The following is a 117192-nucleotide window of genomic DNA, read 5'->3' on the forward strand; positions in this document are numbered from 1 at the left end:
AACTGCAATGACTTGGCGTTCATGACCAGTCCAACTACAATGGTATGGCATGGGTAAACAGTCTAACTAAAATGAATCGGCGTGAATAATCAGCCTAAATAAAATTAACTGGCTTGGGTGATAGGTGGCCCGGTCCAACAGAGTGATGTGGGGTGGGTAGCCGGTCGAACAATAAGGAACTAGCGTAGGTGTCCAACTGAACTGGCATGGACACTGGACAACTGCGACGGCTCGGAGGCTATATGGACTGGCGTGAACTGTGGAGTGTAGACAGCAGCGGACCGGGTGCTAGCCAGCGACAGTGAGCGGGTGTCTGGAACCCCGAGCAAACCACAAGACACCTGTGGCGGTTCCCAGGAGCCGGTGAAATATATGACCAGCCAGAGAAGGTGAGGGACGGCACGCAATTCGTGACCCCAGCTCACACCACGGAAAGAACAATCCGAAACGGACAGTATCACTGGGTTCAGTGGAGACCCTGACATGGTGGTGACTGGTGAGCCTTCTGAGGGATTATCGGGACCGGACCGAGGACGTGGGTTGAACTGCAAAGTCCACAAGAAACAAACAATATGCAAGTTAACTTCCTCACTCACTTACAAAACTTACCTCTCATCGGAGTGAGACTTCGTTGTGTCTTCCATCCAGAACGAGGCGCCCTCAGCTTGGCACATGGACCATGGTTGGAATCCCTTCCCTCAGCGCGGTCCTCTCCACCGTGTCTGTCCTTTCCCGACGACCAGAGAGCTGCACCGAGTCTGTTCCACCAGCCAACCGCATGGACCGTCCGATCAGTCTGTCTACAAGTTCACAATAAGCCTCCACTTTCAGCACCATTTGGGACATCATACCCTCTGAGCACACCTTACGAGAGGCGCCAACCAAACGTGCCCGCTTGAGCCCGGTTGTCTCTCAGCTGACCCTGTGTCCGGACTGGGGTGATCTGACAGAGGTCATCGGCCGTGACCTGATCGAGGTCACCGGGCGTGACCTGACCGAGGTCACCGGCCGTGACCTGGCCGGGTCAGCGGCGGCCAGGTCAGCTCGCCGTCTACTTCGGGATGATGTAGGGAGCCGGCCTCAGGCGGCGTCGCTCCATCGGACCTCGGAGGCCCAGCCACTGCAGGGGGCTCCGACCTGGAACACAGTTAGGACGCGCGCGTCAGTGTTCCAACCTGGAACACAGTGAGGACAGGCATCATTGCTCCGAGCTGAAACACAGTGGAAAGCGAGCGTTAGGCACCATGGCAATGCTGGGTTGGTGTCCCATCTTATGGTGATTCAAATTAATATTCTAATGCTTTTATAGATTTTCATCCTGTCTGAGCTTGAACGGTAAAGCACAGCAATTCTCTAATACAGTCGGTCGTCCTTCGTCCAACCAAAAGGTGTTTTCTGATAGGCATTATTGAGGTCTGTCAATACATCTTAGATCGGGATTCGAAATTGATTATGATATGGAATGAAGCCACATGTGGAAGGCTCCTATGAATAGGTCGTGCAGCTGATGTAAAACGACGGGTAGTCACGCGCGGAAACCGTAAAAGAACGACAGAAATTTGAAATGAAATACAAATTGCAAATTGGTTTAAGTTAACCTATTACGTATATGCCCATTACGTTTTTCCTTCCTGCCTAAATGCGTGCAACGCATCATGCACTTCCGCATTAAATTTCCCAAATTGATTTCATTTATACTAGCCGCACTGTTCAGTTGGACTGGCATCTGACCACCACCATGTGTGCGGCGCGGTGCTGCAGGCCAGCACTGTCGTGATCCCCGCCGCCCGGCACCAGCCAATATCGCGGCACAAGAACGACAACCGGACGTCGCTCGAGCCGCCGATGCACTCGCCGCTCCATGAAAGCCGGCCAGTCGGCGGTGCGTGGTGCAATCATTGGACGGAGGCGGTCGCTCGGCCGCCGCGCCAGACACCCTCGAAATGTCCCGAGAGCAGGGGCGGTGGGATGGGTGGGGCGAGTGGGAGGGAGGTGGAGACTGGAGGGTAATACGCCAGTGAGTGGGATGGGTAAAGGGTGGGACACAGGCCGGTGGGACGGATGGGAGAGAGGATGCCGTTCGCAGGGACGGGTGGGGTGGTATAGGATGCCTGTCTTTTGGGCCGGATTGCTCCATACGCACCGCTCTTTCAGCCTCAGTCCGGTGCTATTTTCGGCCGGGTCAGACCAGTTGCTGCCAAAGGGCAGTTCATATACACATTGCACCGAATAACACGTCACGAGGGCTGTTCCCACCAAGTGTGACGTCGTCCAGCCGGTAAAAAGGCCGAGCAGGTGTCTGGCCGGCGCGGCGAGAATGGATCGGCGACTAGGCCGTCTGTCACCGTCAAGGGCCAAACAAAACCGCGGCGGTCAGGGCGGCCGTGAGCAGGCCCAGCCGCCCTATTGAGGCCGGCCGCCGATGCCAGCGCGCCGTCAGCCGCGCACCTAAATTTTGGCCGCGCTGCGAGAATAGAGTGCCGTGGCTGGGCCGGCGGGTGGTTGGATCGCTAGGCGGACGGTTATTGTCGGGGCGGGGAAGGCAGGCCGGTGCATTGGACCTTCAATGAGACGAGGAGGTGCGACTCTGTCCTCTCAGTCATCATCCGTCCTCCACAGCCAATACTGCCACAGCCATTGTCATGCTGTCCTCCGCCTGTCGGCCTCCTCGTCCTCTATTTAACACCTCCGTCCTCCCCATCCTCTCAGTCCCACCTCAGTCCTCCCAGTCCTCCATCCATCCTCCCAGTCCTCTCAGTATCAGCATCACCCTTGTCTTCCAGCTCCCAATTTTTCACTTGCCATCGCCATCGCCGATTTCCTCCTCTCTTGTCCTCCGCTCTCGCGCTAAGAAGTCCTAATCCTCCTCCTCGGCCGCCCGGCACACTCGCCAACGCCGGAGAGCGGGGCGAGCCCGGAGCCTTGGGCGAGCCCGTAAATACACCTCGGCTCTCCGTACATCGCGGCCGGGATCGAGTGTTACAAGTTACGACCGGGTCCGAGATGGAATGTGGCGGCGAGCCGACAGCTGTTCCGATGGGAGCCTGATCTGTTCGTTTCACTGATGGCACTGCGCAGCGGGTGTCGTCATTTTGCGGGAAGCTCGGCCTGTTTGTCTTGTAGGTTTCTGTTGGATTTCAATAAAAACAAGCTCGCAAACAACGAAGGAACTTTGCCAAGTTTGCGAGGAAAAATAAACATACAAGCGTAGCTGACCGAAAACCTTTTATAGCAGGATCAAAGGCTTGCTTGCAGATCAGAAGCTATCGCACGCGCACAAAATTAAGATAAAAGAATTACCAGCCTGGTTGCACACGGGTCTCAGCATCCAATATTGCATCTGATCTGTGGCTACCCGAGCATTGAATACCTCACATCACCCCAACCACGCAGACGAGAAGTGCTCATACCGGCGCCAGACACAGTCCCTTTCCACTCGACTTCTCGGATCAGCATGCCTCGAAATTGGCCGCGCGGGACTGCTCAGCTATATGGCCCATCATCTAACAGATATGCTGCGGCGCGCTGTGCCCCAGCGCCAGCCATCATTCCTGCTCAATGAGATGGCACAAGAAGGAAAGGTGCCCCATTATTCGTGCAGTATTGAATCAAACCACTAAGCAGAAATCGACGCAAAAACGTTTAATACGCGCGGTCCAAGCCTCGTTATGTTATCGTCTTGATGAGTGCAGCATTCTGAAGCCATTTGCCATCGTAGAAGCAATCATAATACTGATAGGTAGCATCGTTCATAAGTCAATATACCACGTACCGGGACGGCTGGGACCACTTCTGCGCCTGCCATCTATCGGGCAGTGTTTGAAACTACAGCGGGCGCCGGCCGGCCGCGCCGCGCGGCGCCGTTACCGGGCTATGGAGGCGAATGAAGTGGTGTAAAACCAGACGAATTTTACGCTTGTAAAGCAAAAAAACGAAAAATGTACACTCACCACAGTGTTCAACAAAGTACTGGGAACACTATGGATATAGTTTAAAGCTAGTACGATGCGAACTGTTGGTTCCCTAGAGCAGTATTTACATACTTGTAGGAGATAGGACTTTAACATTACGGGAGCTTCTAAACTGCGCTCGCAAAGTACTTGACTGTAAATATTTTCATTTAGAGGCAAAAATCTAAAAATGTACAGTCAGAGCGTTGTTCCCAATGCTTCTAGGTACACAATGAGCATAAATTTAGCTCGAAATGTCATCACACATTGGTTCCCAGTCCAGTTTAAAACGACACTTTGTTCCGCAGAGTCTATCTCTTCCAATGGATGGCGGCTGGGTGGCGGTTGTAGTGGTGGACAAGACATTTCTTGAGTGAAATGAAATCATTTGCTTTCAAAGAAGAATTTTGAGGAACTTGTAATAATTGACAAATGATCGTTAATTACAGTGTATAATTTCAAGTTCATGGCAAATGAAAATATTTTAAACAATGCTAGTGAACCCCAGTACCGCCGCGCGAGAAAGCAAGTACTCGACGCACGGTCTGCCCGCCACTTCTGAAAATGGTCCGCGGCCGGCCGGCCGCGACCCGACACGAAAAATAAAAAAGTACGTACGGAAAGCTTTGTTCCCACTTCCCTTAAACATATTCAAGATTCTTCAAACGCTAATAAACTAAAATCGTGAAGACTCAATGAATAAAAAGTACACCAGGACGAGCACAGCACTTCACTTGAGTTGTTGCGTTAACTTTGGCGTAGATGCCTACCTTCTCGTAGATGGCTTTCAAAGCTGAACAAATGGGACACATTTTCTTTTCATTGGTGTAATTCATACGATGGGGAAAAGATTGCGCTTCATAAATCGAGATCCAGAACTAGCCTATTAAACACTCATGGGAACATCAGCCATGTGTGTTGAGACCACAAATACCACAGACAATTGCTCACTTACTGGCCAAAAAGCCAGACCGAACAGATAGACTGATCCACGGCTGGCTGGCAGGTCAGCTAGGTATATGTATGCGTAACGGATTATTGGATACATATTCCACTGCTAAGCCATTCCAGCACCATATAACAGCTTATCGACTTGAGTGACTTGAACGCAGGGATTTCTCGCAATAACCGAACTGTCACAAGACGGATCGATCGACATTTCACAATATCGGGCAGGCATGATGCTGATGGCCCAACTTCGTCATTGTTGATCAGTGAACTAATTGCCCGCTGCAACTCCTGCAACACTTTCCTTCCGATCGTGACTGTATGCTGTCCAGTCATCATGTGACGCACTAAGATGATCCCTGTCTCTGAGAACGTGCTCCTTGATCTGTACCCGGGCGAGCCAGCAAATACGCCTGTTTATGTAGTCAATATTCATGGTTTCCTGTCATAATATATGCAGGCCGTGTAGATGTGATGCTTTTGCCATCCGAGTGTGCACTGGCGCACAAATCTCCAGAGACACACAAGAAAGGCACCGGCAGAGCAGGGAACGTTAACTAGGTTTGTTTTGCGTGCGCGCCCTTAACGAGCTTAGAGAATATAGGTCTCGACGGTAATGGCTCACGACAAGAGAGGGTGGATGTGGTCTCCGGTCGGCGCAGAGTCCCAGAAAGCCGTAATGCTCGGACGGACAAACATGGAAAAACGGACCCAGATGACCAGAGGTGGTCACAGAGGCTCTCAGCGTCTCAGGTTTCAGATGGGCTGGTGACAGAGGAGACAGCGAGATGCATCTGCCAAACAACATTAGCCCATTTCAACTTCTATTTTTAACCCGCGCCCTGGTGTGGGTCTGAGCCACCTTCGCCCTGGTGGGGGGGGGCCAAAATGACCCCCCCCCGTCTAACTCGAAAACGAAGAGGGCTAGGAAGACGCGGAAAAAAGCAAACGAAAGCCCATAACAAGTACGTTCGAAAGTATTTCGGTCATTTTTTCGCTAAGGTCAATATTGAGGTCGCTAGAGGTCATCATAGGTCAAATTTCAGTGTTTTCGGTGTTGCCGGACATATTCCGCTGTAGCTCGGAAACTAGAAGAGCTAGAGAGCCGCGGAAAAAAGCAATCGATAGCTCTTTTCAAGCTCTTTCGCCAAGGTTCGTCAGATTTGACCTCAGCTCAACGGTTTGGCCTACAGAGGTCATGCAAGGTCAACTTGGCAAATTTCGTTGAAAATGTTTTTAACTATAGCATGCATTCACGAGAAAATAGAGAAACGATTCATGCACCATCGTGCTTGGCTCGTCGAGACGCGTCGAATGATATATAGTTTGACCTCGAAAGGTCATTTTGAAAATTTGACCTCAGGTCAAGGTCATGACCTTACCGAAATAGGTCATGCTGCATATCATTCGATCCGCATTGACGAGACAAACACGATAAACGTCGAACGGAGTCTCTATCTCTATTCAATAACAAGTAAGTGCAGAAAAACCGCTGGTGACCTCTGGTGACCAGGGAGATGACCTAGCGTGACCTCAGCGAGGTCACAAGCAAATGGTTTCACATGGGCTGTGATTTGCTGACCCAAGACACTTCAATAACGAAATATAGGAACAATCACGCCCGATTTAGCTGAAAAACAACTACTTTTCGATTCTCCCATTGACTTATAATGGGGAGCAGCGATGACCTGACCTGACCTTAGGTCACATTTATAAAAAATCCGAGATAGCCATTTTGTAGAGCTGGGTGACATCTTCAAGTACTGTAAATTTTACATCGATCGGATAAAAGCTGTGCCTTTGAGAGAGCTTTGAACTTTTTTAGAGGTGGTGTCAGTTTTGGTGACCTTGTGACCTGACCTGACCTGACCCGAACCCCCCAAAAAAGGACATGATGTAAAAATGTTGAATAAACAGCTATACAAAGTTTCAGGGCGCTAACTCAAGTGGTTTCTGAGTTATCGCTGAAAAACCACAGGGGGGGGGGGCCAAAATGGCCCCCCCCCACCAGGGCGAAGGTTAATGTATGTATGCTCTTTTCAAAGTTATCTGCAAAAACAAAAATTGCAACATCACCTTCGTCACGAATAAAACAGGTCACAAAACACCTGGTTGAAAACTATCATTTTGTCATGAACCTTTATTGCCTATTTAATGGTCTGCACACATTCTACTGCCAATAACGTCCTCTTATTCTCACCAGGTGGTCATCGATCTCACAGTCTACTCACCATCTGGAGCGAGGAAGGCCTCGGGAAGCTCGTAGCCCCCATCCAGGGTAAAACTGAAACAAACAATAACAAGTGTTAATATTTACATGGCAATCAGGTGAGCTTTAGTTCCGATAAAAGATAAGATAAGATGATCTTATCTGTGGTAACTGATCATTTATCCTTCCTACCTACCTGGCAGCAAACCCGTTCGCAACTGTCTAAATCAATACCTGCCAACCACGCTAAGTTGTTTACCCTCCTGTGTCGATTATCTCTCTCCCTGAGCTCGCGGTCCGCATTCCCAATGGTGTTCCAATTTGGTCCGGATTTCCCCGCACACCCTGCCCCGTCCGCGGTCCGACCGGGCTGTTCCACCTGAGCACCCATCACCGGCAGTCTGCTGATCTGCGGGCGCCGCGTCTGTAAACACCGCCTCCGAGCACGCCCGACGAGCACGCCCCCACCTGCGGCTGTCGACACTCTTGGTGAGCTTGGCCACCCGCGAACTCTCGGAGATAAGCCGCGCCCGGTCCAGGATGTTGAGCACGCGCTGCCGCTGTGGCGGAGCGGAGGGGAGCGGAGCAGGAGGTCTGGTCACGGGAACGGCCGGCTCCGGCTCCTCAGAACACTGGGGGAGGGGTAAAGCACAGTTAATCACACAAGCACACGTACTTACTACACACAAGTACACTAGCACACTACAGCGAATATAGGTGCATGAGGAGGCAGAGGGAGAGAGAAAGAGAGAGAGCGACCCAAAGAGAGTGAGAGAGAAAAAAAACAAAAGAAAGAGAAAAAGAGAATGGGAGAGGAGAGAGAGAGAGGGAGAGGGAGAGAGAAAGAAAGGGAGGGAGAAAATGTGATGAGCGAGGGCACAGAAAGAGCGAGAGAGTGAAAGAGAAGAGAGGAGACCGGAGAAAAGAGAGGAAAGAGAAAAGAAGATAGACGAGAGTGTTCGTTTGCACAAAATTGACACAGAAAGTGAGAATAGTATGAAGTTGACGCTGCGGTAAATGTCTATGCAGCCATGCAATAGGCCCTGATTTTCATTAATTAAAGGCGCCCCGATAGCTTGCTACACCAGTCATGCATTACATAACACAGTAAGCAAAAACTTCTTGCTGAAGTAAGCATTTATAGCTTGGGCCTTGGGGAAGGACGTTTCTTTTCAGAACAACTTGCTAACATACTTTGATCACTTCAATGCTATTTAGGAGATCAAACGATCGGTACGGATCAAACTTCGTTTGATCGCGTGGACTATGGATAGCAGGCAAACATTGGAACTTTGTAGAGCCGATAGATTTATGGTATTTTTTTTGCGCAAAGTTACGGCTGGTAAAGACACTCGACTAAAATGTAGTTACCAGACAAATACACCCACCCGCCTCCTCCGGGTGGACTCCTGACCTTGGGGTCGTCCTCGGGAGGTGGACTCCTGACCTTGGGGTCGTCCTCGGGTGAGTGCAGTCCGGCGTCCTGACCCGGTGATGACCCCGAGGCCGTCTCCTCAGCCTCAGTTCCGGTCGACTCGCGGTGTTCGGCCCCGGCCGGCTGACGGCCGTCCTCCTTCAGACCCAGGCGCTTCATCTCCCGCATCTGCTCCTGGCGAATCTGTCGGACCAACAGACAGTCAGACAAAGTTCCTGCGAATCTACCGGGCCGACAGACAGAGTCCCTGCGAATCTGCCGGACTGCAGACAGAGTCAGAGTCCTGGCGAAGCTGCTGGATAAACAGAGTAAGACAAGTCCTGGTGGCGAACATGCCGGGCCGACAAATGTAGAATCATCGAGGATGACGATCACCAGCGGACCAAAATTGGATTGTCACCGCGCCGAACACAACGCCGAGCCCGGGCCGACACACAGACGCACCACTGCACCGGACCGATACGCGGAGTGTCAGCACGAAGGACAAACAACAACGGACATGATTCTATGACAGCTGTGACACATGACATAATTATACGACCTGACCCAACTGGACCTGTCACATATCCGGACCTGACTCATACTCAGATAGATGCACTTACCACACCGTAACACTCTCCCAGAAGTTTCTGTTATCGATTTACGTGTCAGCCTCAGCGTGCTAAGGCTTTACGTTCCCGTGCCCATTTTCTGCGTCCGCTCCAATTGAGTTGCGAGACGACAAGCGTGAGTTCCGGCTGTCCAACGGAACAAAGCTGCGGCAAGACTTGACAAGAGAGAAATCGGTGGCTTCAGCAACTCCAGGCACGCAACAGAAGGGAACAAATACAACAAACTTTAACCGTTACACCCGACTGCTCAGCTAAAAAGCTCGGATTAGACGACATATTGTCGCAAAAGCGCTAGCTGAGCCATCAGTATGGACTCAGCATCTGCGAAATGAGGGGAGCCGGTACTGAAAACGGACATAACTATAGGTGGAGAGATAACCTCGACGAGCGGTTCCGTTTCACTAAGGCTTCGATATGATATTTATCTCCACGAAGCGGCAGCGCGTCTGGCTAGGCAGCCGAAATGTCTGAACTGATCAGCAGCCGGCTTAAAATGTCACTTGTAAATGACTTAGCTACGTTGAAATTTCAAAAGCGCTATCATTTTTATTTATCACAAGTGGAGGCATAAACACAAAAAGCAATGCATTTAAGATTCACGAGGGTTTCTACTTTCGTAGTTTGTGTTGTTACCTTGTTTTATAAGAATAAATTCGAATACCTAAATGTCTCGTTGATCTCGTAATTCAACGAGCTTGCCAAGTGCAGCGGGGACCTTTGTCGCAACGTTGCCTTTGTTGTTCAATCTGGGCGTGATGAAGGTCGCCTCACTGGTGCCAGACATGTCATGCCAGACCAGACGTTTCATGTCTGGCAGCAGTCAGGCGCCCTTCATCCAGCTGTCGCCCCCGACTGCAATGTAAGCATAACAATGCATGCACCGACGGAGAGTATCGCGTGTCGTCACCATTGATTTAAATGGGACGGGTTTGTGCTGTGAGCTTGTTGCTAGGGACTAGGGAAAACCTAAAACGTAGATAATGTTGAATTTAAATGTATTCAATGAAAAAAAAACTACGTGGCTGGCCCAGGGAAGTGTCAGCTCAAACCGCTAAATAAAGGTGGTCATAATGAACAGACGGGTCAATCACAGAGATCAGGCGTCCTACGCTCCTTCGTTGTCAGTCCCTGATCGCAGCGGGTCACTCCAAGCACCACAAAAGGTGACCCATTCGGTCAGTCTCAGCGCGTCAAAAGGAGCCCCTCCCACGCGGGCAGTCCCGTGGTCTTACAATTCAACTCAGTCCATTGCTGCAGAAGTTAACCCTCGCCGGACCTATTGGTTTTCTACATACGCGCCGGCCGAGGGGGGGGGGGGCGGGTACGACCCCCCCCCTCGCCGTTTCGCCCCTGGTGGAGCTAGCGCGTCGCGGAAAAAACGAGCGTGTGCGCCGTTACGAGACGCAGAGATTGGTACCCAATTTTAAGGTCCTAGGTCAACCGGTGACCTCTGAGGTCAGGTCAAGTGCCCCAAGGTACGGTTCAGTTTTTGGTGAATAACTTCGCAAAAAACGGTCGCAGCGCCGCGATTTTGGCAGCATCGTGTTCGCCTCGCTCAGGCGCGTCGAATGATATACTTTTTATTCGGGTCAGGTCAACTTGGGGTGTTGACCTCAGGTCAAGGTCAGGTCAGCACCCTAAGGTCACGAAGTTGGTCGAAAGGGGTCATGTCGCATATCATTCGATTCGGCAGGTCTTCCTGAGTCCATTGGTGGCTTCCCCGACTCGCTAGCTCAATTTGATCAAGAGTTATTGACGAAAAACTAATATGACCTTGATGACGTCATAAATGACGTCACGCAAGGTCAACATTGCAAAAGTGACGCATCTAACCTTGCAAGGAGTGCATCAAATCACGATTCTGTGTGCTTGAGATGGTGGGAGATCGTTCCCGGCGCCAGAATAGCAGTTTGAATTTGTCCCCATTGACTTATAATGGTGAGGTCACGAAAATGACCTGACCTCATATGACCTTTAGGAAAAATCCGAGATATACAAGTTGTGAGACTCATAATGGATACTAGATCCTGCAAGTTTCATTTCCCTGTGACATCTCCTCTGGCAGTGAGGGCGTTGCGAAGTTGCGACATCTGAAGACCGTGCAGAGGTTCACTTATGACGTCATAGGTCAGTGACCTGACCTGACCCAAAAATGCGGTTGGTGTCAAAAGATGCGGCTTGGATCAAAGGTCAGGTATGCCAAGTTTCAGCTCTCTATCGCCAGCGTGTTCGGAGCTATCGCGAAAAAACCCTATGGGGGGGGGCGGCACCCGCCCCCCCCCCCCTCGGCCGGCGAGGGTTAATTATCATATTTCGAAGTGGAAGTAACCACCACTACATTGTTCTAACTGGGCGCACATCCAACTCGCTCTCGCTCTACCGAACGCACCTGCCCACCCGCTGGAACTTGGGCGGACGCAAACAAACAGTTCAAACAATCCCGACTGACAGCGCATAACTCGGCGGCCCAAGTTACGCGCACTATCACGGGGCTCCGCGCCCTGGGTATGGCGGAGAGCCTCTGATTGCGAGCTGGGCCACTTGGCGCTTTATTTGCGCGGGGCGCACCGGCGGCCGTTTGCCGTACCGCGGGCCGCCGTTTGTCGTACCGCGGGCCGCCGTTTGTCGTACCGCGGGCCGGCGTTTATCGTACCGCGGGCCGCTGTTTATCGTACCGCAGGTCGCCGTTTGCCGTACCGCGTGCCCGCCGTTTGTCGTACCGCGGGCCGCCGTTTGTCGTACCGCGGGCCGCCGTTTGTCGTATACCGCGGGCCGCCGTTTGTCGTACCGCGGGCCGCCGTTCGCCGTACCGCGGGCGGCGTCCCCAGTCGTCAGTCGCCCCCGGAGATCAGCGGCTCTCCGCTGACTGCGCCGCTGACCCGGCGGGCTCGTTTCATGCATTGGAATGGCGCAGCTGGGGACAGCGGCCGGTCCAAATCACCGCCGGCGGAGACTGACTGGTGATGGCACCGGCGCGGCGGCAGCACTGCAGTGACCAGCGGCACCACCCAGAAGCACCACTCAAAGGCAGGCGCGGATACAAGGGGGGGCATGGGGGCCATGCCCCCCCTTGGCCGATTTTTTTTCAAAAATAAAATAAAAAGTTAAAAAGCTGAAAAGGGGGCCTCCTGAAAATAAAGTGGCTATTCATGTTGAGATGCTGCCTGAACAGCTAGATAAGCTCAATAGACGCAGTTTTTTTTTTGGGGGGGGGGGGGGCAACAAGTGGGAAGATGGGGCCTCCAACAGGTGGGATTATGGGGGCCTCCTGGTTTCTAATGGCCCCTCCCTTGGAGATTTTCTGGATCCGCCCCTGCTCAAAGGCACCACCGAGTGACACCGGCAGCCAAAACTGAGGACGCTCGTTTCAATAGAAATACATTACAAATTATACCCGCTTGTGCAAGCTTTCAATCGATTAATTGAAATGGCCCAAAAATGAAGTCAAAGCTTTTACGTTCTCCAGAACCCAAAGTAATGATCCCGTAAGGCATAAATATAACTAAACAAATAACTTTAAACTTGAAAGCATATCGTTAAAAACCGTTGCCAAAGCACACACTCGAGCGTACTTCAGCTTGTCAAAACAGTGGGGTAATCTGGGCCCACAAGTACACCCCCTGGAGACTTCACCACCATCAACCAACCAGACTATTCATTTTGACGCAAATCGGTGGCCATTTTTCTGCCTCAGCCTCGCTGTTTTTTGTTTTCAATCGGCACCTGTCTTTCCGCAGCAGAGACCAAATGGGCATCGAGCTGAGTGCGTTCGGCTGGGGAGAGCCGCCCCGCGCCCGGACAACAGCTACTTATCGTAACACGGAATCTCAGCCACAGGCGCAACACAAAAACACGCCTGTTTCTGGACGCGTTGGCATATCAGAGAGAGGGGTTTCCCGATGCAACCAACGCCAACGGTTCCCCTTGGGTATATTGTCTGTGTGCTTGCTTTGTGGAGCGTGGTGAGGCGTCAGACTGTTAAGCATTGCGATCCGACGAACCCGAGTAAAGTCCGGCAGAGCCAGTAGCGGCGGAACACCTTCAATTAAGGGGACGGGGGCACTGTCGACTTTTGGTCCCATTCTTTCCCAACGCCCATAGGGCTAATGTTAAAATGCCGAAATCAAAGGGAGGCACGGTGCCCAGGTGCCCTTCCCGTTCCACCGCCTATGGGCAGACTGTAGCATGGATCGACAGACATAAGGCACGGGTCATCGTGACGCATCCTTGGTACTGGATGGCGGACCGGGTGATAAATTATCCCGCGCCCCGTTGGACTGTTCCCGGACCCTACCAGTCGTTGGAGGGGAGGTGGGTTCGGCCGCCCTTCCCCTAAGATCTCGGGAAGTTCCTAATCAATTTAAGCGCCACACATGCACTATCAGGGTGGGTTGAAAATCTTACTTCAAGGTCAGTGCTGATGTCACAGGTACGGAGACGCGGAGACAAAGACGATGCCACAGTTGTTACTATCATCCAACAGTTAACTAGATCTAAGACGATCTTTGATCAGACCGACCTGCTTGCTGAACCGCCGCGGGACGACGGCCCATAAGTGCTTCGAGGAGCGCGCAGGATCCCCGAGACCTGGGAAATGGTGCCACCACCGGCTGGCCGACGTCGAAGCCAGGCTAACATCCGGGAAGAGCCTGGAGTGCATGGCCAGCGAGCACGAGAGGCAAAGAAGGAAATGGCCGGGCGCATTCAGGCTCGTCATTGCCGGCGGAATGATGGTAGAGACGGTAAAATGGACCAACAAGACTTTGGCAGAGGAGCATAGGCGTGTGAAAACCACCTATGTACTTCGGTGACAGCAACACGAAGATGCAGCATAAGCTGCAAGACGTAACAGTCACAAAAATATGGGCGTTCCTGTGCTCTTGCCTCTTGCGTGGATTTTACAGCCGACTGATGGTTCGGGAACTGTTCTCGAAAGGAACTGAATCTGACATCTTCAGTGCAACTATGGTGGCAACGAGCTTCTGTACTATTCTGAGGTTCGTCACGGTCGATGATCGAACGACCCGGGATGACCGAAGAGCTGCAGACAAGTGCTGCCCGGTGCGGAACCAGCTGGACGAATTCAATTCAATCACGAGCTGCACTGCCACTTTCAACCGTCGGAATCCATGGCGCTCAACGAGCGCCTCGTCCGATTCAGGGGTCGATGTGGTTTCCGCATGTTCACGAAAAACAAGCCAGGTTAGCACGGCGTTCTCCGTACTTCGGCGGACTCGTCACTGCGCTACATGTTGAAGGTGTTCCCTACAATGGGCGGCCAGCAGCAGCTCTCGACTTAGCGCCGCCGAACGCCCACTTTGAGTCCGTGCCGAATGCCGATACTGGTGTTCTATGTGGTATAAGAGCTAAAAGGAAGCGAAAGGAACCTCACGATGGACCGCTTTTTCACGTCCATGTGAAGGCAAAACAGTCTCTACATGGATGCATGTAACGTCAACCTTTTTCTGAGGCATTCATGTGGCCGCTCCCGTACGGGATCAACATGCTCCGCGGAAGACCCAACCTCAAAAGGTCAGAACGTGCACAATCACATCATCGGCGACGTAATTCAGACCGGTCTTATCGTACTGAGAGCGTCGCCCAGGGGCGCCCAAGAGACTGCGTGGACTGAATGAGAGCAATGCTACGCTTGTCTTTCCAGCTGATGGAAGGGTATGTAGGGGAAGGTGGGGTAAGACGGCCCAGCGGGGCAAGACGGACCACCAGCCCTCCCGGCTGAACCGCTGCTGGTATCTACTGCTTTATGCACTCACTATGTTTGTTTTCCTTCGTAACAATGGCCACCTTGAGCTCATGCTGCTAGGACGCATAGCTTTTGAGTTATTGAGAAAAATGTTGTTTTTCGTCAAACCGATCTAATATAAGAGGTCTACGGGTGATTCAATTACGGCGCCTTTCTTGCATGATTAGTTTCTATTTTGCACTTTACTGTGAAGAACAAAGTTATAAACATAGTTATAATCACACTTTAGGAAAGGCAAGGTTTTGCAATGCTGGGCTATTTGACATATACGTTATGATAATGACAGAATTTAGATTTGGGGCAAGACGGACCACTGTGATCCATCTTACCCTGTGGTGGTCCATTGTACCCTGCATATGGAAAGTTTTTTTTCCAAAACATTGACACAAGTTTAAGTAAGCTAATTTTTCAGGAAGGAGTCTTTGTTGGATGTGAGCCATGCATGAAAGTGCTCAGTTAGCATGCATTCATGCCAAACGACAATCAACACACATGTTCCCAGCTTTTAGCTGCACTTCCATCACACATGAGTAAAGAATAAAGGCTCATTTTGTTATTTTACCAATCTGGTTACTTTTTCTTACAAGAGTACAGAGCAGAAGTGTAACACACATGAACGGATAGCAGGCACTGCTGGGTGGTCCGTCTTACCCCACGTTTTTTCTTGTCTGAGTTTTTGACATGTCCCTCTTTAAGAGCATCCACCACCTAGATGTCTTTAATTTGAAATTTAGTCTTTACACATATCAACAGAGGAAGGATTGAGCATTCCGAAGACTATAAATAATATGAATTACGAGAGCAGTGTAGCAAGATATGCGGCCTCAAACCTTAGCTGGTCCGTCTTACCCCACCTTCCCCTACGGTCTTGGATGGAAGAAGCCATCCTTGTATGGGAGAATGCTCCCTGTCGCGTTGGTCTGGAAGAAGTGCTGGACTCCGAAGGAAGATGAATATCGCGACGCACCTGACTCCCTGAGGTCGGGACCCTGCAGCTTCTGGGCGAATGCCAACCATGCTCAATCGTGCAAGCGAAATTGTAGCATGATAAGCTCCTCATTGCACATTATCCATAAGTAACAGCCCAGAACGATATCTGAGCTCTTCCTCAGACCACCCTGCGTCATTAAACGGAGTGGTTTGGTCCTTTTCAGCCCCAGCAGTGCTCGTAATGGCTTTAATGGCTTTAAGCGGCTCTCGAGATGCCGCTTAGCAGGCACGGTTCGCGTGACTGGTCATAAGGATGGGGAACCGGTCACGGAAACTCACACAAAAGAGCACAGCTGGCCATCCAGAGAGACCCAGCGCCACAATGTTCGCTGCTACGTATGTGAGCTTCTTACGATCATCGACCAACAGTGAAACAGTTCACTGTTCAGCGTGGATGCTCTGAGAACTTGCTGGGTGCAATCAGTTTGTCACAATTTGCGTCTTTTGTGGATACTGCCAGCTAATTTAGCTAGGTTCATAAAATGGCACATTCATTGTCATATAATGCAAATTTGTCTTGTGCCTTACCCGACAGGTGACATTTGCCTTTTTGTACGGGCCATTTATTTCTTAAAAAGGTTATTATGAATTGTTTTATGATCCTGTTGCCAATATGCTAGTTGGTAAGCATGGTAAACCTGACATTATAGAAGGTTTCGCAAACCAAAACGAAGTGCATTCAGCTGAATTGCGGAAATGGAAATATTTGTTTTTGAATTGTTGACACAGTTACATTGACTTTCATTTGAAAGCTGTAAACTTTAAAGCTTTACATATTTCTCACTGTCCGGAATCCCCGAATTAAGCCTGCAGGGCACATAGTTTGCTACTCTGATCGATGTGCTTGTTATGCCCAGTTTTGATTTGATTTGCGATATGGCCGAAAACAAGTCTGCAGTTAGGCGTCCAGATATCTGAGAAGCTCTAACTTAAACGACCAGCCGTGCTGGCACAACGCAAATCAGCGAAATTAGGTTACACAAAGTCGAACACGCTGCATTGGCTTACAAATATCTATCTTATACATATATTGAAAAAAATATGTCCAGGATATGTTTAGGAAAAACGGTTCATTAGGCGACAGTGCAATAAAGAAGCTAAAATGTGTTTGTGTCTTATGAGTAATAATCCACATGTGTCACATGTTTTTTATATATGTACACCGTTCGGCATTCATCCAACCATTCTACATTGTCACATTTGCCGCACGTATTTTACATTTACAATGTCGATTCGTGAGACGCCAGCTAGCATCACTAGCCTCCCCTTTCACCCCCTGTTCATCTGTTTCTCGGTGTGGCTGTCACCTATACCCTCAGGCCTCAGCAGTGTCAACTGTGCTGTGTCATACCAACATTGATAACCGATAAGCGGCGCGGTACGGTTCATAAAACCGGCCAGGCCCAACAAAAGCGGCCGGCCGCAGTCCCCCCCCCACACACACACACTCCCCCGAGTCTGGCAGTCCCCCACCCTGCACAGGCCGCCTCAATAGCCGGACGATAGAGCGATAATAGCCTACCCTGGCCGCCGACTGACACTAGTGCCGACTATGGCCGGCCAATGCAGGCCCGCGACTGTCCTATCCGGCTACCGCTGGCTCGGCCATTGCAGGTCCATCGACTGTCTTATCCAGCTACCGCTGGCTCGGCCACTGCAGGTCCACCGACTGTCCTATCCAGCTACCGCCGCCTGGCCAGGCCGCCACGCCCGTCCGGTCCACCGCCCAACACCCACCGCGCCGTGGAAAGGGAGGGGTGCACTCTGTCTATCTGTCTGTCTGTCTGCATGTATGTCTGACAGGTTGCTATATGGCTCACTGTTACTGGCTGTAGGCATGTGCTGACTATATGCTATCTGCCCGGCCTCACTCTATCACTTTTTGCGCTTTTCGAGGTGACTATGGTGTGTGTGTTTGCATGTGGTTTGTGGTCGTCATTAGTGGCGTCGATTTGGAAAAATTGTGATACCGATACGAAACCAAATATCAATAGGAGCCGTGGGCATATACCGAAGCCGAACCGACTTGGAAATATCAGGGAAATACCAACTTTTAACCAAATTCACAGCCTCTTTTACATTAGCTAGGATTCACAACGCCAACGAAATTCGAAATATGTTAGTCTTGAAATACCAAATACCAGGTTGGTATCGGTTTGGTATCGGTATACCAAAAAGTTGGTATCCGATTGACGTCTCTAGTCATCATATAAAATGAACGACCACTGAGTGCACTGAGTAGTATAAGTGAGTAGTTGGAGTGCATTAACATCTTGTACTTAAGTAAAATGCTACCCTACAAGCGTCAATGCCTGCGTCTTGACCTGTTTTAGTGAGCCGATATTGATTTATACAATGCATGTAAATACGCAATACGCATTGATTTGTTTTGATCGCAAATCATTTACTTGTAACCTTGAATGAGACACAATGTTTTTAAATACACCTCGAAATCCCAGATTTCCAACCGAAGCGTATGGTAGGCGGCTAGAGGCCCTTAGCGAGCTCATTACATAATTGAGGCTTAAGGTAGTGTAGGACTTGCGCTGCGAGTGCCTTTATGTAACTATATGACTACTAAGTGGTTCCTGCCGGACATAGTCACTTTTGCATCCCTACAAGAACATATCCGACGAACAGACAATCTCATAATCAATACAGTTTTGAAGATAATGCAATTATAATGGCAGGTTATCGAAGGACGACATATTTTGATTATTTTCTGGTGTCTTCTCTGCATCCTTGGTGATACCATCAAATGAGACGCATCGCTTGTGCATAGGAAATAAAAATGGTGATGTTGCCTATAAAGATGAGCTCGGCAGAGACTATACCATTCGATTACTGTGGGTCAGGTCACCCGATCTCATGTCAGGCCATCGTGAAAGTGGAAAGTCAAAACATGCAGGCTTGCATTATTAATGAATGTGGCAGGCCTCAGACCACGTCCGCTTCGAACCGGATTCACAATTCACCCCAGCGGACATCGTTGCTTATTCGTTGAAAGTACAGGCATGCTCAAAACTTTGTGTTTTAGACGGGTAACAACGTTTTAAAGTCGCCCTAACCTCCGTTGGTGAAAACCATGAGGAAGCGGCTCATGGGCGACTACATTCCCACCAGGTCATGCTGCCGGACCGCTGCAGTTGCTGCAGGCAGGCCGTTAGTGTACAGGGAACTGTATTATTCTGATAATGGCGCTTTGATAATGGCCGCTATGTATGCAGTTGACTTAACTATTACATTTATTGCATCGTGGCTCAACATACGATGTTTAATAAATGTATTTGCTCATGGTAACATGCATACGATGCAAAAATGCACCGCAACACGTAACGTTTGATATGCTTGCTTACTATATGTTTTGATATGTTGATAATGGAAGGACGTGTTTTTTCAGGTGAGAATGTCAAAAGCATATGGGCTCCGGGTGAACTGTGTTCTTTTTGTTCAGAACTCGCGTAGAAAATTATGGTAAATACATGGAATATTCAAATCTGTATAAATGCAGATGGGTTTGGATGCTTTATCAGGATGTTAACATATTCACATAATCGGCGAATATGTGATGATGGGTTATGCGAATGCGTCAACACGCCATTGTGCATGTGTTAGCGTGATGATAAAGCATCGAAATGAGTCAGTGTTGTCGCTGTGGGTTGGAGACTCTTCAGCCGCCAAAATTCCGTACCGCACTGAAAACAAGCTGAAAGAACGTATAATGCAAAAACATCTTAAAATATTCCACACTTATATTTTTTGGGTATTAGGGTAAACTGGCTTAGAGGCGAAGCAGAACGTCTGGTTCATGAAGAACACACACAGTGTTTCACGCGGTATAACCGTATCCGCGGATAACATTAGCGGCAATGACCTCATCCTCGGACACCACTGACCTGATCGTTGTTGTCCGGTATCAAGTAACGTCGCACTTGCGTCAACGCGTAGGCCATGCGCGCATAAGCCTCGGCGGGCGGAGCGAAGGCGACGATTTCCACATGCAGTTCCTCGTGAAGGTGGGCCGCTCGCGGGTGGTTGGACTTTCTCATCTCCTCCTCCTGGGGGCCAGCGGACCGAGTCACTCAGACCAGCGGACTGCGTCAGTCAGGCAGTTCAACCAGCGCGTCAGTCAGACCAGTAAACCCTGCATGTCATTCCGACGAGAAGACCGCGTCACAGACAGACCAGCCAGCAGCCAGCCATTAGATCGTTTGTCAGTCAGACAGACCAGTCAGCAGCTAGTCAACCTTATTCAGTGTCAATTTACCAGACAGACAGACAGACCATCTGACCACCAAACCGTCAGACTTTCAAACCAAATATTAGATCCCGTCAGACCGACGTCACTGACCCACCGAACCAACGAGAGACAGACCATCAGACCTAAGTCAGACACACTACCACACTAACTTCACACACAGACCATCAGACCGACATCAGACTCCTATCAGACAAACTGTCCGCCTGCCGGCCAGAACAGTCACAGTGTCAGCTGTGGTGCGCACTGGTCTTGGGTGGCATTTCCCGGCTGGTTATTTTTAATGCTACTTCCTTGTTCCCTCTAAAGTGCGCTGGGAATACGAATCCACAAAACAGTCTCAGTCACAACAATCATAGTTAGTATCTGCTGTATTGTGAAACAGTCACCATGGGGATAAGACAAATCTGCAGGGATTTAGCGATCTCTAGGAAAATGCTTCACTGAGTGCAGGGAAACGCTGATGCTGATCTTCCATAGCCCAATTCTTATTTCTTTCAAAGCCGCAAATGGAGACGGTCAACAGTTTCAGCAATCTCAAACGGCTTTTTAATCTCCAGAAACCCCAAGTTGATGACAGCGTGGATTTAGCAATTGTTGCAGAATCACGTATTATACTTTCCCAACATATATGAAATAATTAAAGCATATGGCACTACCAATAGTACTACTTTTTCTTCAATTCATGATGTAAGAATTGAAATAATATCAAGACTCTTCAGCAGAGCCCCAGTAACCAATCAGTGCCGTTTTCGACTCAAATTTCCGGAGGTTCCGGTTCCGCCCCGCCTCCCCCCATACTCCCGGACTGTGGATTCTAGCTATGGGCCACCAAGGGCGAGCTTTCACTGCTGTCACAGCCCATAGGGGAGGGATGGAAGAGGAGCAGTGGCTCCCTCCTATAAATGGCCCACTGAAGTGAAGGATGAAAAAAATGGGAGCCAAGTGATGCATAAGCGTCGGAACCATGGGTGCAAGGGTGCAGCTGCACCCACAATATTTATCCAGTGGGTGCAGACAATGTATTCTGCACCCACAATAATCTGAACCAAAAACCCCTTTTTCATCAACACTACTTCCCATGCAGCACGGCAAATTAGGATATGTTGCCTACTATCCATCTTTCGAAGCATTTGCTACTGTGATCAGTGATGGTCTTCAAAACTTACATTTGTGCTGGAAAAAGGAAAATGGAGCATGTGACTGAACACATACCGAACCGATGACCCACTGTCAAAAATTTTAGCCCGATATCTTCGAAAATGGCTAAGTTGGCCGCTTTTACTTTTTGCGGTAGTCAATATTGACAATATTAGCCCTCGAATGTGTGCAGCGCTTTCCAGCTTCTAATCTGTAGGGGGAGGGGGAGGGGGTCGGTCGGACCCCCTGGCGTTCGGCCCCTGATCGAGCTAGAGCTTCGCGGAAAAAACGAGGGTGTTGCCCGTGACGAGAGGAAGCCGATGATACCCAATTTTAAGGTCCTACTTCATTGGTTGACCTTCCAGGTCAGGTCAATATTCCAAAAGTCGGGAAAATCGGGACCTGCTAGAACTGCTTAAAGTGAAGCTGTTATCGGGTTTTTCGGGGTGCTGATCACAAATATCTGATGTTAGTTTTGATCACAGATGATTTCTTCATGCATTTAGGCCAGATCGGGTCAGGTCAGGTCAGGTCAACCATTAGGCGTCCTACCGGCTATCCATAGTAGGTGTCAACTACCACTGACGGCGTCGTAGCATGTCACGATTACGAAAGCACTAAAACTACTTCGTAAACGTTCAAATGGATGCTAAATTCGAAATCAGCCCTATAAACTACCCTAAAAACATGAAAAACTCGAAAAAGTGAACCGAGGTCATCAAAGGTCAACGACCTGACCTGACCTTCAGGTTATCTTCACACCCACCGTGATGCATGAGAAGAACATCATTTCACATGTTTGGACGTCTACAATCACAAAAAGACTGGAAAAGCGCGGATAATGTGAGCTGACATACGCCAAATCGCGATTCCGGCCGAACATGGTTTCGAGAATCAGGTCACAGGTCAAAGGTCTTTTGGGTCAGGGTCATGAAATTTTCAGAGTAGGTGTAAAACTGATCAACTCGAGGGTACTTAAAGTTTCGTCGCGATCGGCCACTTTTTGCGCGAGTTATTTGCGAACAACCATGGTGGGGGGGGGGGGGGTCATCAGACCCCCCTTCACATGCGAGGGTCAATGCTTCCAAATGCACTTATCGGTTGGTACCTTTTCGACATGGTACACCCTCAAAGCTCGTAACGAGCCTTCGCTCGGGTGTCGCTCCCCCCCTCCCCCCCCCCCCCCGCTTCACCGGCCATGGCTGGATTTCTGCACCCATGCACCCACAATGTTCCAGGCGTTCCTACGCCCATGAAGTGATGGGCAGCATAAATCTGAATTTAAGACTACGTCAAATAGGTGGATATCTTGCATCTTGTACGTGAATAACTTTTAATTATGGAATAGGCTATGAAGATCCTCCTGGTTTCTCAAAAAAATTAACTATATCTGATGATATCTTACCATAAAGCCTTTCATTTAACTCACCATTTCAATTTCCCGTGATGTATTAGTTGGAATTATTCACGGTGATGCTTGATATCCATTCTATCCTGCGTGCTGGCTAAGCGCCAGACCACCGAGAGCGAACTCCAAACATTTTCATAAACATATCTTTATTTCCAAGCAGCAGCCCAAAATGATCCCGATTTAAAATCTTACGCTGTGTATCTCTTCACGCCAAGGCTGAAAACTAAGGCTAGCTTTGCGATAGGTAGAAGGCAAACATTGACGCTGAGTTTCAGGTGAACTTCTACTCACTGATGCCACTCACTTGCGGCAGATTGGAAAGTCATCTTAACGGGAATGTTCTACGATAAAGCCAAATGTGCGGCCCATCCATCGAGCCATTCAGCTCGCGGGGAGACGCGTGCGTCTGGGTGAACGCCGTGGCTCGGCTGGCGCCGGGCTGGTGGTAAGCTGTGCCGCAACACATCATCGTGCTGCGGGACAGTCTAACTACCGGCGCTCCCGCCGCGCCAGCCACAGTATACCGACGTGCTATACCTAGAACGTATGGCCTAGGTACGCCATATGTTCAGCAGCGTATGATTATTGATTTGTTACCGCAACATTTGTTGTCATTAAAAAAAGATCGACATGTGCTCAGCATATGCCTCGACCTGTTTTCACCAGTCACCTTAAAATGAGTAATCTGGTTAAAAAGTATCTGGTAAATGATAGCAATCTGGTAAATGGAACATGAGTCCACACTGAAAAGTCAAGGATGCAGCTGAGTGTAGGAATTTAATATTTATGGAAGCCGAAACACAAGAGTTTTTTTATAATCGCAGAGTTGAACCGAAACAAATATGTTCCGTTGAAATATCTCACTTATTGCCGTAAGTGTGACAAACTTTTCAATAATAAAAGCATGCGAGTTAAAGCACCATAGATAAAGAGAGACCAGAAACACTCACTTCAAAAACGAATACATCACTGATCCCACAGTACTAAATCTCACCTTGACTTTGTCTCGCATGGAGCCGCGTCCCAGGATCGCCATTCGGGTGAGTGTTTCCTCCTGGAGCCGCTTCAGAGAGTTGCCCTTCGGGCCGAGCAGTTTGCCGACAAAGTTGAACTGAAACGCACCAAAGGTCACCCGGTAGTGCGGCGGCGTGCACAGCTTCTATGGACCTGCTCAAACTTGGTCGTCTGAGGAGTACAAAGCCCGGCCAACTGCCCAACTGGCTTGAGAGGTCATGTGTACGTACTGCACGATGTTCACACAGAAAAGCATTTTATATTTGACTAGAGGGACAGCATTACGCGCAGCGTAAAGAGGGACAGCATTACGCGCAGCGTAATAAACCAAGTTTCATTGCAATCGGCCGTCATTGCAAGGTCAGTGACCTTCCGGCTCTGATTTTGCTCAGTTTGGCGAAGAAACTGAGGATAATGCGCGTGCTCACTGCTCGGCGCCGGCCGCGGCCCAAAATTCCGCAAAGATGCGCCCGCCACGTGCAAACCGGCGAGCGCACCCCCACCAAAACTTAATATGACAAACAGATGCACGCGTCCGGCTGGCGCCTAAAATTCCACCCCCGTAGCCCGCACCGTTCCGGAGCAATAGCCCGCCAAGCGTGACTGACGCGTCACATACGGACATTTTGATATTTATATATGTAAATTCTGGATCTATATATTCATACCTCAATTGAGGGTGAGGAGAAACATTATTCCTAATGCGTCAAGTTTAAAGAGGCATTAAATTGCACATTTTTAATGGGGCTTTGAGTGTAGGTATTTGTATTCGTATCTAGTAGATCTTTGTTCTTGGACCCAGACAGCATTATATGTCACCATTTTCAAACAGAGGTAGGAAACATGCCAGGGATACTGCCATCGTTTCGCTCTCAGTGCTTATCTGACATTGTCCACATAGAGCAGGTAAGCAATCCAAACAGTGACTGTTCGATGTGGGATAACTCGTCTGCCTCGGCGCCGGGTAGTCTGGGCCATGGATCGCCTGGTGCTGTGCTCAGTCAGCTGGGACGCGGCGATCCAGCCAGCTCCGAGCAATGCCAGACCCTTGCAGCGTCCAGCCTCGCCACCATATTGCGCCGTCCATTGAATGATAGCGCCACCACGGTAAATATAAAACTGATCGTTTTATGGCGGAGTGGCCGCTCGTTGAGGAGGTTGGAATCCAGGGATTAGGTTCTTAGAGGTTATATCTGACAAAGAACCAATTCAAGGGGTCAAAGAGATTTTGGTCTGCGAAAACTATCCAAACGTCCCCAAATAGTGGTGATTTTACTTTATCATGAAGGGAATCGACGGTACAAGACGGTCTTTTGACACAGCGTGGTCATTTTGTCAGCCTGTGAACTGTGGATGAGGGCTATGCCGTTTGCGATCTTTTTATGATAAAACCATACAATGGCACACAGTTTCTCCTGTCTCATTATTTCTCGCTCACTCCCTTCATTCCTCCCCGTCTCATTTTCCCTTTCATCTTCCTTCCTCTCTCCCTTCCCAAATCCTCCCTCTATCCCTCTCTCTCTCTCTCTCTCTCTCTCTTTCTCTCTCTCTCTCTCTCTCTCTCTCTCTCTCTCTCTCTCTCTCTCTCTCTCTCTCTCTCTCTCTCTCTCTTTCTATCTCTCCTGCTGTGTTTTTGCAGCGTCCTCAGCTCACCCCTCTGAGATACGAGTTGGGTCAGCGGCATCAATAATGCCTGTCGTCATTATATCGTTCTGAGTGGCTCCGAGTCGCTTTTGCCGGCTGTCTGTCTGTCCGAGGGTGTGATTCACGGAGTCATTCCGACAGCAGTCTCTCTGCCAGGGTGCTGGGAGGCAGGCGAGAGGTCGACTGGTAGCCAGACGGCCGGCCAACAGACTACGGTCGGAACTCGGAGCATTGAAACGCGGCGAAACCAGCTTTCAATTGGGACTATAATGGAAGGAAAAATGAAGGAGAGGGTAAGGAATGAAGAGAGAGAGAGAGAGAGAGAGAGAGAGAGAGAGAGAGAGAGAGAGAGAGAGAGAGAGAGAGAGAGAGAGAGAGGGAAGGGGAATGTTAAAGGCAAAATGGGGAAAGGACAAATGGAATATGTAAATGAGCAGCATAGATATGTACGTCGCTTTTGTTCGTGCTCAATAAACGTAAATGATGAGCCACAGACTTCTCTATATATAGAGAAGTCTGTGGATGAGCATATTATTTTTAAAAAAAAAGTCAAGTGTTTTTGCTCGAAGGTTCGGTATCAAAATGTTTTTACTCCCAAGTGGCAGGCAACAACTCGAAGCAGAGGTGAAATAAATATTTTTGAAAGGCTAGGAGACGACTAATACAAGCCGAAACTGTCCTATAATTACTCACCTTCGGGTGGTCCCGAACGGGCACCACGATCCGGGACGTCACGCGGATCGGTTTCTCCCGGATGACGTCTGCGTACTTGGACTCTGGCTTGCCGGCGGCGCGGATATCCGACTGCACGCGCTGGATCTCTGCGACAGAGCAGAACGGACGCTCAGTGCCACGATATCAAGGGTTACCGCTGACCAGCGCAAGATGTAGAGGAGGTATTATTTACTGAAAAACGATATAAAAATCAAAAGTGCATCAAAAGCGTGACCACGGCCGGCCGGCTGGTCGCTTATGCTCAGGATGCTCTGTCATTCTACTAACGACTTTCCTGCGCGCTTCACGCTCGCTCGCAACAAGATAGCTTATCTCTTGTGCTTAATCGTTCATAACGGCAGTTTTATTGCTGAAAGGTATAAAACGATACCATCAGTGATGCCTCTTGCGCCTCGAAAAACTTTTTAGACAAAACGAAGTGGTTGTGAAATGCGCAAGACAATTCACTAAACGTGTACTTTGTGAAAAGCGAGGTGAAGTTAATTGAAGTGAGGTCAATTATAGGCGATGCCTTTACACAACCTTATCAATGTCCAGAGAGAAACTGTGCGCTACATCAAGCGGCAAAGTGAAAATCGGACAAAACGCATTAGCGCAGCTATTCAGCTGAAAGTGCCGCTTGAAAGCAATGTCAATCAGTAAATGACACCAAGATCGATCGATTAACGTCGCATCATTGCTGGTGCTATGCTTCTAAGTCTGCGAGACATTTCCTCCAGGTCGCTTTTAACCCTCGCCCTGGCAGGGGGTCGATGCGCCCCCCCCCCCTAAGGTTTTTCGAAGATAGCGTAAAAGCGCCTCCAAATTTGGCACAGCTTATGGGGCAGCCTTTTTACATACGACCTGAAAATTTCAGGTCCGGGTGACCTTGGGTCAGGTCACCAGGTCAGAAAAACCGGTACATGGTCATGGTCAAATTTCAATTTTCTTTTTGCACCTGTCCAACTCACAGTTTTGGACTGATTTCCTTCAAACTTTCAGGATGTGCTAAGTTCACTGAGTTGTATAACATGTAGTTCGTTTTTTTTTAGGTCACTGACCTGAGGTCAGTTAGAGGTCATTACGTCGTAATGTTAAGCCTATGGAAAAATACTAAATTCGGAAAATACTGGAGATATCCGCTTCGTTCTATCACTTTTGTGCTTTGAAACCACAGTATTTAACAGCAGGTCACTTGGTGCTCCTTTGTTTGGTGTACTTATCCATGGGTCAGGTCAAATGAGGTCAACTGAGGTCAAATGACGTTTTTGCCAATAACTTGGCACATAATGACGCTAGAGCTTAAAAAATGGCATCATTGTGTTCCAGGTTATCAGCCGAATCGAATGATATGCAATATGATGCAATTTGGTTAACTTGAACTTAATTTATTAATTCAAGTTTACTTAAAATTTAAGAAAAAACTTTAAGTACACTTAAGCAAGCTAAAAAGTATATCATTCGACGCGCCTTGACGTGCTGAGTTCACTGGTGCTTTTCTTTTTGCTCTATCTTAACCCGCGCACCGACGGGGGGCGGATATCCGCCCCCCCCTGAGGTTTTTCGCGGATAGCGGGAAAACCGCGGCGCGTAGCGCCGCGAAATTTGGTATGACTATAACCTCATCAATTTTACACATGGTGTGCAAGTTTGAACCTCCTAACTTTTAAGGTCAGGTCACCAGGTCACTTCGAATGACCCAACCTCAAGTCACTTTTTTGCAACTTTGTCACCGTGCCAGAGCTACAGTAGATGTCGGAGGCCTTTGAAAGTCACAGGATGTTATAAGGTCATTAGTAGCTACAATTTGTTTATCTCGGAATTTTGATGTCGGTGACCTAAGGTCAGGTCAATTTCGCGACCTCCCCATTATAAGTCAATGGGGGAAAAATCAACTCCCTGTTTTTACCACTAAAACGGGTCGGAATGGCCCCATATACCATACATAACTTCACATACGATCAACCTTCACTACCTTGAGGTCTGTTTTGCTGTTGGGCAGCTGTAAGGTCATGTGACGTCATCAAAGGTCACCAAAGGTTTTTTGCCAATAACTCCTTACAGGAACAAGATACAGCCGCGCGGATGGTCTCATTGTGTTCAGCTCGTCAAGACGCATCGAATGATATACATGATGACCTCGAGGTCACGTGACCTGAGGTCAACCTTTGACCTTGACCTTTCGAGGTCAACATATATATCATTCGATGCGGATTGACGAGAGGATCACGATGATGCCCTTAGTTTGTTCCTATCTTGACTACTTCGAAAGTTATTCGAGAAAAACCCTCTCCATATCTAGCGCCGCCATTTTGACTTTTTCGACCCCTGTGACGTCATCTTTGACCTGACCTGAAAATGACCTTAGTAAAAATTGTAGACCTTGTCCGTGCGTATCCGATGCCGTTTACCGCTTGTCGCTATCTTGCTTCGTTCTCGAGATCTCAGGGGGGCGGTCATCCGCCCCCCCCCCCCCCGTCGGTACTAAGTTGGCGCAGACCCCCGTCGGTGCGCGGGTTAATTAGATCAAAAATCATAAGCGAAAAACGTTTGACCTGTTTTTAGCGAAATTTTTACATTTATACCCCCCCCCCCAACCCCCCTAAATATTGACCTAGAGCAACTAAATTTGCACAGGGGCGAGAACTCCAGGGGGCCCACCTACCTACCAAATTTGGTGTTTCTAGGTGCCATAGGAGCCAATCGCGAGGGGGGTCGCATCGACCCCCGCCCCTGCCAGGCCGTGTTATGAAAAATGCCCTGCCAGGGCGAGGGTTAAGCAATGCTATTTTAGGACCCTATTCGGTTCCTACTTGGGTGAACACCGATTTGCGTGCTAATCACAGGTCACACACAGCGAATAGCCGTAGCATACCTAAGCTGCAAACGTTTTTGTTATGCATAACGTACAGGTCAACCGCTGGCCAGGAAAATGATGCATTATGCATTCATCCGCAGAGTCAATTGGGGTCAACTGAATGACTCAGGTGTTGTGTAACACAAAGATGCTTGACAACCGTAAGTACGTTTCCTTGTATTGGCAAGTTCCCTATTGTTTTGTGGACGCAGTTGGTTGCACGCACGTAAGGTCCCAAATGTGCTCCGTTTCTGGATAAATCTCCAGCCGTTTGCAGCTGAATCGGTGATGTGGGAGCCCAACAATAGCCCGGCTCGTAATGGCTGCGTTTAGGGACTCGGGTTCACCTGCGGCAGCTCTGTGAGTGGCATGCATGCCGCGTTTATAGGCTCATTTTCTGGGTTTATAGAGCCATTGCTGCAGGGTCGTTACGTGCTTCCTCTGTCCCGATTGAGACCCCCTCTCCCATCTCCCTCCCCACCTCCCCTTCACATGCTGCAATATAGAGACACAGTGAACAGAGCGCTAGGTAGTGGAACTGGTGACATCGAAAACACTGTAACACTGTTTACACGGAGAGGTAAAAAAACTGTCAGTGCAGAAAGTGGAAATTCAGGATCTGGAAATACAAGAACTGGCCACTGGGAATGCAGTACCTGATGCATCGGGGGCTGGGGAACCGGGACCCATTGAATGCGAAGAACAATGAGCACGGGGCAAGTAATGTATGTATATACAGTGTACTGTACACTCTCGCATTTACCACACTCGTGTAATGACCTGCTCGGGTCTCAGCCAGAGTTGGCTCCGGTGGACCGTGGGGTCCGGCTCACTCTTACAGCATTCACGGCCTGACCCAGGTGTAATTTCCCCATTCACGGACGGACCCAGGTGTAATTTCCCCATTTACGGACGGACCCAGGTGTAATTTCCCCAGGGAAACTACGCCCCCACACACTATCCCGCAGGGGCCATCTGTATCGGTGGGTGCCACACCAGCACAGCGGGTGGTAACCGGCTTTGTAGAAAAAAAAACATTGACTCCTCTTATTGTTACATGAGAAAAGGCAAAAATTATGAGAATATCCAAAATTAACGAATGTAGTATGAACATATTTCGTGCTGTCTTGATGGGAAGTGCATTTTTGCATCTAGAAAGATAAAAAAAGCTAAAAGGGATATTTATTGGCACTGGAGCTGCACACTAACCACAGACCATCTCCATAGGTGGTATACAGCGAGCGCCAAACCGGCTCGCACCGGGCTCTCATCACCCCGATCGGCACATAAGACGGATGCCCCACCAAGTCATGGACATTCTGGAACCAGGATATTCCCCACCCACTCCAAAGTCTTCCGTACATGAACCTAACTGACCAATTGAAGTTCCTTTTAAAACAGATTGATGCTTATCGATGTAATGAAATGACTGGGAAAGGAGTTTGCCGAGTCTACGCATTTGCCAAACGCCACAGAGGCCTGTCGATCGTAATGCAATCTCTAGGAATGGACCCATCGACGCCACTTCATTCGACTTTATGTCAGCAAATTTGGCGGCCTTTGCTCCATCAATCAGGAGATCGAAGGTCCCAGGCGAGAAGATAAGCATTTAAAGACTAGACCTCATTCTTCATTGCAAGAGATTCACACGATTTAATAAATGCCTTCGTGTCCTCGGTGGTACTAGAGTCTGCTTGACTATCATAATTTAGTGGCTATATCATTTGAATACATACTGCATACAAACTAATGACAACGTTATTTTTTAATATGCCATAGAGACCAAACATATGATTGACGAATGACGATGTTGCCAGTTATGCACCTATCTTATCATAGCGAGTGCCTGTTACGAATTACTTTATGCGTCTACAATGTACGATACACAAAACCATGCAAAAATCATTGAAGATGAACACAAATGCATGTGCTTAGACTATCACGCAACTGAAACAGTAGTGATTCTAAATTAATGGCACAATTTTCTGGTCCTCTGGTGCTTTCTGCTTGAGTCAGACCAGGGTGACCTGGTGGAAATTATATTGCTGGTCTACTCTGAATGCTAAACATCGCACATCTTCCGGCAACAGAAATTACCTAAACCGTGCGCTGTTCTATTGTCTCCTAAAAGAAACGTATTTTTAGATAGGACGTGAAAGCTAAAAAGGGATTAGCGTTTTAGAACAACTTATCAAAATCTTCCGGACTCAGGTTCTTCGGAATGACTAACAAGGCTAGGATTGTTTCGTTAGCGCACAAATGGAATGAGACGGGAAGCAGAGGCTGAGGGTAGAAATGGCATCTCATAACCCGCGCCCGGCTGGGGGTCCTGGATTTCCACGCCCTGATGGGGGGGTGTTTGAACACCCCCCCCTTGTAACTCGGCTCCTGGGCTACGTAGCGATACGCGGAAGGCGGCGTTCGAAAGAGCGTCAAAAATAATGACGAAATCACTTCGGTCAATTTTTTGGTCAGGTCAAAGGTCAGGTCACCAGAGGTCATTGAAGGCAAAATTTCGCCGATTTCCAGGTCGAATGTCGAAAATTTCCAAGAAGCCAACGCATAACTCGGGAACCAATAGAGCTACAGCGCCGCGGAAAAGCGCATTCGATAGCCCTATTAACGCCCTTTCTGAGTAATTCTCTCAGATTTGACCTAACGTCAACGGTTTTGCCTGCAGGGGGCAAAAACTGCAAAAATAGCCGATTTTTTCAAAAACAGTTTTTCTGCAATAACTTTTGACCCAAGCCTTGTACGAGCTTACTTTTACCGGCAACGTGTTCCTCTCGTCAAGACGCATCGAATGAACTATAACTTGACCTTGAAAGGTCAACTTGAAAATTTGACCTCAGGTCAAGGTCATGACCTGACCGGAAGGGTCATGTTGCATATCAGTCGATCCGTATCGTCGAGCTGAACACATCTAAGGCGTTTTCATCGCTCTAGCATGCCTCTATCAAAAGTTATTTGCGAAAAACTGTTAGATACCATTCGTGACCTAAGATGACCTCAGGGCATAAACAAGGGTCACGGACACCATTTTCATGTTCCGTGTGTCTAAACCACTTGTAATTCGGTGTTTGGGAGTGTTTATAATGTCTTGAATCCAAAAGAGGCGCATTTCAATTTTCTCCTATTGACTTATAATGGCGAGGTCGCAAAATTGACCTGACCTTAGGTCATCGATATCAAAATTCTGAGATATACATTTTCTACATGCTATTGCCCTTAGCAATCGCTGAAAGTTTCAAAGCGATCGGTCACTCGGTGTAGCTATGACAGTCATTGAAAGTTTTTATGAGGTGAGGTCACTTCAAGTGACCTGGTGACCTGACCTTGAATGACCTTGGTCTGAAATTTTCACAACATGTGTAGAATTGATGTATGATAAGGTGTACCAAAAACGGCGGCGCTCCGCGCCGCCGTTTTTGAGATATTCGCGAAAAACCACAAGGGGGGGGGGGTGTTCAAACACCCCCCCCCAGCAGGGCGCGGGATAATGGCTGAAGATTACACTGATCTTGAAAAACTGCTAATATATGTGCAAAGACACATCAAAATGAAGCACTTAATACACACTCAACTCAATGCTGTTTATGCTTGCAGGACCTATCTACAGGTGCTCGTTTTACAGAATCCGTGGTTACCAAATAAGTCCAAACGACTTACGACTATTGGTGGATGGTCCAGCGCAAACGATTTAACGTGCTGACCCTCAACTAATCCCTTACACTTTTCACTTATGTATTTGAGCAGCGCACTTTCTCAGGGCCCTCGAAGAGAAGTAACGCCGACAGCGGGGGCGCGATGGGGTCGGTGTGGATGTATTTCACCGTCCGGTCGCAGCGACCGGTCACTCTCGGCCTCTGCACGCGCTGGTCAGTCACTCTCGGCCTCTGCACGCGCTGGCCGGTCACCCTCGGCCTCTGCACGCTCCTCCCGGTCACTCTCGACCCCTGCACGCGCTGGCCGGTCACTCTCGACCCCTGCACGCGCCGGCCGGTCACTCTCGGCCTCTGCACGCGCCGCTCGGTGACCAATGGCCACCCCGCAGAGCGGCTCCGGCGCCGTGAGCCGGTCGGAGGGTTTACGAGCGCCGCTAAACCCCTCCATCCAGTGGGCGGCTAGTGCGACCGGCACCGGCCGCCGCATCGGCCCGAATCGATGGCGGTACTAAGCCGCGAGTGACGCCGTGAGAAAAGGAGCACGGCCGGAAGGCGGGCACGGAGTCCTGGGGCTTCAACATACACACGCAGAGGAGACAACGGGGAAGACAGGCTGTGGAACGGTGCTGGGCTCTAGGGCCCTGGGTAGGCTCCATCTGGGAAATGGAAATAAAAAGCATTGCTGATCTCAGACAGCTAAGGCTGAACTGCACTATAGCGATAACTCATGTTTGTTTTTCAATGGAAAACAGCGCAAAGTGATTCTATCATCCCGCTTGGCTCTTGATCGGCCGCACCGGACACCACTATCCCAAGGTTGTGGAGTTGATATTTTATTGTTTCAATAACCGGAATTTCGTTGATGCAACCTACCAAATACCGAAGCAAAGCTAAGAGCAAAGGAAAAGTGTGAGATAGATAAGAACTTCTGGTGTTTTCTGAGGAAAACAGTTCGTACACCATCCATGATTATTTCATTTAGAAAGACCCGACACGGATGATTGCACAAATGACGCCTAACGAAGTCCAACAATATATATTATGCCGATTATGCCCTACTGACCGGTTACCTCAGCAATTTGCTGATGTTAAAAAATTACATATGCATGAATTGGAATTGTGAATGTGCTCCTGCGTTGTGGGCCGGTATTGATACGTGAAAATACAGTCAGTGTCAGATAACGTTTCAAGCAGTCTCTGCGTGGCATACTCTTAACGTAGCCGGCCACGCTGTGACCCTTGGAGTGGTGTTTTAGTTCATAAAAGAATCTCCACGCACTGATATCCGCAGCACCCTTACTCGAAATGCCTCCCCAAGGGGTAGTGCAAATGCCAGCATCTGAAGGCTTGTGCGCTACGAGAATTAGACAGGAAAAACGAAGCCTTCCACTCAAATTGGTAAGGGTGCATTTGAGATGCATCGCAATATTGAATCAAAGCGGGTTCAAAAGACTGCTTATATTTGATCAGTACTTCTAAGTCCAGCTTCGAATGAAGTTAAATGAGGAGGGAGAAGAAAACTCAGTTAATCCGTCGTAAAGAATTAGGCCACAGGCTTCCTAGTTTGCCTTGGCTCGAGAAAATGCAATTTTCTCTTCTCAGCGGTTGGAGTTTTGCTTCATTATGTCCCGCTGAGAGCATCCAAACGAAGGAGTTGTTTAGAAAAAGCAGTGGCATTTTTTGCGTCGTAGATATAGCTGCATGTGTTCTGCCGAGGTTACAGTGCTATTACTGCATTGCGTGAGTGTAGTGTGGTGGGTAGCTTATGAAAACTGTAATTTTGACAATGTTTGAGTTTCATTTCAACCATGGAGACAAATTCAGGAAGATTTGCTGTATTAAAACGAGTGCATGGGGGAGATGCAAGTGAGGCAGATAGAGAAAGAAATAGAGAGAGAGAGAGAGAGAGAGAGAGAGAGAGAGAGAGAGAGAGAGAGAGAGAGAGAGAGAGAGTGAGAGAGAGAGAGAGAGGAGCGATAAAAAGGGAAAGGAAAGACATTGAGAGAGGGAGAGGGATGGAAAAAGGAGACAGTGGACGAAGGAGAGGAACAAGACTTAGCATGTCCGCAGATGCTGTCACGTCTTGCCATCCGGTAACACTGTTTCGTTGTGGCGAGTCTATGCAGGAACGGTGCCCGTAGATCTGGTAGAGCTAGGTCTCAGGGCCACCGGCGCCAGGGCCAACGTCTGGTATTGGCAGAAATCCTGCACCGCGGAGACGACCAGCGCTCTCCCCGCTCTCCCCTCCTCCCCTGCTCTACCGGCTGATGTATCGTCCGACCAGGGTATCACACCGGTGTCGGTAAAAACGCTCGCCGGCATGGCAGGCGCCCGCCGCTCGGCGCCTCACCGACCGCCGACACGCCGAGCGTTGACGCCCACAAAAACCGTCAGCAACTGCCGCGCGAATTGGCGCCGCCCAACTCTGGTACCGGCGACCACCGCCGTCCAACCGCAGATCGTTGGCGAACCTGGCGCACCGGCGGCGCTTCCAGCGCAACAGGGCTGTAAAAACGCGGCCAAGTGCGCCGCGTTCGTCTCACTCTGTCAGCTGCGCCAAAGCGATGACGGCGCGCTGACCGGAAAGGACCGAGCTCTCTGCCGGCGACTGAGCCGGCTGACGGGACTGAGACTCTGGGAGGGTCCGGCCGACGGCGGGTAAAACATTCTTTGGTAAAGCATTTCTTTTGAAGTTGGTTTGCATTGTAAGTTTTATTTGCTGACTTCCTGTAAATAACATATTAGAAATAGCCCGTGGCACCGGAGCCTGAGGCTATTTGGTAGCAAGCTGTAAAGAAGGTCCTTCCGGAGGGTGCTCGTATAAGAGCAATGCTGGTACTCAGCACCATCGTCCATTCTCATTTGATAACTGGGCAGTGGGCACTCTTCTGACCATTCGGTGTGTGACACATCGGTCGGAAAGGCAGCAGTGAATATCCTGCAGATAGATGACCCGTGGAGGACCCGCAGCTACAGCCACCGTTCCGTCGTTTCCATCCTCAGGATATTCAACTCCTTCTCCTCCACGCCTCAACTACCACTTCCGGGTTGGACGGACAACTTATGTAGTCCCATGCGGGAAGCTCCTCTAGGGGCAGGCCCGTAGCCGGGTGCGGTGAGTGTTTTGGGGATGGGTGGCCTGTCCACTGGATGGGCTCAGCCCCGACGACTCACCAGGATGCCCGCCCAGACCAATGTCTCCCCCGAATTCCTATCATCTTTCCGGCTCTGGAATGGTCCCGTTAGACCAAAAAGCCAACCCCCCCCCCCCAAAAAAAAACATACAGGCTGTTTGCTGGTCAGACCAGCATCAAGAGCCTTTAGCGTGTTAGGGCCGCGGCTGCCGCCCCTAAAACGCTAACCAGAGCCCTCGTCTCCCGGCTCACCCCCAAACGCACACATTAACCCGCGCACCGACGGGGATCTGCGCCAACTTAGTACCGACGGGGGGGGGGCGGATGACCGCCCCCCCCCCCTGAGATCTCGAGAACGAAGCAAGATAGCGACAAGCGGTAAACGGCATCGGATACGCACGGACAAGGTCTACAATTTTTACCAAGGTCATTTTCAGGTCAGGTCAAAGATGACGTCACAGGGGTCGAAAAAGTCAAAATGGCGGCGCTAGATATGGAGAGGGTTTTTCTCGAATAACTTTCGAAGTAGTCAAGATAGGAACAAACTAAGGGCATCATCGTGATCCTCTCGTCAATCCGCATCGAATGATATATATGTTGACCTCGAAAGGTCAAGGTCAAAGGTTGACCTCAGGTCACGTGACCTCGAGGTCATCATGTATATCATTCGATGCGTCTTGACGAGCTGAACACAATGAGACCATCCGCGCGGCTGTATCTTGTTCCTGTAAGGAGTTATTGGCAAAAAACCTTTGGTGACCTTTGATGACGTCACATGACCTTACAGCTGCCCAACAGCAAAACAGACCTCAAGGTAGTGAAGGTTGATCGTATGTGAAGTCATGTATGGTATATGGGGCCATTCCGACCCGTTTTAGTGGTAAAAACAGGGAGTTGATTTTTCCCCCATTGACTTATAATGGGGAGGTCGCGAAATTGACCTGACCTTAGGTCACCGACATCAAAATTCCGAGATATACAAATTGTAGCTACTAATGACCTAATAACATCCTGCGACTTTCAAAGGCCTCCGACATCTACTGTAGCTCTGGCACAGTGACAAAGTTGCAAAAAAGTGACTTGAGGTTGGGTCATTCAAAGTGACCTGGTGACCTGACCTTAAAAGTTAGGAGGTTCAAACTTGCACACCATGTGTAAAATTGATGAGAGAATAGTCATACAAAATTTCGCGGCGCTACGCGCCGCGGTTTTCCCGCTATCCGCGAAAAACCTCAGGGGGGGCGGATATCCGCCCCCCCGTCGGTGCGCGGGTTAATTAATCGCGGTTACAGGGCTTTTTCCCTCGCGCCGTTTTGGCTTAGGTGCGAGGTTTTTGCCCTTTGCGTTAGGCGTCGGGTTTTTATTATTTAGGACTTTTTCTCCCGACCATTACACCCCACAACAAGGCCCCGCCGGGGGGCTGGAGCCTAGAAGGTCTTATACGTTCTGTCAGTGCGATGAAAGCTTCCCGGCTCCATTACACTGAGACTGACATCAGCTCACAAGTGTTCATGTCTATCATGTATTGTTAGTAAAAGTCATTCCCACTGTTGTGTTTGCGACTCCAGACATCTCGGCTCTTTGGCTGTACACGTAAGTACCTCCCTTAGCTTTGGTTCCAGGATCCCACGTTGTTTTTGCTTCCGGGTTCACATAAACCGGTTTAACGTAACACTTGCTGCCCGGCGAAAATTGCCGGAGTAACTGCCCCCTGCTCGGGAATGGAACTAGGCCGAACGAGCAAAAAAAAAAAAACTGAGAGGCGGACGGACGGACAGACAGAAAGAACAGACAGACAGACAGACAGACAGACAGACAGACAGACAGACAGACAGACAGACAGACAGACTGAGTCGGTCGAGATGAGACCCGGCACGCGACGCTGACGGTCGCCCCTCCCCGGAGAGTTCGGGGGAAGGTAATGGATACCGCCGCCGGCACTGGACACGGCAGCCGGCCGGGGGCGGAGCGCAGATCGTTATCACTGACATCCGAGGCCGACGAGCGCAGAGAGAACTGTCGGCCGCTGTCCGCCTCTGGCAGCCACTGAGATACTGGAAACGTGGACCGGAGAGCTGGCAGCGGCCGAGCTGCGGGGTGGCTGCGGACCAGAGAGCTGGCAGCGACTGAGCTTGGGGTAGACGAGGACCAGAGAGCTGACTGCGGCCGAGCTGCGGGCCAGAGAGCTAACGGGAGCCGAGCTACTGGGACCGTGGACCAGAGAGCTGGCAGCGGCCGAGCTGCGGGGTGGCTGCGGACCAGAGAGCTGACGGCGAGCTGAGCCAGCCCGCCGACCGGGGGCCGGACTGAGCCGGCACCGATCGAGTTGGGTAAATCACGGTAAGAAGGAAGTATGGACCGAGCTGTACAGACCGCAGTAAGCACATCATTTACCGTCAGAGCTAGGTAGAGACTACGGTAAGCACGGGGTGTGGTCCGAGCTGGGTTGACTTTGGTAAGCCTTTGGTAGACTTTGGCGTAAGTATGATGGACCAAACTCGGGTAATTCGTATGAATGTACTTCGACTGTCAATACAATGAAGCAATGAATTCAAAATGAATTCAAAAGCCAAGAATCCAGGGTGTCAGGGAAGATAAAGAACTATAATAACATCCCATGTTTGCATTTAGATTGTATATAAAAGCCAATCAAGAAGAAAACCCTGGATGCGAAACATCAAAAGCCTTCCCTTTGACGCTGCTTTGCTGGAAATGTGAGAACGTTCAGCACCGCTTCACAAAACGTTTATACAATGGCTGCACTGGCTGGTGCATTGATTACGGAGCGAGCGAAGCGAGCGTAGTCTTTCCTTAGATTAACGGAAATTTCTGAGTATGAGCGGCCGGCCGGCCGGCCGTGCGGACGCTTTTGCGAGGCTTATATCTCAGCAACCACTTGACCGATTTACATGGGGTAATTTTTGTAGGGTAGCTTCATTCCTTCTACCAAGTATTGGACTATTCCCGATGCATGTGGGTGACCCCTTATGCACGTGCCACGCGCAAAACGAAGAGGTGTCAGTTTTGTAATTGTTGCAATATCTCGGTAACTACTTGGCCGATTGCGCTGAAAGTTGGCATGTAGGTAGGCACCCACTAGGCACTGCATATCCATGTGCCAGAGTTGGGGTGCTGCTGCACGTGCGCACGTGCAGGGGTCGTTTCCAGATCTCGAGAACGGCTGGACCGATGGCGCTCAAATTTGGTACACGGTTAGGGACCAGTTAGTAGGGTGCCGTGCACAAGTCAGTTGGGACCCATTCTGCACGTGCGCATGTGCAGGGTGCCGCTTCCAGATCTCGAGAACGGCTCGGCCGATCGTGCTCAAATTTGGCACATCGCTAGAGACCGGTTAGTAGGGTGCCGTGCACAAGTCAGTTGGAGGTACCCCCTCGAAATTTCGCACGTGCAAGGCTCACCCTCTCGCTCGCTCCGTTAGTCGCCCCAAAAGGCGCTATACTGGTTTGATTAGATCTTGCAAGTCGCAACTCACAGTGTTATGTACGGTTATATAATCCAAATGCAAATACATAGGACCACTCCGTGCATTTAGAAGTCAAAGTGAAAACGTACAAATGGTGCTGGGGACACTTATCATGATGTTTTGCGCTTTGAAGGGCGTCTTTGCCCCCAACAATGTTAACCGCCCATTATCTATTAAGGGTTCCGAAAACAGGGAATAACACAGCTTGCTTTTCCCACTGAATAAATGGTAATTACATCAGAACCAAATGCATCAGAACCATTGCCATTTTACTATTTACTTACCTCATTTTAGAAACAAATTTTAGGGCTACATTTCGAAACATTTCGATTTTACATTGTCAAAGTAATGGAAAAAAGGTTCGATGCCTTCTCAGCACATATCTACGAACATGACATATCTATAGCTTACTATGAACATATCTAATATAACATATCTGAACATATCTAAGCATATCTCGAACGAGTACATCACTTATTCAGTTCAAATAACAACTAAAAACCTGCCCACCCATTCTTTAACCCTATTCCTGGCGGGCTCCGCCGGGACAAGAAACTGGCCGGGGGGGCCGATTCGGCCCCCCTTCAGATCTCAAAAACTACACATCGCAGCGACAAACGGTAAACGGCATCGGATACGCACGGTCAAGATCTACAATTTTTACAAAGGTCATTTTCAGGTCAGGTCAAAGATGACGTCACAGGGGTCGAAAAAGTCAAAATGGCGGCGCTAGATATGGAGAGAGTTTTTCTCGAATAACTTTCGAATTAGTCAAGATAGGAACAAACTAAAGGCATCATCGTGATCCTCTCGTCAATCCGCATCGAATGATATATATATATATATATATATATATATATATATATATATATATATATATATATGTTGACCTCGAAAGGTCAAGGTCAAAGGTTGACCTCAGGTCACGTGACCTCGAGGTCATCATGTATAGCATTCGATGCGTCTTGACGAGCTGAACACAATGAGACCATCCACGCGTCTGTATCTTGTTCCTGTACGGAGTTATTGGCCAAAAACCTTTGGTGACCTTTGATGACGTCACATGACCTCACAGCTGCCCAACAGCAAAACAGACCTCAAGGTAGTGAAGGTTGATCGTATATGAAGTCATGTATGGTATATGGGGCCATTCCGACCCGTTTTAGTGGTAAAAACAGGGAGTTGATTTTTCCCCCATTGACTTGTAATGGGGAGGTCGCGAAACTGACCTGACCTTAGGTCACCGATATCAAAATTCCGAGATATACAAATTGCACATACTGGTACCCTAACTAAAGCCTGAAGAGAAGAAATTGCTCGGTCAAAAACTCTAGCTCTGGCGTGATTGCAAACTTTTCTGAGGTAGGGTCACCAAACCGCCTCTGGTGACCTGACCTGAGGTCAGATCAACTCAAAATTTTCAGACATGTTGCGTAGAAGCCTTTTAGGAAAAGTCAGAAAATTTGAGCTTCCTAGCTCAACGCGTTTGGGAGAAATAACCAAAAAACCTCAGGGGGGGGGGCTCCTGAGGCCCCCCGCCAGGAATAGGGTTAACAGGTCCGAAATCGTAATAGACATCTCCCGTAACTTGTGATGTCCATTTACATACATACAAGAGAGGTGCTATGACCCACTGACAAGAATACAAACTAGCCAATCTTTCTCGTCCAAAGAAAGTACAATATGTCCGTATATAGAGAGACTTGCACAATGAACAGGTCAGAACCACGCAAACGAGGCAAACAAACAGTAGCTGCACTATCAGATCTTCTGCCTATTGGCAGACTAAGCACAGCTTGCCAGATGTTCGCAAGCGCTGAGTTCAAACATAACATAAAGTTACCGAATGGCTGACGTTAAGATAAAACAAGCGTGGGCCGGTAGTAATCTCCCCGCGATCGGCCGGGTCCTGGCGCCGCCCGCCGCCCCGCCGGTGGTTTGGCACCCACCCTGTGTGTTTTGGGTGACGCTTCACCCTCCGACACGGGTCACACACGTGCTGTTGTTTATCCCAGCAGGGTCCCGATTGCGTCAATACGTCAGCGGGTGATCAGCTCGCCAAAAACAGATACGCTAACAACATCCGATGCCGTCACTAGTGAGATTTACTATTCGTTTTAAAGGGACCATCCCACCTTAACATTAGTTTTGAGTTGAGATAGCCAAGTTTGCGGCCAGGCTCAGAAACCACCATTTATCCTGGTCGCAACCCGCGCAGCTTTATGGTGTTCAAGAAATTTCTACACCTGCCTGTGCTCGTAAATCATGCTGCCAAAGTTTTCTAAATTAATTTTATCATACACTTTTGTTATCCAGAATGGTTGCACTATTGTTTGGTATCATATTATTCCATGTAAATATGGTAGTGTAAAGTCCGACCAACATGTTACCAGATTTGAAGCTGTTACGTTACCTAAGTACCTGTTTTTTACTGGCGTGGTGAATGTCACCTGGATTTTGTTTTGAGGTGCAGACCTAGTAACTCTGACTACATGGGTTTGAAGCTATTATCTATTCTGTTTTTACTGGCCTGGTGAATGGCGACTGATGTTGTCCGTGGATGGCACTGAAACAAATTTTGAGTGTCATGTACAGTGTTTTAATACAATGCTGAGGGCTGAAAGTTGTCTTGTTTAGAGTGGTGAAAGTTCAGGATATGCCAGCCACCATGGTGGGTCAGAGTTAATGTGTTGCAGTCAGTTCGGCTTCGGCAAGCACACGGATGGGCATACGCATCAAGACCTGCTCTGCCATACTTTCAGCCAATTTTACCTAGGTAAGTCTTTCCTTTTTTCTGCCAAAAGCTATGACATTGTGAATTTCAGTACTGTGGCCTGTGTGTAGCTTTCAGGAAAGCAATTCTAAATAAAGCTCTGATAAAGTGCAAAATCAGCAATGCAGCCCTCTATTACATTTTCTACAACATCTTACTTGTTCCTTGCATGGAGAGAAAAATGCAATGTTATGAATTCGTTTATTCACATAATTTGACAAGCATGCAGTTACCTGCTACTATCACTGCACAAAACAGCAGAAAACATCAGTTGATCAAACACAAGACACAACAGAAGTTTACAACATATAGGGCTGCCGAACCTGCTTCCTCCCACCACAGTTGATGCCATTTCCTAGCCTGGCTTGATGTGAGCACTGAATAGCTGCTTTGTCTAATTACAGCTCACTACCATTCAACTTAAACTACTCTCTTCAAAGTAAGAGTGAGAGCGTTCAGTGTTCATAGCAGCTCGACAGACGACAGACAACAAACATCTTGACAAACCAACCAGTATTTGATTTGGCTAATGATTTATGTGCTTGTTGTTGTTGTATCATGGCCAAACTACTTTAACAGCAATAATCCCTGTTTCATCTTGATCTTGCTTTTATTTCCATTTGAACTCAGATCTTGAAACAATCATCTGAAGTGATATCAGATACTGGCTTCCGTTTCTCTTGAAAGCAAGTTAAAACAACAATGATAAACTATGGCAGGAGATGTGAGTTGTGGCAGTAGATTTTTGATTCAACATATGTAAACCTTATATTGCTTGAGACCTCTGTGACAGACAAACAAATATTTATAGTTTTTTGATAGTTTGGATTCTTGGCTTGATTTAGCAAATCAGCTGTGAACCTTGACTTTGAAATCACATAAATGTCATGGTACCCGAACAAATCCTCGCATGACATTTCTTCGTAGCACAATTTTTCGTCCGCATTTCTTCGTCTACAAATCTTCGTCGGTGCATTTATTTGTCCCTCAATGCTTACTCTTGCATATATTTGCGTTAAAGAAGAAATGCGAGCCGATTTTCATATACCCTGATGCGAGACAAAGTAATGCGATACGAATAAATGCCCTGACGGAGATTTGCAGACGAAGAATTGCGATACGAAGAAATGCCATAAGAAGAATTGTCCTGGAATCCTTCATTGGCCATCATATATTGACCTTGATAAGATAAACGCATCATTCGCGCAATATTTGTCGCACTTTGATACCAAATTATTGCTTCCAAATGCCGACGTAAAGAAAACCTTTATGTGACGTCATAGAAACAGCGGAGTTCCCAAAAAGTAAACAAAAATAAAAGTCTTATATCTCGAAAACGGGTGAATATTTTCCGGTAAAATTTGGTAGATGTTCATTTTCGCTCTTTGTGATTCACGCTACATCACTTTTATGCCAATTCATTAACTTTTTTGAAGGTGGGAGGGTCCCTTTAATGACCGACGAGGCTGTCGTCGTCGTCGTAGTCGTTTACAACTGCTTGGACATTTCATGAGCATGCGTTAAGAGCATTCAAGTTGATCGTTTGTAAATGATCGTAAGACGTTTCGTAGAGCATTGGACAAGCCACGCTTATCCTAAATACATTAGATAATATGATCCATTTTATTTCTAATGTCTATGCACAAGGATAAGAATTGCACTGGCGATATATAATCGCATAGCTTCAATAATTTACCGTGGGGAATGAGTAAACTGCGGCGATTGCCTGATAATTATTATGGTGAGGGAAACGACACGGGATTGCGTGCTTTGGTTCATTATTCCATCGGGATAGGTCATCATATTCCTGACGCATGTGAATTGTATTATAACGTCATTATTTTTTAGCTTACAACTTGTTTCTGGATTACTATAGGAGACAAATGACGTTTGTGGTGTACCGACATGAATACAATACTAACACAATTGCCGTGATGAGTTTATGAATTGCTATGACGAGCCATGAATTGACATGATGAGTGAATACATCACCGAGGCAGTCACTGTATCGCCGTAACGACTCATCAAATTGCCGCAACGAGTCAACAGAGTGCCGCGGCAGTCAGCAAAAACCGTACACACGAGTCAATAAGGAATAATTCTATCACTGACAGCACAACTCGCTGTCCTCTCGGCGTATGTACACTTACCCTGTTCGACCAGCTTGAACGCCAGCGTGTGCGGCGTGCCCTCGAGGCTTTTCTTCTCTTGGTAGAGGGCGGCCAGGTACTCAGACCAGCGCTCCTCAATCCTGCTGCGCTCCTCCATGTCTTCTGGCCCACCGACTCAGTGCGGACAGTCGCCGGCTCAGCACAGGCAGTCAACGCGGCCTGGTACTTCGGGTCAGCTTCCTTTGTCAAAGATTAGGCCAGCGGTTCATTGTGAAAGCGTTAATTAACTAACCATCTGTCTGTCAGTCTGACTGAAGACTATGATCTGCCCTCTCTGACGTTCCACCCCTCACGACGGGCCGATGCGAGGGCTTCTGTCGGACTCGGCACCTGCACGCGCCCCTCCCCGACCACGGCAGGCGACCGACTGTCGGTACCGACGGCGTCCCGTCGGCACCGACACGGACCGCGGCGCCGCCAGTCGACGACCGTCGCCGCCAACGAGCCTCCGGGGATGGCCACATCAGCCACCATTGGCGTCAAGTGTAACGATTTTTCGAGCTTGCATTCACTGGCTCATGCTGCCTGATTATGGTGACTGTTTGAAGTCAACATGACATCAGTCAAGCGCAGTAGACCGAACACACACAGACGACATTACGCTAATTGTTTTAGCGCGGGTGTGTGGGACGCCCATGGGCCTCCTACGGTGCTACGTCAGTCCATTGAGCAGCGGCGACGTCGGCAAATAGAGCTCGCCACCTGTGTCAGGAACCAGTGACGGTCCAACGGGCCCACGGAGGACCTATTGACGGTGCAACGGAACCTCGGAGGGCCCAGTGACGGTCCAACGGGGCCACGGAGGGGCCATTGACGGTCCCGCAGTGACTCATGGACCCAGAACGGGCAACATATCTCCGGAGGGTCTCAGTGACGGCTCAATAGACCCTCGAAGGTCTATGTGACATAGTGACATAGTAGCCGTTTTCACGACGGCCATCTGGTACACATTGGTGCACATTTGGTGCAGATTAAGTGCCGACTTGGTCAAATTAGGTTCAGTATGTTTCTTAGTAGCTAACGACCCCTATGGCAACTTGCCATAGGAGATGTACTGAGTCGGAGCCGGAGCCGGGGCGGAGCCGCCGGAGCCGGACCATTTTACTCGGAGCCGGAGCCGGAGCCGGAGCCGTCTGAAATTTTCACGGCTCCGCATCCCTGGACTCACTTGCCTTGCACTAATTGCTTAGCCGTCTGCTTTGTGATATTATTGGACAACATCATCGATTAAAACGCTAAAATAAATTCATAAAATGAAGATATTTGCTGTAAAAGAGATTTGGTGCAGATTTGGTCAAATTAGGTGCATTCGCCGGATGGCCCGTCGTGAAAACGGCTAATAACAGTCTGCCGGTCCAACGGACCGGCAGAGGGCTGGTGATGGTTCAACGGAGCCGCAGAGGAGACCAGTGACGGTCCAGCGGAACCTCGGAGGGCCCAGTGACCGTCCCGTGTTGATCGATGGATCTAGTGCAGTCAGCAGACCTTCGGAAGGTCCGAGATTCAATGGAACCTCGGAATGTCATAGTGACAGTTTAGTGGACCCATAAAGATGTTGACACCGAGCCGGTTTAGTTTACACCGAAGTACTTCATGAATACATATTGCACATAGATTACAATTACGCCGATTGTACCATTGTAAGTGAGTGATGCTGTAAGGGACGGTTATCTGCCGGCCGCTGTGCCCGTGGCCGGCAATCGTACGGGCCGCGTTGAGCTCTTAGTTGGTCACAAAGTCGTTTTGAAATGTGCCACTTTTTCGTGAACAACCCTGAAGATACAGGGTGAGATACAGTCTGGAGAGTGTGACAAATCGCGTTCTTTCCTGCTCGCAAGGCCTATTTTAATGGGAAACTTCATTAGGGTGGCAATGGCAAAGCAAGCTACAGGGGGCGCCATCGCAACCTTTGGCCAAAACCCTGGGATATTCGATTCGATAAGCATTAATTTATTTCGATATCTATCGGAAACCGCAAACACTCCATGGCTCTCCCAGTCAGATCCAATATCATTATGTGGATTTTTTTTTCATTATTTTTTTAAGATAGTCCGTTACCCATGATCAGGTAACCAGCAGTTACCTGCACCCACAGTCCCAGCGATACACAGAGACGTTACGTTAACACCTGGGAACAGTATAAAGTGATCAAGTCGCGGCACTCCATGCTAAGAGGTGGAAAACGCAAACAAAATATAATGCATGCAATACGATAAAAGAAAATTAATATGCACGTCACGAAGGAAGAAAGTAGTCATTGCCATGAAGTCAAACGAATGACTGACCACCATACTAATTGCTACGACATAACCAATTACCATCCATACGGGTGTTAGTATACCTATTACGCATTCGAACTCTGGAGTCTGGTAGGGAAAAAGCATGCCTGGTCATATGTTCGTGCAAGGTCGTTTGATTCCCCAAAACCCTTAGCTTCACCCCGCCGGACGGAGCCGATTTGGACGAAGGACGAAATGGTACGGACTAGGTGGATGAGATGCGGTACAATAAAGATGTACAAATATGGGTAACGCGTGAAGCGTAATGTGAATTTTATTGAATGCAATGAATTCAAGGAATGCAAGTGATAGTGACATCAGTTAAAGAAAATCGGAATACCGATACCAAACCAAGTACCTACCAACCAAAACCATGGGAAAATAGCGAAACCGAACCAACTAGGGAATATGAGGGAAATACTCATTCCTTACGAAATTCACAGTCTTTTATACTATATAGGTAGCGTGGATTCATAAAAGCCGTTTTCACGACAGGCTATCTCATATGGCGGCAGAACGGGGGGAGGGGGGAACCGGGGCACCGTGCCCCCCCCCCCCCCCCCTTCCTTGATTTTGCCATTTTAACATTAGCCCTATATGGGCATTGCATGAAAAGAATGGGACCAAAAGTAGGCGGTACCCCCCCCCCCACACACACACACACAAAGTTGGTATCAGATTGACCTCTGCAGCAAGTGATCGGTCGCACATGCGGCACGCGAGGCCGTGGAGGTTTCTGTCGTTTGCCGTACAGGTGTCTCTGGGACCGTCTTTCTCGGAGCTGACGACTTCAGACGCGGCTATTGTCGATGATCCATCTGGTATATTCTGAAATATGGTGAAAATGTCAGTCTCACGTTCGATGATGATCCCAAAAGAAGCCTGGAACACGGCTTGTTTTGCATACATAGTTGCAGAATGGCAGATGGGAAGACAACGTCGACTGAGACTCATTGAATCTGTTCTGTTCTACCTTCTAATAGACGACTTTTCGAATGTCCGTGTTCCCAGCGTACCTGAGACACGAGCGTAGACGCCGGGGTAGTCGGGCGACGCGCAGAACTTGCCGAAGCTGACGACGCCTACCAGGGTGATCTTGCCGTTGATTTCGAGCATCATCGGCCCGCCGCTGTCACCCTGGGACACGATGGGGGGAAATTGTCAATCATATCCATTGAGTTGTTGTCATACAGCTCGAATAGAAACTCAGACCTCAAAGAGGGTAGTTCCAACCGATTAAACCTATCACCTTGATGTTCGGCAGGAACAGGTGTTCCTTATCGTTGGCCGTCATGGACGACATGTCGACATATCCCCGGCGCCTCTGAGACTCGTAAAGGAGCTGTCGGATACCATAGGTGACCAGGGCCGGACGTTCAGGGCCGGCCGGACCCACCTGGCGGGCGTCCCTACCGCCGTGGCCCTGACCAGACTCCTCGGGGCCGGAAAGTGTCAGCGGGGGAGGGGGATGGAAGGGTCCCGGTCACCGAACTCACATCGCAGGTGTCTGTGCCGCCGTCGCGCTGACCCGCGCACAGCATGTCGTCGTTGACGGTGAGGACGATCCCGCGGAAGGCGTTGCGGTAGGCGTCACGGCAGACCTCGTTGGGCAGCACCTTCACGGTGGCAACCTGCAGGGCGGTGGGCTTGGCGCCCTTCTCGGCCAGCGAGCCCCAGCCGGCGATAGTGACGTCGCGATCCAGCAGGCAGGCCGGCCGACCGGTGCCCGCACACGGCTCCTCAGGCAGACAGATGGGCCGCACGATGCCGCTCACCAGAAGGTCGTGCAGCCAGCCCTCCCCGTCCTTCAGCCTGGCGGACAGGGGGAGTCAGTCGCCCAATCTAGTCCCCGAGTCGGACGGGCGCGGACAGCTAGCCCGACCGACACGGACACTCGCCTTCTGTGACGTCGGTGTGTGCAGCCTCAGACATCGCAGTGCCCACTGCTTTCTCTTCGCTCCTAGATACAGGGTATGCAGCGTACTCGTATATTGCTGCAAGTTTCTTCTCCTATCTTTGGAAACGTTCATATTTTTATTTACATAATTTGTGTGGTTACGCGTAATATAATTAACAGCATGTATTAACCCGCGCCCCGCTGGGGGGGGGGCAGAATCTGCCCCCCCTCCCGTTTTTCGCCAATAACTTCTAAACGCGTTACGCCAGCGACGTCAAACTTTCAGTACCTTATCATACATCAATTTGACACGTTCCCTGAAAATTTGAGCGAAATCCGTCGGAAAATTTTTGAGAAAATGACGTTTTAGTGACGTCATGTTCGCCATTTTCGCCTAAAAAATCGCAAAATTTCAAACGCCGCTAACATCTTCATTTTTAAAGGAATCAAGACGTAACAAAAAAGGTTATACGTGATTCTACTTTGTCTATCAAATGGCTATCTCGGTTTTTTGAAAATTTTGGATTTTGGCCCAAATTTTTTCAAAAAACCGACTTTTTTGGTAAAATAATTACAAAATCCAAAATTTTGAGAATATCGAAAAAACCGGAATATATGTCAGAGAAGTGGTCTATGTGCACCTACATACCAATTTTGAAAAGAATCGGTTCAAAAATGTAGGAGTTATTCAAAATTTTATGACGTCACGACACACAAAATTTTTGAAAAATGAATTTTTTGGAAGTTCTAGACCTCGTACGGAAACAAAAATAGCACCATTCGACTCGCCGTGAAAAACTGCATCAGATAGACACCCTTTTAGGCCTTAACAACCAACTTCAAAATTTGACCCCACTTGACCTGACCTTGACCTGACCTCGACCTGAAATTCATCCAGAGGTGGTCCATATCACTAATTGAGCGTGTCTATTGAATTCTATGAGTAAAATGACCCATAAAACATGTGTTGCACATGCCCTTTTCTATATTTTGTTTTTGGTGACCTGACCTGACCTGACCTGACCTTGACCTTGACCTTTGAATGACATTGTATGCAACGAATATTGTCTTGGTAGTCTAAGAACGCGTTTTGGGCAATCAGTCTCAGTCCATTCTTCGGCAACTACGGTGCAAGGCCGATACTGTAGAAACTTGCATTTTGTACCCTTGACCTGACCTTGACCTGACCTCTGACCTACTTAAGCAAAAAAAATTTGGGCTCTTAAGATTCGCCTCGTTGAGAGCTTTCGATTGCCGTTTTCCCCGTCTTTCTACGACCATCGGTTCGGAAGTTAGACAGGGGGGGCAGAATCTGCCCCCCCCCAGCAGGGCGCGTATGGCTGAATAGCCCAGCGGGGCGCGGGTTAAAGCCAGATTCTGATCGAAGTATCACGAGAAAATAAGTCCTTTCCACCGTAAATATTTTATGTCTTGCTTGTTCATGTGTTCCCCAGGACCTTCAACCGTCAGCATATATCATCTTTTTGTCGGGGTTACCTTGGCCTGAACGATGGGTAATGAACAAAACGTGTTGTGCTGTCCAGGGCTGCGGAGTCGGAGTCGGAGTCGGAGTCGGAGTCGGTCGGAGTCGACAGTTGTGACCGGAGTCGGAGTCGGAGTCGGAGTCGATTTTAGAAACCCGAGCCGGAGTCGGAGTCGGAGTCACCAAAAATCTGTCGACTCCGCAGCCCTGCTAGGTCTGCGGAGTCGGAGTCGGGAGTTGGAGTCGGTCGGAGTCGACAATTCTGCCTGGAGTCGGAGTCGGAGTCGGAGCTGGTTTTTGAAAGCCGGAGTCGGAGTCGGAGTCGGAGTCGCCGGAAATCCATCGACTCCGCAGCCCTGGTGCTGTCTGTTGACATAGGAACGTAACGGTATTGTGGTAATGGGTAATGAAGTAAGCTCTGTTTATAAATAGCACTGTCGAAATAACCTTCAAACGTCATAAGCCCCAATTAACTCCCAAACATAACTTTCACTAATCTCGCATGGTGCCGTTGCTACTACGACTCGACGAAAGATGACATGTAATTAGTGTGCCTTTTTCAGCACCCCCAATGTTGCGCTCCTGGCACTGTGCATGAATACTGACTCAACCTTAACAAAGACTGCTCTCTCGGAACCTGAGCTGTGAAATCGCCTATAATGGCTGTCTGAAAGTTCGCTATATAGGACTAAGACGTTTTACGTTTCCGTTTTAACATCCGTTATGATACAGGATAGAGCAGAGCGGTAGTTGTCATGTAAAATGGTCCAGGGAAAAAAAACGGTATGACAGGTATACCGAAGTTTCAGGACCAACCGTCGCTGTGTGGTATCGTACGGCGTCGTTTGAGCTGACTGGACTATAGCTCTGACCCAACTGGCTAAGCACCATAATCCCGAACTGAGTATCTTACTTGAGGAGGGCCAGGTCATCGTTGACCGTCCTTCTGTTGTAATCGGGATGTCGGATGATCTTCTCGATGCTAAACTTGATCTGTCGCTCATCGTCCCTCCTCAGGTGTTTGTTGACGAGCACGGCCAGCGTGATTGCAGACCGGCTGAAAAACGGTCTGTGTGTTACTGTGCGACATAAACGTAACATAGGTACGTGGGAGAAACGAACCCTCGGACATTGGGTCCCGCCCGCGTCCCTGCCCGTATGACAACAGCCCAATGTGGATTCAGGGAATGCATAGACGTGACGTTACAGTTTTCTTTTCTTTGTCTTAATTCCCCGGAGACATTTTTCTTTGTCCTAATTGGGCAGTATCTGGCTGGCCAGATGGTGAGTGTTCGGACTTCGGAGTTCGGACCTTGCCATCGAGCGTGGCATTATATTCGAGACCCTGGGGGCGAGGGGCTGAAGGGGAGTAACAAGAGATCGGAGTTTAACTTTTCCCTCTCACGCAGCATCTTGGAACGGTAGGGGGGGGGGGACTGCAGTGCAGGAGCAGGGCAGCTGATGCTGGGACGTTACCTTATCAGGCAGTGGGCGGCGGTGACGACGAAGCGCTCGTTGATGATGGCACCGCCGCAGAAAGGCGCGGTACTGAAGAAGTTGGCAATGCCGACCTGAGAGAGGCAAAGACAGATTCAGCAGGCGGTCCTTATCACAGAAGCAACGAATCGCGACCTACGATACAAGCCGATGGATGGTGAGTTTCCTTATGCTTGTGTTCATCGTTGTATCCATGCCAACAAAACAACTGCATTAGATAATGGATACCCTGGCACTTCTACAGCTGAAGCGACAGTTACTCCCCTGGTTAAGTTTCACCTATCAGACAAGGGAACCATCCGACCCCCCTGTTTATACTTTTCTCACCAGCCAGGGAAACTGTCCGACCTCTGCGGTCGCTCCTCCGACGATAAAAAGCTCATGCTCCACGCTGAGCACGCCTCCTTCCGATGTCCCCGTCTGACGCTTCCGCCGCGGCTTCAGGCCGCACATCGGGTCGTTGATCTGGATTTTACCGGAGTCCATGTTACGCTTCACTCTCTCTGTGAGCAGTGCGGCGACGGGACCCGGCGCCGAGCCTAGCCCCTGTGTGGGGCCAGGTCCAGCCGCAGAGCCGAGTCCCAGAGCAACGCTGGGCGGCATGAGCGACCGGTTCTGCTGGCAGGTACTCAGGGTCACCGCCTGCGGGTGAAGGTATAGGGGCAGGTCACCGGGCGGTTGTGGGAAACTGGCGGCGTTAGTCGTCCTCTCCCAGGACGCTCGGCAGTGTTTGGTATCAAAACGCGGCGCATACCACTTCGATACACTGGGGTGGTCATTCAAGTTGATACATCCGCAGTGTTAGACAATCGTCGTCATCTTGTCAGAAAACGGCACTTCTCAACCGTTTCACCCATCCCGATTAGACGTTACTCGGCCGCCCGCCGGACCCACCTGCAGCAGAAGCAGCAGTGCCAGCGACGCCAGGCCGGTGCGCACCTCCCTCGGAGACCACATGGCAGCGGAGACGGCAGTGTGCGACACCGTCAGTCTCTGAGCTCGGGCCGCGAGTGGCACCCGTCCGTCCGATCAGCAGCCAGGCCGGCAGGGGACGCCGCCCGTCCCACCGGTTGGCCTCTGTTGTGTTGTGATGACCACCGGCTGCTGATATCGCCACGAAACTTTCAGGACTTCTCCGAGCATCAATTTTACACCTTGTGATGAAATATTTTTCCAGAGCCGATGATCGGTTGGCCGTAAATTACGTCAGAGTGACGTCATATTCTGCCATTTTCGACCCAAAAAAGGTTTTGCGGGAAGAGCTGTCACGCCTACAGTTTTGGAGCAAGATAAAAAAATTAATATAAAAAAAGGTGTAAAATTAACAGGGCTACAAAACTGTTATCTCAGATTTCTGAAGCTTTTGGATTTAGGCCCCAAAAACTAAAAGAAAATTGAATAATTTATACCACAAAATACCAAAATTTTCAAAATTCAAAAACGCAATATATGTTATAGAATTATTAGCCTGCTATTAACATGCAAAATTTGAGCTCAATAGCTCCATTTTGGCAAAGTTGTAGCAAAAAAAAAAACTACTCAAAATTTATGCCGTAGAATTTTTAAACTCATTTTTGCCGTTATAGAGCACACAGAGTAAAATGAAGACCTCCATTGGATTCCCCGTGATGAGCTGCATCGAATAGGTATCCTTTTTATGCAAAAATATCAGCTTTGAAAGTTGACCTTTTTACCTAACCTTGACCTGACCTCCACTAGAACAGAACCTAAACCGGCTCTAATGATCGTGTAACCCACAACATCGATTTTAAGCGTGAAATTGGCCATAAAATATGTATCACATGACCCTAGTGTAGTTGGGTCCATATTGTGCCCCTTTGTGACCGGGCTTCTGTGACCTGACCTGGCATCAGTGATCTCCTAAGAAGCATTGTATATGGCGACCAACGCTACATCGATGATTCTCGATAACATGCCTTCTATTCGATGTTACAACGCATTCCTTAGAAGGCCCGTAATCGGTCGAAAATACGACCTTTGACCTGAGCTGTGACGTCATCGGTCGCGCCTAGGTCAACAAAACTCGGTCACAAGGTAATTTCCTGGTGGTGCTATCGAACGCCGTTTGAATTTTCCAAATCGGTCAGTAGCTTTCCGGGATCTTACAGGGGGGAAGGGGGGGGGGGGGGGCAACGGGTGGTAGAGTCCGCGTTTAGCTCAACGGGACGCGGGGTAACGATTCTCTAACACACCCGTGCTGAGACTGAGTGGACTCCGAGTGCCTCTGCGACACTGTATGTATTACGAATGGTGGCACCGTGCTTGGTTCGCAGGACTGCGCAGATTGTATGGTACCGCTGTGACGAAGGCCCGCGGCATGACGGTGCCGGGCCGGATTCATGGAGTCGGTCCCGCTGCCGCATTGCAGTGCTATACGAGACTCGTGCAATGCTGTGAGTGAAGTGACGGGGAGTTGATTCAATGCCACGGCCTTATTCAGTTCCATGATGTGGAGTGAATGGAATGGGGGTTGTATCGAGGAGGATTCGACTCACCCTGCATTATCTTTGATTATTACTTATTTTATTTGTTTTTAACATTTAGTAATCAATCATTCGTTGTTTATTTCCTTATTTCATCACTATTTAGTGTCACTAATGACTAATTAGGACAATATTCAAGCTATACAGTCTTGGACATAAATCAATTAAACGCGACTTTGATCACACATAGGCAAGCTGCATCACGCCTTTTATTTAGTAAAATGGTTAAAAGTGCTTATATGTATGCCTATAACATTATACTGATTACTCCATTGGGATATTCAAACGTCTTTGACCCAAAATTATTTTGCCCATTGTAATGAATGAGAGATACCTACTTGTTTCATTTCATTCCGACAGCCACTCAACTGAAGGTAAACCGGGAGCGATTTCATTTGATCCACATCGTCAATCACATGTCTGCGGAGTGCGGAACAAGGCAGCCCATCTCGGGTACCACAGTCTGGCCATGGACGTCTATAACCACGGCGGCTGCCCGGGGTGATTCCTCACGCGATGTGCGCAGTGGGGATTTTCCAGAGGACAGCCGCCCGATCCTCGGTCTCGGAGATCCGCGGCGATCCATCAGTGTCGGACGATCCGCGCGTGACACGACCAGCGACAAACGACACACACCGAGCCCCACAGGAGGCGACAAATGATACGCAGTGCCGACAAATGACGCACGGTGGATAATACACCGCGCACCATGCGAGACACAGTGAATAGGCGCGGATGGCACAGCAGGGGAGCCATGGAAGTTACCGCGTAATTTAATGAATTTTTGCGTGTCATCTACTGTTTTGTGTGAAGTGTTAACACCTAAATAACATGATGATTTTAAGATAAAGCAATGTTTATGCTTCACTGTGTTTTCTTTAATATCTTTGCACCCAAACACATCATACACTCAATACCATTGGCACAGCAAAATACATCGTAACAATTTTTAGCACATTTCAAGGTGTCAAAAGAAGCGAATGACTGATAAGCAGCGTCTATCTCATCTATGTAGAGCCTGTATGGGTAGGTATAAGAAACGTTACAATTACTTCAAAGTGAGCCCGCAACATTTAATAAAAAAGCGAAAAGTCGTCAAAAATTATCAAACCAAAGTCATCTGAGAGACAAAGCCATAATCTTGAAAAGAACGTATCATAGTTTGAACTTTGAATGCGACAGCTCATAAATGAACCGAGACCTTGCATTCCTTCAAAGGAATAGCTGATTAAGTGACTTCTCAGTTTTTACTGAGACCAATAGATTCGGATAACAAAAAAAAAAAAAAAATCCAGCGAAAGTTGCATCATTGTAATGCCGAAGTCGATTCTACTTTATCTGCGGTCCCACTGCCCACTGATCTCTCGGTGTTACTGTGCGATGTCACTACTTCCAGTGAAGAAATAAACCACCGCACGTCAGCGGCGGTAACCATTCGCCGCTGTTCGCGCGACTGAGGGCTGCGAGAATATCGCCACCGCTGCACCGGATATCGTCACCATCGCGGCGAATATCGCCACAATCGCCGCACGGAAGAGCTCGGCCGACTTCTCGAATCCGTGCCGCAGTGCTTTGGACTGTGAACAGTCGATACGAGCGCATTATTATGCATTCAGATGCGCAAACATTGTGAGCCACTGAAATGTAGGTAGGTATGTAAGATAGTGCTTGTGACTGACGTAAGTACATACATATTTCAGAACAATTATAGAATATGCCTTATAGTAACTTCGAAACAATTGCATCGAGGTATATAATATATATGTCTTGTCATAAGTAAACATGTCTTATATGACCAAGCTTATGAAAAACATGAAAGCCTCGTTACAACGGGACAAGCGACGCTGCTTCCGGGGGCGGATGGGATCCGGAAGGGTAGAGGCGGGGAGGGGCGGGGCCGCGGGATGCTGGACGGTGCCACCGCGCGCCACTGGCTTACCGGCCACTGTATCGGGCGAGAGTAATTTTATTACCGGGAGAGAGCGCTGGCATTTCATCAGAGGACACCGGCATTGGCTCACCATCGAGGACCACCCAATCAATTAGGCGCGAGCAGGAATTACGGAGAAAACACACCTTGCTGCGGCGGCGGATAACCTTGTAGTAAGTGGTTCCCCGAATGCCAGAATGCAAGATAAATTCATCGTGTGCGCTGCTGAATAAATGAGTACCTGCTCTGCTCGCAATAACAGCAGTATAGTAATAAGCCCATGAACGATGCACGGTGACGAATTGCGCTATCAACTCATTATTATTAATAGCGCTGGTAAGACAAAAATCTCGTTAGTTTTGGTAGATAATGTGAGCGTTGATCGTGTGGGCACAACAGCAAATTCCTGACAGTTTGGAAATGGTGAACTACATTAGCAAATGATGGGCTGATGTCGGATACGAATATCATTGTGAAGTTGGCCACTATCCCCTGATTTAGCTCCTCGATAATAAATGGAATATGGATGCTCACGGTGTTTTCATCGAGCAGGAAACTTTTCTGGTCTGCTAAGCTCATACCGTGAAGTCTGTTTGGAATGTATTGTATCACGTTGGAATCATTGGAGTGTACTCTGAGCACATAAATGCGTATATACCTTACGACCTTTCTGTTTGAATTCTACATGGCCATTGGCCATCAGACATCAATATTCAATAGCTTAACAACCAAGCAGCCTCCATGTACTCACTTTGTTTTTCGACAGTGACATTTTATTGTTTGCGGCACCCCAATTAGTTATGTAACGGGACTTGTTGCAAGGTGTCTTGAGTCCTCTGTTGCAGTGGACGGTGTGACTGGCGGCGGTCCTTCTGCAGAATAATGTGTCAATAGTCGTTGGTCCGTGGATGGCCGGCACCACACGGTACGCGCGGCATTAGGATGGGTCACAATGGCGCCCGACGCGCGGTCGATGTAACCCTTTTCACGTCCGGTGGAAGCGCTCAGTCGGAACAAATTATGCCAGAAACTGCAGCGAGGTATGTGTGAAACGGTTGGTGTCGCAGCCCGCTGACCGTCGCGCCGTGGGGGACATTTCACTGTGCGAACAGTGGCCGCCATACGCCGTGACCTCAACTGACCTCTGTAAGGCTCAACAACTCGTCCGATGCATTACAAGTTTGGCAACGGTGATGTTTCAGACTGGCTTCGTTAAGTCGTGTCAAGCAATAGCAATGGGTCTCGTTTCTAGTGGAATGGAGCGGTCACCCATTCTCGAAATTCGTATATGCATGGACGGAAGTAAAGTCCGTATTTACAGGGACGTCCACGTTTTTCGGTGTCACGCCGTTGCCATTGAATTTTCGACGATGCCCTCTTGACATGACAACAAGCGAAGTTGCCCGCTTGTTACTAGCCCGATTCTGTGCCGAAATTGACGTGTTTAAGGGTAGAGAATTCGACCGACATACATGGACCAAAAAAAGATGTGATAAGGGTGTTTGCATGGACAGTGGGCGGAGCCTAATTTCTCTACGAGTTATTTTCATATATCCATGGACTTGTGGGCGGAGCTTAACACAGTCCATGTAAGCACGGTTTTATTCGCTTACTCGATTCGAAAGCATGAACCCGTTCTAGTATCACCTTTATTCGTGTTTTATCGCCATTAGATTGTATGTCATGCGCGTAATTTAATCCTCGCCAGACCTATTGTTTTTCTACATACCGTTGGTACGACCCCCTCACCTTTTCGGCCCTAATAAATAACCTGAACTCATGTGACCTTTAGGAAAAATCCGAGATGTACAAGGTGTGAGGCCTCTAGATGATATTAGCCATTAGGCACTGTAAGTTTCATCTCCCTTTGAAAGCTCCTCTGACACTGAGAGCGTTGCGAAGTTGCGACATTTTAGGACCGTGCAGATGCTCACTTATGTCGTAGGTCATTGACTTGACCTGACCTGAAAATGCGGATGATGTCACAAGATTCGGGTTGAATCAAATGTCAGGTATGCTAAGGTCCAGCTCTCTATCTCCAGCGTGTCCCGAGCTATCGTAAAAAAAATATAAAAGGCGCGGCGCTCCCCCCCCCCCCTACCATTCGGCCGGCGAGCGTTAGTTAAACCGCGCCTGACAGCGAGGAGGGCTATTTAGAGCCCCTCCCCCTCCCTACACACTATACAAAAACATATAAACACTAAAATGTGTGTGCAAATTTTATATAAAAAAAATGTGTGGAGATCTGATGATTGTTCGGAATGATGAACTCGAGTGAAGCGTGAATTGTCGGCACCGATCACCCCGTCAAAGAGCAAGAAAGTAGCTGCTAAAGAGTTAACCCGCGCGGGGCTGGGGTCTCCAGCCGAACGCGCGGGGCTGGGGGGGGGGTAAATTTTACCCCCCCTGTTATCTCCCGAACTAACGGTCCGATTTGGAAAATTCAAACGCCAATCGAAAGCTCTCATCACGAACTACTAAAAAATGTACTTAATTTTAAGTTTGAGGTCAAGGTCAAGGTCAGGTCAAGGGTACAAATTGCAAGTTTCTACAGTATCGGCCTTGCACCGTAGTTGCCGAAGAATGGAGTCATGGACTGAGACTGATCGCCCAAAACGTGTTCTTAGGCTACCAAGACAATATTCGTTGCATACAATATCATTCAGAGTTCAAGGTCAAGGTCAGGTCAGGTCAGGTCAGGTCACCAAAAAAACAAAATATAGAAAAGGGCATGTGCGACACATGTTTTATGGGTCATTTTACTCATAGAATTCAATAGGCACACTCAATAAGTGATATGGACCACCTCTGGATGAATTTCAGGTCGAGGTCAGGTCAAGGTCAGGTCAAGTGAGGTCAAATTTTGAAGTTGGTTGTTAAGGCCTAAAAAGGTGTCTATCTGATGCAGTTTTTCACGGCGAATCGAATGGTGCTATTTTTGTTTCCGTACGAGGTCTAGAACTTCCAAAAAAGTCATTTTTCAAAAATTTTGTGTGTCGTGACGTCATAAAATTTTGAATAACTCCCACATTTTTGAACCGATTCTTCTAAAATTTGGTATGTAGGTGCACATATACCACTTCTCTGACATATATTCCGGTTTTTTCGATAGACTCAAAATTTTGGATTTTATAATGATTTTCCCAAAAAAGTCAGTTTTTTGAAAAAATTTAGGCCAAAATCCAAAATTTTCAAAAAACCGAGATAGCCATTTGATAGACAAAGTAAAATTACATATAACCTTTTTTGTTACGTCTTGATTCCTTTAAAAATGAAGATGTTAGCGGCGTTTGAACTTTTGCCGTTTTTGAGGCGAAAATGACGAACATGACGTCACTAAAACGTCAATTTCTCAAAAATTTTCCGACGGATTTCGCTCAAATTTTCAGGGAACGTGTCAAATTGATGTAAGAAAAGGTACTGAAAGTTTGGCGGCGCTGCGCGCCGCCGTTTTTGAGATATCGCAAAAATTCGCGAGGGGGGGTAAAATTTACCCCCCCCCCAGCCCCGCGCGGGTTAAACGAGGTCATATCACATGGGCATGAAAACACTTACTATCGACTGTTCGAATTATTCAAATGTATTGCTTAAGTCTCGCTCAGCTTCCAAATTATGCAGAACATAAAAGACTCGGTTGATTATTGTTGCAAGATACACAGATGAGTTTTGAAATAAGAAAAAAAATGGAACGCTTCACACTATATATAATCAAATATCAGCCACGCAAGTCAGCATGAATGATCAAAGAATGATATTACCTGGCGAACTGAGGGCAAACAATTGCATAATTTTAAGCCAGCTGATAATGATTTTCTTCGCGGTGAAAGGTAATCCGCCTATGTGATTGCGTCATACCGCCGCTCGTCAGGTCCGCATGAACAGGGCCAGGTCATTCGTTCGCGCGCCACCAGCGCGAGCGGACGGCGAATGCCGAGCGCATCAGTTTACATAACAACTTTGCACATGTTGAGGCGGAACAAGCAAATCCGCTGCCACAGACGAGGCATCTTTGTCACCACGCACCTTCATGAATGTAGACAATTAACATGAGTGTATGCCTAAACCTTGAACATGAATCTCGAGCCGCAGTCAACGGCGGCAGAGCGCATATTCTGGGCGGGCACGCACACGCGGCGGCTGCCGACTGTGCGCGCGCGTGGGGCGGTGGCACCAGTGGACGGGCGTCTAGCGTGCGCGTGGCGGCATCGGCGCCGGTAGACGGCCGTCTTGGCGCGCGCGCGGCGGCGGCGGCGGCTGTCTTGGCACGCACTCGTCGGCCAGCTGGACGAAGTCAGAGCAGCCAGATTCCCAACCAGAACTGACGGTCTTCCGACGCAGCGTCTTCAGTACGGCCAGAGACAGACTCGTTGTCCAGCGCCTCAGTCTCCTCCGTCTGGCATCACACAGGGGTGGGGCTGGGTTAATACAGGCTGACACGGGGAGTAGTTAGGTTTAATACCGATCTGGCAAGAGACAGGGTACTGGGTCAAACACTGAGCTGACACAGGAGGAACGGCTGGATCGAACACCGAGCTGACAAGGGGGTGGGGGCTGGGTCAAATACCGATCTGACACGGGGAGGGGTCTGGGTAAGACATCAGGCTGACACAGAAGAGAGGTTAGATCGAACACCGAGCTGGCACGTGGGAGTAGTTAGGTCTAATACCGACCTGACACGATGGAGGGGGCCGGGTCAAACACCGAACAAACACGGGGAGAGGGCTGGGCGAACACCGAGCTTTCAACGCATAGGCGGTTACTCGACAGGCCGAAAAGGGAATGTCAGAGAGTAAGTCACCACAGGAGCTAATGCAAAAGGTAGCTGATATTAGGAAAGATAATTACTGACAGCACGGACACGGAAAAAGGCCAAGCTAGTAGTACGAGACACTATAAAGTATCACAAATTAACAAGAACACGTCGTTGGCGGTTCATGGTACGGCACATAATTGCCGCACAACTGCAATACGAGGCTCGGGAGACCAATTCCCCGCTGACCCTGCAGATGCACTATCAGCCAAGCCAGTTCAACAGCCATATCAGAGCGACCATGACGTACATAGCTTCCATCGGTACCCCCCCCCCCCCCCCCCCACCTAGTACCCACCTGTTCAGTATAATCAGCTCACAGCTGAGACGTAGATCAGCGGCCGCCCTGCCCGCAGGTGCGCATCTCTGGGGCCGCGGCCGCCGTCAGCTGTTGTGGTGTCCCCAAAGCTGCCGCCGTAGCCAAAACAAGGCTCTTGTGGGCCTCATAGCCGGCGACCACGATCGCCACCATGTTGTCGCGTTCGACATCGTGGGCCGCGCCGACGATGTTTCCCCGCGCACGGAGCCGGAGGCCGTAAAAGCACGGACACTCCAGCAACACGTGCGCCTAATTGGCTGCTGCTTCGCCGCAGACCAGGCAGCGGCCTGTTGGACATTCGGTGTCACTGCTGACTGCACTGGGCGCACTCGGACGTTGGCCTTCTTTCAATCCGGTGGAGATGCTGCCCCGATCATCCCCAGTGGCCCGACCAGCGCTGATAAGTGTAACAGCCTTCTCCCTGGTAGCACTCGGACCGGGGCGGGGGCGCCGTGAGCTCCGCGCGCGCACTGGAGCAGAAGCGGCCCGCCGGGACCCATATGTCCCAGTCGTCTCCATCTGGTAGCGGCTTGGACCGGGGCGGGGGCGCGGTGGGCTCCGCGCGCGCACTGGAGCAGAAGCGGCCCGCCGGAACCCGTATAACCCAGTCGTCTCCATCTGGTAAGCGGAGCAGGGAGCCACCGCCGCCAAACCATCCTCCGCCGGCCCGTCCGAACAGATCCAGACGGCCTCATCCGGCAGCTCCCGGATGCATTCCTCCGCGCAGCACGGCCACTACAGATGCTGCGAGGCTAGCCCGCGGGCCGACTGCCGTCTGGACGCGCGCGCGCAACGGCGGCGCCAGCGAGCTGCTGTGTAGGCACTCGCCCGTCGGCCAGCTGGACGGAGTCAGAGCAGCCAGATTCACCAACCGGAACTGGCGGTCTTCCGACGCAGCGTCTTCAGCACGGCAAGAGACAGGCTCGTCCAGCGCCTCACTCTCCTCCGTCTGGCATCACACAGGGGTGGAGCTGGGTTAATACAGGCTGACACGGGGAGTAGTTAGGTTTAATACCGATCTGACAAGAGACAGGGTACTGGGTCAAACACTGAGCTGACACAGGAGGAACGGCTGGGTCGAACACCGAGCTGACAAGGGGTGGGGGCTGGGTCAAATACCGACCTGACACGGGGATTGGACTGGGTCAAATTTTAGACGTTTCTGTCACTGGCGGTGGACCTGCGCGTCACCCTCCCCGTCGGCGCCCACCTTCGGGACCACGGCCGTAGCCAGCTCGGCCAGCTCCAGGTCACCCTTGACATTCTATAGCTTAATCTGAACACCAGAACACACAGGTCAGGTCAATTATCAGTATTTTGAGTAAATCAATAACATTTTACCAGTTTCCCACGCATTTACTTTGATGCACCATAAGAAGCGGCGGTTGCTGTGCACTAACGTTTTCCCTGTAACTACCCCCCCCCCACACACACACACAGGCCTGTACCTTCCCGCCGTCCTCTCTTCAGTTCTTGTGTGCGAGTTCCCTCGTCCGTAGCAAGCCCCCCCCCCCCAGACCCGACACACCTGTATCCGATGGGCGTCCGAGCGCGAGACTGTTGGTGATGGCGACGGCGTCGCCTGTATGAGCGCACGCGAACAGTTTTTCTCTGGAATCCCTTGTGCACTGAAGGTTCATTTTTTCTGGAGGTCGCATCCTGCAACGAGAAAAAAATGTTAAAGAATAGCAAAATCCCAAGGGATGATGCATTACTTACCTATATGGCGGGCATCACCATACAGTTATGGAAATGTCATCAACATTTAACAGTCAAAAATGGAAATATGGCTTATGTGGCCTGCATCACTATGTTGTCATGAAAATGCCATCAAAATTCAAACATGACCATTGACCTTGAGTCTGAGTAGGAATCTTTGTACCGGGCATGAGCTGAGTTTCTGCTTAGCCTGAAATTGAATACTATGAAACTGGGCTTCAGCCTCTTGGGCTCGGCTGGGCTCTTTGACAAAAGTTTATCACATGAGCAAGTCTCTGACTGAACCAGTCAGCGGTCTCTTCAACTCAATGTGCTATAAATTGAAAATTTTGATGAAAAACAACATGCAGTTCCATTGATATTTCACTTTTTTGGATCATTTACCTTTCTGTTCTCACAAACCGGAGCTGAGTTTTACATAGGCGTGGGGACAGGGGGAAAGGGGGCGACCGGAGGGCCATGCCCCCCCCCCCACTTTCGGAGGTGGGGGGGGGGGGCAGCAATGTTAACTCCCCCCCATTTCTTGATGAACTTTTGCACCTGTATATACCACTCGGCACCCTGAACAGTGAACACCAAAGCTTGACGATTCTTCAGGTTCGGCTTCCCTTCGAAATTCGATGAAGATTTCCTTTTTGTATCTACAGCGTTAAAGTTAATGAGCGCAAATTTCCTTCACTCAATGTAGGAAACCATATCAGAAGCAACAAAAGAGAGGTCTGTTGGCAGTATTACGTTGAATACGAGGCGAGGCGTATGATAGCAGTGAAAGAAAAGATTTGACAACAGTGGCCAGAGGACCGAAAAACCCATGCTTTGCTGCAAATAAAATAAAAATAAATCTGCTTTGCTGAGCCGAACGCATTGCAAATTGCAGATGTTTTTATCACACTGTCATCATCATGTCTCCATCAAAAGTTACTGTCAAAAACTTATGGTGAGCATTGGTGAGATTTCTGGTGACCTCTAGGCTCTACAGTCTACAGGCTTCTGCACACACTGCTAGGGGCCATGCTGGTCAGTGGTAACTGAGGAGCCACGCTTGTCAGTGCCCTTACGCCGGTCTCTAAGAGCTACAAGTGGTCGATTTCTGAGGATCCCACGCAGTCTTTGGAGGCTTCACGTCGGCTTTCATTCACAGGATTCACGGGTTCTTAGGTCATTAAGGACTAAGCTGGTCCATTTTAAGCCTCAGCAGTCAGTATAGGTCTAAGAGCCTCAGGTCGCCCTAACGGAGCCAATATCGATCTCTTAGGGGCCCTTTGCTGGTTGAGAGCTGATGCCCTAAGCTTTAAGAGGTCCCAACTCGAGTTATGACACCTGCTCTGGCCCCTGATGGCTCCATGTCGTCCTCAGAGGCCTCACTCCGACCTCTGAGGTCTCATGCTGGCCTTTGAAGGCCCATACGAACAGGTGAACCCACGCTGGCCTCAGGGCCCTACGAACGATGGCCTTAAGAGGCCCCTGCTGACCTCATGGAACCCAGGGAACATCTAGAAGCCTATACCGGCCTTTGAAGGCCCCGTGCCGGCCTCTAAGGGTCTTCTCCGAGGGCCCAGTTCTGCATAAGGGCTTAAAACGGCTGGCGAGGTCCTCGAGATGGCCTCTGATGGTTTCTGAGGGCTTAGCCGTCGGAGGACCGAGGAGAGCAATTAGATGCATCGAGAGTATTCCGATAGGGTTTTGGTAGAAGGGATGCAACTACCTGACATAATGACATAAATGGCAATTAGATGCATCGAGAGTATTCCGATAGGGTTTTGGTAGAAGGGATGCAACTACCTGACATAATGACATAAATGACCGTGAATTGATCGACCTAGCGGCTGCGGAGATCTCTAAAAATAAGCCTCCAGGCTCTAAACAAGCCTAAAAATACATCACTTGAGCGGATCAACATTGACACCCATGACTTTCCACGTGGCACGGCAAGGGCCGGGCCGGAAGTTGCGGGGTCACAAAAATAGGTGGAGCGGTGTGTTCGAGACTGGCGGGTGCCAGCGAGGGCCGGGCAGCGGAGCAGCACGTGCTCCAGGACATAAAACTCTTCTCGGCACACGGCGCAGAGCGCCGCGGGGCACCGCTTGTCCAGGCACTGTTGGCCTGCCGCGGAGGGGAGACGGCCGATTTGGTGCACGTACAGGAGCGAGCGGCCCCAGTGGCCTGCCCTCATGTGGTGCACCGAACCGGCGTCCCCCCGGTCCTCTCAGAGGATAGGGACTGCTGCGTGCTCCCGAAGAGTGGCTTGAATAGTGACTCGGACCAGTTGCTGCACCATTGACGCGAGGCCTCCCGGCGTCCCAGAAGACCCTGCTAGGAGCCGCCATCTGGACCGAACTAGCGGCCCTGGCCGGTCCGTCCCGCCGGATCCACCTGCAGTGGGTGCCGTCCCATTGCGGCGTCGACGGTAACGAGCGCGGCGACCAGATCGCCAAGGAGGCGGCCGCGCTCCCCCAGGCGGCGGTCCCGGTGGACGTCGCTACCGCCCACCGTGCGGCCGTCAGAATGGCCCGCGACCGTACCACCGCCGTCTGGCCGGAGGGCTGGTACCGGACCCTGATGGGGAACCGGCTGCCGCTACCGGTCGCGACGGGGGACAGATTGTCGGCCGTCGACGTCCATCAACTTCGCGCGGGCCACTGGTCGGGCTCCCGCCAATACCTCCACCGGATCGGACGGAACTCTTCCGAAGATTGCCGCCAGTGCCCTGACTGTGCCCTGACTGTGCGGCGGGCCGGTGCACCGTGTGCCGGGAGGAGGCCGACACGCCCCGGCACCTCTTCTTCCGGTGCCCGGCCCTCATGGGCTGGCGTCTCCGGAGGTACGGGACGATTTTTCCGAGCCCGGAAGACGTCCGCGACGACGGAGAGGTGGCGGCCCTGGCGGCCGCCGTGAGGGACCTCCAGAGCCGCACGGCTACACCGCGGTAACGCGTCTGGAGGGAACAACAACAACAACAACAAGGCCGCACAATGAACCGCCCGGGTAGCGAGCGGGCGTCCGAGGGCGGGGCGACCGCTTGTTTCGCCACGTCGTTCGTGCTCTCATTCCCCTCGATCCTGCAGTGGGCAGGAGCCTGGAACCCACTGCAGGATTACTTCATGACGCTCGGCCATGTTTAACAAGGTCTTCCATGCCTATCTCCGCGCCGAGGGTGGAGGCCTCACCTGGGCGGAAGCTCCTCCCCTGAATAGACTCAGGGCGGCTCGCAAGTCGAAGCACACGACGACCGAGGCGGGGGACGTCCCATCCCAAACCCTCTCCAGAGCCGCCCGCAGGTGAATCTGCTGCTAGACTGACAAGCGTGGCGAAAAATTCGGTGACCGCCATTCGCCGAAAAAAATTCTGCGGCCGCCCTGCTCCGAAAACTTAGCGGCCGCCATGCGCTGAATTCGACGCATGCGAAGTTACGCCGGAGCTGAAATTTTCGGCGCAATCCCCGCCACCACGCCGGACATATTCGGCATCACGTGTATTTTTTTCCAGTCTGGCAACAGGAACGGAAAAATTATAGTCATTTGATGTTTTAAAGGGATTATCAGGGTTTAAAAATTGAAAGGAATCGGCATAAATTTCCAATCAATGAACTCCCCAGACTCTGCCGATTCTAAATATATGCATAAAATGTAAATCGGTACCAAAATTTGCGAGATATAGCCGTTTCAAAATTGACAAAATTGTACTTACTCACGCAAAACAAGTACTTGGGCGGCCAAGTTGGCCCATCACTAAAATGTAAACAAAGAGCAGCCTTGGGAAATTTCGCCAAGGCCGCCGCACCGCACTGTCGATTTCCACAAGACGGGCCTTGTCTGTTTTGTTTTTGTCTGTTGTTTTTAGGGCCTTGCAACAAGATTTCAGTGCTTGGCATTGAATTTGGATATGAACAAATTGAAGATTTGCTTTTCAATAAGACAGCAAGAGTTATCAACATTGCCGAAGTTATTATTTTGATTTGGGTGTGATTTGAATAGCTTGAGCTTGTTTGCTGATCATCAAATCTTGATTAATATCATTTAAATGTCAACAATTTTCAAGGGTAAATTTGAGTGTTTTATTTCAATAAATTGAAATGTAAGTGCATCAGGCACAAGAGCTAAGTTTCAATCTGATTATTTTGTCAAGAGTGGTCAATCTAATGTAACGTCTTGCGAGAAAGCTTACCTAAGTGACTGAAGAAAGCGCTACCTACAGTTTTTCAAGATCTATGTTGATCTGTTTTTTTTCGAACAACAGGTTGTACAACATGATGTTGTGACATGACCTCTGTGTCGTGTACGTCTCCCCTGCTGCTGCAGCAGAGCCCCGGCTTCAACTATAGTTTGTTATGGGTGGGCTCTCCGTGAACGTCTTGGTGCGTTTCTACACATTGCTGCTGTGAAAGGACGGTACATGAAAAAATATGTAACTTGTATGTTTTTTATTGCCCTGGTACCTACTTAATGTATATTTTTGTTGTTTATGAGTGATAAATGAATATATTTTGAGGAAAATTGAGGCATTTCAGTTTTAGTTTGTGGAACAGAACAGAAGAAGCTGCTGAGTGCAGATCATGCTTCAATTGAGAGAATCATCCTCAGTTATCTACATATAGGCATGCTTTGTAAGCTCCTTGCATTTTGCCAGCTTCTACTTGCTAGTCAAAGTTGTAAGAAGGGTTAGGGAGAACAATTGGTACACATGCCACCATGTGCAATCACCAAACGAATGAACGTGAGGGCCAAGTCCTTCACACAGCATGGATGCTTATAGGTACTGCACTAATGTATAATGTTTATTATGTTCATATTAGCAACTCACCCAGGCAGCCTGCCTTGTGGTATTTCTGAGTTTAAGATTTTGTAAGACTCACACTAATCATAAGGTAAATTATATTGATATGTATGGATGAACAATGTGCAAAGGGGTCGCACGTGCCTGCTCAGTGCTCAGCCATGGATGCACGTGCCTTCTCAACAATGGGCGTGCTTGCAGACATCTCCATGGACGAACAATGTGCAAAGGGGGGGGGGGGCGTGCCTCCGCGGCCGCCTGTTGGCTCAGCCGCTGATGCTGCTTGGCGCCGCTGCTGAGCGCTGCCGGAGACGCCGCTCGCTGCCGGAGCTGCCGGAACAGTCACCGGAGCTGCCGCCCGCTGCCGGAGCTGCGGGAGCCGGGCCCGCCGCTCATCTGTCAGGACCGCCGACGGCAGCACGCCCGTCTGTCAGGGTCTGTCAGTGCCGGCAGTGGACGCGCGCGGGTGCGGGCCGGGTACGGACGCGCGCGGGTGCGCGCCAGGTACGGGTGCGCGCCGGCTATGGACGCGCGCGCGCTTGCGTGCCGACGATGGGCGCGCGCGCGTGTATGCCGACCATGGCTGCCGCCCGCTGCCGGAGCTGCGGGAGCCGGGCCCGCCGCTCATCTGTCAGGACCGCCGACGGCAGCACGCCCGTCTGTCAGGGTCTGTCAGTGCCGGCAGTGGACGCGCGCGGGTGCGGGCCGGGTACGGACGCGCGCGGGTGCGCGCCGGTACGTGCCGGGTACGAACTCGCTTGGGTGCGCCCCGGCTGTGGACGCGCGCGGGTGCGCGCCGGGTACGGACGCGGCGTGCTCGCCGGGTAAGGACGCGGCGCGCGCTTGCGTGCCGACGATGGGCGCGCGCGCGTGCATGCCGGCCATGGCCGCGCGCGTGCGCCCCAGCCATGGACGCGCGCTAATGCGCGCCGGCGATGGGCACGCACGTGCCTGCTCGGCAGTGGATGAGCGACGAGCGTGCCTTCTCGGAAATGAGTATACATGCAGACATTTCATGGATGAACGCTTTCAATATGTTCAATGTGTTGAGACGGATCTGAGTAAACTGGAGAGAAACTAGGATAGTTTTAGTCCTGCTCAACTAGTTCTGCCAATAAGTACAAACACCACCTTGCTGCCAACTGCTTACCAAATACCGCATCTGTTGTACCCTTGCATGATGCATATGTACATACAGAAAAAAATACAGTCTGTTGAAATCTGAAAACATACACTGCTGAGCACTGTGGATGAATCTGTATGAACCCTGTGGCTCAGCGAAACCTTCTGGCCCAGGTTATAATTGACAGTGAATTAGGAATCAATCCTTGCGAAGAGAAAATAGATCATTGTGCTTTAGATGAGCATAATGAAGAAGCGTTCCTGAAGTTGAGTTAGTGACTTTCCATCATCCATGCCAGATGGCCAAAACACACCATTTCAATACTGTCCCAAAAATATATTTCAAAACACTTATTGCATGGCTATACACACCAGCTTACTCAGTCACCACACTCAAACCAAGGCCATATAAGGGTAGTAGTATAGCAGGCGTCACACTTGTTTTTTTGCAACCATGAACGAACGAAGAGAGGCGCTGTAGGTTAGGTTTGGTTTGGTAAGGTTTGGTGAGAAAGCATCTCTGGGTATAGCGCATCTCCTTGGTTGCAAAAAGAAGTGTGACGCCTGCTTTATGACTACCCATATAAGTAGACTCAAACACAGTCTACTGATACAAACGTCACTGGTCTCAAGTCTGCGCTCAATGCACCAGATGTACACTACTCACAATACGTCAGGACTCAACGTCAGCCACCAATTTTCTACATCAAAATTCACATCAGGTTTTCAAAGTAACAATGTATGTGCCACTTCTGTACTTTGTGCTACAAACACAGAATAAATGATATCAGTCAGCATTTACAGCAATGCATTGCTCATTGTCAGCCAAAGTCTGCAAAGTCAGTCCGCAGGCTTTGCAAGTAAGTGCAAAGTCTGCGGAGATCAGTTGCTTTACACACCACCAATATCATGCTGCAATGTGCTCAAAACATGCCTATACACCAACAACAAAGCACAACCATGAAGCACCACTGATAACACTTAACCTCAAAGCACACAACATGATAATTTATTTATTTTGAGTACCTACAGAAACAGAATGTCTCAAGGCCACTCGTTCTCACTCCGAAATCTGCCAGTCGCTCAGCCTTGAACATTGACATTATTTCATCTGAAATCTATTTTCTTCACTTGATCCAAGTTGATCTGCGTCATACATCTTACAACGGATGTCTCGAATTATTGGTAACGTTCAGCACTTAGCATTAAAAATGATAGGTAACTTTGATTCAACACTAGTTCCATCCAAGCTTCTTCATTGCTTGAGCTATATCACTTTCAAGTTTAATTACTTGAACTAAGACATTCTTGAATTACACTCGGGATGAGCTTAGTTTGAACGCACACAACACAATTTTTCAATTTGAATTATTTTGATAACCCACAGGATATCTGGAATGAGAAGCTGAGAAGAATGAGAAGAAGGTTGTGTTCGTTGTGTTACGGACCTATGCTATATTTCCCTATTTTGTCTTGGGAAAATATAATGGAGCATGTAATCCATAGATATAAAAGACTAGATGGGACATTGGCAGTGTTTTAGTGCGTGCGACTGGCCGCCATGTTTGTGAGGGCGGGAATCTGCGGCGCTGTGTAAACACTACGGGAGGAGGGGGGTATTTGAGACTGATTTTGTGGTATTTTTCGACCGAAAAGTGCTAATCTTTTTTGCTCACGGCATTCTTTGGAATGTGTAGATTGTGGAACAAGTGCTGAAATATGCTTATCTATTGTAATTTGGCTACGTTAGCCTTAGACATGTTGCACTGTTGACGCTGATGAAGAATAGGCGGCACCAAAGGTAGATTTGCTTGGCATGCCTGTTTTAGATTTAATTCAGTTCCCATGTTTTTTTTTGTGCACACCACAATCCTTTAATTATTCTTGCATGGATAGAGCATCAGTCATATGATTTTTCACAAAGAAAGCTTACCTAGATAGGTACCAGAACATTGGCAGCGGAAAGCAGACTCATTACCTACACTTGCTTTGCCTGCTCACTTTCTACTGTTGCCTTCAATGGACAATATTTATGAAGTAAGAAGGTTTTATGATTATAGGTTTTAAATAAGTACTTTACTTAATGTCATCAGTTAGTATTAAATAGTAGTTCAGTGCCAAACGAAAAATCCATGCACTATGCCAGATGCCTCGGGGGCTCTTATCCGCTCTGGGTTCAGAGTGCAGTGGCATACCACGCTCACCCTCAACCAGAGCTGATAGATAGTGAAAATGCCAGGCGTCGTGATATCTGCACCAGTGAACCGTGTCGCACATTTGATCCCAATAATGAACAGCACAGGGGTGACGTAATAATGTGTGTTAGTTGGAGCACCTAAACTCAGATTGTCATTACCTAATTAGTTTTCACATTGTAAAGCTTAAACTACACTTCATGCTCTTTTGGCTCACCTGTTATCAGTATCAGTAAATAGGGTATTAGTAAATCTGGCGTTACCATCAATGCTAAGTGCTAACAAGTAAATATGAAGTCCAAGGAAGATAAAAATCATAATCTTACTTGACCTAACCTTACCTACTAACCTAACTAACCTACAACCTACAAACCTCAACCTACATACAACCTCCATACCTACAACCTACCCACCTACAACCTACCAACCTTATATGTGCCGACGGTGGCACCAGATTTATGGATACCCTTATTTGTTAGGTACTTCACTCCACTTCTCATTTTTTTGAAGCTCATTTAAATTCTTGTATTTAAGCCTGTGTTAAACTATTATTTTAAAAAACCTGATGCTTTTCCATGACTGTAATCTCACTGTTTGCTATGTGTATTTTGTAGTGTGTACTGTGTGCAAATCCAGTATCCTACACTTGTATGCTACAGGCCTTGTTTTGATCTGACTAACTGTTAATATGTTTCAGCTTTAAAGACTGGTATCTTTTGAAATTGAAATTTGCCTCTCAGTCTCTCAAGAATCAAGATGTCAAATAGATGTGCAGGATTTGATTGCTGACAAACCAGGGATGAGGCTCAAGAGTCAAGAGATCACCCTGCATTGGCAAGTAAAAGCTACAGACTCTTGATTTTTTATATTGTTACAGGTTATCTGTCACCGAGAGCGATTGCTGTAGTTCAATTTCTTGCATCAAAATTGGCAGAATATGACTTCACTGATCACTCTGACGTCATTTACGGCCGACCTATGGTAGCTACACAATTTTTATTTCTATAAAATGTTTCAGATTGATGCAGCCGAAGGTACTGCAAGTTTCATATTGACACGTCTAGTGGTTTAGAAATATTGCAACAAATATATATTTTAATTTTTTCAATATATAAATGTAAATATTTTATTGCAGAAAACAGGAGAGGGGCTCTGTAGAGCCCCACCCTCCAGTCATGCGTGGGTAAAGGCCCATCAGTCACTAAAACCAGAATAAGTGCAAAAAATTATTACCAAATGCCCGGAGACTGCTTTACCATTGCCAACATGTGTGTGTGTGTGTGTGCGTGTGTGTGTGTGCGTGTGCGTATGTGTCAACAATGTGTTAACAACAAATACAACACTTGTGCCTGGCGTATGTTAACACTAAACACTATTAACCATATTTTATTGATACTAATCGAACCTTCCAGGTGGCTGGAACAACCCCAGTGCCGCACAGTTCTGCGGGATATTCCGGCACCTGCTCCACCGCTGCGGCGTCCGGCCCGGCAGCACAGGGAAAGTGGCAGCCCTCGACCCGACCAGCATCCTGGCAGTCGGTCACACGACCAGCGGACGGGGAGCCAGCCTTACTACCTCGGCCTCCACCACCTCAGACAACGGTGCCACGGCACTCCACATCATCACGGAGCACGACTTCCAGCCTGGGCTGTCGTCTGGTGGGCAACATCGTCACCTACATCGCAGGGTTCGTGGTGAAGAAGGCGCTCGACTCTGTCAGCTGTAGCACCTGTCAGGAGGCCCTGGTGAGCGACATCCAGCCGGACGACATGACACAGCTTTACCACCTCTTCATCATCTCTGCCAGATGAGCTAAGGTGGGGACGGGTTACATGCCTGGGATCTGACTGAGACCCGCTCATACCCTGCCGAAGTGTTGGTGATTTCAGCGGTCAGCTGTCTCTAGCCGGTGTCAGTGAGTCGCGGCCAAGCTGCCGCTGGAGTGGGTATCTACCGTCGATAGCTGCTGTGTGGCGGATAGCGTGGATTTGGATGGACACTTCATATTAATGAACAGATCAATGTCTGGCCGATAAAAGACGTATTTTGTCGATGATTGCTTAGTGACTGAGTGGGTCCACTGGCGACCAATGCAGTGGGCGCTGGGTTAACGCCTCGCCTCTTGTGACCGTGTCGATATGTAGCACTGTTAATTGCCGATTCGTTGCCGGCCGTCTCTGCTCCGTGGCTGGCTGATCCGGCACAAACTGGTGTTCGTGGCTGAAGGCGCGGCTACAGTTACACTAGCTCGCCACGTGCCTGTGCGACTATCGTCGGTGCTGTCTGCAAGGGCGATGTCGGTGCCTGTAGGGGGCGCGGATTGATTCAAAGTGAGGAATGGGTCGTCGGAGCTCGGGTCAGGTCATGTTCGGCTAAAATAAGCGGATTTTGCGATTTACCGCATCCGGGTGAATTTCCTTGCCTTCTAGTGCATGTTTATGCATTTTACATGCGTTTTTTTAGTGTTGATGTCTAGATAACGTGCATTTGCCTCGAGGTCAAGGCTGCGCTTCATATGGGCAGTTTTCGGAGCATCTTGGCCATTTTATTCGTAATCCTTAATTATGTTTGCGGATTTGTGCCCGCAAATCATTTTTTAAAGTAAGATTGACACGGGATTCGAGATCGGCGCCCATAAATACACTTCACATGACCCGCCATGTGTCAAGGCCATCCGAGGTCATCTAAGGTCGCTGACCTCGTATGACCTTATGTGACCCGGTTCGCTAGATTTCGAGATGAGGTTGATTGGGAATGATGTAACCCATTTCGCCGACAGTTCACGCGTTTTGGTCGATTTTATAGCGAAAGATCTCAAACTCCAGTGACTTTACTGGTTCGATTTCCAGTGTTTGACCTGACCTCTGAGTTCACCCGTTGACCTAGTACCCTGAAATTTGGTATCACTGGTTTACTCACATCGCGGACAGCATACCTATTTTTTTCCGTTCTTGCTCCGTCGAGGGGCGAACGGCTGGAGTTCACTCCGTTCACCCTGGCTTCCCCCACTCGTAAGACGCTGACAAACTACGAACGGGTGAGGGCTAAAATTGCACTTATTGTCGATCATTGTCCATTGCATACTGCATACATAGATATAAAGTATGGTAGCCATAATGGGAAACGAATTTAATCTTAAATTAGCATGCCAATTGCATCTACCTTCGGTGCCGCATATCCTTTATCAGCGTCTTCAGGGCTATATGTCTAGGGCTGATGTAATTACATTACTATAAATACACATGTTTCTGCCCTTGTTTCACAATCTACTCATTCCAAAGAATGCCATAGGTAAAAAAGATTAACACTTTTCGGTCGAAAAATACCACAAAATCTGTCCCAAACACCCCCCTCCTCCCATAGTGTTTACACAGCGCCGCAGATTCTCGCCCTCACCAACATGGCGGCCGCTGCTACGTATTCGCGAGTCGCTCCCGACATGGGGGTGCCCTATCTAGTCTTTATATCTATGATGTAATCCATTATATTTTCCCTAGATCCATTATATTTTCCCTAGATCCATTATATTTTCCCTAGAAATATTTAGAAAAGTCTCCGCTAGTGTAAACCCTATGGGCGTTTAGAGATGGACCACCAAGTACTCGCAAGTTTACGCGGCTGGCAGCCGCGAAAACTTTGGAGGCCCACCATTGGAAAATTAGGCAATTTTGAGACGAATGACTTTGGATTGGGGCTTCAGTCACCTTCTTCTACACGTTTCACTGAGTAAGTCCGAAATTTTGGAAAAAAACCCTGATAATACCTTTAACAAACTGGAAATTTCGAAGCGCAAGTCTGATAAGCAATTTAGTACATATGACTGCTCGTAAAAAAATAATATAGAAATGAAACCTAAGGAAACGCGCATCGTAGTTGCATGCAGCCTGCATACATGAATCGTAAAGAGGTCGGGGTCATTCTTCGCTCTCATTTTTTGGTCGGGGACGCAATTTGCACTTTTAACAGCCCTGGCCGCGGTTTTCCCGCTATCCACGAAAAACCTTAGGGGGGGGGCGGATATCCGCCCCCCGTCGGTGCGCGTGATAATAAAGCAAGCTCTTTTTATTACGGAGCGAGCCATAGGTGTAGCAACGTATCTCTTTGGTGAAGGATACCTTTCACCAAAGTTTTAGATTGGTGAAGGATCCTTCACCAATCTTGAGCAATGCAGGTGAGGGTCTTCACCAATGCTAGAACGACTGGGTTCGACGGTCGATCTAATGTTAAAAAAGAAAAGCAATGCCGAATGGGATGAACAAAAAGGCTATTGCTAAAACGGCAACAGGTACCCAATTACCCCATCCTTTCAGTTATGAAGTGTTATGCCCACCTTCTTCACAATTCACGTCATTTAACCCGCGAGTTGCTGGGGGGGGGGCGTTAAACGCCCCCACTTTTTTCGCCGGGCCATAGCATAAAAACGGCGCGCCGCAGGGGCGCCAAATTTTGGGTACCTGTACACTGAAAGAAATCGGGGAACCCCATTTCTTACAATCTGACACCCCATACTCCAAAATACTCCTAAATTAGGCTCCATTTTCATGATTTTAGGATGTCATGGGTGTTGTGACACCCGACACGGGAGCCCCATTACCTTTTGACGCCCCAAAAATGTACGTGACCCCCTTGGGAGAGGTTCGGCTAGCGAACTCCCCAAAAATTGCAGGCCAAAAAATTGGAGTGTCGCTGAGACACCCCCGTTGAAACCCCTCTGGGGTGTCATTATCCTGGAGTGACACCCCGTGTTGCATTCCACCAACACAGGTGCTGCCATCTGCCCCGGGCGCCGTCTCCGCGCTGTGATCGGCTATATTTTTTTTCGGGACGCGTAAACTGCGAATGTTTTTTAGCCTCACCGAAGGTGTTGAAGACGCCCTTTCTCGCAGCATCATTAGTGTTCATTAACGTGCTTTGTGTGCGCCGTATCGAAGGATAATATCGGTAGGCCGAAGGTACAGCTTCAAATCCTACCGATAGATGGCGCAAACTAAAGTTGGTAAAATCGGGACCTGTTTTTCGCGAATGGCTGGTGCATGTTTGGAGCTAAGGCAAAAGCGTGCATAGCGTAGAGTGGCCAATTATATCACGATGATATCTAGACTGATTACCGTGTCATACGTTGGTCGTGCACACTACAGGGCGCCGCAAGGCCGCGAACGGAAAGAGTAACTCCTCACCCGGTTATAAATATATTCTGAGATTCTCGTTCCGAAAGCCATTTAATTCTCGACAGGATGTTTTCGGAATATACATCCAGGGAGTAGAGATGCTTTGAGCGATTCCCTGCTAAAAACACGGGGTCCCCCGCGAAGGGGTCAGGAACAATATGTGGAGATGTATCAGAAGCACAGGGGAGTCGAACTGGTAAATTTTACACCCTAATTTGGTAACTTGACACCCTGTCGGATGCTTAGGGACCAAAAAGGGGTGTTTGGCTGATATTTGAGGGGTGTCACCTGCAGTTTAACGGAACCCCATGTGGGCCGGCGCTGACCCCCCTTTAGCGGCTGCGACTCCCCACTATGCGTCGAAACCCTCCTGTGGTGTACGCCAAACACCCCATTTTTAATAGCTCAGCGACTCCCCTCAAAACACCCCACTCGGGTGTTATTTTTGACATGACCGTCAATACCCCGTACAGGGTGTCATTTTTTCTTTCAGTGTAGGGAATTGATTGAAGTTTATTGTGACAAAGTTTCAAAAAAAATCGTTCGGAAAATTTTTGAGATATCGTCTATCGAGGTTTTAGTGACGTCATGATTTCTGAGTTTTCGACCAAAAACGGCATATGTTCAAAAAATCATATAAAATCACAGAATAGACATACAGACGTGCCGTAAACGCCATTGGACTGCCAATACCATGAACAATCAAATGGTTACCTTCGATTATTGATTATCGTTCCGCATTTTCCAAAATCTTGAACTAAATCTTTGCAATTTCTCGTGACTACTTCACGACCATGATACATGCATTTCTTAAATTGAACTTTTTTAGCCAAACACGTACACATATGATAAAATGAATGTCACCATCGTGTTCTACGCCCCAAATTACCTATAAAACATGTGTCACAGGCTGCGAATATCAGTTTTGATTTTCGGGGATATGTGCCTGGCCGGTTGACCTGACCTTGACCCTGACCTATGCTTGGCTGACGCCTACATGGAACTGACACTCTTGTAGGTCTTATATGATGGATTGTGCACCGTTTTGACAGAGTTTATGACGAGAGGCGCCCATTGCGAAGTCCTGAAGTCCATGCTACTGAAAGCCCGATTTCAGGTGTTTGACCTGACCTTGACCCGACCTGTGACCTCAAAATTCAACTTAAAAGGACTCAGCTGAAGCGTCTCGTCGCGTTCTTTCGTTTGCCGCCTCGTGCGTTTCGCTGCGCCTATTGGTTCTCGAGTTATCGGCTGGGGGCGTTTAACGCCCCCCCCCCCAGCAAACGGTGGGTGGCGAAATACCCCAGCAACTGCCGGGTTAATAAACCAGTATGACGCCTTTTGGGACGACTAACGGAGCGAGCGAGAGGATGAGCTTTGCACGTGCGAAATTTCGACGGGATACCTCCAGCTGACTTGTGCACGGCACAATCGGCCCAGTCGTTCTCGAGATCTGGAAGCGGCACCCTTCACGTGCGCACGTGCAAAATGGGTCCCAACTGACTTTTGCACAGCACCCTACTAACCGGTCCCTAACTGTTTACCAAATTTGAGCGCCATCGGTCCAGCCATTGTCGAGATCTGGAATCGACCCCTGCACGTGCGCACGTGCAGCAGCACCCCAACTCTGGCACATGGATATGCATTGCCTGGATGCCTACCTAGTAACCTACATGCCAACTTTCAGCGCAATCGGCCAAGTAGTTACCGAGATATTGCAACAATTACAAAAGTGACACCTCTCCGTTTTGCACGTGGCACGTGCATAAGGGGTCACCCACATGCATCGGGAATAGTCCAATACTTGGTAGAAGGAATGAAGCTACCCTACAAAAATTACCGCGTGTAAATCGGTCAAGTGGTTGCTGAGATATAAGCCTCGCAAAAGCGGCCGGCCGGCCGCTCATACTCAGAAATTTCCGTTAATCTAAGGAAAGACTACACTCGCTTCGCTCGCTCCGTAATGATAGGTAAAGCCGAAAACTGTATTGAAGTTGGTAAACGTGTAAACTGTAAATGTGTCTCAGTAAATGCCGTGAATATAAAAATATATTGGCTTGTTTTTACTCGTGGGAAAGTTGTAAGACTTTGGTCACGAAAAAAGAGCAGTGGAGCATACCTTTAGGTTCCAAAGGTATGCTTGGATAGTGGATACCTTTGGTAGGTATCCAAAGGTATGCTTGGAAACCTAAAAATTCAATTTTAGGCATGTCCTGAAAAGTTGGCGTTAATTAGATGATAATGGCGTGAGACATTTGCGAGAGAAAAAAAAAACAGGAGGAGTTGGCGAAATTCCCCCCCCCCTCCACTGCGGTAAGGTCCTGCACCTTCTCCGAAGGTTCAGGTGACATCCTTCACCAATATTTTTGGCGCTCCTACACCCATGGAGCGAGCGAAGCGAGCGTAGTCTTTCCTTAGATTAACGGAAATTTCTGAGTATGAGCGGCCGGCCGGCCGTGGTCACGATTCTGCAACGCTTATATCTCAGCAACCACTTGACCGATTTACACGCGGTATTTTTTGTTGGGTAGCTTCATTCCTTCTACCAAGTATTGGACTATTCCCGATGCATGTGGGTGACCCCTCATGCACGTGCCACGTGCAAAACGAAGAGGTGTCACTTTTGCAATTGTTGCAATATCTCGGTAACTACTTGGCCGATTGCGCTGAAAGTTGGCATGTAGGCAGGCACCCACTAGGCAATGCATATCCATGTGCCAGAGTTGGGGTGCTGCTGCACGTGCGCACGTGCAGGGGTCGATTTCAGATCTCGAGAACGACTGGACCGATGGCGCTCAAATTTGGCACATGGTTAGGGACCAGTTAGTAGGGTGCCGTGCAAAAGTCAGTTGGGACCCATTTTGCACGTGCGCACGTGCAGGGTGCCGCATCCAGATCTCGAGAACGGCTGGGCCGATTGTGCTCAAATTTGGCACATCGAGAGACCGGTTAGTAGGGTGCCGTGCACAAGTCAGCTGGAGGTACCCCGTCGAAATTTCGCACGTGCAAGGCTCACCCTCTCGCTCGCTCCGTTAGTCGCCCCAAAAGGCGTTATACTGGTTTTACGTAGCAGCTTTCGAAAGACATTCTTCTTCCTTCTTCAGCCTGTCTAAAGCACTAAATATGCCGCCGCGATCGTGATTGGCAGACTCGAAGATCTCACCTCAGCCGGCCCAGCGCTGCACAAACTTTCAGTGAATGTCAAACATTTTTTATGGTTGACTGAACACACCTTACCATAAAGTAAGGAGCTGTCAACTACAGATATTTTTGAAAACTATACAAAACCAAATGCCTACCAACCAGGGGCGGATCCAAGGGGGGGGGTCACATGGGTCATGGCCCCCCCCCTTGAGGCCCGGGGGCCCAAAGACCTGCCAGGGGCACCACCGGCCTATCAGGGGTATCACAGTCCTGACAGGGGCACCACAGGACCGCCAGGGGCACCACAGGCCTAGCAGGGACACCACGGGCCTGGTGCCCCTGGGCCCTGACAGGACTGTAACGCCCCTGACAAGCCTGAAGTGTCCCCGGCAGGCACGTGGTGCCCCTGACAGGCCTGAGGCGCCCCTGCAAGGCCGGTGGTGCCCCTGGCAGGCCTGTGGTGTCCATGGCAGGCCTGTGGTGCCCTTGCTAGGCCTCTGGTGCCCCTGACAGGCTTGTGCCCCTGGAAGGACTGTGGTGCCCCTGGGCCCTGACAAGCCTGAGGTGCCCCTGACAGGCCAGTGGTGCCCTTGCTAGGCCTGTGGTGCCCCTGGCAGGCCTCTGGTGCCCCTGACAGGCTTGCGGTGCCCTTGGAAGGACTGTGGTGTCCCTGGGCCCTGACAAGCCTGAGGTGCCCCTGACAGGCCCGTGGTGCCCTTGTTAGGCCTGTGGTGCCCCTGGCAGGCCTCTGGTGCCCTTGCTAGGCCGCTGGTGCCCCTGGCAGACCTCTGGTGCCCTTGCTAGGCCGCTGGTACCCCTACGCCCGGAGAGGACTGGTGCCCCTGAAAAGTCTGAAGTGCCCCTCGGCAGGCCCGTGGTGCCCCTGACAGGCCCAAGGTGCCCCTGCGAGGCTGTTGGTGCCCCTAGCAGACCTCTGGTGCCCCTGGCAGGTCTGTGGTGCCCCTGGCAGGTCTGTGGCGCCCCTGGCAGACCTGTGTTGACTGGTGCCCCTGCTAGGTCGCTGGTGCCCCTCACAGACCTGTGGTGCCCCTGGGCCTTGATAAGCCTGAGATGCCTGGCTATGACAGGCTCGTGGTGCCCCTGATAGACCAGTGGTGCCCTTGCTAGGCCTGCAGTGCCCCTGGCAGGCCTCTGGTGCCCCTGCTACCCCTGCGCCCGGAGAGGACTATGGTGCCCCTGAAAAGCCTGAAGTGCCTCTCGACAGGCCCGTGGTGCCCCTGGGCCTTGACAGGCCCAAGTTACCCCTGCGAGGTCGGTGGCGCTCCTGGCAGACCTCTGGTGCCCCTGGCAGGTCTGTGGTGCCCCTGGCAGGCCTGTGTTGACTGGTGCCCCTGCTAGGCCGCTGGTGCCCCTCACAGGCCTGCGGTGCCCCTGGAAGGACTGTGGTGCCCCTGCCCCTAGGGGTGCTCATGGGCTTAACAGGCCCGTTGTGCCCCAGACAGGCCTGTCGTGTATACTTGCTAGACCTGCGGTGCCCCTGCTTCCTGGCAGGCCTGTGGTGCCCCTGGCGGGCCTGTGGCGCCCCTACAAGACCGTAAGTGCCCCTGGCAGGTTTGTGGTGTCCCTGGAAGGACTTTGGTGCCCCTGACAAGCCTGAAGTGTCAAGGACAGACCCTTTAGACGCCAGGGTCAAGTTCGTCGGACTGACAACGATTTGCTTACCTGATAACGTTCCTGGTAAGTACTCATTACTCAGCGTCCACAACATATATACACATAGCACATTCATATATACTTGCTTACAATTGGTAAATGTGGTTGTGGCCAGGGGCGTCGCCACGGATTTTTGAGTGGGGGGGTCGGGTTTCCGGTCTTCGTCTTGATGGGTAGGGCTGTTTTTAGCCACACTCCCGGTTTTTTTTTCGTGTGCCCGGAGAAAAACCTCGGCGCGCAGCGCCGCGAAAGCAGCGGTATATCTTATTGTGCATCAATTTTGCATCGTGCATAAAAATCAAGCAGAGGTCGCCTGAGGTCAGGTCACAATGTCATGTCAAGTTCAGTTTTAATGCCTCTTAAAACTGCAATCTTGTCATCCCTATAGATTATCTCCTGACTCCTAGAAGTCTGAAATTTGGTGTAATGAATGGGATTATAAGTGCCAACAGTTCATGAATCTGGGATTTTACATCTGAGAAGCGAAGTCAGGTCAAATAGGTGTGTGACCTCACCAATCATGATAAGATATGGGAAAAGCACGATGCCCTCTGCTTTGAAAGAATATGCTAAAAACGCTAGATACTTTTGTAGCCATGGCACCTTGTTCATTTTAGAGATAAGGTGCAGCTAATGACCAGTGGTGACTGAAATGGTCAGTCATTAGGTCATCAAAGGTCTCTAACACATTTTCGACAACAACATTTGATGGAGACGTTGTAGAGCGATGACAGCACCTGGAGTGTGTTCAGCTCAGTAACACAGATCGATCCATATGCAGCAGGTTCTTTTCCGGTCAGGTCATGACCTTTACCTGATGTCAAGTTTTCTATTCAAGTTTTTAAGTTCAAATTGTAAGCCATGCGACGTGTTTCGACGAAACAAAAACGATGGTGATAACATGAATATCATACACATTCACTGAATCATAGGAATTGTTACAGAACAAATGTTTCGGCAAAATCCGTCCGTTTAGCTGTTTGGACTCTATGGTACACAAGCCGTAGACCCGAAGACATATCTGAGGCGAAGTTGGCGAAAGAGCTTTAAAAAGCTATCGAATACGCTTTCTGTGTTGCTGTAGCTCTTATTCGTATTTTGCGGGTCGCTAAGGTAAAACGTTTACCAACGTAACGCATAAGGCGTGCTTTCGGCCCCTGATCGAGGTAGAGTTTCGCGGAAGAGCGAAAATGCTGCCCGTGATGAGAGAAAGCCGATGATGCCCAATTTCAAGGTCTTGGCCGGGTCATCTTAGGTCAACACCCAAAAGAAGAAAAATCTGTCCACCTGCTAGAACTTAGTGAGCCGTAGCTGTTATCGGGGTCCCGAGTACGAGTTCGATGTTAGTCTTGAACAAAGATGATGACTCCATGCATTTTGGGTAGATCGGGTCGGGTCAGGTTAGGTCGACCAGCAGGCTTCCCGCCGGCCATCTAGAGTGGGTGACTGACAACCACCAACGATGGCTTCGTAACATGTTACATAACCATCATTTATCAAAACTACTTCAACGGTTCAAACGGGCGCTAAACTAGAAATCAGCCCCAAAAACCACTCTTGTAAGTGGAAGCAAATAAAACTCAAAAAAGTTAACCAAGGTCATCCATATTCGAATCAGGGCCAATTTTTTTTTAGAATAGGTGTAAAATTCATTAACTCGAGGTCACTGGAAGTTTCGTTCGTTGCAATATACTCCTTTTTGCGCGTCTTATTAGGAAAGCCCCAGAGGGATCCACCATCTGACCCCATTTCCCCTATGCAGGCAGGTCCGAGGGTAGCAGGGCTGAGGCTAACCAGGTACCTACCTCGTAGTTACTGATAGGTCATCCGACGAATCCACTGCAACCATTATTTTGACAATCAGACAAACGCTTGGGTCAGTTTTGACGCGCTCGCTCATTTGAGGGATAAAAAGGGACTAAAATCATATTGTCATGATGAAATCATATTGTCATGCCCACAGCTTATTGACCTATAAGCAATAGGGACTAGGGAGCTCTTGAAACGATTCTGAATCTGACGTTGTATTTGTTGATGTTGCTGACGCCAACTTCCCTGACATGATAGCTAAAAAAAGCATATTCAGCATCGCCAAAAGTGGGGGGGTCGACCCCCCTGGTTCTGACGAGTGGGGGGGTCGCGACCCCCCCGACCCCCCCGTCGGCGACGCCCCTGGTTGTGGCTAAGAGTTAAGATACTGACAAAAAAAAAATAAAAAGAAAAAAAACTGAAAATGGGGGCACCACCAAAATGAAGTGGACGAAATCCGTTGAGTTTTTAATTTTGGGTATAGGTAGGGGCACCACTTCGATTCATGACCCTCCCCTTGGAGTTTTCCTGGATCCGCCCCTGCTACCAACAAAAAACCATGACAAGATAGGGAAACGCCGAACTAACTACGGAAATGGAGAGAAAAAGTTTTAGCTTTAGTTAGAATTAGTGAGGTTTGTAGTTTTTACCAAATTCACAACGTGTAAAAGAAACATTAGTGATAATTAATTACACCAATAAAGAACAATTGGGATTGAAATCTATCAAATACTAAATTATCATCGGACTGATTTCAGTAAACCTTGTTAAGTTGTTGTTGATCGGTTCGAAATGGAAATGTAGAAACGGAAAAATGCGATTTATTGACTGCGAGACGTTAGGCCGAAAAGATACCCGAAAAAGTAAACAAGTATGGCGAGCGTCAGTTTTCGTCCCGTGCGCCACTCACGCCGCTTGGCGCGCACGGACAGCTGAGCGCCGGCAGGGGCGCTCCCAGGCACACAGAGGTGGGGCCGCAGAGGCGGTCCAAGTCTACACCCCCTATACCCGAACACAACATCCCCCCTCGAGACAACAGTCGTCAAAAACACACAAAAACACAACACTGCACGACGTTGTCTGACAGTCACTCCTCATACGAGGTCGCACCCCATTGAACTCGGAGCCGGCCAGGAGCGCGGCGCTGCCGTCGAGAACGACGCGGGAGAGCGGCGGCGGCGGTCTCCACCTCGGGTGACCGCACCGGCGGCGAGCGGCACACAAAAGGCGCACCAGCGGCGGGTCGGACTGCCCGCTCGGCGGCGACAGCGGTGCGCTCTGGCGGCGGCGGCGGCGGCGGCGGCGGCGGCGGCTGGGGCGCGCGCGGGGCGGACGGAGCCACCGGCAGGGTGGGCTCCGTCAGAAGGGGCCGATATGGGCGCAGGTAGCGGCGGTTCCGCCACAGGACCCTGCCACTGGCCGTCTTGACGAGGTACGTGCGCCTCTGACCGACGCCCACGATCACTCCGATCCGGTTCCATCGGCCGGTGGTGGGGTCTTGCAGGTCGACCCGGCTGCCGATCTTGAGCGGTGACAGCCGGCGGGTGCTCTCGTCGTATCGCCTGACCGCCTGCTCCTGGAGCTCGGCAGCCTTTTCCTCACAGACATCGGCTGCTCGCTGCCACTCAGGGGCGAAGGCGCGGTGGTGCGTGGGCACACCGGACCGAAGAGGGTGGCCAAAGAGGACCTGTGCCGGCGACCGGCCGTCTGCTCGGGGCGTGTTACGGAGTTCGAGCAGACTTCGGTCCAGTTGGTCCTGGTCCAGTTGGCCCGATGAAGACGCAGCCAGCACCAGCTTCTTTGCTGTCTTCACGCAGGCCTCCGCGTGCCCGTTAGAGCGCGGGTAGTGCGGTGATGACATCTCATGTCGTACGTCCCAGCGCTGGAGGAACCGGCGGAGCGTGCCCGATGCAAACTGGGGTCCGCCGTCTGACCGGAACACGGTCGGGACGCCCGTCTGCGAGAACATCAGTCGGAGCTGCCGCGTCAGGTGGTCCGCCGAGGCCGTGCGGGGACACACAGTGACATACGGCCACCCGGACAGCCGGTCCACGTACACCAGGTACGTGTGTCCTCCAGCGGAGAAGTAGTCGGCCGAGACTGATTCGAAGACGCGCGTCGGTGCGCCGTCCTCCTGCCACATCGGCTCCCGGGCGTGGCTGGGCAGGCGCTGACGGCACTGAGCGCAGGCGGCGACGGTGTCAGCGATCTGTTTGTCTATGCCCGGCCAGTACACACTGAGCCGGGCACGGCGCTTGGTGCGGTCGACGCCCTGGTGTGAGTCATGGAGCTTCTCCAGCACACCGCGCCGGAGGGCGGACGGGACGACCAGCCGAGCGCCATATACCACCAGCCCGTCGTCGATGGCGAGCTGATGGCGCACTCCCCAGTAAGCTCGCACTGCCGGGGGCGCCTCGTGCCGGTTCTCTGGGAATCCGGCGAGAATCACCTCGCTGAGAGCCCGGTGCTCGGGGTCGCGCTCCGCGGCGGCGCGGACTCTCTCGAGTGCTGAGTCGATCAGCGGGGCCAGCTGGACGCCATCTTCCGACCGATCGGAGGCCTGCAGCGCGGCAATGACGCAGGCGTGTAGCGGGTCGTCCGCTGCGTCCACCTCTCCGTCGTCGTCGGCGGCGGGGTCACTGGTGGGCGCTCGTGAGAGCGCGTCTGGGATCACGTGACTCGAACCCTTCTGCCAGCTGGTGGTGAAGCTGTAGGCCGACAACTTCTCTCTCATCCTTTGCAGACGCGGGTTGTCGATCGAGTTGAGCTGTTTGTAGTTCAGGATGGTCACCAGCGGCCGGTGGTCGACCACCAGGTCGAAGTGCGGCATGCCAGCCAGGTAGACATGACACTTCTTGCAGGCCCAGAGTACAGCAGCCAGCTCCACCTCGATGACGGCATACCGACTCTCGGTATCTGTCAGGAACCGTGAGCCATACTGGACCACACGCCAGTCCTCGCCGTGCTTCTGGAGCAGTGCAAAACCCAGCCCTCGGGTTTTAGCAGCGTCAGTCTGTAGCACGGTCGGCAGCTGCGGGTCGAAGAATGCCATCACCGGCGGTGACGACAGCACAATCTTCGTGTGCAGAAACGCTGCCTCGTGCTGCTCAGTCCAGCGCCAGACCCGGCGCGACTTGAGGAGGTCTCTGAAGGCCTGAGTCGAGCCTGCCAGCTCCGGTGTGAGGCCGCTCAGCTGATTCACCAGACCCATGAAGGACCGCAGGTCGGTGACGTTTTCCGGTCTCGGAAAATCAGCGATGGCGCGGGCCTTCTCATGGTCGGTGGTGTAGCCGGCCGGTGTGATCTTGTAGCCGCAGAATTTGACCTCATTCTGGGCGAACTTGAACTTCTGCGGGTTCAGCGTGATTCCTCGGTCGTCACAGCGCCGGAGGACTTCGATCACCTGCTGCAGGTGCTGCCGGTACGTCTGTGCCACGACCAGGATGTCATCAACAATTTTGACACAGTTTGGGATGTCGCCGAGCGCTGCATCGCCGCGCCGGTTGTACTCGTCTCCAGACGCACTACATCCCATCGGACAGCGGACGAACTTGAACCTGCCCCACGGCGTGATGAAGCAGGTGAGGTCCTGACTTGACTCAGCGAGCGGCGCCTGGAAGTAGCCCATCTTGGCGTCCAGAGTCGACATCCATCGGTGCCCGGCGGGCAGACTCGTCACGGCATCGTGAGGAGACCGGCAGGGGTACGTGGGTCGATTCACGTACCGATTGAGTCCCGTCAGGTCCACGCAGAGTCGAAACCCGGACGGGTTCTTCGGCACGCACGAAATGGGATGACACCATTCCGTCGGGTAGTCCACGGGTACGATGATGCCGCGGTTCAGCAGGTCGTCCAGCTGCGCCTTCACCTCCGCCCGCCAGGCGAAGGGAATCGGTCTCGCGGCGGTGACCGACGTCGGACTCGCGTCGGGCCGGAGTTCGATCTTCATCGGGCCGCCGTCCATGACTCGGAGAGTCGAATCTTGCCCGAACACGCGCGGGAAACACTGCACCAGAGCGGCGGCATGAGCGGCACGGACCGCCTCCGGTGGGTCTGAGTCGCTGTTCCAGGCCGGCAGCGGACCGCCGAGGCCGGCGGCCGGGCTGGGTCCATCGGCCGGCGGCGCCGGCCCGCCCGTCTCGGCCCCGGTGGCCGGACAGAGCCTGTCACGCGGCGTCTCACACGGGGTAGGGCGGTCGCTGGCGCATCGAGCAGAGCCGGCAACGGCCGGCAGTGCAGACGGTGTGACGTCATCAGAGGGTGTGACGTCACCAGAGTGAGTGGTGTCATCAGTGGGGCGCGGTGCGTCCTCGACAGACCGGATCTGTGCCGGAAAATCCCTCGGCAGAATCCCCAGCGCCACACAGTCGAACCAGCTGAGTAGCAGGCCAGTCATCTCCTTGATGACGAACACGGCGGCGGTGGTCGATCGGTCGCCCAGCTCCAGAGCAGCCTGGAACGACCCGATACAGGTGAGCGGGTGTCTCCCCACTGCTGAGAAGGGCTGGCCGATACAGGGCTCCAACTGCGCTGGTTCCACGCAGATAGAAGACAGGCTGTCTTCTCCGATGACTGTCGCCTCGGCACCGGAGTCGGCCCGGGCCGCCATGGTGAACACACCAGCTGCGGTAGACAGTCGAACAGACACGGGAGGTGTCGGCCGTGTAGAGACGCCGTTTACATAGACGTCTCGTATTAGACGGCCGATGTGCGGCTCTGGTGCTGCGTGCTCGACGGGGGCAACGGTGCTCTCGCGCGCCACCTGGACACATACCACTGCAAAGTGGCCGCGCTGGCCGCACGAGTTACAGGTGGCGCTAGTGGCGCGGCACGCCGCCGGGTCTGCGTGGGCGGCCCGCCCGCAGCGGCAGCAGCGCGCGCCGGCCGCGCCCGCGGAGCGCCCGCCAGGTTGGGCCGCGGGGCGCGCATCGCGCGCCAGGGGGCGGCGCACGCCAGCTGCACCCGCGGAACGCCCGCCGGGTTGGGCCGCGGGGCGCGCATCACGCGACTTTGACCGGCGGTACGCTGACAGCCGGTTCAGCGATGCGTTCGGCGCGCGGAGATCAGAGCAGGTAGCGCGGGCGTTTTCCGACGCACGACAGATATCTACGGCCTTCTTCAGGTCGAGTTCCGGATCCTCCAGCAGCCGTTTTACGGTTTCTTCATCTCGCAGGCCGCACACGATCTTATCACGCAACCGTGAATCGTAACAGTGCGTGCAAAAGTCACAAAACGCGGCGAGCTCCTTTGCACCACACAAAAACTCCTCAAAGTTTTCGCCCTCCTCTTGCACACGGGCGTAGAAGGCCCGACGGTCCACCAGGACACTGCGTTGTTTTCGGAGGTGGCTCTCCATCGCGTCCACCACCTCGGAGAGGGGAGAGTCGTCCGTGACGCTGAGGCCGTAACGCAGCACCCGGTGCCAGTCCTCGTCCAGGAGGCTTAGGAGAGCGGCTCGCTGTGCAGTAACAGGTAGTGCTGACGCGCCAGTGAGAAGCATATATCCGTCCAGCTTTTCCCTCCAAACGGCGAAGTCACGCAGCGACGTAGATGACGACAGATGCGGCGCCGGTGTCGCAGCAGCCGGCAGCCGCACGGACGGGGCGGCCGCCGGCGGCCGGGTCGCGGGGGGTACCTCATCCCCGGCGACGACAGCGGGCGGCTGTCGATCGGCGACCAGCCGCTCCACGAGCTGACCGAGGCGCTCCTCACGCTGCGCCGACAGCTGCGCCTGCTGCAGGAGCAGCTGGGTCAGTTTATCAATGTCACTCATCACGCACCTACCACTGTTCACTGCACTTTAAAATCCGCATACATAACCAGTTACCGACCGCGCCATGTTAAGTTGTTGTTGATCGGTTCGAAATGGAAATGTAGAAACGGAAAAATGCGATTTATTGACTGCGAGACGTTAGGCCGAAAAGATACCCGAAAAAGTAAACAAGTATGGCGAGCGTCAGTTTTCGTCCCGTGCGCCACTCACGCCGCTTGGCGCGCACGGACAGCTGAGCGCCGGCAGGGGCGCTCCCAGGCACACAGAGGTGGGGCCGCAGAGGCGGTCCAAGTCTACACCCCCTATACCCGAACACAACAAACCTGTGTCTGTATTAACTGGTTACTGTAACGTCTGTAACTGGTGTGTCTTCAACTGGTAATGGTGTCTGATTGACATACCTACTTCAGCAATCAGTTTGTCGCTGTACCTACATCTGCTACCACTTAGTGCAGCCCTTCTCCTGCTGATTGTCCATTTTGTCAATGCTCATATCTTTCAAGTGGAGGTTTATTTGCCACTGGGTCTACAGTGCAAGGTTATTCTTATCTTGCACTCTTCTGAGATGAAATGATAGGAACTTGTCATCTTTGCATTCATCTGAGATGGAAAGATAATGTCTTGTGGGTTCATAACCGAAAACCAAGCGTAAAAATTATAGAGCGTCAATAATCGACCATTTTGGTCGCTGTTGTGATGTAACTAATTGATTAAAAACAATTTTATTACTAAATTGAAACTATTTCATCCATGAATACATTTGAACAAAGTATTTTAATTAATTATGAATAAGACCATAATGAAAATACACAGAAAAGATATTGGATTCTCTATGGCTCACTCGTGGAATATCGGATATATTTTCCTCGCATTTTCCAGAAAAAAACTCGCTCCTTCGTCGCTCGGTTTTCAGTAAAACCCGCTTGGAAAAATATATTTGTGTTCCATTTGGAGCCATAGAGGATCATCTATGTCAATAATCTACCCATCGGTGCCCCAAAACGTTTGTAATCTCCTCCGCTCGACTGACTATCCCCAGCAATACCTACCTTGCCATAAGCAATTTGCTGCCCTCTTCACAGCACGTCCTTGCCGCATGCAGTATGCAGCAGCAGCAATCCCGGTGACCGGCCGAGCGAGAGTATCAGGTGAGTAGTGACCCTGTCACCGGTCCTCAGGGGTGCTCCATCGGGGTCGTCCACCGTCCCGGGAGATGGACAGCCGGGAAAGTGGCAGCGGTAGCTCAGTGCCACTTCGCACCCGCCCGCCGCCTCAGGTGGGTTCGTAAAATGCGCCAGAGATCGTGGGGTGAGTTTAGAGGTGCTACTTTTATCGGCGTGGGCACGGGTTCTGGCGCAAATTAGGCATCGCGCACGTGCATACAGAGCACAGTGACAATGTGGACGTCGTGGCAGATTTCAACTTAAGTCGCATCTCGGGCGATGGGAGGTACCACGGTCCACGACCATTACTGTTAGAATAGGTAGTTATTGAATCTGGATGATGGTAGGGTGACAATCACTACGCTAATCAGTCATACAGTGTTCTCTCAATCTATATAAAACGTGCGAATAAGTCGGTACATTTTTATCGTAAGTCCAGGAATTAAACCCAGGCAGAATCAATTTCCCAATTTGAACGGCGCTATGTTCACCTAACTCGTCACGGCTTATTTTTAATTCTATTCAAATTGAGATTCATCTGCAACCCTTCCCTCAATAATGACGTAGGCTCAAATGCAGGGCAAACTTATCTAAAATAGCATCCTAACACAAAAGCACTTGATCTAAAAGGGACGCGCGGGCATTTTAATGACAATTGACAACATTGCAGGTACTAGTCGAGTAGCACTTTCTGTGACAATAACATTTTATTAGCAGCACCACTGTCTCAACACATACGGTAAGATTACGTTCCTGTCCAGATTTATCAATCAAATGTGGAAGTCGCATCCGTTCAATGAGTACCGCATTTCCAGTTTCGACCATAAAATTTGAGATTAGGGACAGGAAAAGCTTCACCCATGGCACCCCATGTGCATGTGGCAGGTAGGCCAGTGAAAAACAATGTCAGCCTTGATTAAATTAATTTTCTATTGGTGGTATAGTACCGCTCTTTGGCACTTGGTTCGGTAATACCACCCCGGCTGGCGCGTTGGGCAGAGGAACGTAAGCCGCTGGGTTGGTTCTGTCACGGCAGGTATTTGGCGATCTGCTTCTGCAACTTCTTGTGAGCCACATCTTCATGGCCCGCATCCTTCACCACCCGCCTGTTGTGTGCATCCAAAAGTTCATGGCCCAGCGGGCAGCTCTGCCTTTGGCAGGCACCAGACAGGAAGCGAGGGCAGATGTGCAGCGCGTCGCACGGTTTCTTTGGGCAGACGCCGCGCGCGTGATCTACGCAGAGCGGCGGCAGGCCGTCGGCCTCTACCTGCTGGCAGCGGGCCTCGAAGATGAGCCAGCGGCGCACCAGGTCACATTGGTTTCCCTGCCAGCCGGCAGCGTGGAGTACTCCCAGATTATGCGCCGTGGACAGCGAGTGGGGATGTCGACAGGGGCGCATGTTTTTGCACCGTCCAGTCAGCCAGGCGGCGCACACGTGAAGGTCCCAGCAGATAGCGCGTCTGCAGGAAGATTTGGTGAACGCATGACAAACACTAGGCAGCCTCTGCTGCCCCCCATCAGAGGGTGGTGCTTCACCTGGTGGTGGATGAGAAACGGATGACGTGGCCAAATGACTCTCGTCTTGATCCCCATTTTCTTGCAGGGAGGTTGCCTTCATTTTTCGGTTCTCCGACCCTGGAACAGAAGGCTCGGCATGGGCGTTCGGTGCCTCATGATTGTCGCCTCCTACCGATGATGAAGTGTATCTGCTCTGGGGCTCCGTCGGCTGTTGCGCTGCTCCACCTTCACCTGGGGAAGCAGCTGTCGATGAGGGCGACATGCGAGGGATACCAGTGGTTTGAGGATGATGAGACTCCTCCCCAGCCGGCTTGTCGATGTCAGCTGCGCCGCATGAACATCTTTCACAAGCTCTTGGCTGGGTTTCGCTTGGAATCTTGACAGGGTGCCCTCCAGTGGAAGAGGGTGGTTTGGCCGTACTCTTGGCTTCTACCCTCGGCTGATTTTCTGGTTGACCAAAGATAATAGTCACACTGGTATTTGCACCTCCTTCGTGGCTGGAGACATGAACCTTGCAATCACTATCAGTGTTTTCATGGCTTACCTTCTTATAGTTTCTCGTCCCTGGGCTTTGGCTCGGCGGATCAGCACTCCTTGTCTGAGACCTACCGATGTTTTCAGCAGAATGTCGAAGTGGCGGTTGTTCTTCCGCAGCCATACCCGATCTAAACCTTAGTAATTCCTTGAGCTCCTTTATCATCGGCCCTTCCTTCGCCCGCTGCGGCCTACGAAGAGCGGTCCAGTCTGCTTCCATGGTACAGAAGTTTTCAGTCACTCCCCTTGTTCCAGTGAGCGTGGATCGAACGGAGATTGCGTGAATCGGAGGGCCTCATATGGTGAGCTCAAGACGGGTGAGCTGTTGAATCTTCCAGTGGACTCAGACTTACGCGGAACGCTGCAGTAACGTACCTCTCGTCATCATTGTAGCAGCGGTCTGATGAAGAACGCCCATGCCTTCAGCCGGGTGCCTTGAATCCGACCTGCCTGCAAAACGCACCTGGGAATGGAGGGTCAGGATCCGTTACGCATGGATAAGATTTATTAATATTGAGCAAAAAAATGTTTGAATCTATTTTCTACGCATTAATTGCATTTAACCCATAGCCCGTATCGGCCTTTCTTTAGCGTCTGACGTATGGGGGGGGGGGCGATAGGCCCCCTCCCAGCCGCTCGGCCTTTTATAAGGCTAGAGCTTCGCGGAAAAAGAGGGCATTGCTCGTGAACAGCGAAAGCCGATGCTATCCAATTTGAAGGTACTAGGTCGTTGGTTGACCCTCCAGGTCAGGTCAGTAGCCCAAAGGCTGCAACGATTGGGTGCCGCTGGAATTTATGAAAGGATGTTTATTGAAAGATATTTGATCAAGGTGTTACTGTTTATAGGATTTGGGGGATCCTGATATGAATGTAGCATATATGTTTTTTTTTTCTTGCAAAAAAAAAGAGAAATATTTGATATATGCGTTTTTGAGACATTTGCGAAAAAAAAATTGGGAAATGGCGTGTAAAAAGCGTCTTTCCACCAGCAGGGCGCGGATTAATTCCCATTCAAGCGTTGAATGCTGCCAGCAGTTGCGGGGAAAGCGCAAAAGTTGACCTTTGTTGGCATTCAGTGGCCTCAATGCGACCTAACTGAAAACTCTGAAACACTTCACCAAGCACATTTCGAGAATTATTCTTTTAAGCATTAGGGACTGGTTACTCCGTGTCTTTAAATCTCTCTAAGTTTTCGTGATAATTGGTATTTTCTTTTTTCGCTCCTCCCCACTATGAGAGATGGCTGGAATCCCACACAAAGAAGTGAAAACCGCTTTCCAGCTTGTCGGACAGATAGATTGTCCCATAAAAGAGCTTTTGACTAATAGTGCTTACCTGCTGGGAGTGTTTCACCGTACGTCAGCGGCTTCGCAATGCCCTCCCGACGCCTGCTCATTAACTTGGAAAACTGCCCGAGTGTGGCCCCGGACCAGGTTCTTAATGATTGATAGTTTGCTGATAGCAATCTGCAGACCGTCTCAAGCAAGGGGCGGTCACTAGTCGAGGGGTTTGTTTACTTCACCGATAGCCAGGGCACTTAGCTAATGTATTTTCAGCCCAAGCTGCTCCAGCATCTGATATCGCATTTATCTTCTCATACTCCTTTAATCCTCGGCCGTGACTGCCTGGGGTGGGGGAGGGGGTCGTTTCTACGTCCCCCTGTTCTTTCTTGAAATACCCATGAATCGAAACGTGAAACTCGGCATACCTTCTACTACAACATTTCGACGTGTGTTGTAGAATTCTAATGTAGTTTAGTTAATAACTCTTTTCGATATACCGACTTCAGTTTTTACTAACACGACATTTTCGCCACAAAAGGTAAATGTTCGAAAAATCGCCAAAACCGCAATCTCGAACTCTTAAGAACGCTTTGGGAAGGTGAAAGGTCTCAAGGAGAGCTTTCAAAAGCCGCCTCACAGGGCTCGATACGACCGTTGGTTCTCGAGATGACAGGGGGTCGGATCCCCCCTCCCCCGCCCAGGCGGTCGTGGGCACGGAAATAGCCCAGGCGCCAGGCGGTTTCGGGTTCCTAAAGTTGTCCTAAAGTTCCTAAAAGTTCCTAAGTTCCTAAAGTTCCTAAAGTTTAGTTGTCTTACCTGGCACCAATAACAGATGCTACCTCACATTTATCATTTGATGCAATGAAAGCAATATCCACATAATTAAAAACGTTTCGTGAAGTATTCGCTTCACCCTCCCCATGCATCTGACTTGATTCAGCAAAAAAAAAAAAAAGATAAAAGGAATTACATGAAAACGCTAAAATTCGAGCACTATTTCTATCTATATACTCGTAGCATACAGTTAGGGAGACCTTTCAAGGGTCAAACTCAGGATTTATTGGATCACTGACTTGGCAGATTTAAAAACTAAACAAAATGCGAAGTAAGTTTATTTTTGTCTGGGGCAATACTAGGCCATGCGAGGGCGAATTAAATATGTAGTGCTCACTGCTCAAATGTAAGGCCAACCACTTATTTGCATCACCATAGTAAACTAGCAACATACAAGCGTAGACTGTGCGATGTCAGATGGCCTATTCAGCGTTAGCATGTGTATTGTGTATTCATTTGGAAATGCATGGATGGCACGGCTCACATTGCATTGTATGGTGCTTTATGCAGCAGTTGCAAATAACACTTAATAATCAAGGTACTTGATGAAAGCAGAATATGCACAATACACATGGGAGGGGATAATGCCCTTCCGGTGGCACGCTATGCGGCGACTAACGTCGGGGAATATGATAATGTACGAAATTTCTATTCAATTCAAGCTTCGTTTTTTTCGGCTACTAGTCGTTTGTCATTTTCGTTTCGAATTTTCGACATTCGCATCAAGGTCGTTACGTCGTAGTATTTAGTAGCTGGAGGGTTGTGGTATTCCACGGTCGAAGCTAACATCGTAATCCTTGTAAAACAACGATGCGTTACAACGATGCATGCTACAATGATGGATGAGTCTACGGCTGTCTGCCCACATCAGAGCAGGCGAGGTGGCTTTGTCATGGATTCCCTGATGCTGGTCAAAAGATCCCTGACCGGCATATTATCGTGTCCATGCTGGGCCAGGACAAGACGGTTGTTGTCGTCCCCGACGAGGTCGTGGCCCCGCGTACAGCGCCTCGCCGCACACACGTCGGTCAGGAACTCTGGACACATGTGCAGTGCGTCGCACGGCTGCGCTCCGCAGGCGCCGCGCGCGTGGCTGACACAGAGTGGCGGCAGGCCGGCCGCCTCCAGCCGCTCGCAGCGGGCCTGAAAGAAGAGCCAGCGTCTGAGCTGGTGGCGCTCGTCCTGCTGCCAGCCGGCGGCGCGCAGCACGGTCAGGTTGTGCGCCGTGCGCAGCGAGTGCGGCAGCGGACAGCGGCGCAGCACCGGACACCGGCCCACCAGCCACCGGGGGCACAGGTGCAGGTGCGGACAGTCCTCCCACTCGCACTCACTCTCGGCGGAGAACTCGGCACAGACGGTCGGCAGCGGCCGCAGCGCCGAGTCCCCGCCCGGAGCCGGAGGCCCGCCCGGAGCCGGAGGTCTGCTCGAGCGGTCCGGGACGGGCGGGGGCCTCTCCTCGCTGGAGAGGTCGAATAGACTGGAGCCGCTCAGCGCGCTCCTCATCCCCCGGCGAGGCCGCACAGACGCATAGACTGGCTCGTCGTAAGTCTGTTGGGCAGATAAAGACAGGGTCGACCCGTAATGTTGACGAAGTGGCTGGTGCTGTATCACGAATTTCTCTCTCTTCTGGCTGGCTCGTCCCTGGCTGGTTGAATCTCTGATGCCTGATTCGGAACTAGACAAAGTTATCGTTGGTCTTTTTACCTTCTTCCGCACCCACATAGTCGCCGAATATATTTTCTGATGCCACTTTCTCGGTGAGCTGTCGGCGGTTTGCCGAGTGTCGGCCGAGTCGGCCTCGCTGCCAAATGACGAAGGAGGTGATGACATCCTTGACATCGTGCTCGGTTTTCCGCCCGCTCTTCTGATGTACCGGAGGTCCTGAGTACTCCTGCTATGACTGAGCTGGAGAGATGCCTCAATAGATCCCTCAAGATGGAAGGGGGACGTGCCGCTTCCAACGACATTGCTGTAGTTATGAACCTGAACTCCGCTTTCGTATACCTCGGAGTAATGGCCCTCGCTGGAGCTGAGGGCACTACTGTTGTAGTACATAGAGCTTGTTTCAGACATGACTCCGGCCCTTTGCCACATTGATGTGTGCTACTGCTGACGTACGCTGTGTCCTTCGCTGCCACACCGGTCTGAAGGTTAGGGAGGTAGCAAGGTCCGCCCTCGACTGAAAAAGAAAAGAGGAAACATCATTCATTTTGTGCGATTCCTGAACAACAGTTGAGACAAAAACCATGGAAGCCAAAAGCTCCTTCGAGGGCATTATCCTTCTCGTAACTTTCAAGTGTGAGTCTTCAAATGCAGATGTTTTACATCTGATTTGTTTTTTAGACTTCCTATTGGTAAAGCAAAGCTAACCATCGCTCGGCGGGAGTCTCCTTTTACCATTTCGCTCCTAATTTAGGTACAGACTCGCGAATAATCTATTTGAAATCATGTATAATTTTCTACTCAGAATTAATATACATATACATAATATACATACATACATATACATAATATATTTGCGATCCGGAAAATGTTCACCCGACGGGAGAGCGTATCGGCGAGATGCACGCGTGCCACCGACAGGGGTGACCTGCACCTGTGCAGATGTAATTTGAGTGCATCGCGGCATAGTTTCTCTCGCCGAGCAGCCTCAGCGTGGAACTCACTACCATCGCCTGTCCGGGAGGCGGCCACAATTAGAGCTTTTACGGCAGCGCTGAATGTCGAACAGCACATCGATATAATGTAGCGTGGTTCACTGTTTTATATATGTTTTATATCTGTTTTAAACACCATCTTTCTGCGTTTTTTAGTGTTTTGGTTTTCGATGTGTATGGTTGTGGTTTTATATGCTTCATGTACTTGACGTGGAACAGTAATACCCAATTGTTTGGAATGTTCCAATACACTGAACTGAACTGAACTGAACTGAATAAGGACCTGTGTCCCTTAACAGTACACACCGAATGGTACCCAGTTTCAAGGTCTCAACCATGGGCGTAGGAACGGCTGGAACATTGTGGGTGCATGGGTGCAGACATCCAGCCATGGCCGGTGAAGCGGTGGGGGGGGGGGTTGGGAGCGACACCCGAGCGAAGACTCGTTACAAGCTTTGAGGGGGGTGTATACCATGTCGAAAAGGTACCGACTGATAAGTGCATTTGGAATTAATTCGCATGTGTAGGGGGTCGGATGAGCCCCCCATAGTTTTTCGCAAATAACTCGCGCAAAAAGCGGCCGATCGCGACGAAACTTTAAGTACCCTCGAGTTGATCAGTTTTACACCTACTCTGAAAATTTCATGACCCTGACCCAAAAGACCTTTGACCTGTGACCTGATTCTCGAGACCATGTTTGGCCGGAATCGCGATTTGGCGTATGTTAACTCACATTATAATCCGTGCGTTTCCAGTCTTTTTGTGATTGTAGACGTCCAAACATGTGAAATAATGTTCGTCCCATGCATCACGGTGGGTGTGATGGTCACCTGAAGGTCAGGTCAGGTCATTGACCTTTGATGACCTCGGACTATTACATGATATTCGTGGTCAGCACCCCGAAAAAAACGGATAACAGCTTCACTTTACGCAGTTCTAGTAGGTCCCGATTTTCACGACTTTTGGAACATTGACCTGACCTGGAAGGTCAACCAATGACCTAGGACCTTAAAATTGGGTATCATCGGCTTCCTCTCGTCACGGGCAACGCCCTCGTTTTTTTCCGCGAAGCTCTATAGAGCTTCGCGGAGCTACTATCGAGCTATAGCTCGATCAGCCCCCCCCCCCCCCCCTACACATTAGAAGCTGGAAAACGCCGCACACATGCGAGGGTTAATATTGTCAATATTGACTATCGCAAAAAGTAAAAGCGGCCAACCTGGCCATTTTCGAAGATATCGAGCTAAAAATTTTGACAGTGGGTCATCGGCTCGGTATGTGTTCAATCACATGCTCCATTTCCTTTTTTTCTTCAGCACAAATGTAAGTTTTGAAGACCATCACAAAAGCAAATGCTTCGAAAGATGGATAGTGGGCAACATATCCTGAATTTGCCGTGCTGCATGGGAAGTAGTGTTGATGAGAAAAGGGGTTTTTGGTTCAGATTATTGTGGGTGCAGAATACATTGTCTGCACCCACTGGAGAAATATTGTGGGTGCAGCTGCACCCTTGCACCCATGGTTCCTACACTTATGGTCTCAACCCTACGCGCCGGGGGGGGGGGTACGACCCCCTCGCCGTTTCGCCCCTGGTGGAGCGCTAGCGCATCGCGGAAAAACGGGCGTGTGCGCCGTTACGAGACGCAGAGATTGGTACCCGATTTTAAGGTCATAGGTCAACCGGTGACTTCTAAGGTCAGGTCAAGTGCCCCAAGGTACGGTTCCGTTCTTGGTGAATAACTTCGCAACAAATGGCCGCAGAGCCGCGATTCTTGTGGTTAATTTTGCAGCTTGCTAAACTATGAAAATGTCAGCAGCAGTTTTCGACGATAATTTTTGATGAAGAACATGCTGTAGCGCAGGGCATATTTTAACAAATTTTTACTGCGTCCCAAAGTTGAGCAGAGGGCACGTCAGGGGCGCGGGAACTACTTTCCGACTGGGGGGGCACACCATAGTAGAGATCAACCTAGGGTACCCCCAAATCTAGTTTTCTCACCGGTTTTAGGCCACTTATTTTTCACCCCTCGGCTTTATCAACAAAAAAGAAAACATTTGCAAAAAAAGTGTGGTATTCCGTCTCAAAGCTGTGGGGGCACCACCCCCACGGCCCCAGAGTTGGGGGGGGGGGGCAAGTTGCCCCCACTGCCCCCCGGCTCCCGCGCCTATGGGGCACGTGCTACGACTAAGGGCACAGGGCAAGGAACAGAGTAGGGCACTGAGGAAAGCAGAAAGTAGGGCACGGCAGGTTACAGGGCATGGCACAGGACATTTTAGAGGGAAGGGTACAGGTCAGGGTAGACAGGAGGGCATAGGTCAGGGAACCGGACAGGGCACAGGGCAGGGACGCAGTGGGTCAAATCAGCAGGGGCTACGTCCCAAGGCGAGGGGGCTGCGTCCCAAAATGGGACGCAGTAAGTGCCTTAAAATATGCCCTGCTGTAGCGACGAATGAGCTCAGCTCAACGATACGAATCGACCGATAGATAGGCGATATGCAGCATGTCCTTTTCAAGTGTAGTGATGACATTGACCTGAGATAAAGCTCCTGAGCTTGATCACTTGAGCTCAAAAAGCATAGTTTCGTCTACCCTATACTTTGCACGTTTAGCCGACAGGAGCATAATGCCGATCAAATTTATTAACCCTATTCCTGGCGGGGGAGGGCCTCAGGAGCCCCCCCTGAGGTTTTTTGGTTATATCTCCCAAACGCTTTGAGCTAGGAAGCTCAAATTTTCTGACTTTTTCTAAAAGGCTTTTACGCAACATTTCTGAAAATTTTGAGTTGATCTGACCTCAGGTCAGGTCACCAGAGGTGGTTTGGTGACCCTACCCCAGAAAAGTTTGCAATCACGCCAGAGCTAGTTTTTGACCGATCAATTTCTTCTCTTCAGGCTTTAGTTAGGGTACCAGTATGTGCAATTTGTATATCTCAGAATTTTCATATCTGTGACCTGAGGTCAGGCCAGACTCGTGACCTTTACATTGCAAGCCTATGGGAAAATATTGAAACGCCTCCTGCTTCGTGTAAACGAGTCAAAACCACCCAGTTCTTTCAGTATTATGGAAGATTATCTCATCAGTGATGATCCTGGTGCCGCTAATTGACAGGGGCACCGGCAAAGGTCATCTGAGGTCATGTGACGTCATAAATCGTTTTTCTGTCAATAAATCACGACATGATGGTGCTAAAGACTTCTAAGTGGTACCAAACTGCTCGCCTGGTCAAGGCGCGTCGTTTGGTATGCAGCATGACCATACCCCACAACCTCATTGATGAATGACCTGACCTTGACCTCAGGTCAAATTTTAAATTGACCTGTGAAGGTCATCACATACTTATTTCGCATCGCCTCGGCGAGAGCAACAAAAAATGTATTGGTTTTATGTCTCTATGTTTCTTAGTTTAAAAGTTATATAGGTAACTAATTCCAAAACATTTTTTCGTTGATGACCTCTGGTGACCTCAATATTGACCTGACCTGAAAATGTTTTTGTAAAAGTTGTAGATCTTTAACCTTCGCCCCCGTGGGGGGGGGGGCATATGTTACCACCCTGTCGCGTTTTTCGCGTGTGAATAAAAAACCGCGGCGCGTAGCGCCGCGCCGCTCGGGGTAGCTTTTGGTACATCAATTTTGGACAATGTGTGAGATTTTTGACCCCAGGTCATGTCAGGTCAGGTCACCAGGCCAAGTTAACTGACCAAGCCTTAAAAAAAGTTTGCAATCATGTCCAGCCTGCAGTGTTTGTCAGAAAGGTTTTAAACTTGGTGGATTGCATGCTGTTATGGGAGCCTACAATTTGTATATCTCGGATTTTTTATATCCGTGACCTAAGGTCAGGTCAGTGGCATGACCTTTCCATTACAAGTCAATGGAGAAAAATGAAAATGCCTCTAGATCCGTGTGTACGCATAGGAACAGTCCAAATATTTCAGAATCACAATGATTTAGTCCACTCGTGATGACCAAGGTGTCATTTTTGCTGATAGCCTCTAGAAAGGTCATCCGAGGTCATTTGAGGCTACAAACAGTTTTTTGCCAATAACTCGCGATTGGAAAGAGATAGAACGCTGGGGATGGTCTCATTGTGTTTGTCTTGTTGAGACGCATCGACTGATATGCAACATTACCTTTTCCGGTCAGGTCATGACCTTGACCTGAGGTCAAATTTTTAAGTTGACCTTTCAAGGTCAAATTATAGTTCATTCGACGCGTCTCGGTGAGGGGAACACGATTCTGGCAATAGAAATGTCGTGGCTTTTTGTAGTCGAAAGTTATTGTCGAAAAACACTTTTCGTAAAAACAGCTATTTTTGGAGTTTGTGCCCTCTGGAGGCTAAACCGTTGACCTGAGGACAATATTGATAATGACCTTTTCAAAAGAAGAGTTCAAAAGCTATCGATTGCTTTTCCATGCGTTTTTCTAGCTACCATAGTTCCTGAGATAGGGGCATGTTTTCTGAAAAATATGACAATTCGCAAATTTTGACCTTTGATGACCTCTGGTGACCCCAATATTGCTCTAAGGTGAAAAATGACCGAAATACTTTCAAACGTACGTATTGAGAGCTATCGACTGCTTTTTACCGCGTCTTTCTAGCCCTCTTAGTTTTTGAGTTAGAGGTGGGTGGTAACATATGCCCCCCTTCACTAGGGCGAAGTTGGCCGAGACCGCCACTGGGGCGCGGGTTAAACGACCTATCAAACGCCGTTCGCCGTTTGTCGCTGCGATGTGCAGTTTTTTAGATCTGAAGGGGGGCCGAATCGGCCCCCCCCCGCCAGTTTCTTGTCCCGGCGGAGCCCGCCAAGAATAGGGTTAACCCGCACCTGGGCGGTGCTCGGCGCCAACCACGCCGGGCCGGCGGGGGTGCTTGAACACCCCCACCCACCCACCCTCCCCACCCCATCCACCCACCCACCCACCCCCTCAGCCCCCTTCTAATACGGCTCCTGGGACATGTAGCGAAACGCAGTAAGCGGCAATCGAAAGAGCATCGAAAATAATGGGTCAAGCATTTCGGTCATTTTTTAGGTCAGGTCAAAGTGTAGGTCACCAGAGGTCATTAAAGTTCAAATTTTGTCTATTTCAACCTTTTCGAATCACCCGACGGGTAATTCGGGAACCAATAAAGCTACAGCGCCGCGGAAAAGCGCATTGGACAGCTTTTTTAACCCGCGCCCTGATGAGGGGGCCATTTTGGCCCCCTGTGGTTTTTCTTAAATAGCGAGAAAACGGCGCGCAGCGCCATCAAATTTTGGGTACCATCCCGGGCATCAGTTTGACACCTTCACACAAAATTTCAAGTCACAGGTCACCTCGGGTCAGGAGTTATTGAGGTCAAACTGAGGTCATGTTCGAGTAAAAATGAGCAAAAAACATGACATCTTTAAACGCTCACCAAATCTACAGTTAACAAGCAATTTTAAAGTTCTTTATGTGGTTGTGTAGAGAAAAGACGGCGCTACAAAACTGCTATCTCGGATTTTCGAAATTTTTTGTTTTTATCCCCCAAAATAAAAATAAAATGATTTTTTTAAGAAAAACTAAAAAAAAATCCATTTTTTTCGAATTTCGAAAAAAACGAAATAAAAGTGATAGTCCCTGCGCTCTTCGACATACATACCAAATTTTAAATCGATACCTCCGTTTTTGGCCAAGTTATAGTGAAAAAAACTGTTCAAAATTGATGACGTCAAATTTTTGAACTCAATTTTTAGCAATTCTAGACCACGTAGCGCAGGACGGAGACCACCATTGAACTCTCCGTGACAAGCTGCATCGAATAAATACCCATTTTATGCAAAATATCAATTTAGAAATTTGTCCTAAATTGACCTGACTTTGACCTGACCTTGACCTGACCTTCACTAAAACAATCTCAACTGCCCCCAAGGGCTGTCTGTCCCACATAATCGCATTTGACATAAAATGGACCATAAAACATGCATCACATAATATTTTCAAATTGTGACCCTCAGTGACCTGACCTCTGTGACCTGACCTGGTATCAGTTACTCAAATAGCAAAATATGTGTTTGACGAACATTTCCCCATCGATGATTTTCAATGAAATGCATTTTACTCGATTTAACAACGCATTTCTTGAAATGTCTGTAGACGGTGAAAATTCGAACTTTGACCTGACCTGTGACGTCATCGGTTGGACCGAGGTCAATGAAATTAGGTCATGAGGTAGTTCCCCGCTGGGGCTATCCAACGCCGTTTGCCGCTTGTCGCTATGTTGCGTGGTTCTCGAGATCTTAGGGGGACAAAAATGCCCCCCCCCATCAGACCGCGTTGCTCGGCAGACCCCTGATGCATCAGGGCGCGGGTTAACACTCTTTTTGAGGAGTCGCACCGCCTCATTTGCTTCTTCGAATTGACAGCTTCCTTAGGTTTTCACCGAGTACCTATGATATCCAACGGGGTACGTACAACAGGTTATCTGGCGAATGCACCAGACTTGACCGAATCTGACTAAATCTCAATCTCACAATATTAGTGCACAGAATCCCGTAGACATAATTTCAGTTGATAGATTTATATCAATGTTATTGATAGAATTTAGAAGATAAATTAATGATTGATTGTTTTATAGATCAGGCAGGCAACCAACTACCAGGCAACTACTAGTGCCACATCAGATGAAAAAATACGATGAAACAACCGAAACAACCAACAACAACTTAACCCTCGCCCGGCTGGGGGTCCTGGATTTCCACGCCCTGCTGGGGGGTCACCAGAGGTCAGGTCACCAGAGGTCATTGAAGGCAAAATTTCGCCGATTTCCAGGTCGAATGTCAAAAATTTCCAAGAAGCCAACGCATAACTCGGGAACCAATAGAGCTACAGCGCCGCGGAAAAGCGCATTCGATAGCCCTATTAAAGGGACTATCCCACCTTCTAAAATGTTGTTAAAACCAGTTAAATTGTGCCCGACTTTATAGATTGGATGACCAGGAACACGGTTCTGGCATTTATTTTTCATTAAACATCATAGGCTCCCCATATTCCAAACACAAACTTTCAAATATGTGACGTCACAGCCCAAAATTACCTCCTTCCCCAGGCCACATTACTGTCATAAAGCTGATTCTTTTTACTCTGTAGGCACCACAACAAAGTTCAGACCAAGTTTTAAGCGATTTTTCAACGAACAAACCCATTTAAATCAGAATGACTAAACGAGGTGACGTCACACTAACGGTCGCTCCATGTTGAAGATAGGGCCTTGTACAAGGCCCATTTTCAAATGAAGGGAACGAATTTCTTCAACACCAAGAGGCCGCGGGGGTTGCAACCTAGATAGATAGTGGTTTCTGAACCTCGCCGCAAACTTGGCTATCTCAACTCAAACCCCATGTTAACCCGCGCCCTGCTGGGGGGGGGGTGTTTGAACACCCCCCCTTGTGGTTTTTCGCGAATATCTCAAAAACGGCGGCGCGGAGCGCCGCCGTTTTTGGTACACCTTATCATACATCAATTCTACACATGTTGTGAAAATTTCAGACCAAGGTCATTCAAGGTCAGGTCACCAGGTCACTTGAAGTGACCTCACCTCATAAAAAGTTTCAATGTCTGTCATAGCTACACCGAGTGACCGATCGCTTTGAAACTTTCAGCGATTGCTAAGAGCAATAGCATGTACAAAATGTATATCTCAGAATTTTGATATCGATGACCTAAGGTCAGGTCAATTTTGCGACCTCCCCATTATAAGTCAATGGGAGAAAATTGAAATGCGCCTCCTTTGGTCGAAAGACATTATAAACACTCCCAAACACTGAATTACAAGTGGTTTAGACACACTGAACATGAAAATGGTGTCCGTGACCCCTGTTTATGCCCTGAGGTCATCTTAGGTCACGAATGGTATCTAACAGTTTTTCGCAAATAACTTTTGATAGAGGCATGCTAGAGCGATGAAAACGCCTTAGATGTGTTCAGCTCGACGATACGGATCGACTGATATGCAACATGACCCTTTCCGGTCAGGTCATGACCTTGACCTGAGGTCAAATTTTCAAGTTGACCTTTCAAGGTCAAGTTGTAGTTCATTCGATGCGTCTTGACGAGAGGAACACGATGCCGGTAAAAGTAAGCTCGTACAAGGCTTGGGTCAAAAGTTATTGCAGAAAAACTGTTTCCGAAAAAATCGGCTATTTTTGCAGTTTTTGCCCCCTGCAGGCAAAACCGTTGACGTTAGGTCAAATCTGAGAGAATTACTCAGAAAGGGCGTTAATAGGGCTATCGAATGCGCTTTTCCGCGGCGCTGTAGCTCTATTGGTTCCCGAGTTATGCGTTGGCTTCTTGGAAATTGTCGACATTCGACCTGGAAATCGGCGAAATTTTGCCTTCAATGACCTCTGGTGACCTGACCTTTGACCTGACCAAAAAATTGACCGAAGTGATTTCCTCATTATTTTTGACGCTCTTTCGAACGCCGCCTTCCGCGTATCGCTACGTGGCCCAGGAGCCGAGTTAGAAGGGGGGGTGTTCAAACAACCCCCCCCCCCAGCAGGGCGTGGAAATCCAGGACCCCCAGCCGGGCGCGGGTTAAAGGTGGGATAGTCCCTTTAACGCCCTTTCTGAACAATTCTCTCTGATTTGACCTAACGTCAACGGTTTTGCCTGCAGGGGGCAAAAACTGCAAAAATAACAGATTTTTTTTTCGAAAACAGTTTTTCTGCAATAACTTTTGACCCAAGCCTTGTACGAGCTTACTTTTACCGGCATCGTGTTCCTCTCGTCAAGACGCATCGAATGAACTATAACTTGACCTTGAAAGGTCAACTTGAAAATTTGACCTCAGGTCAAGGTCATGACCTGACCGGAAAGGGTCATGTTGCATATCAGTCGATCCGTATCGTCGAGCTGAACACATCTAAGGCGTTTTCATCGCTCTAGCATGCCTCTATCAAAAGTTATTTGCGAAAAACTGTTAGATACCATTCGTGGCCTAAGATGACCTCAGGGCATAAACAAGGGCCACGGACACCATTTTCATGTTCAGTGTGTCTAAACCACTTGTAATTCGGTGTTTGGGAGTGTTTTGCATCCAAAATAGGCGCATTTCAATTTTCTCCCATTGACTTATAATGGCGAGGTCGCAAAATTGACCTGACCTTAGGTCATCGATATCAAAATTCTGAGATATACATTCTGTACATGCTATTGCCCTTAGCAATCGCTGAAAGTTTAAAAGCGATCGGTCACTCGGTGTAGCTATGACAGGCATTGAAAGTTTTTATGAGGTGAGGTCACTTCAAGTGACCTGGTGACCTGACCTTGAATGACCTTGTTCTGAAATTTTCACAACATGTGTAGAATCGATGTATGATAAGGTGTACCAAAAACGGCGGCGCTCCGCGCCGCCGTTTTTGAGATATTCGCGAAAAACCACAAGGGAAGGGGGTGTTCAAACACCCCCCAGCAGGGCGCGGGTTAACCCGCGCCCGGCTGGGGGTCCTGGATTTCCACGCCCTGCTGGGGGGGGGGGGGTGTTTGAACACCCCCCCCCCCTTGTAACTCGGCTCCTGGGCCACGTAGCGATACGCGGAAGGCGGCGTTCGAAAGAGCGTCAAAAATAATGACGAAATCACTTCGGTCAATTTTTTGGTCAGGTCAAAGGTCAGGTCACCAGAGGTCATTGAAGGCAAAATTTCGCCGATTTCCAGGTCGAATGTCGAAAATTTCCAAAAAGCCAACGCATAACTCGGGAACCAATAGAGCTACAGCGCCGCGGAAAAGCGCATTCGATAGCCCTATTAACGCCCTTTCTGGGTTATTCTGTCAGATTTGACCTAACGTCAACGGTTTTGCCTGCAGGGGGCAAAAACTGCAAAAATAGCCGATTTTTTCGGAAACAGTTTTTCTGCAATAACTTTTGACCCAAGCCCTGTACGAGCTTACTTTTACCGGCATCGTGTTCCTCTCCTCAAGACGCATCGAATGAACTATAACTTGACCTTGAAAGGTCAACTTGAAAATTTGACCTCAGGTCAAGGTCATGACCTGACCGGAAAGGGTCATGTTGCATATCAGTCGATCCGTATCGTCGATCTGAACACATCTAAGGCGTTTTCATCGCTCTAGCATGCCTCTATCAAAAGTTATTTGCGAAAAACTGTTAGATACCATTCGTGACCTAAGATGACCTCAGGGCATAAACAAGGGTCACGGACACCATTTTCATGTTCAGTGTGTCTAAACCACTTGTAATTCGGTGTTTGGGAGTGTTTATAATGTCTTTCGTCCAAAAGAGGCGCATTTCAATTTTCTCCCATTGACTTATAGGGAGGTCGCAAAATTGACCTGACCTTAGGTCATTGATATCAAAATTCTGAGATATACATTTTGTACATGCTATTGCTCTTAGCAATCGCTGAAAGTTTCAAAGCGATCGGTCACTCGGTGTAGCTATGACAGACATTGAAACTTTTTATGAGGTGAGGTCACTTCAAGTGACCTGGTGACCTGACCTTGAATGACCTTGGTCTGAAATTTTCACAACATGTGTAGAATTGATGTATGATAAGGTGGACCAAAAACGGCGGCGCTCCGCGCCGCCGTTTTTGAGATATTCGCGAAAAACCACAAGGGGGGGGGTGTTCAAACACCCCCCCCCCCAGCAGGGCGCGGGTTAATTTGACCAAATCGCATCAAAAGTGCATATAAACGAAATGTGAGCCAGGTAACCGTCGTGAAAACGACTAATATTTCGTGTTACGAGTATGTATTCGATACACATGCTAGAAAAAATGACATGATAGAAATAAGAAAAAATAAATCAAAACCAACACAAGTAGGTATAATACCTAATGCAAGAGCAAAACCTGCATGTCACGGTGCTGGCTCCTTCGGTGCCTGCTCTTAGCTGCTCACCTACCTTCGAGAAGCCGCCGGAGGACTGCCTGGCCGAGTGTTGACCGGTGTTCGCCGGACAGTCCGCTTGGGCGGGTCTCACGAGGCGCGCCGATGACAAGCCCGACTGGGATGCCGGGCGCACCTCGGGCACTATCGGCCACAGATTCCGAGCCCAGATAGAGCCAGAGCTCAGCCGGACCCGTCCTTGTGCGATAAAATGCCGGATACCAAAGCTATTTGAAGCGTATGTAAGTAAATGTGGGGGTCCTTTCAGTATCCCAGTCAGACCTCACCCAGCTGCTATCGATCCTATCAGCTCTTCAAATGAATCAGGGGGTCTGTGTCCCGTAAAGTGCTAGGTCTTCGATAGCAGAGGCCGAATGCCGGATAAGACCAAGCAATGGTAGAAACGTCGAATGGTTATGTGGAACACAGTGACCAGTAGCGGCGGAACACCTTCAATCAAGAGGGGGCACTGCCGACTTTTGGTCCCATTCTTTCCATGCAACGCCCATAGGGCTTATGTTAAAATGCCAAAATCAAAGGGGGCACGGTGCCCCGGTGCCCTCCCCGTTCCGCCGCCTATGACAGTGACAGTGTAAACTATAGGGAGCACAATATTATTGTCAATAATTGCTTTTCAGGTCAAGTCAGGTCAGGTCACTGACCTATGTCGGTAGAAGTATAAATATCTACACTAGTCATGTGAATTGATCAAAGCGATTTTTCAACTTCAAACATGCAAGCGATTTCGAACTTACAGGCTGGCAGCTCACAAAGCGTCATAATACCTATGCATTTTGCAATACGCACTGCACAGTGCGTATTGCACGATGCACATATCTGCTCAGAAAGTCCAAAAATTGCCGGGCGATTTCGCAACGCCCGCAGCACTGTTTCACCGTCATTAGTAACTGCAGAACCTAGCCATTCTAATTCAATGGGGGAGAACAAGATTCCTTTACTACTCGGGGAGAAAACATGCAAATTTTTAGCACAGGCACCATGCTGCCACTTAGCTACCACATGAGGCGTTTGCGGTGCACATAACACTTTTTTTTTTTTTTTTTTAGTGGCCTCAACTTTCGTTTTTCGCCTCGCGAGGAGGTGACCCCTATACCCGGCTCATGAAGTGAGACCGGTGGCCACTTTATTAATAGCAAAATAGGGAAACCCACGCACATGTAACTTTTCAAAAGGTAAAGAGGGGCCAATTGCAAAATAACTCTGCTGATTGGGGGGGGGGGGGATGCTTCGGATTACATGTGCGTGGGGAAAACCCTATTATTTACGTTAGGGTTTACCTGCTGGTTGTCCTCATCCCGAAGTTAGAGATGCTAAAGCAGCTGAGGAGGCCAGGAACGTTGCAGCGCCGCTTCGCAGCTCGAAGGCGTGTGTGTGGGGCGAGGTGGACTCCGGTCGCCTTTTCAGGCAACTGTGTCGTGTCTGTTTGCGATCCCCGACCCGGCCACATCGCTCCCGATCGTTGAGCTCAGGGCCTGGGGTCAAGGATCTTTTGGAGTTTTCGGGCACAGTATCAACGACATACTCCCGTCTCTGAGTCCGGCCGCTGTTCCAGGCTCAGGGGGAGGTGCGGGTCTGCAAAAGCCTTTAAGTCGTCATCGCGCTAGAGTTCTTCTACTAGTTTAGAGTTTATTATGAAGTCGAGTACCAAGTCTGTTAGTGTGGGGTTATCACCAAGAATGGTCGGCATGTCAAAATTTAGACGATGTAAAGCGAGGTACCTTGTGATGTGCCGGCGTTCGTTTCGGAATGATTGGCATCCGATTAGTAGATGTTCGACGGTCAGCCGTATGTTACAATTTTGACATACAGGCGGGCCTGCTCTGTCAAAAAGGTGACTGTGGGTGAGGCGGGTGTGACCGCATCTCAGCCTAGTTAGGATAACTTCTCTTATCCTGTTCGGCTGATTGCAAGTGTGCCAAATTCCGAGCCTTGGTTTGATCGCGTAGATATGTGGCGCGTGAGTTTGATTCCATTTTCGTTGCAAATACTCCGCAAACTTAATTTTGACTATGTGCAGTGCGTCTCCATGCGCCATAGGTTCTATTACCGACTCAGGGAGCAGTGTAGCTTCCTTCGCAAGGGCGTCCGCTCGTTCATTACCAGCAATGCCGTGATGGCTGGGTATCCATAGGAAAGTAACATGCTGTGCTGCCGTCAGTTCCAGAAGTATTTCGTGGATATTATGGATGCCGTGATGGGTAACGTTTTCTTTCCGTTTGAGGGCCTGAAGTGTCGATTTAGAGTCAGTGCATATCGTAGCACGTTCGATATTTTCCGCTTTGATGTATGCGAGGACTTTTCTTATCGCATATACCTCTGCAGTAAAGATGGTGCTGTAATCAGGGAGGCGAGCTTTGAATTCGAATCCTTGTCCCACGGCTGCAGAACCAGCCTTATTCTCTGTGCACGAGCCATCGGTGTAGAAAAAGGCTGAATCGTCGTTTTGTTCCATGTAGCTTCGAAGAAGCATAACACTCTCTAATGGTGATATATACTCTTTGCAGTCGTCGAAAAGAAATTCTATTGTTGGGTTTCTACGGGTCCAGAAGGGCGTAGGAGGGGGTTTGCGAGCAACGTCAAACCGGCACATGTTGAAAGATGTGTGCGCTTCCTCAAGAGAATCAGGGAGAAAGCAGGATCCTCGTAGCGGTCGCCGCGTTCGAGGCTTTCTTCGCTCTATTGCGGGTATAGATAAGTGGTTTTGAACGCTTTTCGCACGATAGTAGTAACGCATTAGTAAGTAGAGGCGTCGGTCTTTAAGTGCAGGTAGGGCGGATTCTGCTCGTAGGGCGAGGACGGGGGTGGTACGAAAAGCCCCGGTTATCAGCCTCAGGCACGTAGACTGAACGGCTTCCAGCCTTTTGCACAATGTGGGCGAGATTGTGTTAAATAGATAGCAGTTGTATTCAATAGTTGATCTAATGAGGCCAATATACAACATCGATAGAGTTTTTCTGTCAGCACCCCAGGAAAAGCCACTGATACATCTTAGAACGTTAAGTCTTTTGATGCAACGTGTTCTTATGTGATCAACGTGAAGCCTGAAGGTCAGTTTTGAGTCTAGTATGATTCCTAGAAATTTATGAGACTCATGAAACGGAATAGCTGTTCCCTCAATTCGAGGCGAGTCATTCAGGGACGGGGGTGGTCCACGTTTGAAAACGATCATGGCAGATTTGGGAGCAGATAGGAAGAACCCCCATTCCATGCACCAGTTGACGCAGTGGTCGATAGCTGCTTGGAGGATGAAGTACGCCCTCTTGTAATTTTTGTGTGTGACCCATAGAGCAATATCATCAGCAAACAAAGAATATCGTACTGAAAAAGTCAGTACGCGCGGGAGCGTCAGGAGGATATCGTTTAGAGCGATCAGAAAAAGCGTTGGCGACAACACACTACCTTGGGGTACGCCGTGTTCCATCGGGAAGCTGTCCGAATATGTCGTTTGACATCGAACTCGAAAAGTTCTGGGCATGAGAAAGTTGCGTAGAAAAGCTGCCAGGTGGCCTTTAATTCCGAGGGAGTGTAGTTTGTAAATAATGGTGGAAGTATGTACCTTGTCGAAAGCCGCCACGAGGTCCAGGAACACCGCGACGGTCGGCAGACGACGCTCCCAATTTGTTTGGACGTCAGTAATAAGACGCAGCACGTTATCCGCCGTGCTTCGGTCTCTGCGAAAACCACTTTGACAGCTGTCGATGATGCACTTGCTCTCAAGGAAGAATCGGAGACGTGTATTCACCATTCTCTCAAACACTTTGCAAATACAATTGGTAAGGGCGATGGGACGATAGGAACCTGCTAGGCTACTATCCTTCCCGGGTTTGAGGATGGGAATAATTGTACTGCTAAGCCAGCCATCCGGAAAGGAGTCGCTTAGCCACATATCATTGAAAGCAGTCAAGAGTGTAGAGAGGTTTAATTCGTTAAGATTGGTAAAAAAGGAATAGGGAACACCATCTGGGCCAACTGATGTTTTAGTTCTCGTCTTTGCTAGGGATAGTTTAAGTTCATAGAGGGTGAAAGGAGCGTTATAGGATTCGGAGTTTGTAGAGGAAAAGTCAAGTCGCGCTGTTTTTGCTGTTAGAGACCGGTGAACATTAGGAGAGTAGATATTCGAGGAAGATACGTCGGCGAAATGTTTTGCGAATAGGTTGGTAACAGCGAGTGGATCAGTTACGAAGACACCGTTGGAGAGCAGCTGTGGAAAGACTCTGAGATGGTTTTTTCGAGAAGCGAAAGAGCGCACATTTCCCCAAAGTTCGGCCAGTGGTGTGAATCTGTTACACTTGGATGCATACTCTTCCCACGCTGCCTTTTTTTCTGCGTAGATTACTTTAGAACATTCCTTTCGTGCAGCTGTGTATAGTTCCGCATGTCTATCGCAAATACATTTTTGAAAGTTTCGGAATGCTCTTTTTCTAATAGCTTTCGCTCGCTGGCATTTCCAATTCCACCATATTACATTTTTTGGCCTATTTGAAGAACCGGTTGTTACATTCTTTTCTCGCAAAGTCTCTTTGGCTGAAAGTACTACTGCGTTCATAAAGCTATCTACAGTTTGATGAATGCTATTAGACGTATTGTGGCTTATACTCGTGTTAAATGCGTCCCAATTAGCGTTATTTGTTTGCCACATTTTCAAAGTCGGCGCGCGAGGTAAAGTATTGCTAATCGTAAGACTTATGTGGATAGGAAAATGATCGGAAAAGAGAGGATCTGAAGTTACATTCCAATTGAAGAGTGGTGCTACGCGGGGAGAAGCGATAGAAAGATCAATCATTGATGTTGTGTGGTAACTATGGCTAAGGTATGTGGGCCTGCCACTGTTCAGGCACACCAGTGATCGCCGGTTAAGCTCAGCCTCGACTATCCTTCCGCGCGCCGACAAAAGCCGGCTGCCCCACAAAGGGTTGTGGGCGTTAAAGTCACCAAGAAGTAGACAATTATCAGGCATTTGAGCTAGCAATTGGTCCATAGCATGTCGTGTGATTAGAGGAGAGTTAGGTGGTAGGTAGAGAGAAGCAATTAGGATGTCGCGATTGAAAAGTGACACAGCAGCCGCTACGATGTTGAGTGGTGTAGTCAAGTTTGTTTGCCGTTGTGGAACTGCGTTAGCTATGTATAGGGCCACACCTCCTTGTCGATTAGTATGATTTATGTCGTGTCTATAAAGGGTGTAGCCAGAAACATTATAATTGTAGTTATCAGAATCCCGAAAGTGCGTTTCTTGAATGGCTGCTACGAGAGGGGATTCTTTCCGCAAATATTGTTTAAATTCAGATAGGTGCGTTAGCAGCCCTCCTACGTTCCACTGGAGTAGCATGTCCCTAGCCATAGCTAACTTTCTTCCTCTTTAGCCTTCTACGCGCTTTCTTCTGGAACGAAAGCCCGCTTGGTCACGGGTTGAGATCGGATGCCCATGTTTTTCCGCTCCCTTGATGACCGAGCTCGGAGGCGGGTGTTCGGTCGCGGATCGGGAAGGGTGGAAGTGTCAGATTCACTGTCAGAGGTGGCTGACGGTAGTCGTGACATTGGGGTCATGGCGAGTAGCTTCGGGGTTTCCTCGTTGTCACTACTAGTGTTGGCGGAGTCGAAAGTGTCGTCATCGGAGCCAAAAAGTGGGCCTTGTGACGCTTTCGGGGCCTGGGTGTGGTGAGAGGCGGGGAACGGGGTCGCTTGTACGGGCACAGTGGGGGCCTCCGCTTTGTTTCTTTCAGGGCTGAACTGCGTCAGCGACTCGTCCCCAGTGTCGTTCTCGCTATACGTCTCCGTTCGGGCGTTTTCAGTGTTCGATGGCTGTTGTTTGGCGGGGGACGCGGCTGCGTTCGGAAGCATCGCTGTGCGCTGCTCTCTGATGATCGAGGTGGAGAAGTGTCGAACGTTCATTGTGACATATATGACTAGATAAGTGAAACTTTTTTAAATATAAAGGTACTGTATTATAGAAAGCCTTCGCAAACGCGTTTCGAATATATCATCTTCAGTGCTAGCTTCCCATAATACAAAAAGAAAATGGTACAAAAGCTCACAACACATCGCAAATACACACTCTGCAATTTTTTCTCACAATATCACGAGTAGAATGTTTTTATATACTTCTGGAATGCAAGACCGCAAATCGCCCCTCCTAAGGTGTAAAAGCCCCCCTTATGGTTCGTACATGACACACTTTGAATTAATGCCGACTCAAGGATTTTTCTGTGCGATCTCTTCAGACCTGATTTCACCGCACTGGCTTTATCCCACTTAGGTAGGTGACCCTCTGTTTCGGCATGTAACGTAATTGAGTTAGACAAATTATGATTTATCAAATCACGCTTGTGTTCAGTTACTCTGGTTTTACTCAGTTTTACTCAGTTTTACTCAGTTTACTCTGGTTTCAGTTCCTCCCTCCCTTAAGATGCATATCTGAAAAAGTTCTCCCCAGGTCGGCCCCACAGCATCTCCGAAGTAAAGATGTACCATTTACCAAGTCAGCGCAAGTTTTCCTGGAAGAAGCGTGTGAGGCTCTAAGAAATGAAATCATTTTACATAGAGATGAATGCAAAGGTGTCGGTCTATCGCAGGCACACAAACAGGAACTAGACAAAATGAACATTGACCAGCAGGCTCGGTTACAACGGAAGCTGAATAATCTCTGTGACAAGAGCATGTGGGGTGAAGCCGTGAAAAATGAAATAGTTACGAATTTGTCGTCAAGAAACCTATCAGCGAGCGAAAAAGAAGCACTTTCATATGGTTTAAAGTTCGACTCGGGCAAAGACCAAGTATCATTAGTTGAACACGTTGCTAAAAATTACAAAAATAACGATACTAATGTTGACAAGGGCTTTGTTCAGGGAGTAGTGACATGTTGCAAGATTTTGGCTGACAAAGAGAACAGCAGCCTGCCAAGAAGATATCATGAGGCACTAGATTCACTAGCCAAGGACGATTCTATTATCATTACTTCAGCAGACAAAGGTGGGGGTATCATCGTCATGGACAAGAATGATTACTTAGAGAAAATGAATGAACTTTTGAAGGATAAGGTATATGAAAAGAAAAAGACAGGTTATGCAAAAGCTGAAGGAGAAAAATTCAATAAAGAGGCTCGAAAAATTCTTAAAAAGTCTGAACAAGGAAAACAACTACTTTACACATTGGAACAAGATCCTTTGCCACCTAAAATGAGAGGGCTCCCAAAGATTCACAAACAGGGCATACCGATGCGCCCTATTACGTCAGGCATTGCAAGTGCGCCCCATAGGTTAGCTAAGATACTAGCCAAACCGTTGACAATGACTCTGGGAAGCTTAAGTGACGCTCACTTAAGGAATTCAGGGGACCTCATTGAGCGGTTAAAACAAACGCAATTTAACGGGAAAAAACTAGCGAGCTTTGACGTCAAGGCGCTATTTACAAACGTCCCTATCGACGGCGCTATAAAGGCGATTGAAAAAGCGCTGAACGGCCTAACTGAAGATTCATTACCATTACCAAAAGAGGATTATCTGTCTTTAGTAAAGCTCTGCCTCAACTTTCATCCGTTCATCTTCAACAAAGAAGAATATGCACAAAACGAGGGGCTTGCCATGGGCTCACCTCTCAGCGCAGTGGCTGCGTGCCTATTTATGGAAATGTTAGAGGAGGAGGAATTCAGCAAGGTGATGGGAAATGATACAAAATGGTATCGTTATGTGGATGACATTTTGGTCATTGCGCCAGAGGAAATGGATCTAAACGTGAAGCTACAAGAGCTGAATCAAGTACATGGGAGCATTCAATTTACACTAGAAGAAGAAAGAGACCAAACACTTAACTTCTTAGACGTTAAGATTATCAGGGAAGATGTTAGTGTAAAGTTTGCGGTCTATAGAAAGCCAACAAGTAAGGAGGATTATATTCATTTTTATTCTGCACATAGCATGAGAACAAAGTCAGGGGTCGTCATTGGCTTTTTCCTGCGCGCATACCGTATTTGCAGCGAAGAGTACATCGCAGATGAGATCAAACACATTTTCGAGGCATTTGAACGGCTCAAATACCCAAGAGCTTTTCTCATTAGATGCAAGAACAGTGCCAAACGCATAAGAAAGAAGAAAGAACAAGCAAATACAAGAAACCAAAATGAAGAAAGACAGCAGAAAAGCAAACGAGTCATTGTTGTGCCACACTCTGAACAAGTGCAATGCTTAGCAAAAGGGTTAAAACAGGCAGATGTTAGGCTGATAGAAAAATCTGGAACAAAAATAGGTGACATGATTAAGGGAGGAACTGAAGGACAGCGAAGGGCGAACAGCGTAGTCTACCAAATTCCTTGTGGTGGCTGCCCAAAAGTATATATCGGTGAAACTTACAGAGGGCTCAAAACCAGAGTAACTGAACACAAGCGTGATTTGATAAATCATAATTTGTCTAACTCAATTACGTTACATGCCGAAACAGAGGGTCACCTACCTAAGTGGGATAAAGCCAGTGCGGTGAAATCAGGTCTGAAGAGATCGCACAGAAAAATCCTTGAGTCGGCATTAATTCAAAGTGTGTCATGTACGAACCATAAGGGGGGCTTTTACACCTTAGGAGGGGCGATTTGCGGTCTTGCATTCCAGAAGTATATAAAAACATTCTACTCGTGATATTGTGAGAAAAAATTGCAGAGTGTGTATTTGCGATGTGTTGTGAGCTTTTGTACCATTTTCTTTTTGTATTATGGGAAGCTAGCACTGAAGATGATATATTCGAAACGCGTTTGCGAAGGCTTTCTATAATACAGTACCTTTATATTTAAAAAAGTTTCACTTATCTAGTCATGGAGAAGTGTCCTTCCTCGCGCGGTGTTGGCGGACTCTGTCCCTCGGTGGTTGACGGAGGAGAGCTTGGCTCCTCGGTGGGTAATGGGAGTGAGTGAATCTCTTCGATGGCCCTACCGGGTGGGCGCAGCTGCACGGTGGGCGGTGCGTGCGAGTGCTGGACTCCGGCGGACACTGCGGGAGGACGAGTCTCCTCTGGGGCCGGCAGGGGGGCATGAGGAGGGGACGCTTGGTTCGCGCTTGGCTGGGCCGGATCCGTTTGGGTGCCAGTGGTGACCGTGGATGGCCGATCCTTGCCTGTAGGGGCTCGAGGGGTCGGGAGGCTCGGCCACACGTCCGGACTCCTGGTGGTGGGATTGTGAGTCTCAGCACGGAGGGCGGCAGCCATTTCCATCCAGACAGGACATTTTTTATCCGTCACAGGGTGTGGTCCCTGACATGCTGCACAGCGGGGCGGGGCGGTGCATCCTTCGGACGAGTGGTCCTCAGAGCAGCGTGCGCATCGAGTGCGGCTCCGACAGGTGTTTTTGCCATGTCCATACCTCAGGCACTGCCCACATCTGCGTGGTAGGGGGATACAAGGTCGTACCTCGTAACGTAGGAAGGCAGCGTAGAAGTGGGAGGGGAGGAGCATGGCAGCGAACCTGATTTTCAGCAGGGGACTCGGACGGTGGGTTTTTGATGGTAGTCGTGTAACCATGGTCACCCCTTGCATGACGCTTTCATCCAGGATAGCCTGAACTGACTCCTCCACAAGCTCAGGTGCATACACTAGCCCCTCCCGGTGGTTTAGCTTATCAGCTAGGATGACCTGGATTTTCTTTCCCTCAATGGAAGACCAATTCAGAAGTGTCTCTGTCTGGGTGCGGTCCCTTGTTTGGATCAAGAGTGCACCACTGCGGGTTGGGGTAACCTTCTCCGGCCGTTTAGACAGGATGAGTTTTAGAGAGTCCCTGATTTTGTAGGGGCTGGTGCTTTTGAAGCTGAGGGTTTTATCTTCATACCGCACCAGCAGAAATGCTGAACCCTCTGGCACAGTGGTCTGACTAGCTGAAGCTGTACTTCCAGCAGATCTGTTAGGATTGCCTGTTTTTGGTGGCATGTTTCCTCACTATGGGGTTTAAGCCAGGAGATGGAGCAATGTGATGGTGTGAGATACGAGATGAGATGTGGAACAGAGCAGTGAGCACAAGTACAAAATCAATGGAGCGAAGGCCGAAGAGGAAGGACAAAGATGAACCAG

The 117192-nt window shown here is 49.5% G+C and overlaps 4 protein-coding genes and 2 long non-coding RNA genes across 7 annotated transcripts; 1 reads left to right on the forward strand and 5 right to left on the reverse strand.

Moving 5' to 3' along the window:
• Positions 1–607: 607 nt before the first annotated feature.
• On the reverse strand, positions 608–44541 carry LOC122390965 (KH domain-containing, RNA-binding, signal transduction-associated protein 2-like). The gene is made up of 8 exons (XM_043384439.1): positions 44152–44541; positions 26068–26195; positions 23711–23827; positions 19804–19965; positions 8555–8725; positions 7576–7739; positions 7130–7182; positions 608–1137 (listed from the first exon to the last, which is right to left on the reverse strand). Exons 1-8 carry the CDS (start codon positions 44267–44269, stop codon positions 1052–1054), a joined length of 999 nt encoding a protein of 332 aa, XP_043240374.1. The 5' UTR covers positions 44270–44541; the 3' UTR covers positions 608–1051.
• Positions 44542–44824: 283 nt separating this feature from the next.
• Positions 44825–52285, reverse strand: LOC122390967 (venom protease-like). Its single transcript, XM_043384443.1, has 7 exons — positions 52223–52285; positions 51656–51970; positions 51308–51402; positions 50745–50888; positions 47948–48263; positions 47468–47588; positions 44825–44874 (listed from the first exon to the last, which is right to left on the reverse strand). The coding sequence occupies exons 1-7, from the start codon at positions 52283–52285 to the stop codon at positions 44825–44827; spliced, it is 1104 nt and encodes a 367-aa protein (XP_043240378.1).
• Positions 52286–59319: 7034 nt separating this feature from the next.
• LOC122390963 lies at positions 59320–64309 on the reverse strand. Of its 2 annotated transcripts, XR_006258256.1 has the most exons (4): positions 62995–63993; positions 62420–62550; positions 60871–61840; positions 59320–60155 (listed from the first exon to the last, which is right to left on the reverse strand). It is a non-coding gene; the product is annotated as an uncharacterized LOC122390963 (long non-coding RNA). The 2 variants fall into 2 exon arrangements; XR_006258255.1 differs by having other exon boundaries at positions 60871–62550; positions 62995–64309.
• A 5703-nt stretch (positions 64310–70012) lies between these two features.
• LOC122390964 lies at positions 70013–73968 on the forward strand. Its single transcript, XR_006258257.1, has 2 exons — positions 70013–70306; positions 72113–73968. It is a non-coding gene; the product is annotated as an uncharacterized LOC122390964 (long non-coding RNA).
• A 9624-nt stretch (positions 73969–83592) lies between these two features.
• LOC122390942 (uncharacterized protein K02A2.6-like) lies at positions 83593–88271 on the reverse strand. Its single transcript, XM_043384396.1, has 5 exons — positions 88134–88271; positions 87596–87956; positions 86862–87121; positions 83948–86504; positions 83593–83642 (listed from the first exon to the last, which is right to left on the reverse strand). Exons 1-5 carry the CDS (start codon positions 88269–88271, stop codon positions 83593–83595), a joined length of 3366 nt encoding a protein of 1121 aa, XP_043240331.1.
• Positions 88272–93851: 5580 nt separating this feature from the next.
• On the reverse strand, positions 93852–107511 carry LOC122390941. The gene is made up of 2 exons (XM_043384395.1): positions 107150–107511; positions 93852–95782 (listed from the first exon to the last, which is right to left on the reverse strand). The coding sequence occupies exon 2, from the start codon at positions 95695–95697 to the stop codon at positions 94471–94473; it is 1227 nt and encodes a 408-aa protein (XP_043240330.1). The 5' UTR covers positions 95698–95782; positions 107150–107511; the 3' UTR covers positions 93852–94470.
• Positions 107512–117192: the final 9681 nt, after the last annotated feature.

Source organism: Amphibalanus amphitrite, unplaced genomic scaffold (genome assembly GCF_019059575.1).
Source record: "Amphibalanus amphitrite isolate SeventyFive unplaced genomic scaffold, NRLGWU_Aamphi_draft 000416F_arrow, whole genome shotgun sequence".
Classification (NCBI taxonomy): Eukaryota; Metazoa; Arthropoda; class Thecostraca; order Balanomorpha; family Balanidae; genus Amphibalanus; species Amphibalanus amphitrite.

What these genes read in the sequence shown, in the direction of transcription:
- LOC122390967 (XM_043384443.1), bottom strand. Translation starts at nt 52,285, where the DNA reads ATGTGGTCTCCGAGGGAGGTGCGCACCGGCCTGGCGTCGCTGGCACTG. An exon ending in GATGACCTGGCCCTCCTCAA is followed by an intron (nt 48,264 to 50,744) that starts GTAAGATACTCA and finishes CCTGTCCGCCAG; the next exon opens with GCTGAAGGACGGGGAGGGCT. An exon ending in GCGGCACAGACACCTGCGAT is followed by an intron (nt 47,589 to 47,947) that starts GTGAGTTCGGTG and finishes ATCGTGTCCCAG; the next exon opens with GGTGACAGCGGCGGGCCGAT.
- LOC122390941 (XM_043384395.1), bottom strand. Translation starts at nt 95,697, where the DNA reads ATGTGGCAAAGGGCCGGAGTCATGTCTGAAACAAGCTCTATGTACTAC.
- LOC122390942 (XM_043384396.1), bottom strand. Translation starts at nt 88,271, where the DNA reads ATGAGTGACATTGATAAACTGACCCAGCTGCTCCTGCAGCAGGCGCAG. An exon ending in CTGTCGTCGCCGGGGATGAG is followed by an intron (nt 87,957 to 88,133) that starts GTACCCCCCGCG and finishes GTTACTGCACAG; the next exon opens with CGAGCCGCTCTCCTAAGCCT. An exon ending in GAAGGCCGTAGATATCTGTC is followed by an intron (nt 87,122 to 87,595) that starts GTGCGTCGGAAA and finishes TGTCTACCGCAG; the next exon opens with CTGGTGTGTTCACCATGGCG.
- LOC122390965 (XM_043384439.1), bottom strand. Translation starts at nt 44,269, where the DNA reads ATGGAGGAGCGCAGCAGGATTGAGGAGCGCTGGTCTGAGTACCTGGCC. An exon ending in AAGAGTGTCGACAGCCGCAG is followed by an intron (nt 7,183 to 7,575) that starts GTGGGGGCGTGC and finishes TGTTTGTTTCAG; the next exon opens with TTTTACCCTGGATGGGGGCT. An exon ending in GGCCTTCCTCGCTCCAGATG is followed by an intron (nt 1,138 to 7,129) that starts GTGAGTAGACTG and finishes ACTGTGTTCCAG; the next exon opens with GTCGGAGCCCCCTGCAGTGG.